The 129,412-nt window shown below is 40.9% G+C and overlaps 9 protein-coding genes across 15 annotated transcripts in view; 8 read left to right on the top strand and 1 right to left on the bottom strand.

Moving 5' to 3' along the window:
* The window catches only part of skiv2l (SKI2 homolog, superkiller viralicidic activity 2-like), a 15,961-nt gene extending 1,359 nt beyond the window's left edge, over nt 1-14,602 (top strand). The window contains 46 exon segments of the mRNA XM_034210279.1: nt 1-81; nt 931-1,048; nt 1,138-1,252; nt 1,371-1,445; nt 1,548-1,601; nt 1,693-1,853; nt 2,396-2,551; nt 3,067-3,212; nt 3,643-3,789; nt 3,879-3,963; nt 4,063-4,169; nt 4,256-4,402; nt 5,467-5,521; nt 5,523-5,563; nt 5,654-5,744; nt 5,746-5,850; nt 5,852-5,869; nt 6,432-6,464; nt 6,467-6,491; nt 6,494-6,543; nt 6,735-6,755; nt 6,757-6,847; nt 6,970-6,992; nt 6,995-7,054; nt 7,057-7,092; nt 7,840-7,890; nt 7,892-7,939; nt 7,941-7,979; nt 8,162-8,276; nt 8,279-8,298; nt 8,390-8,410; nt 8,412-8,507; nt 9,378-9,510; nt 9,654-9,664; nt 9,666-9,707; nt 9,709-9,782; nt 9,966-10,056; nt 10,058-10,177; nt 11,466-11,537; nt 11,539-11,577; nt 12,481-12,630; nt 12,632-12,676; nt 12,678-12,701; nt 13,220-13,360; nt 14,142-14,262; nt 14,265-14,602. Coding sequence (XP_034066170.1) covers nt 1-81; nt 931-1,048; nt 1,138-1,252; nt 1,371-1,445; nt 1,548-1,601; nt 1,693-1,853; nt 2,396-2,551; nt 3,067-3,212; nt 3,643-3,789; nt 3,879-3,963; nt 4,063-4,169; nt 4,256-4,402; nt 5,467-5,521; nt 5,523-5,563; nt 5,654-5,744; nt 5,746-5,850; nt 5,852-5,869; nt 6,432-6,464; nt 6,467-6,491; nt 6,494-6,543; nt 6,735-6,755; nt 6,757-6,847; nt 6,970-6,992; nt 6,995-7,054; nt 7,057-7,092; nt 7,840-7,890; nt 7,892-7,939; nt 7,941-7,979; nt 8,162-8,276; nt 8,279-8,298; nt 8,390-8,410; nt 8,412-8,507; nt 9,378-9,510; nt 9,654-9,664; nt 9,666-9,707; nt 9,709-9,782; nt 9,966-10,056; nt 10,058-10,177; nt 11,466-11,537; nt 11,539-11,577; nt 12,481-12,630; nt 12,632-12,676; nt 12,678-12,701; nt 13,220-13,360; nt 14,142-14,262; nt 14,265-14,344 — 3,574 coding nt within the window. The 3' untranslated portion in view covers nt 14,345-14,602.
* A 174-nt stretch (nt 14,603-14,776) lies between these two features.
* Nucleotides 14,777-25,208, top strand: prrt1 (proline-rich transmembrane protein 1). 2 transcript variants are annotated; one of them, XM_034210278.1, is made up of 4 exons: nt 14,777-15,159; nt 18,355-18,676; nt 20,479-20,670; nt 22,188-25,208. In XM_034210278.1, exons 2-4 carry the CDS (start codon nt 18,365-18,367, stop codon nt 22,362-22,364), a joined length of 681 nt encoding a protein of 226 aa, XP_034066169.1. In that variant the 5' UTR covers nt 14,777-15,159; nt 18,355-18,364; the 3' UTR covers nt 22,365-25,208. The 2 variants fall into 2 exon arrangements, with proteins under 2 accessions (XP_034066169.1, XP_034066168.1); XM_034210277.1 differs by having other exon boundaries at nt 18,339-18,676.
* Nucleotides 25,209-26,426: 1,218 nt separating this feature from the next.
* LOC117542552 (transmembrane protein 268) lies at nt 26,427-36,811 on the bottom strand. 3 transcript variants are annotated; one of them, XM_034210273.1, is made up of 9 exons: nt 36,203-36,811; nt 31,123-31,251; nt 30,311-30,405; nt 30,100-30,207; nt 29,601-29,753; nt 29,257-29,367; nt 28,636-28,725; nt 28,210-28,428; nt 26,427-27,530 (listed from the first exon to the last, which is right to left on the bottom strand). In XM_034210273.1, the coding sequence occupies exons 2-9, from the start codon at nt 31,241-31,243 to the stop codon at nt 27,363-27,365; spliced, it is 1,065 nt and encodes a 354-aa protein (XP_034066164.1). In that variant the 5' UTR covers nt 31,244-31,251; nt 36,203-36,811; the 3' UTR covers nt 26,427-27,362. The 3 variants fall into 3 exon arrangements, with proteins under 3 accessions (XP_034066164.1, XP_034066166.1, XP_034066167.1); XM_034210275.1 differs by having other exon boundaries at nt 28,210-28,416; XM_034210276.1 differs by lacking the exon at nt 29,601-29,753.
* A 19,673-nt stretch (nt 36,812-56,484) lies between these two features.
* On the top strand, nt 56,485-76,222 carry neu1 (neuraminidase 1). 2 transcript variants are annotated; one of them, XM_034210355.1, is made up of 7 exons: nt 56,485-56,751; nt 71,118-71,307; nt 71,632-71,894; nt 73,220-73,402; nt 74,406-74,625; nt 74,890-75,126; nt 75,219-76,222. In XM_034210355.1, exons 1-6 carry the CDS (start codon nt 56,662-56,664, stop codon nt 75,108-75,110), a joined length of 1,167 nt encoding a protein of 388 aa, XP_034066246.1. In that variant the 5' UTR covers nt 56,485-56,661; the 3' UTR covers nt 75,111-75,126; nt 75,219-76,222. The 2 variants fall into 2 exon arrangements, with proteins under 2 accessions (XP_034066246.1, XP_034066247.1); XM_034210356.1 differs by having other exon boundaries at nt 74,890-75,134.
* Nucleotides 76,223-77,156: 934 nt separating this feature from the next.
* On the top strand, nt 77,157-96,524 carry prrc2a (proline-rich coiled-coil 2A). 3 transcript variants are annotated; one of them, XM_034210354.1, is made up of 17 exons: nt 77,157-77,496; nt 83,754-83,905; nt 85,122-85,302; nt 85,438-85,534; nt 85,647-85,728; nt 85,826-85,969; nt 86,265-86,506; nt 86,715-86,803; nt 86,944-87,077; nt 87,389-87,491; nt 87,615-87,804; nt 88,708-89,227; nt 89,370-89,626; nt 89,809-89,838; nt 89,929-90,211; nt 90,383-90,605; nt 90,725-96,524. In XM_034210354.1, exons 2-17 carry the CDS (start codon nt 83,791-83,793, stop codon nt 93,840-93,842), a joined length of 5,808 nt encoding a protein of 1,935 aa, XP_034066245.1. In that variant the 5' UTR covers nt 77,157-77,496; nt 83,754-83,790; the 3' UTR covers nt 93,843-96,524. The 3 variants fall into 3 exon arrangements, with proteins under 3 accessions (XP_034066245.1, XP_034066243.1, XP_034066244.1); XM_034210352.1 differs by lacking the exons at nt 89,929-90,211; nt 90,383-90,605 and having other exon boundaries at nt 77,160-77,496; nt 89,809-89,862; nt 91,452-96,524; XM_034210353.1 differs by lacking the exons at nt 89,929-90,211; nt 90,383-90,605 and having other exon boundaries at nt 77,449-77,697; nt 89,809-89,862; nt 91,452-96,524.
* A 1,654-nt stretch (nt 96,525-98,178) lies between these two features.
* On the top strand, nt 98,179-105,335 carry csnk2b (casein kinase 2, beta polypeptide). Its single transcript, XM_034210357.1, has 7 exons — nt 98,179-98,357; nt 98,917-98,998; nt 99,973-100,075; nt 100,523-100,638; nt 101,219-101,294; nt 101,448-101,637; nt 102,984-105,335. The coding sequence occupies exons 2-7, from the start codon at nt 98,927-98,929 to the stop codon at nt 103,072-103,074; spliced, it is 648 nt and encodes a 215-aa protein (XP_034066248.1). The 5' UTR covers nt 98,179-98,357; nt 98,917-98,926; the 3' UTR covers nt 103,075-105,335.
* A 5,800-nt stretch (nt 105,336-111,135) lies between these two features.
* On the top strand, nt 111,136-121,749 carry spaca4l (sperm acrosome associated 4 like). Its single transcript, XM_034210378.1, has 3 exons — nt 111,136-111,290; nt 119,397-119,507; nt 120,503-121,749. Exons 1-3 carry the CDS (start codon nt 111,239-111,241, stop codon nt 120,736-120,738), a joined length of 399 nt encoding a protein of 132 aa, XP_034066269.1. The 5' UTR covers nt 111,136-111,238; the 3' UTR covers nt 120,739-121,749.
* A 625-nt stretch (nt 121,750-122,374) lies between these two features.
* Nucleotides 122,375-125,072, top strand: LOC117542607. The gene is made up of 3 exons (XM_034210377.1): nt 122,375-122,666; nt 123,645-123,755; nt 124,427-125,072. Exons 1-3 carry the CDS (start codon nt 122,390-122,392, stop codon nt 124,660-124,662), a joined length of 624 nt encoding a protein of 207 aa, XP_034066268.1. The 5' UTR covers nt 122,375-122,389; the 3' UTR covers nt 124,663-125,072.
* A 1,021-nt stretch (nt 125,073-126,093) lies between these two features.
* Nucleotides 126,094-127,729, top strand: LOC117542534 (urokinase plasminogen activator surface receptor-like). The gene is made up of 3 exons (XM_034210254.1): nt 126,094-126,205; nt 126,522-126,632; nt 127,235-127,729. The coding sequence occupies exons 1-3, from the start codon at nt 126,154-126,156 to the stop codon at nt 127,504-127,506; spliced, it is 435 nt and encodes a 144-aa protein (XP_034066145.1). The 5' UTR covers nt 126,094-126,153; the 3' UTR covers nt 127,507-127,729.
* The last annotated feature ends 1,683 nt before the right edge of the window (nt 127,730-129,412 follow it).

Below are 129,412 nucleotides of genomic sequence, written 5' to 3'. Positions count from 1 at the left end.
AGAAGTAGAGAAACAGTTTTTACGGGACGCTGCCTGGCTTCCTATTCATGACACTGACTTTGCCTTCCAGAAGTTTCTCAAGTACGTTTCCTGTAAAACATTTAGTTATTATTGCTATAAGCTTTGACATTGTAATAATGAATGGTGGTTTGACAATAAACCCAATATGTTCTTTAGAGTATGTGCAAGTTGCAGTACTTTGATGTTGTAGACCAGTGTTTCTCAAACTTTTCATACCAAGGAGCACTTAACCAATAAAAAAACACTCGCGGACCACCTGACTCCACAAATATCCAAAATCACATCGTTTTTCTAGAACAGATTACAAATCGCCTGAATATGGTACAAACAAGTGGCAACATGTGGGATGAAGGTGTTGCGCGGGCTATATCATGCAATTGAAAGTGAAGCTCGCTCCATTGCGGAGATATTCCCGCGAGAGTGCGGAAAACTCTAATTAATTAATTAATTTAAAATGTGAAATGTTACCAATATACTCACGGACCACTAGGGGGCGCTCACGGACCACCAGTGGTCCGCGGACCACACTCTGAGAAGCACTGTATGTAGACAATGTAATACTTATACAATTTAAAAAACTATATATTATTGTAACGTATGCCACATCTGGCCCAGAATCAACCTTAGAGTAACCTATCATGAATCTTTAACCTTCAATATTTTATGTTGCCTTATAATATCAACTTGATTATGAAAGGAGTGGAATGATTTGAAAGTGTTTAGCTGCAATACTTATAAAAGATATTTTTTAAATGTATTGGTATCAGATATTAAATCAATAAAGTTGCTAATAAGTATTACCAATACTGACGATAACGATACTGAGGGTTCATTCAATTGGCTTGATAGGATTTTTCTTTAAATAATCATACATATCTGAATAAGATGTTGTATTGTTTTCTTCACCAGGGTGACCCAGAGAGAAGTGAATGTCAACTCTCTGATCCACTGCTCTCCGTCTGCTCTTCACTCGGGTGTCTCTGTCGTCAGAGATCCAACCACAGGGATGCTGCTGGACTTCACAGAGGTAGATCACATTATTGAAGAATCGATTCATGTTTGTTGTATGAAGCAGACTGTGTGTTACTTTGTGTTCTGTCTTTAACTCTTCTGTAGGTCTTACTGGAGAACACTAGCCTGTCAGCAAAGAACTCACTTTCATTCCAACGCCAACCTGGTCCTCCTGCAGAGAGCCTGCGAGGAAGCAACACTAATTACCCCTTCCTCCCCGGTGAGATTGATTGATTCAAATCATTTTCTCTTAATGACTTCCTTTAGATGCGACTGAGGTGTTTTCACATTGCATTTATTATCTAACAATATTGTTGTTGTGATGGTGATCTTCATAGGAGGAATGGAGGAGCTTACTCTGGAGCAAATCAAGAAGAAATCTGAACTGGAGGAGGAAATAGACTTTGAGAATGGTAATTTTTAAATGATTAGTTACAGTGTTGTTAGGTAATGCTGACACTTGTGGTTTTTTCAGCTCCTAATGGTTAGATTTGTCATTTTCTTTTTCCGTGTAGATTTACTCAGAGTTCCACCTGGACTTAAAGCAGGGATGGATTTCACTGACAAAGGTATCATATTATACTTTCCTAAAAATAAATCCTACGAAGGTTAAAAGATCATTGTTTAATATTTTTTTCTTTGTTTATTTGTATCCTGAAGAAGCCAAGATTGCAAAGGCAGAGGTCAACCTCATGTCCCTGCTGTCCACATTGGATATAACTGACCTGCAGCCTGAGGCAGAGGAGAAAGAGGAAAGCAAAGGAAGTGAGGAAGCTCCAAAACTTCCCAGAACAAACAGCCTGGAAGACCTGGGAGTTAAGGTGCTGCAGTTTGCTAAGTGGAGGTTTACTGGTGGTTGACTTATGACTTATCTGTATAGGGGTCATTAAATGCATGTTGTCTCCAACTCACTGTCTTATTAGATCGCAAACATGACATGATGTCATCAATAAAAAGAAAATGGCAGTCCAAAAAAACATTGTAGATAAACCACCGTATCATGCTAACAGAGTAATATCCGGCAAGCCTGTGTGCATTCATCAATGTGAACACATGTTTTTCTTTTACTTACATTTATTTAATTTATCAGAATATCTATGCTTAACATTTATTGTGCCTGTTGTCATGGTGAACAGACAGGAAAATATAAGTGAACGGGAGGGAACATGTTAATTTTGCGCATGTGTGATCGTGACCCTATGTAGAAATATGTGTAATTTGATTTATGGTAATGTCTTGCATATATTCTAGATGTAGGAAAATGATTCAGTATTGCTAATTTTGCAAACCAAAAATCAATAACAATGTAATGCACTCCTACAGTAAAACTGTCCTAACTATGTCTCCCCTCCTCTGTCTTCAGGATGTTGTGTCATCCTCGGCTCCCTCAGAGAAAGGGAACAATGACAAATCAAAGCCAAAAGAGAACCCAGAGGAAAATAAGAAATGGGCCATCCCTGTCAACATAAGTGCACCCTGCGATGATTTCTATAAACGCATCCCCAACCCAGCTTTCAAGGTTGGTGTAGTTCCGTCTAATCCAAAAATCAATCCACAGGTAGCAATAAGCTTGACTCGGACAAAATAAGTCTCAGGAAAGTTTGTTTGACTCTTTACTTAAAACAAAAGGTATCAAAATACAAACACATATTTTCACAGGTCAAAAAACGATATTGCTCTGTGCTTCTTTCTCCTTCTCACTTCAATCACCAGCAGCTGCCGTAGGCTTTAACGTCTCCTAATTACAAAACCTGCGGTCATCTATGACGTCAATTTGGCTGGTTTAAATAAATGATATAATAATGCAAATAACAAGGATTATAATATTCAAATATATCAAACTATACATTTTAACATATGGCTCCTACAGTTGGTATTCTAGAAAGATTTCTGTTTCTGTGTCTGTTTCCTGAATGCATTCTTCATACAGTTCCCTGCCTTTTTTTGTCCTGTTTCTCTGTTTCTGTGATGAATGATCACATGAAACCCCCCTGAGCTTCCTCCTGTGATAACTGATCTGTTTCTCTGCTCCAGTGGCCGTTTGAGCTGGACGTCTTCCAGAAACAAGCTGTTCTGCTGCTGGAGGCTCACGACTCCGTGTTTGTAGCTGCACACACGTCAGCTGGCAAAACAGTGGTGGCCGAGTACGCCATCGCTCTCTCACAGAAACACATGACAAGGTGTGTATCTGTTGGCACAAATTAATTTGGCCTGCCCTCAGAGAGTGTGCAAAGCTAAATGCGGATCCTCTAAACGTTTTTACTGGAGGTTTTTAAAGAGACTTGTGAAACTCAAAGTTTTTCTGAACTCAGAGGAATAGGGAATTATTCAGCCTTTCCAAAGCGCGGACATTTATTAAATATTGTTGCAAATCATTGGTTACGCTGGTAAAATGCAATTATTAATTATTAATTAACTGTTTTAATTACTTCATCAAGAAATGTTTCTTATAACACTTGATTAGTTTTGATAACTTGTGTTTTGAACATTTACATGTTACCTCAGGATTATACATTGACATGTAATTGTAAGATAACCAACCCTTGACGGTGTTGCCCTTAAGGTTGTCTACATATAAGCTTTTTACGTTCTTATCTGGTGTTTTCATAGGACCATCTACACCTCTCCAATCAAAGCCTTGTCCAATCAGAAGTTCAGAGACTTTAAGCAAACGTTCGGAGATGTTGGACTGCTGACGGGCGACGTCCAGCTCAGTCCTGAATCTTCATGTCTCATCATGACTACTGAGATCCTCCGGTACTCAAGCTGTTTGGAATAGACATCAAATTCAAGTTTCACATAAAATGGACAAAGCATGTAATCGTCTTGCTCTGGCTCTCTTTCAGGTCCATGCTTTACAACGGCTCAGAGGTCATCAGAGACTTGGAGTGGGTGATCTTTGACGAGGTTCACTACATCAACGATGCCGAGGTCAGCAACAACCCCAACTGCATTCTGTATTCTTTCACTGTTGAAGTCAAGAGTAACATTTTTCTTCTCTTCTTTTCACTTCCTTTTGTTGTTCCTCAGAGAGGGGTTGTGTGGGAGGAGGTTTTGATTATGCTTCCTGATCACGTCAGCATCATCCTCCTCAGCGCCACAGTGCCCAACGCTCTGGAGTTCAGCGAGTGGATCGGGTAGGTGCACTCAATATTAGAGAGCATTTGTCACAATAAGAGCTAAGCTACTAATATTAATGGCACTTTAAACATTTTCCTCACAGACGTATCAAAAAGAAGCATATTTATGTGATCAGCACAATGAAGAGACCTGTGCCTTTGGAGCATTATCTGTACACTGGAAACAGCACCAAGACTCAGAAAGAGATGTTCCTCCTGGTGGATCCTACCGGAAACTTCCTCACTAAAGGGTTACCACTTCTATCATCTTCAGATCTGTGGTTATCCTGTATATATTATTTTATTCTAGTAGTAAGGGTCTGGGGGGGATTGTTTAATGTAACTATCAAGATTCTTATCCTTCAAGACTCTGAATCAATTCACATTTTCAAAAATAGCAGACAACATGCACTTTTCCAGTTATTACCCGTCCCCTTGTGTGTTATGTAGCTTTTTCTGCATGTAAACGGTCTGCAGAGTCACAAATCCTCAAGTACACCCTGTAGCGAAGTAAAACTCTAACACAGAAAAGACCTGTCTGTGCTGCCCCAGAACGCCTCATTGGGGATTTCTCTTTTTCCATTGTTTACTTCTTGGGTATAGTGACGTAACGTAACGTAATCGGCAGACTTCCTCACACACACACACACACACACACACACACACACACACACACAACACACACACACACACACACACACACACACCACACACACACACACACCACACACACACACACACACACACACACACACACACACACACACACACACAACACAAACACACGCGAGGCAGGACGTTGCGAGGAGCGGGACATTTTGAGCTGGCTCACTGGTGTGGTGGCGGCGAGACACCGTGGAACTCAGCCTGGGCACACACAAACTCCCAGCCAGGCTGCGGGTGTGTGTGTTTCGGGCTGGGTTTCGCTGTCTCGCAGACGGCCACTGGGCTCACAGGGAGGGGGGGGCAGGAGCTCCAACAAGCCGTTTAGGACAGAGAGAATACACATACAATACAGAGCGACCTTGGGTCCCAGCGACCTTGGGTCCCTTGAAAGGCGCTATATAAATATCATTTATTATTATTATTATTAGAGATGCTGTATGAGAAACCAATGTGAGTTTGGAAAATTGCACAATATACATTTATTTTAGTAGACCTCAACAATGGAATTATGATTATGCCACACCACCTTCATTAGCAAACAGCAAACTGAATCCAAAATAAAATGTTCTAATGGGATCATGAGAGCTGAATGGTTCACACCTGTACATGTAAGCTATTTCTCATACACAAAGTTGTGTTTGTTGTTCAGGTATTACGCAGCTATCGATGCCAAGAAGGAGCGCACCAGCAAACATGCCCAATCTTTTTGGTACAAAAGGTACTTCCCACAACACTTCATCTAGTCAGGTAATTTCCATCCTTTCTCCTCCTTGATTTTCTGATCCAACAATCCTCTTGCTTCATGTTGTCATCCTCATTGTGTTTTGTCCCTGCAGGGACCGCTCGGTGTGGCTCACTCTCCTGCACTTCCTGTCCCAGCGGCAGCAGACGCCGGTGGTTGCGTTCACCTTCTCTCGTACAAGGTGTGGATGACAACGCCCGCTCGCTGGACTCCATGGACATGACCACCTCCATAGAGAAGGCCGAGATCCACTCCTTCTTCCAGAAGAGTGTGAGTCGCCTGCGAGGAGCAGGACCGGCAGCTGCCTCAGGTAAATAACGGTTGACTTAACCCTCTCATTTCCTCTGTTCAAAATGTTATGATACCTTAAGCCGTGTGTTTGTGTCAACCCAATATGTTAACCTTGATGTTTTCCTCTGCTGAGCTGTTATATTATCTATCTAAGCTGGAGTGCCTCTCATACATTAGTAGACTCACGCTTTCTTCTTTGCGGTAATACAGTTGGTGGTTGTACTTGGGTCGTAAAGAAGTGTTCCGACATGAAGTACTCACAACAAAGTGTGTGGATAATCTTCATTAACCAGGGAAGAAAGAGACATAGCTGTTGGGTTGTTTACAAATGTTCTTTGGCGCTTCAAGCCCCACCAACCAAGTGCAAGTCTAGGTCCAATATATTGGAGAGAAGCCAGAAATGTCTACGGTAGATATCTCAAACACTCGACAACTTGGCAAGATTGATAAATAGCAATACAGGAAAATAAAGTGAAATCTGTTGTTGGTGATTTTGGGGTGAAACTGTCCTTTTAAGTAAAAAAAAACAAAAAAAACATCCTTAATGCTGTATTAACACTTAACACAAATGTCATGTTTAGATCTTGCTCATGAGAGATCTGTTGAAGAGGGGGAAGTAGCAGTCCATCACAGCGGGATCCTGCGATACTGAAGGAGGTCATTGAGATGCTCTTCTCACGAGGTCTTGTAAAGGTGAGTCAGAGTAATTAGTACAGAAAAGAAGGTATCATATACCAGCACCTTTTATTTATTAATGTTGAAGTATCAGATAGTGATGTACTGGCCAAACCAATGTATCTGTTCCTCCTAGGATCACCTGCAAGTAAAGGTTGGCACTCATAAGGTTTAAAATAATAATCCTTAATGTTCCCTTCCTCTCCAAGGTGCTGTTTGCCACCGAGACGTTTTGCCATGGGAGTGAACATGCCTGCCAGGACTGTGGTGTTCGACAGCATCAGGAAACACGATGGGACCGGCTTCAGAAATCTGCTCCCAGGTTTGAGTTTCCCCCCTCTTTCATCTGAATTAACATTTGTTATGCTCTTTGATCTCTGGGGATGAATCGGATTTCAGGGAAAAACGGCAGTATTTTTTGATGTTTTCAACTTGTAATTTCAGGCGAGTATATCCAGATGGCGGGGCCAGAGCAGGACGGAGAGGTCTGGACGCCACGGGCACCGTCATCATCCTGTGCAAGGCTGGTGGGTTCATGAGATGGGAGACCTGCATGTCATGATGCTGGTGAGGGCCCTGTGTGTTTCAACCATCCTGTCACATGGGTTTATCGTTATGGTTTTAATCTCCTTTTGCAGGTTAAATTGAAAATAACTATAATATCAGAGTCTCCTGTTTCTTTGGCTGTGTTTAAAAGATGATGTTAAAGTTCTCCTGAAGCCAAAGTACATATGAAAGTTGTGTTATCACATTACATTGCACATTAAGAGCTATTGGCTACAACGGCAACCAATATTCACAACCTGACCCTCAAAGCTTACGGTTTTTACAGGAACCTTTAAATATGTGGAATCAAAGAGCCCTCTGCTAGCTGTTAATGGGAACTTCAGCAACACAGTTGAGACTACTTTATCACACTTTCTCTTGGAGAGGAATGTTTTAAGACCATTGTACACAAATAATTCTCCTGCATCTCTTAAAGGAGCTATTATCTTCTTGCCAACAATACAGATAGTGCTCCATCTTTCCAAATCATTTCAAAGCATGTTAACATTGGCAAAGTTGTTGACTTGATTAGTAAGGGGATTAGGAGCTTTAAATTATACCTACAATTGCAAACCAGCAGGAGAAAAGATTAGAATTTATTTTTTTAACTAATAGCAGAGTCCGGTTAACATTCAGTATTTTTTCTTTGTCAAAAAATCCCATGAAAATTCCAAAAAAGACCATTAATTTGTCCCGGGACTGGAAACACGATCCTATTTAGTGTCCTGACCTTTATTGTATTGACGCCATCCTCTTTGTCTGGCTCAGGGTAAACCCACCACCTCCAGTCCCAGTTCAGACTGACCCTACACGATGATTCCTCAACCTGCTGCGAGTCGAAGCCCTCCGTGTGACCGACATGATGAGGGAGGAGCTTTTCTGAAAACCACAGGGACATCAGGTAACACGTTTATTAAATTACAAACTGTATCGGAGTGTGTGTGCGCTTTCAAGACAAAAAAGGCTGTGGATTGGAATAAAATAAGTATCCCATTGTGGAACAATCATTTATCAACCCAATTATATATATTGTGCATGCTAACACATGTTAAATACTAAATGCTTTCTTCCTCTGTTTCCTCTGCTGTAGGCCAGTGAGAGTAGGATAAGCCAGATGAAGAAGACGCTGTCCTCTCTGCCTCCTCTGGACAATGAAGGCCAGCTGTCCGACATGCTGCCTTACTACCACACCGTTACAGAGCTACGAACACCACTGAGGCCTTGCAGGTAAAAACATTTACACACAACAGATATCATATCCTAACAGCTTTAATCTGCATTTTCTGTAACAGTTCCTTGCTGCTGTCTCTGTTTTCAGCGCGCTATTCTGGAGTCTGTCAAACGGGATGAAAGCTCTGTCTGTGGGTCGAGTTGTGGTGGTGAACAAAAGCAGAAATAAAAGCTATGGGAGTTATAATAAAGGGGTGTGTGTGTGTGTGTGTGTGTGTTGTGTGTGTGTGTGTGTGTGTGGGGTGTGTGTGTAGTGTGTGTGTGTGTGTGTGGTGTGCTGTGTGTGTGTGTGTTGTGTGTGGTGTGTATGTGTTGTGTGTGTGTGTGTGTGTGTGTGTGTGTGTGTGTGTGGATGTGTGTGTGTGTGTGTGTGTGTGGGTGTGTGTGTGTGTGGTGTGTTGTGTGTGTGTGTGTGTGTGGTGTGTGTGTGTGTGTGTGCGCGCGCGCAATATGTAATTGTTATACTGTCTTCAGATGCTCCAAATTACGATTTTCCAGCATTTATTAATACAAATGTAATCTTTGTCAGCTATATCCAGTGAGGATAAAAATCTCCTTTGTAAGGGGAAACCATGCTAAGATATCTGCATAAAATATTGATGTGTCAAGTCTCCAAATATTTAAGGAATTTAATCAGACTGTTTATTGCTGATAGGTTTTCTCTTTTTTGTTGTTGTGGTAATCTATCCTTTTTGCTGTTGTCATTGCTGTAGTTGTTTTGAAAAGAAAACTAAAGTGTCTCTTATTGATCATAGTATTATGTAAACCACTTCTTAACATTTTAACAAGTCTCCAGCACAAAAAACTAAAATATAATAAATGGACCTAGTAAACACCCAGTATGCCCAGGGCTCAGGTATGTGCATTCCCAGCATGAAGTTGGTAAGGGCTGAGACACAAGGAAAGACTTTAACATCTGCAGGAAGTGTTCAATGTTTACCTAGCCTGCATGTCTTCAGACACGTGTGAGGTTATCAGAGCCCAGAGTGGAAACCCAAACATGGAAAAAAAACATGTTCCTAGTGTTTCCTCCATCCGTCTCCTGACCATCTCCTCCTGTCTTCTCTCCATACCAGGTGTCGAATGACTCTGTGAATCGCACCTTCACAGCTCTTGCCATCTGTGAGAAGGGCAATGAGGAAGAGGAAGGAATAGGAAACAACAACTCTTTCCCTCACCTCTACAACACAGCTCTCTTCATACCTGAAGGTTGGTTGACGGGCAGATTGACACTGGTTTCTCTCATTACTTCTACCCATATGCCTTCTATACATTTCATTCAACCTACCAGTGAGTTGTAACAGATGTTTAAGCATGTGTGATGGTCCCCTTACCCCTTTTGTATTGTTCAGGCCCTTGCAGTCCACACAGTGCAGAAGTTAAAGCTTCAGGACATCTCAGCCATCCACAGTGAAAACCCTCAAGGTGATTCCTGACCGGATTATCGACAACTACAGCAAGAGGCAACAGCCACGATTCAGGTGCATGGCTTGACTGATTTCCTTATTACCTTGTAATATGTATATCTGTATTTGTTGTCTCAGTCATGTTTTATTGTTCATTATATATATCACAAAACCTATGTAAGTCTTTGTATCACACCATTGAGCTTATCTTTCTTGGTGTCCTTATTTTTACTATTTCCTTTTACCTGTCGTCATTAGGCTGGATCCTCCTGGCCAAGCCATTTCCACGACTACCCAGGAGCTCCTGCGATTGGCCGAGGCCAACCCTAGCGGCATGGTAGCCCTCGAACCCCGTGAACGACCTCAAGTTGAAGAGCGTGGATGTGGTGGAGGACACAATGAGGCTCCGTGTGCTGACGAGATAGAATCAGAGAGTTAAAATGAATAAATAGAAAAAGTTTGAAGAGAAGGTGTGTGTGTGTGTGTGTGTGTGTGTGTGTGTTGTGTGTGGTGGTGTGTGGTGGTGATGTGTGTGTGTGTGTGTGTGTGTGTGTGGTGTGTGTTGTGTGTGTGTAGTGTGTGTGTGTGTGGTGTGTGTGTGTGTGTGTGTGTGTGTGTGTGTGTGTGTGTGTGGGTGTGTGTGTGTGTGTGTGTGGTGTTGTGTGTGTGTGTGTCGTGTGTTGTGTGTGTGTGTGTGTGTGTGTGTGTGTGTGTGTGTGTGTGTTATATATGTGTGTATCCCTTTGAGATAAAAAATGATGACAGGGTTTCATTTCACTGTTTGTTAATTAAGACCACAAATTATTTTGTTCAGCAGTTGAATATTTATGAAGCTCATTAACATCATACCCTTACATAAGACACCCAACAATAAGCTCCCATTGTGAAGCCTCCTCTCATTTCTGCATCAGTTTCCTTTTATCCTCCCATTAGTATTCACAACAATAATAATATCAAACCGCCATAACATTCCTGCTTTCGTTATTACGTGTCCTGTCCTCGATGGCAGCCTCGCCTCGTCGAGATAAGATTTGAGACTGGAGCCAGTTGTTTCTATAATTACCCACATAGACTCATAGCTGGAGCTCATCGCTGTCTCACAGATACAGCGTATCATTTGAGCCTTCACACACACACACACACACACACACACACACACACACACACACACACACACACACACACACACACACTTACATCACAAAAGCTCTCATTACTTAGCAAGATAAGGAGCTCTACTTGCAGTATCGTAGTCTCCTCTCATCACTTTGGATTCACACTTTGAATGTGTCTTTGTGGGTATTATTGAACGCTGGTTAATGCAGTATTCTCCCATAATGTAAGTGTTAGTATATACAGTAATTGGACCTATGAGGGTTTATGTAATATATTCAACGAGAGAATCCTCTGTGCACTGAAATCAGGTCAAGTGCTGCAGTACTGCTGTTGTGTTATAAAGTTAAGTAAAATGTGTGTGTGCTGTGTGTGTGTGTGTGTGTGTGTGCTGTGTGTGTGTGTGTGATGTAGTGTGTGTGTGTGTGTGTGTGTGTGGCTGTGTGTGTGTGTGTGTGTGTGATGTGTGTGTGTGTGTGTGTGATGTGTGTGTGTGTGTGTGTGTGTGTGTGTGTGTGTGTGCTGTGTGTGGTGTGTATGTGTGGTGTGTGTGTGTGTGTGTGTGTGTGTGTGTGTGTGTGTGTGTGTGTGTGTGTGTGTGTGTGTGTGTGTGTGTGTGTGTGTGTGTGTGTGTGTGTGTTTCAGTTTGCTCGGGTTCAGGACAGGATGGGTGTGCAGGAGGAGCTGGACAGGTTGCTGTTCCTGGTGTCGGACCAGGTCTCTGTCTCTGCTACCTGAATACCACCAGAGGATCAAGGTTTGGATCAGATGCTCGACTCGGCTGCCCTGACCTGTTTGTGACATGTCTATTTATCAGAATAAGGTCACTTTCCCGCCCTAAAGATTGTGATTTCTTTGTTTAATTTTAAATCTCTGACCAAACTCCTATCTTTAAAAAGTATGGTTTAAGGTACATTTCTAATTATTTTTAAATGTGCATTAAATCTGTTTATTTGTATAGCACATTTAGCTTACCCTTTATACACAGAGTCCTACTCTGAGGGGGGACGTGTGTGTGTGCACTAATGTTCATGGAAATCTAATAGTTGTCAGGATAATCTTCTTCAACAAAAAAATTGGAGAACTATAAATATCATTATTATTTATCCATAGGGAGCCATGTGTGTTTTCAAAACTGTTCTTAGCAATCCATTTCATATTTATTTAAATATTTTTGTGTAAAGAGAATTGCTGAAATTCTAAGAATTTTAGGGATCAAAAACTTTCCAAGTAGGGCATATTTTTAATTCAAAGTTTCTATTAAAGTATTTAACTTAAACTTTGAATAGTCTGACATATGGACGGGGATGACGTCATAACCCTTGTAAAAATAAAAGGGTGTTGATATAGAATTAGATTTTCTTTTATGAATGAAGTTTCACATTTTTGGCAAATCCTGGTCAAAATCCAGGAAATATTGCCAAACCGTTGTCCTAGATCACCATTTGTCCTGTTTGCATAGATAACAGATATTGAGACTTGACCATGTTATTGTGATAGAAATGATTGAGGAATTAGCAAGTAGATGTGGCAGACGAGATATGATTTAAATCTGGCCTACAATCTTTTGAACCTACATTTTTTTTGCAGAAGATAAATACTATTTAGATTAATCTGATCCTGACCAAACCGCTCCTAAAGGTTAGTTTTCTCTCCTCAGGTGCTGCAGTCCCTCCAGTACGTGGACAGCAGCGGGGCGGTGCAGCTGAAGGGCCGCGTGGCCTGTCAGATCAGCAGCCACGAGCTGCTGCTGACCGAGCTGCTGTTCGAGAACGTCCTGAGCCCGCTGGCCCCCGAGGAGAGCGCCGCCCCTGCTGTCCTGTTTGGTATTCACGCAGAAAACACAGGTGGAGCCGCCACATTACCAACACACTGCAGGAGGTAAGGAGAAAGGAAGCTTTTCTTGCTTTTATCTCATGAAAAGCACAGATTTTAAAATGACAGCCTGATGTGTGTGTGTACTGACTGTGTGTAAGACTCTGCCTTCTCTGGGTGACTCACACACGTTGACACACTTGTACTCAGTTTAACATTGTACATATTTTCCCTGCAGAAAGGACAATAAGAGCACTTCACCTGACTCATCCAAGCCTCTCTCACTTATTAATACACTCGTCTGTCTCTGTCAAATTCGCCTCTGCTGTGTCGGTGTGTCTTGTGAACGGCCCCCTGATACATGAAAGTGCTTTATGAGGTCCTGAATTAGTGATGACCTGAGCTCTGTAGACCTGCCATAGAGGAGCAACGGTACATTTTGTAAAACAGATTTCTTGAACATCTCCAAGAGGAGAGAGAGTGATGCATTTAAAGGCTGCTTGTAAAACTAAAATCTCTCTTTCAGGCTTACCCTTTTCTTCTAACCCCCACCTCTCTCGTTCTCTTTGTGGTTTTTCTCTCAGGGTATCGATCGGGTGCTTTCAGTGGCCAAGCGTATTGGAGAGCTGCAGAGGGAGTGTGAGATACCGCAGACAGCTGAGGAGTTTGTTGGCCAGTTCAAGTTTGGCCTGACAGAGGTGGTGTACTGCTGGGCCAGAGGCATGGTGAGGTTTCACTCCCGGTTATTGTTTTCGCCAGGTGTAAGTCTGTGCGGACATAATGTATTCAGTTGTGTTTGCCTGTGTGTATCTGTCTGTCTGTCTCTTTCATTCAGAATAGTTTAAAAACCCATTGTATTGTGTGCCCCAGTAATAAAAGGCATTTCCAGCCAGGCTAACTTGTAGCACTTTAGTTGTTGCACTTGATTTAGAGTTCATTTAGACTCTGGTATTAACATGCAATCTGTATCTTGGTGAGAATACATACATGTTAACTAAATATAATAATAATTTCGGCCTTTCTTCACTTGATCCTGTCTTTAAATTGAGGGCAGGTACTTTCATAGTTTGTATTGGGCACAGAAATCATAGCTTAGTGTGATCTTAAAGGCTGAATATTTAATATCAACAATGTGAATGATGTTTTTACCCCCAGCAGTAGTTTTCTTAATGGGATATCTCAAAGGCAGCTTGGTTAGACTGGTTGTGTTTAATCGTCAAAAATAATCTTCTGATATCTCTTTTTATTGTTTATTGTTTATAATACCATATGATATCCCAAAGCTTGAGTTGAGGCTTATTATGTCTAATTATTTATTCAATATTAGTTTAAATAGTTTTATTGTATAAAATACTTAGCACTGGTAATTACATAATATTAAAACACATACAGACAGATTTGTATATCCCTCTGGATGTATGCTATAACACTTTATCTCCTCATCCTCGTGTTGCACCATGTCATGCCTCACCCTGCTCCTGTCTCGCTCCCTCTGTCCCGTCACAGCCGTTCGCAGAGATCGCCCAGCTGACCGACGTGCAGGAGGGCACGGTGGTCCGGTGCATCCAGCGCCTGGACGAGGTGCTGAAGGAGGTGCGCCAGGCTGCCCGCATCGTGGGAGACTCCGTCCTGGGAGCAAGATGGAGAAGAAAGCCTCCCTGGCCATCCGCAGGGACATCGTCTTCACCGCCTCCCTCTACACCCACTGAGGAGAAGTGTATTTTGTCTGAAAGGTGTTAGAGGGATGGAGAAACATGTGGGGGAGGTGAAGTGGTGGTTTATGTTAACAAGAAGTGCTGTATGTGCCTACAAAACACGTCAATGTTTACATGAAAATTCCTGACATAAAAAAGGGAATGATTTTAACCACCAGACCAAGGTAGAGACTGTGGGAATTAAATCTTGATTATAATTTATTGTACAGTAATAAAACAAATCTGTATTAAAACACACATGGATTGTGCCCACATATTTGTATACATAAAAAATGAAAGATGTTGAAATGATTTGCCTGCTTTCATCAGTGTAATTTCCCGGCTTCTCTGACATCCTGCTGTAAAGACCTCAAGGTAAAATGTGCCATCTGAGGACAACCTGCGTGAGAGGAGAAACTGAGGTGGTGTAATATCATGCAAGGGAAGAAATCCGTGGCTCTGTGTTGAGCTGTGATGGGTTGCTCCATCACAATGCGTGTGCAGTTTCGCAATCCGAACTGTCGCTTTAAGACAACGATAGCTTTGTGTCTGATTAATTCAATGTACGGCGACGCGTTAGTGGAGAAACCTTATTAGACTGCCGGCCGCACAGAGAGAGGGGATCACTGCGCGCTGCAACACAATTAGCCTCACTTAGGGAGAAAAACACTTGAACTTATAATAAGGTGTTTTTGAGATGAAGATATCTTGAGGATGGGTTGTTCGGAGTAAAACAACTGCATCGAGAAAAGAGGGATTTTCACGACCAGCTTTGGAGTACATCACAGAGGAGGACAGAAGATTGGAAGGCATGTCGTCGGAAAAACACGGTGAGAGGTTTTAATTGGGATGATCGGCCGTGTTTTGGAGCTTCATTGAGTCTAAAACCCTCATTGAGTCTAAAACCGTCTTTTATTTTTTTTTAAATGGAAATAATTTTCGCTTTTCAGGCTGACGAGATCTTTCTCCTCCAGCTCCCCCTGTTGTCAACATCTCTGTTATCTGCACAGCGGGTGCAGACCCGGGAGGAAAGCTTCATAGGGCCGCATAATGTATCCAGGGTGCTCAATGAGAGTTAAAAGGGTCATTTTCATGATTATATGTCAATCACATGTAGATTATTGATTACCTCTCGGCTTGAAAATGTAGCTACTTTTAATGATCTGCACATGACACGGTGCGGTTTATCCCGGATTTATTGTTATTTTTTCCTTTTCTTTCCTAGTCTCATTATCATTATTACGCACAAGCCTACGTACGTCTCTCCTGACTGTGAACATCCGTGTGGGTGTCCTCTGCGCGTGCACGTCTTCAATTGCGCGTGTTTAACAGCCTTAATTAATAATCATCCTACACGTCTGCGTGCATTACCATAAAATAAGCATTTTGTCTTTCCAGCTTGCTCTTCGATTATTTTAGAACGTTTAAAGCGCCAACTACCGATGGAGCTCAAACTGCAGATTTACAGTACAGAACAAAAGATTAAAAGGTCATAATGAAAAGCATTTAAAGTGGCCATTGATACAGTAAATGGCAGACTGTACAGGCTGCACATCTGCCTGTTGTCTCGTGTGTGGCCCTTTATCATTATTGCTGATTAAACATCAGTACCAGGCCTACTTTGTATTTTATAAGGATGCAGAACATTGCTTATCAATTTAAATACGGTAAGGCAATGATGCTTTGCAGATGTCTCAATGGGAATGATTTAGGTCCGTTTAAAATTCACTGAAGCTCAGTATTATGTTCTTTGTTGTCATTGTTCACCCTGCTGCTTCCATTTTTATTTTTTTTATTTATTCTTAGGGACAATGCACATTGATTACCATCACTGGACATGTTCCAGTGTCTGCCTAAAGGCTCGTTTTCTGAACTGGTGTCCCTTGGGCTGATGGTAAATTGTCCATAAAACAACAATTAAACACAGAAATTGAAACTTGACAAAGCAAAACAGCTGAAAAGGATAAAAGAAAGCTTAGTAGAGTAATGCAATGTAGGACATTTTAAACAGGCAGTTACACTAAACAATGTTAAGAAGAAAATCAGCACAAACAAGTTAAATGTGACAACACAACATCACATAATATTGCATAAGATGATTGAAGGGACACAATCTGACCAACACACAAAAACAGGGCACAAAGGGTATGCAGTTAATTTATGATAGCAGGTCCTTTGTTGTTGCTGTTGCTTTGTTGTTTGTTCAAGATTGTGTGCAAAGGAACAGTAAGAGTCACTTAAACATACAGTATATTTAATGGAAGAATGTTCCAAAAAGCTCTTATTGTAAAAGCCGGCCGAAAGATGTTTTCCTCTTTGGGACAGCTACAGTATGTCTTATCTAACCTGGGTTAAATTACACCTGCAACGTGTGCACACACTCTTAGTCACATGACTCTACAGTGTCAGCACATGCCAAGCTATATTCATTCATTCATTGTATATTCAATGTGCACATGTTTATTGTATTCTTCTGCTTCACATTCCTCATAACATCCTGTTTAGTCTGTGCCCTTGTACTTAAGTGTCACCATCATAATTAGAATAATTGAATGAGTGTTGGTTTTGCTATATTTTGCATTTAATGCATTCAGGTTGTGGAAGGGGATTGGCTGGGACTATTTAGCAATGCAAGTTTGAAAAAATAAAAATAATACCACCTAGTCTTGCAGCAGCTCTCTCCTATTGGCTCAGGAACCAGAGGGTTGCTGGTTCACGTCTCCAAAACAGACAAATAAGTGTGGACTTTCAGAGGTGCCGGTTCACCTCCTGGGTAAACGTTCAACTATCTCAAAAAAAAAAAAGCCATACATTACTCATTTTACTTTGATCAATAACACTTGATTTCTGTTTATAAATCAAAGTGGTAAACCATACCAACAAAGATTTTTAGTTTTGAGAAGATGGTCCTTTTTAAAATTGGAAATACTTTTTTTCAGACATGTTACTGTCTCGTGGAACCTATTTTAAGCTACAAATCCACCATTTCTCAGCTTCTACTTGGGATTCTGTAGCATTTAAACAGAGAAACACCAACATGTGTCTTGTCCTTCATGTTTGCCAAGCTGCTTGCCCTTTTAAAGGTGTCCCTTCCCTCATGCCAGCTCCTTTCCCCTCTTGTATGTTTCTGCTCCGCTTCCTGCTTGTGACAGAATCGGCGTTACGTAAAGATCGTCCCCAAGCACAATGCGTCATCCCTCATCACTCAGCTGCTTCACTCTCATCCTGTCCCATCAAATCCTTCCTCCTCAACCACGTCTTCTCTTTATCCTCACTCCTCATGTCCCTGTCAATCTGGATTACCGTGCACCACAGCCACTTCCTTGCTGTGAAAACACAAAACCCCCTCAGTCATTTTCAATGTTGACTAAAACAAAGAAGGAATAAGGATGCTTCAGACAGACAGACAGACCATAAGAGGACGTTTTTGACATTTCTAACCACTCGTAAAAAACGTTTATAATGGGAGAAGGAGAGAAAAAGGCCTTTCTTCTCTGGAGGTGAAAATGTCAATCACTGTCATCATTAGCACACAGACTACACATGTTTTGTGGAGGAGGTTGGAAGTCTCACTGAGGAGCTTTGGTCTGTGTAATTGTTTCTTCCCCTCCTCAGCAGTGAGATAAGACATCATTCATTCAACATGCACACAAATGTGTTATAGTGCTTGAGTTAGATAACATGCCCTCACTCTTACATCCGTTTATTTTCTTCCTCTGCCTTTTTCTATTTGAGAGAGGAAAGAACGGAGGGGGGGAGAGAAGAGGAGGCGAGGATGAGGAGGGGAGGCGGAGGAGGAGGAGGAGGAGGAGGAGGAGGAGGAGGAGGTGGAGGAGGAGGAGGCGGAGGAGTTAGGAGGAGGGGAGGAGGAGGAGTGAGGAGCTTCTTCTTCTTCTTCTTCTTCTTCTTCTTCTTCTTCTTCTTCTTCTTCTTCTTCTTCTTCTTCTTCTTCTTCTTCTTCTTCTTCTTCTTCTTCTTCTTCTTCTTCTTCTCCTCCTCCTCCTCTCAGGTCTTGATGACTCTAGCCGTCAGACCATGCAGCCTCCTCCATACCTCCCCGGCCCGCAAGACCCAAACGTACCTCAGCATCCCAACATGCAGCATCCACCCGGCACCCAACCCAACTACCCTCCTCCCCCTCCTCCCCCGGGCTCAGATGGATATCTCCAAGAAACCCAGTTCCACTGCGGCCCGATGGGACCTCAGGGGGCCATGCAGGGCTACTCGGTCCAGACCCAGGGCCCCGGGGGCACCATGCCTCACGCCCCTGTAGGGTACCTCCAGCCGGGCTACCCGCTCCAGCTGCAGCCGTGCACAGCTTACGTACCTGTCTACCCCATGGCATCGGTGAGTCAGAGACGAGCTGAGTGCTTTGAAAGATTTCACAGGTCTGACATCAGGCTGCTGCAGAATTACACCAGTCTCTCTTCAGTATACTTTGACCTTCTTCCCACCTCATTTCACAGCTATGTTTTCCACCCTTCACACTTTATATTACAGGTTGTCCTAATCATTTACAAGGATGTCTATTGGATAAAACATATATAGTTTGGTATAAAACAAGAGGGAAATGCAGACAGTGTTTTATTATATCCTAAGGTTGTTTTTGTTCTAGAAAAAAAAATCGTCTACTATTTCGTTGCAAAAATGTGTCTATATAAAAATGGTTTTTTAAACATTAAAAACATTTACATAAAAAGTTAAAAACACAATAGAAGATCCAATTAAAGGGACAAGCTAACTGGGGAACAAAATAAAACTAATGGTAGACGAGTACACCATGATTCCAGCTCACAATATAATAGCAGATCCAAGGACTGAGTATGCACTTTTTTATAGAACAAATGCTATATCATGCCCAGGACGTGAAATAAAAGGCATTACATCATCATCACGCAGCATTCAGCTGAAAACGAGCTAACCATGGGGGCTGAATTGGCATATTCTTGAACTTGCGCATTATTTCTTTTATGGATTGCAGTAACTATGCTTTTTATTATGTTATATTATGTGCTGTCATGTATGGTTGATATTCTTCATATGCTCTGTGCAAAGAATATTCCCCTACGGGCAATGAAAGTTTCATTTATTGCTTCATTGGGTAATTTCTGTCTGGGGAGGCTCTGTATTTTAATGAATTATTCCGAAGTCATGGTGATTCAAAGTGAATACATTTAGACTGAAATAAAAATAAATCTGATATAAATGGTTTCCCTTAACAGAACTTTAAACTTTGCAGGGGAAAATGCATCTATATTTTTTGTAAACTAGTACAAGAAAAACAGAAAGAAGAAGACGGCTTATCTTAACAGTTACTTGATGATAATAATGTTAATGCAATGTTCTATTTAAAACCAAAATGAAACAATTAGAAGGGAACATCATTTTTCCAAAAATACAACATGAGATGAGCGGATGTATACTTTATGTAAATAATATCCTGCTTATATTGTGTTTACAGAAAATTGGCCTTTCAATAGTATTTGTATTTGTCAGACAGTTAATAGATTTGTTTATATTCACGGTCATCTGTATATCTTTCTTACTCTCTAATGCTGATTTATTTCTATTTTGAGATGTTTCTATTTTAGAATTGTTTATATCTCTTTTAGTTTGTTATTATGTGCGATGCCTTGTTTTGTTTTATGCTGCTGCAACTAAACATTTTCACAAATTGAGATGAATAAAGTACATCTTATCTTATCTTATGTGAGTAGTCGTTGGTTTAGTAAAATAATAGTTGCAAGTACTTTTTTTTCAATAAAGCTGCAGATGTTTGTTTAGTAGATAAAGCCATTCACACCCACCCTGAAGTAAACAGGGGAAATTAGCCCCCAAAATGAGTCATCAAACAACTGAAAGTGATTTTGTTCTCACCACCAAGTACATGAATTGAAAGCAAGAGCTGGGGATTAATCCTCAAATTGAATACATTCTTATACGGTCTATGATTCTTTGACATTCCCTACCATGTTGCTTATGGAACTTCTACATGTACGACTCTTTGATACATGCCGAGACATTGCTCATGCAGCTGTCCTCTTTGACTGCGTCCCCTTGTCCTGTGTCTTTTGATATGAAAGTACTTTGTAAATAGCTCTGTTATTAAAAAGCTGTCATACTTACTGTCTGTCTTTTCCCTCCCTCAGGGTCAGCCCTACATCCAGGCGGGGGGGGGCCACCCTGGGATCCCACCCGGACAGATTCATCCCATGCAAATGCCCCCCGGCATCACCCTGATGGACCGCCGGCCGCCCCACGACTACCTGCCCATCGCCGTGCTCACCACCGTCTGCTGCTTCTGGCCCACAGGCATCATTGCCATCATCAAAGCAGTGCAGGTTAAAAACACTTCATCGTATTTTGTGATCTCTGAGCTTTATTAACATAATGCCGCCTCCACCAGGGAGACTTTGTAATGTAAATGCATCTTTGAGTCATTACACCCTTCCTTTTATTTTCAGGATTGTACCTGCCTAAAGAATGACAGTGATCAAAACTAAATATTGTAGGCTATCTAGAAAAGTCAGATCATATTTCTTTTAGTCACACTTTTTGGGGAAAACACCCACATATGGGAGACACATGGGCGGTGGAAATGTCCTGCCATTACTGGAAGACTGTTCATTCTAAAGCAATACTTATTTCATGCATCACATGACCTTGAGCTACAGTTTGATGAAAATTGTTAATTGCAAAGCGAATCAACATTATGTCTTATTTCCAGGCAAATTTTAATTATTCAGTATTGTATTGTCAATCCAACTTATTTATTCAAACCGTCTCCATTGGAAAGTCTGAAGAGCAGCAATGCATTGTGGGGCATTTGAGTTGCAAAGTCAGCTTACATTTCATACTCAAGAAATACTTGCTAATGTAGTATACATCCGGGCATACACAATATCCACATACTATATAGTTGAAATGCTCTTCATACTAGGCAAGGCCAGGCACGTTTATTTATATAGCACCTTTCAAAACAAGGCAATTCAAAGTGCTTTACAAAAATGAAAGACATTAAGAGCATTAAGAAACAGTGCAGCAGAAACATATTATAAAATGTCATTTCAAAACACTCATTTAAAAGCAAAGATAATAAAACATAAAAAATAATAACACAGGTACATGAATACAATTTACAGTGCAGTACTAAAAAAAACTGCTTTTCCTGACAAAGCAGGCGGGTCTCTGAGGTGAATTACAAATGCTGACAACGTACAGTATGTTTTCAATACCATTAAATAATGCACAGCCGGACATAAAAGGTCTACAGGAGAAGTAATCTGTCACTGTAGGATTTATATTACACATTTAAAGAGAATTTATCTTGACTCAGTGCACCAGCATTACACCTACAGTGCATACTTTCATCCATATATTAGGACCTCAGCGTACAACATACCCCATGTTGTATGTTGGTCATGTTTAGTTGAGCGTGATGTGAGAAATGTAAATATAGGTCTGGTGACTCTCAAACCTCGTGATGCCTGTTGTTTGCCACTGTAACGGCAGACTGTGCTGACCAACATACACAACACACAGTTCTCATTACGTAACTGCACCATTGTCGGTGCAACGGGGTAGAATGGATTTTTTCCTCTGGGCCTGCTCAGCTGGCTTTGAGTTAAGTTGAGCTGACAAGGCATGGACCCACCGGTCTGAGCCGTATATGTTGTTATGGTGTGTTAATGTTGTGTGGAGTGGCCTCTTTCTGCACATTCAGCCTGTGCTGCAGTGAAATCGATCCATTCATGGTGCTTTATACTCCCTCCTGCTCCCACTCGTGCATCTTCTTGTTACATAATCCTTATTTCTCCTCTCTCCCACACACCCATCCCCTCCCTCCTGCCTCACTTAGGTGCGCACGGCGATAGCCAGAGGGGACATGGTGACGGCGGAAATAGCCTCCCGCGAGGCTCGCAACTTCTCCTTCATCAGCCTAGCTGTTGGTATTGCCTCCATCGTGCTGTGCACCATCCTCACCGTGGTCGTCATCATCGCCTCGCAGCACCACGACGAAGACTGGGATCCCTAACTCCTCGCAGTGTCAGACAAATGGAAATCATGGCGTTTACATAGCTAACTACTCTCAAGCGTTTGGAGGAAATAGGAGCACTGAGAATGCACACAAACTGCTATTGCATCGCTGGCACACACACAGCTCCGACCTAACCTGCTGCCATCAAACACACGACCAAAAACAACCAATCACAGCTGATGTTCAAACGCCAAATACAAGCATCTGTCAAATGAGGCCCAGTATTTCTGTTAGTACAGCGAGTGCTTAATATTTACACTCTGAAATGAGCTGCAAGAGGGAAGCTCCTTGTTTTAACAATTCATTTGATGCCCATTAATTCATACATAGGATGTTAGGTAGCTACTAAATTGGACCCAGATTAATTGTTTTTAGGATAGTTAAATGCCCATTTTAGTCTTACAAGTACATTTGTTCTTCTTTTTTATAGTGCCATGTTGAAGCAGTGTTGATTTGCAGAGTTGTATTATTGCTGTTGTCAAGCTTATAGAAAGTGTTAAACGGGGTGATCAATACACATTTAACACACCAAATGGAGACTGGACTGTGTCTAATGTAATCAAACACAGAGTATTTATTTGAGATTCATTGTTTGTATGTTACATGGACACTTAGGCTGGATGAGATGATACATTATTTATGAATTATATGTTTTTTTATTTATTTAAATATCTGTTATGTATTAATTTATTCAATGCAACGACTTTCTCTGCTCTCATTTACATTATATCACTAGTTGTTGCAGCTATACAACACTCTGAAATTGGCTTAAATTTGATATCTGATGGTGATGCACTTTGTGGTTACAAGACGTTACGATGCAGCTGCTTACATTCATAGTTTTATAGTGCATGATAAATATACATTTAAGCTAAAGGGGTGTCCAGTGCAATAATAGCTATTGGTGGGAATATTTCCTAAAGTACAAATGTGAGGTACAGTATTTTAGTACAAGCTACTGTCAAAATAAGAAATGGAGACAATTTAGATAATTGAATTTTAGGTTTGCAAACATTATTTTGGCAGTAATTTAGAAATGTATTTGCCTATCTTGTGTTGCACATCTCTTAGCTATTTAGTCTCTCAGACACTGTATGTGAAAATATAGTGCACCGTTAAACTTAAGAGGCAACATAACCCTGCATGTCATCCTCAGTTTGTCTCCACTTGTCTTAAATATTGAGGTTTCACTGTTGTAACAAAACGAGTCAGGGTTCATGTCACAAAAGAGTGTGGTCTCCAAAATGAAGCAGCAGGTGTGCTGTTATGTATAAGAGCGAACATGGCCGTAACGTTACTGTATGAACTATGACCTGAGGTTTCTGGGGTTATGGGAGGAACTGAAAATGAATGTTTCCAATAAGAGAGAGATACATTATTAATGCCTATACTGTATTGTAGCACTTTCCGCTCTTTGAAATCTTTCCCTCTCTGCCTCTATCTTTTTTCCTATCAACATGAGTTATTGGACCTATTCATATTTCCCTTCTGCTCCCCCTTTTTCCTCTGTTGGTCCCTATGATGATGCTATTTTTAAAAGAGTTGTACAGAGATATTTAAAATGATGTTTGTTGAACAAAAACAGACAGTATAAACACAGTTTATTCAGTAGTATATATTATGTTATTGTTATTATTGGCAACGGCATTGCATTTGATTATCACGTATGTATTATATTAAGTAAATCTGGGCACATATTTATCAATCTTCTAAAAACTACAATTAATATTGCTCCTAAAAGCCAGCTTAGTAACAATACCGTTTTGTGAAGAGACTTCCTCCTTTCTACAGCCTGTAACTTTTATTTGATTGATCACATATATGTACAGATACCAGGATTTACCCAATAACTGCCTTATTGATTATTATTTAAAAGAATAGATTAGAATTTTTTTATTTTCCAGCCGAGGCAGGAGAATTATCTTCCATCTCACCTTAAAAAACAATCAATTTTACTCAGTGAGTAACATCGTTTTTTTTCTGTCAAAACATGTGATTTAATAATTACAGAATTATTCTGACTGTTCAGATAACATATTATTAATAGCTGAAGACTTTCTGATAAAATTGCTTTTATTAACAGTTGAACTTTGTGGGAATTATGCTTATTCGCCATCTTGCAGAGCATTAGATGAGAATATCAATATGACTCTTTGTGCGTATCCATCCATCGTCTACTTAAAAACTAATAATTTAAATTAGTAAAATTAAGGTTTTTCTTTCTTTGAACACTTAAATGAATACTTCACCTACAAAATAACCAACTGTATAATTATTCACTGTTTTACCTGAAGTTCTTTAGGAAAAGTTATTTTCTTTTCACGATAAATGAAGAATTTTAGAAGCCGGAGAAGTTCTCATTTAAGCAAAAAGAAAAATCCCTTTTAGCCGTTTGATAAATAAACGCCCTGTGCTAATATGATTGACTGAGTGATATTTCAGTGTTAAAAGAGTAAACGAAGCACAGTATTGTTTAGTATTATAATTGTGCAGAGGGCTCTGACAGTGAGTGTGTGTGCATAGAGTGATTCTTAGCATATCTAGTTTATACAGCACTAGGCTTCATCTCCCTGTGTGCTTTCTGATGTGACTTAACATAGCTGTTTATACACAGCTGGGAGATGTGTACTTCATTTTTATTTTTGAAATTATTATTTATTGAGCTTGTAAACGCGATGGGTTGCTTGTTTCAAAGAGCCAGAAATGTCCTGTGTACATGTGGTTCTCTTGAGGTTTATTATTATAATTATGTTCATGGCTGTGTTGCACATGCGTTAGTTGTTTCTGACTTCAGTTGTTTGAGTAATGAATAAAAGAATCATTTTTTGGTTGTGAACGATACACTGGTGAAGACTGTATATTTTGTTTGTGTCTGTTTTCCCCCTCTCCTGTCTCTCCATCCTCTCTGTGTCTCTGTGGCCTTTCCTCTCTCGTCTCATCACTAAGCTATTTATAGTTGCCCCGGTTTTTCTCCCTCTCTGTCTCTCTTTTGCCTCCCTCTATCAGAACATGAACTACAGTATCTCTCACTATCTGCTGCTTAATCACATTGTGTTTTACAGCGTCTCATTTTTCCTACATTTCGCTTTCATTGCTTTTTGGTCATCATCTTTGCAACAATAGGATTTTTTTGCCTTCCCATCCAGGAAGCATTGGTCTGTCAGAACGGTCTATCACTTTGATTTGAACTGATATATCTTGATAACCGTTGGATGTAATGTTTTTTTTGTGCCGGCATTCATGGTCCCAAGAGGATGAATAATGACTGTCTGAATTTTTTACAAGCGCCACCATGAGGTTGACATTTGTGGGTTAGAGTGCAATGTTCCGTTAGGCCAAGGAAAGGTTGACATTCGATGTGTAGACAAAGACGAGAACAGAAGCATGAAGGGAGATAAAAAGATTTCCCTTGATGAAGCTGGGCAATGATGCTGAAAGCAAGCTAACACGAATCGTTGGCTTTAGTTTTGTGACTATATTCCCTCAAATGTCAGCAACAGAAGCTAAACCAGACTGTGTCTTTTTCTGTGTTCTCACACCTTTGATTTTATGTGTGTAGTAGGAGTAGATACCTATGCATTTGTGTGTGCAGCATGCTGCAGGTTTCTCCCATATTACCCATCAGTCCCGGTGCTGTTGCCGAGGTGACAGCCCAGCGAGAGAGCTGCAGGATGACACAACACACAGCGAGGCAGTCAGCGTGGCTGACCCGGGAGAAGCTGGGTTCTGTGATGGAGGAGAGAGGCGTGCAGCGCGAAGGCCAAGTTAAACGATTCAGAGATGCTGGCTGTCCTCGGGAGGCTAAATGGCCATCTGTGATTCTACACACACAGGCTGGCTCAGCTCCCACCTTCAGTATCTCCATCAAACCTCTTTCTATTGGTTGTATTGTTTAGGCCCTCACTTTTTTCTGATAGGATTCAACTACAAACCAATGTTTTTGCTGAAAAACAAATGTAAAATAGCTACAATAGCCTCTTGAGACCCGGAAAAAAGGTTTTAATATTTAGAGCATCTATTTTTAGCATCATTTGAATTCCAGAGAAATATCAATACATATTTTGTTCTCAATATTTTTTTAATATTTATTTAAAGATATGTTTCCTGCAGTGGACATGGGGTAAATATTTTCTACGAAACACAGATTACAAGGTTCTATTTGGAAACTAAATGGAAATTAATTTTCAATTTGTTAAATTACAAAGTACTTCTTCTAACTTCACCAATAAATCAACATGAAAAATAGTTCTACAATTAAAATCCAGTGGAACAATGAAAGTAAGTTCATACGTATACTCAAGTATTGTACTTATATGGGGAATTTTAAAATACTTTACGTAAGCAGTTTACTTCATACGAAACATAAAAATGCATCAAATGAAACTGCTGACAAACTGACAATAAAAGGTCAGAAGATAAAAGGATTGAAAACAACTAGTTTAATTTGTATCTTATTATGAAAAGTAACTTTAATTACAGCTGTTTTAATGTAGTGCTACTTACGACACTTACGACAAACTGTACTGAAGAAGTATTAAGTAGCATGAAATAAAAATACTAAAGTACCTTAACATTGTACCAAGGTACAGAACTTGAGAAACTATACTGAGATACTTTCCACCACTGCCTTCAGCTCAACCATAAACAGACATACTAAATAATCTACTGAAAATCAAATCACAAGATTTTTTATAATATTTGTGCAAATACTCAAAACATCAGTAACTAAGGCCGTGATTGTCATGTGTACAGGAGTGCAAACATTGTTTTACAGCGTTTGGCACAGTGCAGGAATTGTTGGGAACAAATAGACGAGGATCCAGGTGATGCAAACACAGAGCTGGTATAAGAAAAACATCAGTACAGGCGCCTGCAGACTGGAGTGTGAAGCTCCAAACAAGTCCTTCATTTAAGGAAATGATCCAACAAATCAGTTTGTCTCCAGAGCATAGGTGCAAAGTAAAAAAAAGTCACGCTCCATGAAGCAGGTTTGTGTTATCGAAGGATCTGCTTTTTGATGTACTGGCAGAGGCAGAGAGGAGCGGTGGTGCAGTGATTCCTCCGGGGCCGGAGGCGGTGGTGGGTCGGTCCTGACAGCCGCTGGGACACCAGCAGCTTCACGTACGCTGCACTGTAGGTCATCAGAAGCTGGTAGGCTTTAGCCTGCAAAGAAGAGTATTAGAAGTCTTAGTAACCTTCTTGATTCAAAATATTAAAACATAATGGCTATTCTTATTTACAATTCCATTATCCAGCCATTTATTTGATTGTATACTGTATATAGCTTCACACTTCTGAGACATTAAACTGTCAAGCTTAATATGATTGAACTAAAACTTTTACAGAGACTTAAACTAGCTCACACACTTTGAAACTCTGAAACAAACTAAACTTAAATGAAATCTAAAAGTAAAAAAATATTTTAAAAGTAATTGAAGATGAAACATTTTAAACTTTAAATGTATGCGCAAACCTAGCTGCTTTTTTTTTTTTTTTTGTACGCTGCTATGGACAATCTGCAATAAATGCACTATGGACAATCTTTCACCAAAGATATTGATATTGATGCGACTGTTATTTTGTATATATTGATTGTTGTGTTTTTTTATCTTAATGTGTGCATATGTGTAAATGTGTCTGTTGATTGTGTATAGGATATACATATTTTATACATATTTTTATACATATCTGTATATTGTATAATTTTATTTTTGTATTCGGCATTGTTGGAAACGTCATTTCGATCTCTCTGTCTGTACACACAAACTGAAAGATTGACATTAAAAGCTCTAATATGCATTTCCTCAGTGTGGGAACAAATACATCTTTTAGCATCCTTTACCTGAGCAGGTAACGACTGGTCAGGGATGAGGCTGTAGTTGGTGGTGACTTTGGCAGCCTCTGGCGGGCTGGATGGAGTACTGCTGCCCGTGCTCTCCTGGCTCAGCAGAGGCCTCTGTTCATCAGGGTCCTGCTCCACATCTGACCCTCCAACCTTGAGGTCAACCGCCGTTTCCTCCGTCACAAGGGCCAGATGCGACATTTTCTTCTTCAATTTGTTCTGGTGAAACACCAATGCTTTTTATCATTTCCTTCCTTCTGCCAAATTGAAGCTATGAAATCTGAAGCCACCCTTTAAGGAGTAAACTTCTGTTTTCCTGAAGATATGGAAATGGTTTCTATTGATCTCAGGGAAGAATTTACATTGAAGTACAAGAAAAAATCAATAGAGCAGCAGGTGAACAAACTGAGGGACAGATGTACTCACCTGGGTGTCATTCACCACAAAGCTGCGCTCCTCTAAAGTTTCAGTCAGTGCCCTCAGACAGCGGGACATGTCCCAATACACAAAAGACAGCTGCAGAGAGGTACAGAGAGACGTATAAGACTTTATCAGAGGCTGCCAAAGAAAATAATATTCATCAATTTAATGTAATGACACACTAGCATGATTCAGGACAACGTAACGACCACAAACATCAAGTCAAAGTAATGTGTGGCTTTAATTTCTTATATTTAAGTGTATATTCCATACAAAGTATATGAATACATTGTTGGGAAATGCCTGGAAATGTGGAAGTATACAACGTTTTCTAGATTAGTAAAGGGTTTGTATTTGCTTTGTCATTGTTGTGCAGTTCTGCCTGCTGAGACGTTATCTTAATTGCAATCTTGCTGAGTCATTTACCACATGTTTCTTTTGTGTCATTCTTCCGTCCCTCACAGTGTTATAAATAATCATGTTGTGTTTGTATTCCTTTTGTTCTCCCTGACAGGCAGAGCAAGTCAGAATGTAAGAAGTAAGTAAGAAAAGACCAAAAGTTAGTACAATTCTGGTACATTTAGAAACCTTATTTTCTTGCAGTTTGAGTTTATTTATAAAACCAACCTGCATGTTTCCTGAGCAGGACTGCACCCAGTCAACCACGGCCACCATCAGCTTGTGTTTAACCAGCCTCTCATTCACCTGGATTAACCGGACGTCTAAATTCATGTCAATCTGACACAGAAACAGACAAAGAAACATGTTTTTAAATTAATTATTTCCAATTATAAGTATTTAATTTGATCTAAGTGTATTTGTGTCATTGGGCAATACATGCAGTCAAAACCAACACAACTATTGTGTCTATATTAATTACATTACCGAAATAACTTCAGATCCAAACTCAGATGTAAGTTATTGTAAATGTGTCAATGTTACTGTAAACATGGTATCAGACCCCGCCTTACCTCCTTGTTACTGCAGTGGAGGATGAATATTATGGCAGTGGTGAGGAAGATAGAGACCAGGCTGACAGAGAGGCAGAGGACCCAGTAGTCACTAACTGTGATAAAGACGTGGAGGGTGGAGAACACAGCGCACCACACCACCAGATACAGCACCTGGTGGAGGAAGAGTTGGTGGTTGCTAGTATTAACCAGAAGTATAAAACTGGTCTCATTTTGGAAAATATGCGTTGCAGTTTACAATTTGTATTTGAGTTTCTTACAGCAAACTTCATTTATACAGACTTAGAGAACTTTAATATTGATTGATCGATTGATTGGTTGGTTGGTTAATTTAATTATTGACGTATAGATGTATAGATTGATAGGTTGATTGATAGGTGTACTGATTGATAGGTGTATTGATTGATTGGTTGATTGATTGAGAGCAAGAGTACTACAGAAAGTAGCTTAGTAAGTAACTATAGTTGGTAAGATTACACAGAAACCCAGACAATCATACCGGTGCCATTAAGAAATGGAAGAGGGCAGAGTTGAAAACCATGTATCTCCTGACTGAGGGAACTTCCAGAGCTGTCTTCAGAGGAGCCTCCATGTCTTCCTCTGGAATCTAAAAACATTAGTAAGTAAATAGAGATTAAAGTAAAGATATCTGAATGTTATGGTGCCACAGTGGGTCATATGTTTGTGTTGGTATCTGGGTGTTTTCTGACCTGAAAGCCATCATTCTCAAGTTTGGCTCGGCAGAGAGACAGATCAAAGCTTGGGTTTAGCATCGAACAGCTGGGCATCGCCACAACACACTGACCTGAGACAGAGACAGAGAGAGAAGACTTTAAACCTATATTTTTTATCAGCCAGTGGTAAAAAGATGGGCCAATAGTCTTGCGCTGACAATGCTATATCTTTACAAAGAATTCTGACATAATGCTCAAAAAAATAAAAATGACATGACTTTATGTCTGTTTACTGGTATCTATAGTCAGGCAGTTAAATCCTGTGAGCAGTTAAATCCTGTGAGCAGTTCAATCCTGTGAGCAGTTCAATCCTGTGAGCAGTTCAATCCTGTGAGCAGTTCAATCCTGTGAGCAGTTAAATCCTGTGAGCAGTTAAATCATGTGAGCAGTTAAATCCTGTGAGCAGTTAAATCATGTGAGCAGTTCAATCCTGTGAGCAGTTAAATCCTGTGAGCAGTTAAATCCTGTGAGCAGTTAAATCATGTGAGCAGTTAAATCCTGTGAGCAGTTAAATCCTGTGAGCAGTTAAATCCTGTGAGCAGTTAAATCATGTGAGCAGTTAAATCCTGTGAGCAGTTCAATCCTGTGAGCAGTTCAATCCTGTGAGCAGTTCAATCCTGTGAGCAGTTAAATCCTGTGAGCAGTTAAATCATGTGAGCAGTTCAATCCTGTGAGCAGTTCAATCCTGTGAGCAGTTCAATCCTGTGAGCAGTTCAATCATGTGAGCAGTTCAATCCTGTGAGCAGTTAAATCCTGTGAGCAGTTAAATCATGTGAGCAGTTTATTACCATTTGACCAGTTGGTTCTGTTGTTGTTGGACTGCTCTGACTGAGCTTTGGTTTCTCTGACCTGCACATCCATCTCACCGTCCTTCATCACGGAACAAACATTGTTCTTGCTCTCCATCATTTCAAATCCTAAGGAGGAAACGAGCATATCAGAGATAATCTGAGATTAACATTATAAAGCTTCTGTCTGATTAATAATATAACATTTGGAAATTGAAAGTTTGGACCAAAAAGAGGTAATTAAAATCTTTCATAGAGCTCTCAGGACCTGAAACCTTTCAATAAAATTAAAATAAAATCCATGATTTTTGTTTCAAATCAGGGAAAAAGAGAAAGTTTCATGTGACAGCGGTCAAGCATCACTTAAAGAATAACAGTATACCAAGAAAAGAATGCAACAAATCTAAATCCTGTGTGTTACAAATGTAAACAGCATGACATTCAATGTGACTGTGACTGACACAGTACAAGTGGACACATTGATTATTCCGTGCTTTTGTGTAGAAATGTGAAGGAAGGACATCTTTACTAAGTTTTTACATTACTAAATAATGTGATAACTTGCATTTACAAGTAAGTGGTAAAACATATTACGAACATGTTTTGCAATTGAGAGTAAGTAAAAACTAGTTAACTTTAGCAAGTTAGCAGAGCAGTTGAAATAGTTAGCTACAATCATGAATAGTTGAAAAATGTATCTAGCCTTAAAGGTCATTGATACGCATTTAGCTAGCATTAAAGGTCATGTATAAACAGTTTAAACATTTAACTGGCATACAAATCTAATGAATTTCCTGTTGAGGTAACTACCAACAATGGTGATGAAAACACAGTTGAAATAGTTAACTAGCATCAAAGGTAATGGAAAAACAGTTGCTAGCATCGAAGGTTATATACAGTTTATATATTATGCCATCAGCAAAGGTTATGGATAGCAGTTGAAATAATTGATAAACAGCCCTCTGGAGTCTAAGGGTATTTTCTCGATTTTTAGATGTTTTCTTAAATCACCTTTTAAATGTATTTCTTCTAAAATGGCACCCATGTGTTACATATAAAAAATTTCAGGACAATCTCTAGTATTGCTATATATGCAAATTACTCACCTTAGAGCACTGTTTGATGAGATAAGTAGCTCAAAAGCTTAAAATTTGACATCCGATTTTCAGAAAATCTTCAAAACTCTTGTGAAAACACAAATGTACTCATGTGATCGAATTGTTTTGGTGTTTTAGATTTGGTTACCAAAGTCTTAGGATTACAAAAGTAGTGAAATATTTGAATTACACTGTATATAAATGTGTTATTCATGTCTAAAATGAAATTTTATAAATTCGAATTCTGAGTAAAACAGCTGTCAATCACTCTACTTTCACCACAGCAGGGACTGAGATATATCAGGACTGAATAATGACTTCATCTTACATAACAAGGTTCATGTGATGTGTAAAAAAAAAAAGAATTGAGCATTAGAACTTTTTTTTTCAACCAACAATTTATTATAATACCAACAATGTATATAAATATAACTGCAAAATCTCACTATTTACAATATTGAACATCAGAACTTTTTTTGCTTCAACCAACTATTCATTATACACTGACAAAATGATCCTTCCTCCAGTAGTCCAATACATTGTCCAGTTTCAGCAGTTTATTTATAGAAATCCTCTACAGTCAAGTCAGTCCATTTGTAGGTTTTACCCTTTCCCATCTCCTGTGCAGCCCGCTTGTTTGTGTTGGTACAGAGTGTCTGTACTGTTAGTGCACTGAAGAACAGCTTGAACAGGTCAAGAGGTTTGTTTGATACTGTTGAGCTGAGCTGTGGCCCGGGTGTGCGAGCAGGTTGAAACCTGGAGACAGGGGGAGCAGTGTCAGGGTCTTCGCCTGTCTTCCAAGACAGTGGAGCTGGCTGCTGTGCAGGTGGGGGTGATGGTGCATGGGCAGCTGGTGGCTGTGTGGGAGGTACGTGTGCTCTAGAGACCTCTTTGCTGTCCGGGTCGATGGTGATGGCTGTGGTGGAGCTGAGGTGTATCTTGACCTCGTTGCAGGCAGAGATGGAGGCAGCTGTCGTGTAGTGCTTGGTGGGGATGGCAGTGGTGAAGGCCCTTCTCAACATGGTGGCAGGCACAGCTGGAGGCTCCTGGATAAATGTCATCTGTGGGCTGCTAGGCCCAGGCAGCTGTGAAACCTCTCTGTAAAACAAATAAAAATGGTGGGACAATAATTATTACGAAGTTCCTTCCACACACACACACACACACACACACACACACACACACACACACACACACACACACACACACACACACACACACACACACACACACACACACACACACACACACACACACACACACACACACACACACACACACACCACACACACACACACACACACACACACACACACACACACACACACACACACACACACACACACACACACACACACACACACACACACACACACACACCTCCCCATTACTGTATAGCACTCCCCACAAATGGCAGGCACACATATAAATAAATTAAATGTCTCCGTTGTGGGACAAATAAAGGATTATCTCATGCATCTACACATGTAACCTTACTTATACACACCAAAATAACGTTTACACAGAGTAAACGTTTACTAATCAAGAGTCTATTTTGTCCCGAGAAAAAGTTCATGAGGGGAAAATAAAAAGGTTGATAAATCCATTGTTCATTTTCGCGGTACTCCTCACAAAATGGCAAATGCACTACAAGTTATATGTACACTTACCCATCCTCAAATGGATCCCTGCTGTCCCTGTATTCTTCTTCTTCAGAAGAGTCGAAGCCTTCAGGTTCTGATGAGCCATCTTCTTCACTGCCACTCGCGAAAATAAAATCCAGCGCGTCCGCAACGGTAAAGTTCCTTCGAGCCATTTTCTCTATCTTCTTCACAGACTAAAAGACTGAAACTGATGGGAGACACCTGTTATATATTTTTTATTGGTGGGTAGGTCCTTAGATTTCTAGAGTGTCCATTGGTCATTTCAGACCGACATGGCTGCCGGCCGGCCGAGATGTCCTTGACTGACACACAAATCCACCAATCACACACAGTGTAACGCCGAATCAAGCTGCTTTGAGCGGCAATATTGGCTGCTGTGCCCTGGGTACAGTCTCACAGGAGATACTCTTGAAAAGCTACGCTTCTAGCGATTCCGCAGATATTTCTACTCCTTACAAGCGAAAATCTATGATTAAATACGTAAATAAATGTGCACTTGGACTCCAGAGGGTTAAATACTTAGCTTTAGTTAGTTGAATTTGTTAATTAGCATCAAAGGCTTGATCAAACATTTCAAATGGTGAGCTAAAAGTTATTTATAGTTGAAATGTTAAGCTTAAAGGTCCCATGTCATGCTTTTCCGGTTATTACCCGTCCCCTTGTGTTATGAAGGTTTTTATGCATGTAAACGGTCTGCAGAGTCAAAAACCCTCAAAGTACACCCTGTAGCGAGTAAAATTATGAATAAACTGTTGGAATAGTTGCAATGGATTACATTTATTGGTTTAACCGTTGAGCTAAATGTAATGGATAAACTATTAAAGAACTTTGGTGAAAGTAGGCCTAATAGATTAGCAGTTGAAATGGTTAGCATTATTTAAAAGATATGGTTACATGGTTAAAAAGTCCAGTGTCTGCCACTACAAGAAGTAGGCCTAGCTGTTCAAGTAAGTAAGTCCTAAACACTGATTATTCTATTGTATGAAGCATATGTTTTGACTTTACCCACATTTATATAAATTAAAGTGTTAAAAATAATTCAGTTTGTAATCCATTTATTTAAAAAAGAAAACATGAATGGTGGATTAGGGACCAGGCCAATGGGTTAAACCTGTTACTCTTGAAGAAACAGAACAGTCATGCACCAATGTCTCTTTCTAGCAAACCCGATCAGATGAACCATAGCCTCTCGACTCTGAAAACATTTGCAGTTTATTTAAAGAAAGGCAGGAAACCAGATCACTTCTGCTTTCCGGACAAGTGTTATTTACTGCAGTGACATGGTGATGGTGTGATCGGCTGGCAGAGGCAGTAGATTAGGAGGCTGTTGTTTATTTATTCAATATATTCAGTTTAAAGAAGTAGATATGCATTTTATACTTTATAAGGCTTTATAGTTGCCAATATCTGTCCTGCATTTAAAGAAAATGTCCAGAATGTCATGTATTATCATTGCAGTGCAGCTCAGCCTGTTAATGGAGGATAAGAGCTGTGTTTGGTCATGACTCTCCACAGCACATTTCATGACATAGACAGTTAGTTGTTCTATTTAAAGTAATAGCCAGCTCTCCTTCTCCCCTGCCTGCTTGTGACAACACCACATTTTAGCACTGAGGTGTAAACACTCAATGCTCTACTTTATATGGCTTTCGCCCCTGCAGTATAACCGCTTTCTCTGCTATTATTCTAAAATGTCCACTTCCATACTTGTAAATAAAGTAATACGGACTGTGGCCCTATTTATCATTGCCTGTTTATACTACACCTGTTCAGAAGGAGATAAAGAAAGCACAATATGTCTCATACATGTGCAAGAAGAAGGCTGTGTTCAAATACAGGCATAAGTGTTACTTCTCGATAGAGGAAATAACATTTACTGTATTTCTTGAGCTTATCAGTACAAACGCAACTGACAATCCCTTATCTTAAAATTGCATCTTGGTTTGGTTATGTGTTGTTATGCATACTGCTGAACTAAATAAGTGTGTATATGTGTCTATATAGTGCAATTCTTGCAAACAAGAAATTCCCAAGATCTTTTTTGTTACACTGATATTTGCTGGGATGCCATACTCCGGACACTTAATCCCCCACATTGTTGTTAATGTTCATGCAATCAAATGCTCTCATAGAATTTAAGGGTATAGAAAATAGGTGAAGGACGTCACATTTTAGGGTGAAAGGTTCATTTAACAAGCTTGATTTTTTTCTGTGGCTGCCCGACATGTTTCATTGGAGAAGCTCACCTTTAAGACTGTGAGGTCTTGAAACCAAACCCAGTATAAGTAAAACCAGAATGTCCCATGATGAATTACATACCTGCATTGTCAACATTGTGATGATTGTATTCCTTTTTCAGCCCATTTCTGTAGTAGATCCCTTGAAAGTAACCATGTCTTGCTTACAGACCGTGTCGTACTTTCACACTGAAATGAACCCTAGCAGAGTTTCTTTCTGACTTCTCTCTTTCTGTTTCTCCCCGTCTCAGCGTGTGACTCAGATCAGCTCGGCCTCATGACTACAGGAATGTGGCTTGTGGTTCACAGCTCAACACCATCAAAACTAAAGAGAGCAAACTGTTATATGTAAGGCGTATTAAGATGGCATATAAAAAAATGTCATGAGGTGGAGCTTGTGATTCGTCTGCCTTTTGTTTGCAATTATTGAGAGTTTTATGGTGTCCGGTGCAGCTTTACTGAAACTGCCATACATTAACATATTGTTATGGATCATTTGGGGTCATGCAAAATAAACAAATTATGTCATGCATGTTTCCCTTCCGCTTTGTGAAGGATTGAAGTCTATGGCTGCTTCTCAGGTCGACTATTTTCATTTCCTCGCTCCTCGGTCCTCGGTCTCACCGGAAGTTGATTTGCCTGCGCCATCTTGAGTACCGTCCCATGGCTCTTATTTCTGCCGGAGGACCGAGGATCGAGGAGCGATAATGGAGAAGCGATAATCGAGGAACCACCAGACCATCCTCCGATGAAATCCTCAGATACTCGCCCCGCCCCCTTACTGTGTATCGCTCACTGATTGGACGATGCAGTGCATGCACTGATCTCATGCTTCTTGACATGAGAGCCGTTTCCCAGCGGAGTGAAGAAAATACATGAACCTCACGGGAGTCACTCCTCAGTTTATACCGTGTTTTGTTTCAATTCCTGTTTCATTTAGTTACACATATGTGATATATCTGAACAACAAAGTGGTCAAAAATCATTTTATTCATTTGTTGGAAACATTTTCATGATCGCTTTTTTCGTTTTACATTTTCATTTATTGTCATTTCCATTCAGTCAGTCATTAAGTGCTATTAAAATGTTAATGTACTACATATCCACACAAACAAACAAAGTGTGCAATCCAATGAATGTTAATCTAATTGGGTTTTGATAGATAACATATCTCTTTTTCTTCTCTCAATTATTTTATTTCTTTTGTGCACTCTAATCAATATTAATCAAACTATTGTTCGTTTATACATTTTAAGAATGGCGTTTATCTTTTTTGAGAATGAGTTCTTATTTTATTTTATTTATTGGGATCTACAACAGATGATACAAATGTTTGTGTCAGTAAATGCAGGGCCGCCCCTGGCCAACTTGGGGCCCCAAGCGACATTGTGAGATGAGGCCCCCCCCCCCCAACCGACAGGAGTGAAACATTTTTTTAAAAAAACAAAGTAGGCTACTTTACAAATATAATTCCTGTTTATTATTATTATTATCAACACAATTACTTTTTTATACAGTGAGGTAAATGGTAAATGTATGTCGTTCAGTATGCGTTTACAGGTGAATACGTCTGCATTTCCTGACAAATACTAGCCTCAAAAAGATTTAAATATAATTAATGCAAATAAACTACTTCTACTAATAATAATAATCATAATCAATTCAATAATATAAATACTATATTATTTTATTATAATATAGTTGTAATATAGTCAAGACAAAACATGCTTATGACATGCTCAAAAACTGATATTTCTTAAATCTGAAACTAGGCTTGTTTGAGACAAGCAAGAACTGCACAGTTGCGATCAACGTCTTGCTAGTGCGTTGCATGATGGTTAGTCATTTTGTCCGACTTGCTCTGGAGGCTCGCCTACATGAGACGTTGAAATCTCGCGGGACAAAGACGCCTGCAGCCTTGAGAGCGAGGCGCGGCGGCACAGTTCCTCTCCACGGGCTGCAGAAGCGAAATGCTTGATGGGAAACAACTCGCCGGTATCTCGAGCTGAGCGCTCATTGGTGGTTTTTACCCCGTGCTGCTGATGAAACTCTCCAATTGGCTCGGCAAAAGTTTGTTGTTGTTTTGTGTCAGTTTTACGTCACCACATCCATTCCCATTTTTCATCATTGTTCAACAATGTTTATCATCATGAAATTAATATCTATATATTTTATACTATACTTGCACTGCTTACCGTTTTCATACTTTATATATATCTTAGCATATTCATACACACTGTTCATACTGCTCACAGGCTGATATCTAGTGTATTCATAGCCCTCACTGTTTATTCATCATTCAATTCATTCTATATGTTATTCTGTAGATTGTGTTCATTACTTTTCACTTTACTGCTTGTTGCACCTGGTTAGAAGCTAAACTGCATTTCGTTGTCTCAGTACCTGTAATATGTGCAATAACAATAAAGTTGAATCTAATCTTGAGCAGGAACAAATGTATTTACTTAGTACATATCTGACATTACTATTAAACACGTGTGGATTCTTTATAAATGCAAACCGAGTCAAGCCGACTCCGGAGGTGGCGGTATGCACCTTAAAGTTGTTTGCAATCCGCCAAAAAAACGAGAGAAGAAGAAGACGAAGCCGACTCCGAGCTGTCCGACTTCAGGCGAGCTTTTTGAGACCTCCCCCGGCTGCAATCGGCTATTCTCGTCTACTTTTGAGGCGAGCCGCAACGCGTCTCAAACAAGCCTACTGTCTTTTCACCGACATCTCTTCACCTGCACAAGTGGCCGTATCAAAGCCGTGATTGGTCAGATGTCGATTCATTGCAACGGTGTCGGATTACAGACGTGCTCCCCTTGTCACCTCTCACTCTCGCGGGGGGTGCGCGGAGAACTGCGCACAGCAGCTGAGACCCTCTGGGCGGGGCCCCCTGCGCAAGGCGGGGCCCCATGCAGCCTGCGTGATTGGCCTGTAGGCAGGGCCGTATCCAGGATTTCCTAAATACCGAGGTCCAAACATGCTAGGGGGGTTTGGGGGATACCCCCCGAGATTTTGGGGATTTTCATGATCTAGTTATGGTGCTTTTTAAGTCCTATGGGGGGTCACAAATTGGATAATATATCGATTTCAAACCATGTCAGTGGGCTGACAATGTCAGCATCAATTATTTTGAAAGTGTAATACATAATAAGAATCAGTTGATTGTTACTATTAATGATCTGGACATGCAGAAGAGGCTAAAATGATCACAAAACATTGTCAACATCAGTGGCGAGCCGTGACTTTTATACCTAGGCCCTCTGACCCCCACCTCTTCCCTCGAGTTATTACGTCACAGCGTATACTTCAGCGGAATATCAAAACAACGGCCCGGGGTGCAAAACGCATCAATGAAAGCGACCCTCTACCACACAAAACAACACCTGTAAATAACCCTATTTGTGTTCTTTGAAATTGAAAAGGATATTGCATTGTGTTTGTTACTTTCGTTGCAGTTGTATGTCTTAAGTGTAATTTGGCATGCTTTTATTTTGAAGGCGAGTTAACGCTGTTGACAGGAAGTTGTTGTTGCTATGGAAACAAGAAACGTTTCACAGCGGGCGGAACTTAAAGTCCGTGATAATAACACCCACCCATTTAGCGGGAAGATATGATTGGTCAATTGTACTGTCATTTGACATTACTCTCTCGTTCAGTTACTATAGCGGGGCCCTCTGTGAATTCATAGCTGGACCGCCTGGACGTCCAACAGCTCCTCTCTTCACAGTAACTTGCAGAGACGAGCTTCTTTCATTTAACTCTTCACATTCCAACATAAACTGAATAGGCAGATTCGAAGGATTTATTTCTTTGGAAATGTTATTTTAATTACAATTAAATCAAGTTATTTTGGTAAAACTAATGAAAAATATAACTAAAAAAATATATAATTTGTTTTAATGTTTTTAAATATTATTTTGTAGAATATCTTAGGCCCTCACAGAGGGCCCTGACGGCTCGCCACTGGTCAACATTCATTTTCCATGTCTCTCTCCTTTCCATAACCTACAGCCTCTCTTCCATCTTATTGAGTCTCTCTGTCTTCTTCCTGTTCATTACTCTCTCTGTCCTCTACGCTTTCTCTTTGTTCAATCTCTCCCTCGTTGTTCACTTTTTGCTCCTCCTCACTTGTCGCTCCCGCCAGTGAATCAAAAGCAATTCAGCAATTTAGTTCATTTCACTTGTTTGTTTGCATTTTTTAAAAATGTAAATCTGTTTTGTTTGATTCTCAAAAGAGAACAAAGATGTAAGCAAATTGTGTTTTATACAATTGTATGTTATTATGACATCATAACTGCAATAGATGTATGTTTTAAAATTATGCCTATTGTAAATGAAGACTATTGTTATAGATAAATAGATAGATATGGGGTTGTTAAGCCTACATTATTTTTGTGTGACTGTACCTGCAGTTCCTCCCTGACTTCCATCACTTTCTCTCTCTCTCTTTCTCTCTGCCTGTCCTGTCTCTTCCTTACCAACGCTGAGCTTCGACTGACTGTCTTTTCATTATATCTAAGTCAGTGTAAAAAGAAAACAATACAATGTTATATCTTCAATGTTTTACTCAAATTGAAATAAAAGAAAAGCATTACAACGTTTGTTAAAAGGTAATCCTTCTGACATTGGATGAATGTAATTAACTGTAGCTCTCTAGCTAGTTTATTCACGCAATTTAAACCAAAGTATAGCCTATACTATAGCTGCAATATAAGTTAGTGTGCATGTTGTCGGACGTCCACTGACTAACGTAGAGCGTTCACACAGGATCTGCTGCTCATATGATGTCCTGATGAACAGAAACACAAGTAGCCCGCTGGACTCAGATCTCTAGATACCTCATCACTCCTCCGCTGCTCCGGTACAAGTCCGGGCTGCGGTGATTTGTTGATACATGTCGTCTTCTTCTGTTTGCTTTAATCGAGGCTACTTAGTTATGCAGCGCCCCCATGGTCAGTAAATGGAAGTACTACAAAGAACCCCGTTTAGTGTAATTATTTCACAAGTTTTGTTATACACAGCTCGGAAAATATTACCGAGGTCCGGACCTCGGTGACCTCAATGGTAGATACGGCCATGCCTGTAGGGAGGGGCGGCCCTGAGTAAATGTGTACTAACAGAGGCGGGGGTGTGTGTGGAAATAACGGGGACAGAGCTGGCTGCTGTCAGACGATCAGCTGTGCAGCGTCATCACAAACGGACGTCGCTTCACGTGACGCTCCGGAGGAAAGGACGTCCCATTGCTCTTAAAACTAATTTCCCTGCTTCTCGTGGTTCCCTTGCGTCCCTCCATGCTTCCCTGGTGGGAGGGACTAAACGCAGGGAAACGACGCAAGTGAGGGAAGCAAGGATTTCATTTAATTGACCTGAGAAGCAGCCTCAGTCGCGAGTGAGCCCTCTATGTAATGGCCCACTTGCTGGCACCCATGTTCTTTTGATCCCCCAATTAACCCACACACACGAGGAGCAGGCAGATATCATATCAGGTAACACAATTATCTTTATTATAAATTAAGTCAATAGTAAGGGACCATATCAGCCAAGCTTCTCACATGGAAATGTATCACAAGGCCAAGTAATGCAGTGCCTATAGACCACCCCGTCATTCAGGCTGTTACCCCACCCCCTGCTGGCCGGAGGGACTAATGGTACAACGAACAGTAAAATATCACAAAGCATGCAAATAACGCAACACATGACACTTCTATTAGGGAATCACTACACACATGACACGTCTATTTAAAGAAAGCACTACACACATCACACAATGCACATGCTCTCCCACTCACTGGCCGCTAAGGAGTAAAATGGAACAGTCACTGGCACTGGTGGGCAAATGACAACGAGTGGCACTATTTGCACCCCATACTCTCCTTGTTCATTTAACCAGTGACAGCCTGCCAAGACATGGCCCGAATTAAAATAGTTATGGGTCCGCTCTCGGTCAGGAACACCTCAGACCGAGAGGAGTTAAAAGTTATTTCTCTCACCCTTCCTTTAGCGCAGCGTGTTTCAATACGGAGCGACCCCGGAATCTGGTCGGAAGACAGCAGTTGGAGACTTGGCGTGCGTCTCCCAATAGGTCGGAGCGCGTCCAACTCAGATGCGAAAGACAGGAACTTGAGGACGTTGCAATGATCAGGAACTTGAGTGCGTTGCAATAACAGGAACTTGAGTGCGTTGCAATAGACAGGAACTTGAGTGCGTTGCAATAGACAGGAACTTGGGAGCGTTGCAATTCTGCCTTCAACCGACCCGTCGATCAGCGGCTGGCAGCCGTACAGCAAATCGCAGTGCAGCAGAACTTCCACAGTGGACCTTCGCCTCACGGTCGCTTCCTCGTCGATCCGTCCAGAGCCTTGCTTCCCGTTCCCTCTTTACCTCGTAGCTTCACCTTCTCCGCTCTCCCGGTAAATGTCCCGGCTCCTCGCTTTAACCAACCACCGGCCAATCCACGTAGCTTCCTGGAAGGCTGGGCAGGCAGCAGCCAATCACGCTGCCCTCATCCAGCTGATTCACACCAGCTGCGACAACACACATACTCCGCCCACCTGACAGGCTAACCCTTTTATGAATGGAAACACACATTTGTCCTTCTGCTTAAAATACATATACACACACACAGTAAATATAATGCATCATCATTTGACATACAAAAATCCCATTCCTACTGGCGACATTTCCCCCCCGATATTGGTGGTCGTCCCGACTACCCCTTAGACCTGGTACCTTTGTGGAGGCACCCCAAAATGTAGACGCTGCGACCTTCTCACAGGGCCTTGTCCTTCCCCTGGCACAAGCCCACCCTCCAATTGAGGCTCAAGGTCCAACTGAGCTGAGACCTGCTCTAGTTCCCCAAACTGCTCTGGCTCAGGCACTAGGCCTGGTATGACTGGAGTAGGCTGAGAGTCCCACCTAGCTACAGGGGCAAAAGGCAACAAGAATACAGGCTGTTTAGGCTGGGAATCAATTTCCTGAGGACACACCTGAGACTCAGTCCATAATCCTGCTGGGCAGGGACGCAGGTTGTTGCGGTGCATCGTCCGTATCGGTCCTTCCTTCCCCTCGGGCCGGATACTATACACTGGATGGCCAGGCCATACCTGTGAGACAACAACATAGGGAGAAGGCACCCAATGTGGTTCCAACTTGCCTCTGGCTCTCCGTCTAAAGTTCCTGATCAGCACCCTCCCTCCGGGCAACAAGGGGATAGCATGGGCCTTTTTATCATACCGTGCATGGTCCCAGTTCTGCCTTTGCTTGGTATGAGCTCGTACCCTGCTATACGCTTCAAGCAGTGTCTGATGGTGTGTTCTCACCCAGCCATTCATTGTTCCCTTTTTCTGTGGGGGGACAACACCTACACACAGATCAACAGGCAGTCTGGCGTGACGGCCAAACAGTACAAAGTAGGGAGTCAGTTTAGTGCTACAATGTACAGTGTTGTTGTAAGCTTGAACTAAAGCTGGCAGCTTTTCCCTCCACCGTACCTGCTCCTCTGCACCTAGTGTGTCCAATAATGACAACAAAGTTCTGTTGAAACGCTCACAGGCCCCATTTCCCTGGGGATGGTATGGGGTAGTGCGGCTCTTTGTACAGCCATACAGTTCACAGAGCTGCCGCATTACCTCAGACTCAAAGGCACATCCTCGGTCCGTCAAGAACCTTTCTGGGCACCCAAAAGGCTGGATGAGGGCGGTCCACAAATGTCTCGCCGTCGTCTGGGCTGTCTGGTCCTTGGTGGTGTTTAGAGTCGGCGAGGTCCTGATAATTTATTCCGGTAAATTACTCTGACCTACTAATTGACCTGACCGAAGTTGTTGAGTCTATGTAAGTTTACTGTTTGGCTCAGATCCACCAACGTCAGCAAGATCTCACCTCTATTAACCCCCCGAAGAACCAGGTTCAATTAACTGCTGTTTCTATTCAGACAACTCTTTTTTAATCTGTTTAAGGGATCCTGAAGGATTTTGATATCAGTAAATGGAGTGTGCTCCTACCTAAGTGTGAGTGTGGCAGGGTGCAGTCTTACCTTTTAAGCAGGAGAGGAGAGCACAGGTGTCTTTTAAGTTATCCCAGTCCAAAAAGGTGGGATCAGTTTATTTGAAGAAAAATAGGTCCAAACTAATACAGGGTTTTTACCTTCTCTCTTTACAACATTATAATCATACTAAAAAAATGGTGCTGTGATCATGTTCAAATATGAAACTTTAATTCACAGTCTTACATTTATTACCAAAATGTTTAATTTCAACTGCCCAATTCAGTTGTGACATTTTAAAAATCTCCCGATAGAATTTAGAGGTATTTCCTCATAAAAAGACCGGTGTCAATAAAAATCTGAATTCAAACTTTCATTTTCACCCAATCAATTCACATCAGGTTCATACCTTTTTTCCGACACAGACGGCGGGTACTAACATTCAAAAACACACACCTATCTCCCGGAGGTATTTTGGAGGAAGATCCTCACGGTGGCGGTTACTAATTACGAACACACTCCTATCCGACACAGATGGCGGGTACTAACATCCACAAACACATACCTATCTCCCGCAGGTATTTCGGAGGAAGATCCTCACGGTGGCGGTTACTAAATCACAAACACATCTCCCATCAAATCATTTCACTCAGCATTCCAACCAAGAAATTCACTCAGCATTCAAAGAAATTCACTCAGCATTTCAACCAACAAATTCAGGAGATATTTACCAAGTTTGAGAGAACCTTACAGAGAGCTATTAACCCAGCTCTGAAGGACAAAGCCTACCGGGAGAGAGTTTACCAGGGGAAACCCCCCTCTCTCTCGCGCTCTCTCAAAAAACCAGTCTCTTTATGCTCAAAAAACTGGATCGAAACCCCAAAGCACCTCCTCCACACCCAATTTGTGGAAAACTGGGCATGGCCTCTAATGTACAGGGCTGGACATGACCCGACATGTTCCATAGCTTATGGCATAAGACACACCTTCCCATGTTTGTGTAAAAAGGACATGACCCCTGTAGGATTTGAAAAATATTATTCTCGTTTATGACAACCACCTTTTTGAGGCCTCTAATGTGTTTCTCCTTAAGCCAGGAGCCCCCCTCCCTGTGAACTGCTGTCAGAGGAGAGGGAGAAAACGGCCTACTCTCTTATCAGAGACACCCATAACTCTTTTTAGGCTGTACACTCAACTTAACAAACCACTTGGTTTTGTTTATACTGTAACTATAGAAAAACCTAAAATATGAAGTATTTTCATTGTGGGTTATACAAGAATATAATTGATTATAACTAACTTTCGTTTTAAGTATTAAACATACTATGAAAACTCTCAACACCCTCTTTTCAAAACGCAAAGTTATCAAATAGCAACAGATACAATTGTAAGCATACATACATTCAAAAACCATTAAGAAGCATTCTCATTATGGGTTTATACAAGAATATGATTGATCATATATGATTTATAATTAACTTTCGTTTTAAGTATTCACTTCATATGGAGATCTCAACAGTGGGCACTGCCACAGCATACCTGGAAAACAGATCTGTCATAACCAGGATATACTGGTGGGTGTCGGTTGGCCGTCCCAATGATAAATAGTCCAGGGCTACAACCTCCCATGGGTAACTGGTAGGGGTGTAACGGTTCACAAACATTTCGGTTCGGTACGTACCTCGGTTTTTTGGTCACGGTTCGGTTCGGTACGTTTTCGGTACAGCAGAATTTTTTTTCACAAAACAAAACATATATATATATATATATATATTTCTTATTATTAAACTGTGAATAATGTATTCACTCAAATAAATACAAAATATAATAAAATAAACATTAAGGTGCAGCATTTCGATGAACTGAAATAATCTGTATTTGAACTTTACTGTACTAGTACTCACAAAACATAAACTATTAGTTTTGGGTTTTTAATTATTATTAAACTGAATATTCACTCAAATAAATACAAAATATAATAAAATGAACATTAAGGTGCAGCATTTCGATGAACTGAAATAATCTGTATTTGAACTGAACTAGTACCTAAGCAGCCAGTTTGACATTATGACTTGCTTGTTATTGTATTTTCATGTTTTTTTAAAGAAAGATGAACTTGTCCACATTGCTTGCCGAAAGGGCAGATCTGCTGGCACTAATAATATCTCCTGCTGTGGAGAACACCCTCTCTAGGGACAGAGGTAGCAGATACAGCCAGGTAGCGCTTTGCTAACATGGCAACATAAGGATATTTGGCGTTTGTAATAGCTTTGGTTCGGTCTGAACTTGTTGCGAGTGGTGGAGGCTTAAATGCTAGCGGGAGTTGGGTTTGCACTTCAGTCTTTTTTCTTTTGGTACCGGTGATATTCACGTTCGAGTGATGCCTTTTCAAGAGTGTGCAAGTTTGATGTATTGCCAGCCGCGTAACCAATTTTAGTTGAACAATGCCGACAAACAGCTTTGGTTCGGTCCACCTGTCTTTGTCCGTCATCCTTGTACGTAACTGCAAAACCAAAATGTTCCCAAACCGGAGACTTCAATGATGCTGGAGGATTTTCGAGCTCAACTTTATCTGCGTTCGTCATTAATTTTCGATAGTTCCTCAAATTACTGACTACATTTGAACGCATCCCTCTGACCAGCTCTCATAGTATGACTCTCATCCAATGAAATGACCTGCTCGCTCTATGACGCGTTGAACCCAATGTGAGCAAATTACTCTGAATGCTGCGACGCAGCACCTGAGATTACTTCCAAAAAGTTGTTCACGTTCTCAATTTTTTACGTTTAACGTTATATTCGTTCGGTACACTTCGGTACACACCTGTACCGAACCGAAGGGCCCGTACCGAATAATTTCGGTACGGGTACGTGTACCGTTACACCCCTAGTAACTGGATACAATGGGCTGAAGAGGGGCCCTCACCTTGGGACCAGCCTTCCCTGTCACACATTGTGGGCATACTACTGTCCAGGACTTTATGTCCTTAGCCATCCCCAGCCAGTAGAATCTGCGCTGCAGGATACTCAAGACCTTTTCGCTGTTGGCATGTCCAGCCGCTTTGTGGTAATCCTCCCACAGCTCCCGGGCATGTTGGGTTGGGACAATCAACTGGAAAGCCTGCTGGCCCGTGTCGGGTTCCTGAATGCAGCGCCCCAAGATTCCGTCACGAAGTTCCAGCCGATCCCATGTCTGCAACCAACCGTGCACTTGGGGGAACTCAGACCGTCGCACCTGAGACACATTTAACCCTTGGTTTATCAATTGTCTCACCTTGTCCAACTCTGTCCCTGTTGGCGCTCCAGCCAAGACCCTGGATCACAGTCCTGTCCAGCTGGTGGATCCTTTACTCTTAGACCTCCCTGAGCTCTGGGCACATTGTAGACTGCTTTGATATCTACTTCCCCTGGGAGCCGGGACAAGGCATCTGCATTCCGGTTTTCCACACCGGGTCGATACTTGACTGAAAAGGTGAAGTTTGCCAGCTGGGCTGCCCACCTCTGTTCCACGGCCCCCAGTTTGGCTGTCCCCAGGTGTACCAGGGGATTGTTGTCTGTAAACACTGTGAATTCTGTGCCCCACAAGTAGTGTTTGAACTTCTCTGTGATTGCCCAAAATAGCGCCAGAAACTCTAACTTAAAAGAACTATAGTTCTGGTCATTCTTTTCACTAGGGCTTAGACTACGGCTGGCATATGCAATCACTCGTTCCCTCCCCTGCTGAACCTGTGATAGTACTGCACCCAGCCCATCCAAACTGGCATCTGTATACAACAGGAAGGGTAATTTGAAATCTGCATACGCCAACACAGGCGCCTGTAATAGAGCTCGCTTAAGTTCCTCAAACGCACCCTGACACTCTTGAGACCACTTAACTGTTGTTGATTTAACCCCTGCAGTACCCCGAAGCAGAACACTCAGGGGAGCTGCCAGCCGGGAAAAGGCAGGGATGAATCGGCGGTAGTAACCTGCAAAGCCTAAGAAAGAACGGACTTGAGTGACTGTCTTGGGGACCGGCCATTCCTGCACAGCTGCAGTTTTTTTCTGGGTCCGTGGCCACCCCTTTCTTGCTGACCACATGTCCCAAGTAATAATAATAATAATAATAATCCTTATATTTATTATAGCGCTTTATCAATGACTCTCAAAGCGCTTTACAGATACACATTACACATACAGATCATACATACATGTAATGGTCATCTACTGTGGACAATACCCACAGGAGCAAATTCGGGTGAAGTGTCTTGCCCAAGGACACAACGGCCTGACGCAGTGGGGGCGGGAGCGGGTACTTCACTTCCTTCTGGAACAGGTGACATTTGTGGGGCTGGAGCTTTAGGCCGTGCTGGTGTAGTCTCTCAAACACTTGTTCCAGGTGCTTGAGATGACTATCAAAACAGGGAGAATACACAATGATATCATCCAGGTATATCAATAGAAAGTCATTTACTTGCTCTCCCAAACAGCGTTGCATGAGCCGCTGGAATGTGGCTGGAGCATTGCACAGACCAAACGGCATCCACTCAAACTGGAAGAGGCCCACTGGTGTTGTGAAGGCGGTCTTCTCCTGGTCTCGGGGGTCCACCGCAACCTGCCAGTACCCGCTAGCCAGATCCAGTGTGGAGTACCAAGCTGACTCCTTGAGGTGGGTGAGCGACTCTTCGACTCTGGGCAAAGGAAAAGCATCTTTGTGAGTTATAGCATTACGTTTCCGGTAATCTACACAAAAACGCCATGATCCATCCTTTTTCCTTACCAACACTACAGGTGCTGCCCAGGGGCTGGAACTTTCCCTTAAAACCCCATTTTCCAACATACCTTCCAGTAGGGCTCGTAACTCAGTATAGAGTGTTGGTGGAACTGGCCTGTGTCTCTGTCGGATTGGAGGTGCATCACCGGTAGGGATCTGATGCAAGGCTGCACTTGTGTGGCCAAAATCATCTTCATTGGCTGCAAAAACCTTGGTCCACCTCCGAAGTAGATCACTTAAACGCTGCTGCTCGTTATGGTTGAGGTCCTCTCCCTGCAATACCAGGGCCGGATGATCTGGAGGTACAGTAGCATTCGGGACTGGAGTGCTGCTTACACTCCTCACCTCTACCTCCACCGCAGATGGCCCCATGTGGGTCAACACCAACTCCTCCTCGGTCTTCACAGCCTGAGGATCCACCTGGGACACTGTAGCCAGGGCACGACGCTGGGGGATCTCTATGGAGAAGGGATGGGGGTTACACACTCTTATCGGCACTCTTCCACTCCTTACCCAGCTCAGTGTCCTCGCCACCCGCCACTCCTGGTCATCATTCTGGAGATTTTCCAACTGCTTGGGGTGCCAACTGCTTGGGGCACCTGGGTCCAGATAATCATTTCTGTCTCTGGGGGAACCAACACAGCGGACTGACGTGGCAGTTTGGCAACTCCCTGCAGTTCGGTGGGGGATCCAACACGACCCACTCGTCGGCAAACAGCAAAAGCCTTTCCCCAGGCTGTGCTGACCGCAGGTGGCAGTGTTGACCTGAAGGCCGCCTCTCCTTGGAGGCCATCCTGGAAGATAGTTTGCCAACAGTCCCCAATCACATTCATCCCCAATAAGGCACATTCCTGTTGCAGGCAGGAATCTTCAACCACCACCACACCCTTCCCCATTACCTTCACCCCATTGATCTCAAAGTCCAAAAGCGCATATCCAATGTATGGGATGTGAAGCCCATTTGCAGCCTTCAGAGTGAGCCAGGGGATGTCTCCTCGGACCAATCTTTCCCCAAACTTCTCCTGAAACAGAGAATAACTGAACAGAGTGTCTTGCGAACTAGTGTCCAATATACAAGGAATATTTTCACCACTTATAATTACATCCACCTCTGGGCAGGTACCAATCAATGCAGGCTTTGTTGGGGGTGTAGTCTGGGTCCCCTCCTCGACCGCTTGCCCGGCAGCGACCGAGGAGACTAAAAATCCGAAGGTCCAGAGCGTCGTCTGGAACAGAACCGGTGGGTGTGACCCGCCTGCCCACACTCTAAACAGATTGGCCGACCTTGGGAGTCCCACTGGAACTGAGTCCTGGCTGTGCCCGGGGGTGGTTGACGAGGCCTAGGCTGAAATGCGGGCCCTGCTTGTGGGTTTTGCCTCTGTACAGTTGAGTCAACAGGCCCCAGAGAGAGGTTAGCAATTTGACCACACATCTCTTCCATGAGAGACTTGCCCAGTGTTAACATCTGGTCTTTAAGGTCCTGTTGGAGCTCTGCCCGCAGGGAGTCCCATAATGCCTGGCTGTCCTGGGCAGGTGGGGGTACTAAGGAACATGAAGCCGTGGCAGGTGGTTGGGTTTGTGGAGGCCTGGGGGCATAAGTGCAACAGGCCCATGTCTCAGTTCCATCTTTAGCCTGCTCCCTTTCAAGCGCTTTGGCCTCGGTGCAGATAGCAGGAAAAGTCATTCCTGGTGTGCGACGAAGAAGTCGTTTCAATTCTTGTTTCACCAGGCTTTCTTGTAGTCCCCTGATGAACTGTGTCCTTAGAAGCTCATCTTCAATATCCTCAGCTGGTGGTTCCCTCGCTTGCCACTTGTGATAGAGCTCACGAAAGCGCAGAATGAAAGTTCCCATTCCCTCCTCTGCGCCCTGCCTGCATTCATAGAACTGAGCCCTCAGTGTTGCCAGTGACTGACGTCCCGCATACAATGAAGTCAGACAATCGAATATTTTTTTTCCAGTGTCCCGCTCACTAAGGGGTAATAGTAACATTTCCCGTTTAGCTTCACCACCCAGAGCACTTAAGATAAAGTCAACTATTTGTTCGTTCAAAAGACCCTGAGTCCGTACAACATTTCAATTTTTGCCCGCCATTCCCCCACCTTCTCTCTGGTTTTCCCTTCAAACATAGGAAGCCATGGTCCCCCCATGTACCAAGGTAACAATGTGATTTACAACATTGGGAGCTGGATTAACAGCGCCAGCGACTCCCTCGTTACCCTCAACCGACATGCTGACCGTGTGTGTAAGGGAGATCCTGCCGACAACGCCAAAATGTAGGTGTCGCGAGTGAGCCCTCTATGTAATGGCCCACTTGCTGCTAGGAATCTGGTCGGAAGACAGCAGTTGGAGACTTGGCGTGCGTCTCCCAATAGTTCGGAGCGCGTCCGACTCAGATGCGAAAGACAGGAACTTGAGGACGTTGCAATGATCAGGAACTTGAGTGCATTGCAATAACAGGAACTTGAGTGCGTTGCAATAGACAGGAACTTGAGTGCGTTGCAATAGACAGGAACTTGAGTGCGTTGCAATAGACAGGAACTTGGGAGCGTTGCAATTCTGCCTTCAACCGACCCGTCGATCAGCGGCTGGCAGCCGTACAGCAAATCGCAGTGCAGCAGAACTTCCACAGTGGACCTTCGCCTCACGGTCGCTTCCTCGTCGATCCGTCCAGAGCCTTGCTTCCCGTTCCCTCTTCACCTCGTAGCTTCACCTTCTCCGTTCTCCCGGCTCTCCCGGTAAATGTCCCGGCTCCTCGCTTTAACCAACCACCGGCCAATCCACGTATAGCTTCCTGGAAGGCTGGAAAGGCAGCAGCCAATCACGCTGCCCTCATCCAGCTGATTCACACCAGCTGCGACAACACACATACTCCGCCCACCTGACAGGCTAACCCTTTTATGAATGGAAACACACATTTGTCCCCACTTCTGCTTAAAATACATATACACACAGTAAATATAATGCATCATCATTTGACATACAAAAATCCCATTCCTACTGGCGACATCTACAATTACAAAACATGAATCTCCTTTGTTCACATGTGAGACTTCCTTTGTTTGACATTTAAATGTTAACAATAGTGTTATCCTACAGCAACACTAACTTACTCCAAGGTTAAACTACTGCAAACTGCATACAGCTGCATAGGGTACAAGACTTCACACTGCAACACTGTTGGTGGCCTGTGTTGTTTTAGGAAAATTCTGCCTCCATGTGGATACAAGCTGTAAGTGTACCAACATCTTTTTGTGTGGTACTTTTGGAAATTGACTAGATAAAAATTAGATGCATAAATTAATTGAAATGAATATATATTCACAGTCTACTCTTTTTCTGCTGACACCATTTATCCATGCCTATTAAATAAGAAACACAAATAATGAACTATTTTCCCAGGTGATCTTTTACCTAAGCAGAAACAAATGTCATGAAATATGTGGTTAATTAGATGTGAATTTCAAAGTGATAACAAACTAGTAAAAAAAACGCGTTGAATCACTAATTCCACCAGTACACAAATTGATCTCATTTTTAGTAACAAACCAGAAAGAATTTTTAAATCTTTTAATATGTTAACTGGTCTCTTTGACCACAATATGATTCTAATCGCCAGGAACCTAACAAAGAGGCGATCTAGCCCTTCATTCAGGAAAAATGATTCTTTTGGAATTCCAAAAAACAAATATGAGACCTTTATAAATGCTGTTCAACATATTAAATGGGATGATCTTTTGCTGGGAATAGACCACGAAGACGACAGTAAAATGTTCTCAAAAACATTAGAGAGCACTGTCAGAGATTTCAATTGCAAATTCAAGCAGAAAAATAAGAAAAACACTGTCCCTTGGATAAATGACGATATTTTAAAACTGATGAAAGAACGTGATCTTGTCCTAAAAAAAAAATCAATCAAAACTAAATTAAGCCATGACAGGCATCACTTTGCTATGCTGAGGAACAAAGTCATTAAGAAGTTACGGAAGGCTAAGGCAGAGTTCTTCTTGACTATAATAGACAAGGCAGGAGGTAATTCTAAAATGATCTGGAAACAGTTAAAACTATTCATTGGAAATAAAGATAAGGAAAGAAAACAGCTTGAACTTAAAGTCAATGGAAAGCTTATAAACAATCCAGCTGACATAGCTGAAGTTTTAAACCACTACTTCATTGATTCTGTTGCAACCATTGCAATGCACAGTGTTTCTCACCTGACTGCACACATTTTTGTTATGTTAATACAATTGAGCCGGCTTTCAGCATAAGAAATATCACTGAATCTGAAGTTATAAAAGTGATTGGATCACTTAAAGCATCGAGAACAAAGGATATACTTGGCATGGACATGGTTATGCTAAAAGATCTCAGCACAACACTTTCTAATCCTATTGCCGAAATGATTAACCTCTCCTTCAGTCAGGGAATGTTTCCAAGTGTTTGGAAACTGGCTATAGTTATCCCAATATTTAAAAGTGGAGACCCCATGTCTTCCTGTAACTACAGGCCAATTAGCATCCTTCCTACAGTGTCAAAGGTTGATGAGAAACTTGTGTCTGAGCAAATCATTGACCATTTAATCCATCCAGTGGTTAGTTTTAGGGTAAGCTCCATTGTTTTGGTTTTATGTATTCACTTTAAGAGAAATGGATTTCAGAAACAAGTCTCACAAGTTTGGCTCGAGGTAACATTAACAAAAGCTAACTGTTGTTAGACTATGTTCCCCCCTTCTAAACGTATGAAATGAATGAGAAAAATATGAACGACTCTTCATAGAGCCACGTCCACACAGCTTTAAAGTTGTAGGAAGCTGAAGCATTACATTCGTGCCAGCGCCTAGTTATAGTTTCTAAGGTATTAGAAAGTTGGTGTTCTGGAAGGGGTTTAGCATAGGATCAATTCCCTTGGGATGCTATCCAGAACTGTTTTACAATCAATAGTGTGTGTGTTTAAGTTTCCAACCCTGCGTCATAGGTCCATCATACAAGATAGGGGCTCTATTGGCAGCTGCTGATAATAACATTCATCATTATGGTTTAATAATTGTTGTCTTTTTGTCCTCTAGGTTGCACTGCCACGTCTACAGTAGCTCAGAATGGACAGAGGAAACATGATTGGGCCTCAAGTTTTTTGCAGCCAACATACATTCTCCTACAAACTTGGGATAATTCCTTACATTTATTATAGCGCTTTTCCAGATGCTCAAAGCGCTTTACAAATACACATTACACATATTTTTTTATACATGCAATGGTCACTGTGGACAATACCCACAGGAGCAAGTTCAGGTGAAGTGTCTTGCCCAAGGAAACAACGGCTTTACAGACGCAGCAGCGGCGGGTTTCACCCCTTGATCTGATGATCACCATCTATCTTCACGCCTCGAAGTCATCGAGGCGCTTTTACAAGTACCCAATATGTAAAAGTGGAGACCCCATGTCTTCATGTAACTACAGGCCAACTAGCATCCTTCCTACAGTGTCAAAGGTTGCTGAGAAACTTGTGTCTGAGCAAATCATTGACCATTTAAACACTAGTACATTTTCTCTGCATCCAATGCAATTTGGAGGTAAAATACAAAAGACCGCCAACTGTTTTTTCAAATGGATAAAGGTGGTGTTGTAGGAGCTGTGTTTCTTGACCTAAAAAAGGCATTCGACACCGTTAATCATAAAATACTCATATCTAAGCTTTCCAGTTTTAACTTTTCTTCACAAACACTTAAATGGTTAGAATCGAATTTGTTTAACCGATCTCAGTATGTGAGAGTTCAAAAACAATGAATCTGCTGACCTTCATCTTTCGACAGGGGTCCTACAAGGTTCAATCGTGGGACCATTACTATTTTCGCTCTATATAAATGATTTACCATCTGTATGTCCTGACACAAACATCCAAATGTATGCAGATGACACTGTAATATATGTACATGGAAGCAATATGACACAAGTGGCTAATGAACTGACAAACACCATGGTTCATGTAACAACTTGGTTGGAACAATGCTGTTTGCAACTAAATATTTGTAAAACAGTATGCATCTTCTTCACCAAAACAAAGTCCTCTTGTGTTGCACCAGATATTTTTGTACCAGGGGAGAGGCTACAGGTGGTGTCACAATACAAGTACCTTGGAGTCATGATTGATTCAACACTCAATTTCAAGGCTCAGGTTAAAAACAAATATGTAATGGGGTCAAATTCAGTCTGTCGAATTTTAGGTTCACCAGAGATTACATGTCAATTGAGGCATCTCTGATGTACACACACTATGGTTCTCTCACACATCACCTATTGTTTAACTACCTGGTCACATGCCAGTACAACAACATTAAAACCACTGGAGTCATTGTACAAACAAACACTCAAATACCGGACAAAAAATCTGTTTTTTCGCATCACTGCCCAATACTCAAATACAACTTGCTGTGAAAACCTTAAACATGCAAATGCTTGCCTTTTTTTTACAAGATTGTCAACGGCCTTACCTCACCACCTCTTAGACAGTTTATTAACATATGCACAACTGCAACTAGGGTAACAAGAGGTGCAGTGAGAGGAGATTGCATTATTCCACTCAGAAAAAGTTATTTCAGTCAGTCTTCATTTTCTGTTAAAGCTGCTCAGCAATGGAACTCAATCCCATCTCCAATAAGAGACCAGACCACATTCACTTTATTTAAATCAAAACTCAAAATATGGTTAGTGAGGAATCAGCTCTGCCAACAATGACCCAATCTTCTGCTCCTTACAACCCACTGCCTGTGTTTTAACATGTTCTTTTGTTTTGTTTTATTTGTTTTGTTTTAATGTTCTGTATTTTAAAATGTTTTATTTAAGTATCCCAGTAATGTATGTTGCATGTTTTAAATGTATTGTATTTACTTGTCTAAAATGAAATGTGTTTTAGGTTGACTTTTAAAATCTGTCCAGGGACTACAGATGAAAAATAGCCTCTTGGCTAACTCTGGCACATTTACAGAAATGTTCATTAATGTGCATTGTCCCTGTTAAATAAATTAATAAATAAAATAAAGTTAAAAAGATAGCAAAACAAATCTAAACAGAATATACAGTAAATCCATTGGATAATCACATCGAACAACTCGTCTTTTGCCAATGCTTTATTGGTTAGAAATGCATTTTTATTTTAAATGCGACGTACAGCAAACGTGTCTAAAAACACAATAAATTCTTATACGATGCAACATACAAAAACATTACAGAAAAGTATAATACAAAACTAAATACAATGAATAAATAGCAAGATCAAATGGAATAACAATCCTAATTTCTCCATCTTTAAACAATATGTAATTTATTTGGCCCAGTTTTACCTTTAGGCCAATATAATGAAATTCTTTAAGAAATTAAAATGTTATAAAAGCATTCATAATCCTGTTGTAACTAAGCTATATATTTATGCCAATTTTTCAATATAATATCTCATTAAATACATCTCTTGTGTATGTTCATTTATATTGTTTTTTGTAGACTGTTTTCCTACATTGCACTAATTTACCCGAATGAAAAACAACAAATCACTTCCTGATAGGGCAGGGCTGCAGATCGGGTAGTGACCGGTATGACACATGGGTATGACACTGCCGCTAGTCATGTGAGCTCTACCTTGGTCACATGACCTGAGCTGGAAGTATTTTGTGGATGAGCCAGTTTCGCAGAGCATTTCCGCCCGTTATCTCAGTCGGTTTGTTGTTTTCGTGGATGCACTTTAAACGGACCATCTGTACTTTAATGTTATTTCTCTGTCGGAATACAGAAGAGTCTTTTAGAGTCTAACATGGAGACAGGAAGCTGCCGGCTCGCTGCTCTGTGGACACTTCTCTCCGTTGTGTTGAGTCCCTGTGTGTGTTCCTTCAGCCCTGATCAGGTACAGTAGACTGAAAACATCGAGCTGTTGGCACACATGTTGATGAAACGGACAAATGTGTTATTTCAGCTTGATTTAATTGAAGTTTTGTGGCTTTATATTTTTCATTTTTGCAGCATATGCATGCATTTTTTTCACATGTGGTGGTATTAGTATTGAACTATTTTATTTTATCTGCCCGATCACCAGCTACATTTTTCCTTGCCATTTCCACTGCTACATACAGGCGATGACAAAAACCATGTACATAGTCCACTAAATTCCTAGGTGGCTCACTCTCAACCAACCCATCCTAGACATCAGGACAGCAGATAGCTTGCACATCTTCCGGCGCAAACTGAAAACTCATCTCTTTCGACTCCACTTCGAGCGATAGATTTATTAACAAAGCACTTATATACTAATAAAGGACTGGCTTATCTAAAGCCAGTTGAGTAGCACTTGAAATGTTTGGCTCTATGAAACCTGATGTACTTATATGATTCTGTTTTCTTCAAGGTTGTGTCTTCCTGGTCGAATGTACTTATTGTAAGTCGCTTTGGATAAAAGCGTCAGCTAAATGCAATGTAATGTAATAATAAATAATGTAATGTAACAGCTAACGGACCACGCACCGTATGCCCAAAGACCAAATCACTAGGGCTGAACCCTGTACTTTCCTGCACGACTTCCCTGGACGCCAAAATGAGCCCTGGAAGTCCCTCCTGAACAAAGTGACCCTGGGCTACGTCTCTGACCTTCTTTTCCGGCAACAACTCAGTCAACAGAGCAGAAAGAGATGGATCGTCCTTCTGACTCCTCACCCAGTCCCCCTTTGACACAGACGAAGGGAGATCAGGCAGTGAGACCACATGTTCACCATTGCTTTTGCTACACTCCGAAACAGGCGGGTCGGGTCAGCAGACATTTTACCGGTCTGCGCACGCGTCACAGCACAAACTGGAAACACACTTGGAAACTGCAAACCGCTCTCATCTGGCTCCCCAGATGCCACCGGCCTGGAAACCACCACAGGCAGTGACACAGCACTACCAGAGAGATCGTTGCCCAAAATCATAGGCTACCCATCGAGTGGCAATGCGGGACGCACACCGATAGGCACAACTCCCTGCACCAGCCCACACTCCAGCACTATTGTAAGCCGTGGCACAGGAATCAAGCCCATCTCCATGCCCCTCATCAGCACAAAATCCCCCGTCTCTGGCTCTTGACAAAAAAAAGGCAACACTGACTCAACAATAAATGAGTATCTAGCTGCTGTGTCACGCAACACCTTAATCGGAACATAAGCTACTTGTCACTACCGACTACTGATGGATAGGCCTACAACAGCTTCCGTGATGAACGGCTCAACCAGAACCCACATCCGGGTCGGCACGAACCGGCTTCTTATCAGGCACCATGCCCGATCCTACACCCAACGGCTTTTTAACCAAAATGGCAGAACACATGGCTGGAGCATGTGATGAAAAACAAGGCTTCCCCTCAGGTTCCAGCAATGGACACTGATCCTTCCAATGACGGCCCGTCCACACAGCGGCATGCGTTGACGCTTGGAGGTGGGCGTATCTGAAGCTTGGGGATTTTTTGCGAGCAACGCGACCAACAACCAATCACATGAATCTCCCGCCCCCGACATACAAAGCAATAGCAATGTTAAAACGAAGTAAACTGGATATAAAATCCCCAAACAGGCGAAAACCTACCAGTTTTATCCACTGTCTCTGCCACCTCCCTCCATGCCTCGCTCCTCCGGTTTGTATCCCGGTAGATGAACAGAGACTGATCATACAGCACCGGGTGATTCACTACCGCTATAATGAATTTTCCCTCCATTTTTTTGGAATATGAGGAAATGACCTGCGTAGTCTCTCCCAGCATACACGCGGTTTGATTGGCTAGCGCTTGTACTGGCAGATTTGCATAAACGGGATTTCATTGGCTGACGCCTCCGTCGAGGCGTCAAAAGTTGAACATTGCTCGACTTTTGAAGCCAGCAACGCTCCACGTCGCTTCCCAAAATGCAGTTCGGCTAAAAGTGACGTCACCCCATTCAAAGTGAATGGGCAGAAGCGTTGGAGGCTTCAACGCACGCCGCTGTGTGGACGGGCCGTAACGGCCCCTACACACGGCGGCGTGCGTTGCCGCTTGGCGGTGGGCGTATCTTGAGCTTGGGGAGTCAACGCGAGCAACAACCAATCACATGAATGTCCCGCCCCGGACATACAAAGCAAAGCATTCATGCTACATCCATGCTGGCTAAATATACTGTCTATGCTTGCTAGCTGTCCATTCAAACGAAGTACACTGGATATAAACTCCCCAAACAGGCAAAAACCTACCAGTGTCACCCACTGTCTCTGCCACCTCCCCCCCATGCCTGGCTCCTCCGGTTTGTATCCCTGTATGTAAAGAGGGACTGGTCATATACCGGGTGATTCCCTACCGCCACGATAATTTTCTCCTAAATTTTTTGACATATGGGAAATAACTGCGGTCTGGCTCTCCCAACATACACACGGTTTGATTGTCTAGCGCTTGAACTGTCAGATTTGCATATGCGGGATTTGATTGGCTGACGCCTCCGTCGAGGCGGCAAAAGTAGAACATTGCTCTACTTTTGCAGCGAGCACCGCGAGAGAAGCTACGCTTTGCTCCCACAATGTTCGGCGAATCGTGACGTCACCCCATTCAAAGTGAATGGGCAGAAGCGTTGAAGCGGCAACGCACGCCGCCGTGTGTAGGGGCCGTAACCCTCTCCTCTGCAATAATTACATTGGCCCACTCTGGCGCCCTCGGGTCGCCCCGGACCTGCAAATCTACGGGAGGAGCCTGGTGAAAACTTTGCACCACCGCGGGAATAGCCACCATCTTCTCCATGTCTCAAATCACCCCTAGAACACTTCTCTGTAAAACTGCCCTTATGCGTCAACACAAAATCATCCGCTAATTTGGCAGCTCTAAGCGCGGTGGAAGGCTTCTGCTCATTTACATAAGTGGCCACACGCTGAGGGATAACATCTTTAAACTGTTCCAATACAATCCGCTCACAACGACCGTTAAAACTGGCAACCTTTGCTGCCGCGCACCACCGCTGAAAATGAGAAGTAGGCTAAATCACGGATAAACTCCACATTTGCCTGCTTATCCCCCTTGACCAAACTTCTGAACTTTTGACGATACGCTTCAGGAACCAGTTCGTATGATTTTAACACCACTGATTTTACTCTAGCATAGTCCAAAGCATTTTCGCCACAAATAGCTGAATAGTACGGTGGCCCTGAAGTGCAAGACACCACAGCATTTCAGAAAACACAACAGCATTTCAGAAAACACAACAGCATTTCACATTGGACGGAAAGGGTATTCCTTTAGGGAGAACACTTCTTGTTTGTGATTGGACAGAGCCAGCCAGAGAAGCACTGCTGTGATTGGTTGTTTTTGCTGCCAGTCAATAAATGACGCTTCGTAATTGGTCAGCACCTGACAGCGCAATATCGCCCAACACATCAGCCGTAATTAGCACACACTCAGAGCTCACAGCTCCTCATATCAGTTCAGAAACTGGACAGAAGTTAAACATGTACAAACCACAGACTGTCCATGTCATGGCGAATACAGTCGCTGCTTTATTTATGTCTGTATGATGTTGTGAGTGTGGACGGAGCAGCTACAGGCTAGTTTAGCCTGATCGATCCGATTCAGAAAACTATGGGCTCAGAACAGTCTCATAATACACACAGAAGGATTCACACTTGTATTTCCGGATCCACACTTGTGTTTTTCAATGCACACACAAATGTGTTCCGTTTCATATACATGTAAATAAAATCCAAATACAGAAAAAAGTTTAACACATGTATTTTTGATCCACACATTTGTTTTCCATTTAAAACCGCATCACCGCCGTAATGCGAAAAAACAGATTGTTTTGTCCGGTATTTGAGTGTTTGTTTGTACAATGACTCCAGTGGTTTTAATGTTGTTGTACTGGCATGTGACCAGGTAGTTAAACAATAGGTGATGTGTGAGAGAACCATAGTGTGTGTACATCAGAGATGCCTCAATTGACATGTAATCTCTGGTGAACCTAAAATTCGACAGACTGAATTTGACCCCATTACATATTTGTTTTTAACCTGAGCCTTGAAATTGAGTGTTGAATCAATCATGACTCCAAGGTACTTGTATTGTGACACCACCTGTAGCCTCTCCCCTGGTACAAAAATATCTGGTGCAACACAAGAGGACTTTGTTTTGGTGAAGAAGATGCATACTGTTTTACAAATATTTAGTTGCAAACAGCATTGTTCCAACCAAGTTGTTACATGAACCATGGTGTTTGTCAGTTCATTAGCCACTTGTGTCATATTGCTTCCATGTACATATTACAGTGTCATCTGCATACATTTGGATGTTTGTGTCAGGACATACAGATGGTAAATCATTTATGTCATCATCAGATGTCTCCTCAATTCTAAGCCAATCACATGAGCGCGCCCCCACGAGGGTAGATTTCTTGCATTCATGACGTTCATTTTGCGCAGTCGGGAGCTGACAGGTCCATGGAGCCTGCCTGCAGGCACTAATGTCAGGACACCTCTAGTCCACTCTCAGTACATTGCTACTTTCCGAACAGGAAATGCACGCAAATACAAGCTTAAAGTTATATTATTAAGGTACAGCGCCACTTTCCGAACCATTGATGAATGCTTGTGTACACAATAACGGCAGGCAAAACAGTTTTAAATGTGTGTTTCCTGTATGGCGAATACAGCTGCTTTATTTATGTCTGCATGAAGTTGTTGTGAGTGTGGAGGGAGCAGCTAGGTTAGCTTAGCCTAATCGATCAGTGCACTACAAAGCCAGTGCTAGACAGTGAACTGTCAACGGGGGGAGCCCCGCCGGTCATTATCTGCCGATATTCACTCTTAATAGTTTGATCGGTGCTCTCTATAAAGGCCGATCAGGAGAGCTGGATCTGATCGATATGGACATAAACGCGAGTGAAGTGTAACCGGACGAGAGAGATCAGATCAGCTGCTGAGTCTGACGAAGACACGCAGCTCTACATGATCACCTGAAGCTCCGCCCTCTGTTTAGCGAGCTGAATACGTAAAATGCGTATATGAAGTGTCATGAACGCAATACATCATACCCTCGTGGGGGCGCGCTCATGTGATTGGCTTAGAATAAAGGAGACATCTGATTGGTTATAGATAGAAAAAATTACAAGTACGAATCCGCTGACCGTCAGGGGAGTCTAAAAAAAAAAATGCACAGCGATCCATGCACAGCGATCCGTGCACAGAAAGTGGTTTGTGTTTGCATGTGCAGAGGTTTTAAACGGAAAACAAATATGTGAGGATCAGAAATACATATGTAAAACTGTTTTCTGTATTTGGATTTTATTTACATGTATATGAAACGGAACACATTTGTGTGTGCATTGAAAAACACAAGTGTGGATCCGGAAACACATGTGTGAATCCTTTTGCGGATCATGAAATACAAGTGTGAATCCTTCTGTGTGCACGTGTGTATTATGAGACTGTTCTGAGCCCATAGAAACACGCATTTTAAAAGCTTTTCGCCTGCCGTCTTGTCTGCAGACTTGTCAAAGCATTAATTCATGCTGTGGTGTCTCGCACTTCAGGGCCACCATAGAATAGGCCTCTTGTGCTCGCCAGTGAGTACACACAACCCAGTCTCGTAAAAAAAAACGTATAATAACTACGTTGGTCCACAACGTAGGACGTAGTATTTCTACAAAAACGCCTCTGAAATTGTAAGATCCCTACGTTTTTTTTCACCATTCATTCCAATGGCAGGCGTCTATGTCACATGATCTTCAAATTTCTCCCTGCAGAAAAAAAAAAATGGCCGAAATTCGTTTTATTCTCGGTGTAAAATGACTATTTTAAAGTTAGTTTGGCCATTAAAATGCGTTTTGATGTCATTTGATGAGTTATTTCAGATTATTTGTGCAGTGGATGTACATGATCTTTAGTTTGCTAGTCATCACGAAGATTACTTCAGGAAATTGTGTCGATACAACGTTTTCATTGTTACCAAGGTGGTTGCTAGTGACGCTGCTATCGATATTATTTCTGTTATGTTGTGTAACAGTTTAATGGTATAATCTTTATTGCTACCCCCTTCCCCGTCAATGTATAGTGTAAACGTATTAGTTTAACAACATCCGCATCTAAAATTGTAGCATAGATATGTTATTTTCCCCTGTGCAATTCCAGTCTCACATCTCCCAGCACATAGTTATAAACAAATACCGGAAACAGACCGAAAATACTTTATTCTGGGTGTGCTTGCTTTTCTCTTTGAAAGTCATCCCATAACGGCATTGTAATACACGGTTCGGCTGCATTAAATATATGCCGTAGTTCTCTATTTATAGAGCCCTGATGAGAAGACTTCTAGACAAACATGAGGAACTGCCGCCAACACTGAAAACGTGACATGGATCATAAATATATCAGCCATTAAACAACATCTTACATTTCTTTTCACACAATACGTCTCCTTGCAGTATCAACACTAATTCGGCTGACTTTTATATTTGATCCAATTGGTAGATAGGCTGTATATATACACACCATAAAGGTGCACAGCTGATATAAAGGTTGGTTAAAGCATGTTATTGAATTTCATTATTAGATATTAATAGGATCCCTATAAAGTATATCCATTACTCGTTATTCTCTACTAATAGTTAATTAAAGACTGCATATAATGACTATTTGGCACATCCCTTTCAAGATTTTCTAAGGTTTATTGACATATATACACAAACGGTGTAGTTATGCAATGAATGAAAAACTTTGTGTATACCTCCAGCAATGTTAACTATGTTGAAGCACTTATTTGAACTGATATTATACATATGTATTATACTCTTATATAAGATGTATGTAGATAGTATAAGAAATGTGCAGAATACGACAGTTTAATGGTGGAGGTATACACACATATTGATAGATGTCTTGTAATGCACTGTTGAGGAACCTGCGACCAACGTTTTTCATCTCCGGCCTTGTCAGGTATTGAACAATCAATAAATAAAGAACAGAATTATTAAATATAAAACACAGAATTTGTGTGATTATACTAAATGATTTACAAATAAACACCACTGCATATTTACAACTGTTACACATGCTGATGTAACGCAAATGTTTCCAACTTGGGATCAATAAAGTATATCTTATCTTAAGATGATCGATGGCTATACTGCCATATTTGCAAAATGTGCCTCTGAACCTTGACAAGTGCATGTTTCAGGCATTATCAATTAACAACAGGAGGGGTCACAAACATAATACCCGTTGTTAAATAAAGCTCTTCTGACCTTAGCTGGCATGTATATATATATATATATATATATATATATATATTAATGCTGCCCATTATGGGCACAAGCAATTTTCACCCATTTATTAATTATATGTTTTACATTTGAGTGTTTCCTATCCCCTAAACCTCCAGGGATGTACAGTTTAATACTGGCAACTTCTTATTATGGGAAATACAAAAACGTCTTTTAAAACTACAACTCCCAGTAGAGACGTGCCATAGAACATGTTGCGAAACACTATAGCCAGCATGTGTAGTTTGGGGACGGGGTGGGGGAGGGGGGGGACCCGTTCAAATCCAGTTTTGGACAGTCTGCCGTGGTTCCATCCCATTTCACGTGCTGTTCGACGCTCGGCACACTCTCCAATCACAGAGCTTGAGGACTATCACGGGGTTTGTCAAGCGAAGCGGAGAGAATACTTCCTTCCGGGTGTAATATTCTGTAAAGCAAATGAGCTGCTCCGACCCTCGGTCCTGACGGACTCCAACTTGTGTTGCGGATTTTGTTAAACTAATAAGTTTGCGCTGTGGACCAACACTATACATTGACGGGGAAGGGGGTAGCAATAAAGATAACACCATTAAACAGTTACACAACATAACATAAATAATATCGATAGCAGCATCCCTAGCAACCACCTTGGTGACAATGAAAACGTTGTACAGACACAATTTCCTAAGTAATCTTCGTAATAACTAGCAACTAAAGATCATGTACATCCACTGCACACATAATCTGAAATAACAACTCATATTTCTCGCATCACATGACATCAAAACGCATTTGAATGGCCAAACTAACTTTAAAATAGGCATTTTACACCGAGAATAAAACGAAGTTCGGCCATGTTTTTTTTTCTGCAGGGAGAAATTTGAAGATCACGTGACATAGACGCCAGCCATTGGATTGAATGGTGAAAAAAAAATGTAGGGATCTTACAATTTCAGAGGCGTTTTTGTAGAAATACTACGTCCTACGTTGTGGATCAACGTAGTTATTACACGTTTTATGAGACTGGGTGGGTTGGTACACACTGAAGTAACAGCACTCTGTCCGAATCTGACCAGTTTCTTGCCGCTTCTACGTGTTCAAATAGGGTGAAAAAAAATGTCAGGGTCACGCTCATTAAACGTTGGCACCAACCGCAAGTTAGAAATAACATCGCCACCAGTGCTGGAATTGGGCCGGTACTCACCGGTACGCAGTACCGGCACTTCTGGTTCTGACCCATGGAGTACCGGCACTTCTTGCTCAGTACCGGCATGCTGGCGGTACTCATCACTCTCCCGCCGTTCTTATTATACATCTATATACATATCTATATATACACATATATATACATATACATATATACACATATATATACATATATATACACATATACATATATATATATATACAGCCACCCGGTACTCAGTAGATGCGTCATGAGGTGCCGAACGGACATTCTCATCGCTCTAACCGCTGGAGTTTCACAGCGGCTGTCAGCTGTTTACTCCTGTCATTCAAACAGAACGTGCTGGAGAGGGGGCGGGGCTTATCTTCTCCATGTAAATACTGTGGTGGAAACGACTATGTCAAAATTAACCTATTTGACCGTGATTTAATAGTAATACACGTTTCAAAATAATAATAATAATAATGCCGAAGTAACAACATACTGAAAACTGTTAGTAAAACCATGTTTTAATGCTTTACAATTTACATACCTAGATGCACGTGTGTTGTGTTTATGCAGTGCAACTCCCACCCCCCCCAGTGGGTGGCTATGTAGAGTGATAGAACAGAGCAGGCACGCCCCCGAGAGAAGGAAAGCAAGTCACGTCACAAATTAGCATTTCTAAAATGTTAGCGTGGATTAATAAAAGTGCAAAAAGACAGCGGTTGTCGCCGGAAGAAACTTCAAATACAGAGAATGCTGTGCCTGTGTTGGAAATTGTGTCTGATGGGGAGCTTTCTTTGGTTGATCCTCCTGCTCCAAGTTCTAGTGCATTAGCACTAGCTCCGCCGCCTCCTCCAGAGCCTCTAACGTTAGCTGCTGCTGGCTCAACTGCCACCACCAACACCGGGCAAAGCGATGCACCTGACTGCTGGACAACGGACCAGGTGCAATATTTTTGCAAGACCAATGCATGGCTCCTTCTTAAAGATAAGAAGCTAGGATGTCGGATATGCAGAGATGTCAAATCTTTGGGAATACACACTGGACAAGGACTGAAACTGTCAACTGAATGGGGTGAGTGTGCAGTGTCTCATTTCGGTGTTGACAAGGGCAAACAACAAGCTAGCCTGAGAAAAAAAAATCAAAGAACATAAAGAATCACAAGCCCATGTAAAAGCTGCTGACATCCTTACATCTGCTTCACGTGAAACTATTCAACATCAAGTGCAGTCTATGCATAAATCTGAATTAGACACCACTATCAGAGTTTTTAGAACGGCATATAAAATTGGCAAACATAGCCGGCCATTCACAGACATGCCAATTGATTTGAATGTACAGAAACTGAATGGGCTGAACGTGGGCAGGGTTTTGCACTCCAATAAAACCTGTGGCGAAATCATCGACCACATAGCTCATGAGCTGAAGAAAAAAAAATGGCAAAAGACATTACAGAAAACCAAAGAAAACTCTGTGTTTTGGTCGATGAATCTACCACTATTAGTGGTAAAACGGTGCTTGTTGTGTGTCTACGCTCAGCATTAGCTGATGCTGAGCCCGAAACGTTTTTTGGGAGCTGATCGAGTTGGATGGAACAACGGCTGATGACATCACAAAGGCGTTAATGGAGTGTCTTGGAAGAGATTTTAACGAGGACTTTTTAGGTCAGTGTTTCGTTTCTTTTGCATGTGATGGGGCTTCAGTCATGCTAGGGAAGAGAACAGGCGTTGCTACCCAGTTGTGTAGTAAATTCCCAAGCCTGTTTGTGTGGCACTGCTCCAATCATCGTCTAGAGCTGGCAGTTGGGGATGTGGTCAAGGAGGTCTCAGGGCTCAATCATTTCCAGATCTTTTTTGACAAACTCTATTCCTTGTTCCATGCCTCCCCCAAAAATCAGAGGCAGTTAGCGCAGTGTGCGCAAGCAGTCGGACAGCGTCTCCTGGTGATAGGGCGTGTTTTGTCCATCCGCTGGGTGGCTTCAAGTGAAAGGAGCGTCAGAGCAGTCTGGGAAAACTACCGAGTGCTTCATGATCACTTCACAAATGCTGCAAACGACCACGAGCAGGGATTCCAGAGACAGAGCAAAGTACAAGGGCCTGGATGATGTGCTCACATCTGCAACGTTTGTCAGCAATCTGGGACTGATGTACGATGCGCTCACAGAGCTCAGCGACCTCTCTCGGCAACTCCAAAAAAGAGAGATGACACTGCCTACAGCAGATAGGCTCTTAACTCGAGAAATACGAGTTTTTGAATCCATGGTCACCATGCCTGGCCCACACATGACTACAGTTCATACAGCTCTAGCTGAGAAGTCCTTCAAGGGTGTTGCCCTGCGTGAGAATGGCAGGCTTGTACAGATTCATGCAGGTCAGTTTTTCCGCAGTATGGTAGAGAATCTGAGACACAGAATGACTTCCACAACCTCCTCTCATGTCAGCACAAGAGAAATCCCATTACATGGCCAGGAGGCGTAGAGGTGCTACGTTTGTGCGAAGTGCTGAAAGTGGACAGAAGAGAGACTGTTCAGGGCTTTCGCGAATACAAGGAAACCAGGGCATCCCGTACACCTGCTGCCATGGAGCCTCTACTGAAAGCAGTCCGAACCATCGCTGTCTCCACTAGTGAGTGTGAGCGGGCATTCAGCTGCATGAACGATATCCTTACTGCAAAAAGGAATGCTCTCTCTGTCAGCCGACTGTCCAGCCTGGTTTTCATTCAATGTAATGGACCATCACTAGGACAGTTCAATCCGGAACAGTATGTGAGGTCCTGGCTGGCAAAGGGAAGGAGAAGTGCTGATGAAAGAGCCTGTCCAGCTCCAGCCCCTGATACTGATGTCCCCAAGGCCTTCTGGAGCCTTTTCTAACAATGTGAAGTATATTGCAAAGCAGCTCACCCAGTGAGAAGACTTTTGGCATAATGTGCCGATTTGTACAGATCCTGGAGATAGAAGGACTTCAGACCAACCAGGGAGTTATCTGATCAGCTTGGTGTTCAATGTAACTCTTTACCGGCTCAGACTTTGTTACTTGCAGTTACAGTTTCTCATTTTAGATTGTGCAAATTTTGCATTTGTTTTTACATGTTCTTTGTTCATGCTCTTTATCATTTTTCTGAGTTGGAAAGTTAGATTGCATCATAGTTTACTTTATACATATTTGTATTCTTCAGTGGTGAAGTATATTGCAAAGCAGCTCAGCCATGTGAGAAGACTTTTGGCACTTTTTCGTTTTTCGTTTTCTGAGTTGGAAAGTTAGATTGCATTCAAAATGTACAGAAATACTTAATTTTGTTAAAGCTTTTTATAAAAAATGCTTCTGACCAGAGCTTTGTTTCCTTGTCATTAATGTTGAACACCACCAGAGGGGCTCTCACCTGAAAGGTCTCTGCTTCATGTGTCTTCAGCAGAAGATCTAGACTTTGATTGCTATATTTTCAGTTAATATTGACCTTACTGAGCTTTAGCCATATCCGCTGCCTATCATAAAAAATGTTAAGTACAGTGAACCTTTCTAAAATATACAGTAGTAAAGAGACAAACCCACCAGCATTATAGTAGCCAAATTCTTGTTTGTGGGCTGTATATATAAAATTGACTTGAAAAAGTTGCTGATTTTAGAGTACTGGCACCTTTTTCATTCCAATTCAAGCACTGATCGCCACTAACTGATGCCAAACCATCAGAAGCAAGCCTGCCCTCTCCAATCAGCCGTAATCTAGCATGTTCCACCTCACATTTAATATTTTCCAACTCCAGCACCTTCTCCACCTCTAAACGCTTCTCTACCGCCTGCTGCCGTAACCTCAACTGCAACTTCTCCAACCTCAATTTCTCCTGCTCAAACTGCATGGCCAAAAGCTCTTTTTGCTGCTCGAACGTTAAACCAGCTGTCTGAACTAATTATGTAAATGATGCTGTATGATGTCCTTTTGTTGTTCTATTTATGTTTTTATGTTTCATGTGGAACTACTTGAGCAGGTCTCCCTTGAAAAAGAGATCAATGATCTCAATGGGATTTATCTGTATAAATAAAGGTTTGAAAATGAAAATGAACCACTACCGGCACGACCACTACCGGCACGACCCCTGCCGCACTCTTCTGCAACACCCCCTGCTCAAACAAAGCCGACACGATGACAGCCTTAATCTCATTTGTCCGCTTGCGCCCTACAACAGCAAATAATGCTCTGCTATATCGACCAACTGCGCCTTCTTGCAATCATCTAAGAAAGACACTGAGGGCGCATCCACAAACGCCGACAAAAAAGAAGCCGTAATATATTACCTATAACCAATCAGAAAGCAAAATGTAAAACTGCCAACATGCATGGGCAAAAGACAAACCCAACAGAGAATTTCCCCCTAACTGCCAAACCAAAATCTTAATAATCTCACCTAGTCTAATTACGCACTGGAACCCAGCGGAGTTGTGGAGCGACCTGCAAGCAGGCAAAACCACAAAATCACGCTGACATGACCCCGAGACAGCTGTCCGAAAACAGCTGACACTAACCACTTTGCCACAACACTATGAAAAAAACCAAACAGACGCAACACAACGGGAAACGCCACTTAAGCCTAGCGGAGAAATCCCTTTACAAAAGCGTAACAAACAGCAACATCTTACCTTCTGATTGGCACACAAAACCTAACGCCATGTCAAACACTAAAGCTTCCTGAAACACAAAAGACATGATGTGTCCCCCAAATAGCAGCGCCAAGCAAGCACACAGCTGGACCACATCAATTAATCAGCTGCTCAATGACACCAAGCTCTGAGCACTACACAAACTTTTAACCAAACTTTCCACAAATAACCCATAGGACGAGCCCCCATTTGTTATGCCCTGGCTCAAAAGGCCACAACAAGGAGACACACCATATCAACGGTTAGAAAAATATGTTTATTAAAGCAAGTGATTCAAATAAGCCAAATTAATCAAGTGCAAAACAAGTAAAGCATGAGGTGTGAACGTCAGTGGTATCAGTAATGTAATTGCAGGGTGAGGATTGCATGAACATGTATGTGTGAGGATGTTGAGGTGCACAAAGTAAAACAACTGAAATAACTAAAATCATACTCAACCAACACCGGGTGCCTGTATCAGAAAGCAGAGAGGGAGCAGAGAGGCTTTAAATAGCTGCAGGGCACCAGACCCAGGTGCCCTGAGTTACTGCAATCAATGCAATCACCACAGCACAGACAAGACAGCCGCACCCTCTCTAATGATGAACCCACAGGGGCATCACAGTGTCATAAAAGGAAATACATATTCTTTATTGTATTATTGCTTTACTAAAATTGACCCCCCTTTTCTTAAAATATTAAATACATATTTTGTATTTGGGTACAAAATGTATGACTTGAACAGCTGGATCCTTTTAACAATATAAATAAACTCAATTGAGTACATTTTTGGCTGGCATATCACTTTTTGTATTATCTTTTTGTTTTACAAAGAAGTTGGAACTACTTTTTTCTAAGCTTAAGTTAACTCTATTTCTCTCTTGTATATAGTACACACATATAAAGTAGGACAGAATGAAGACACTTAAGTAAGGTAACTCCAAATTGCACTTAAGTACAGTGCTTGAGTGTATGAGGCCAAAAACTTTACATTCCACCACATTATATAAAACAGAAGCTCTTGTTGTTTGGGATAAATACATAAGAGGCTTCCTCAAGTTAAAGTGTGATTATCACCTGCTTGTGTCACCTGACACATATTTTATATATTTTTACAACTGCTTTGGCAGCTGATTATATTCAAACCATTCCCTTTGACAGCCTCTCTTCATTTCCTGCTTAATCTTTCTTTGCTGTCCAGATTGACCCTCTGATGTATGAAGAGCAGCTGCTGTGGGTGAGCGGGTCCCAAGGGGAGGTGAACACCTTCAGGATCCCGCTGATCACCTTCACATCCAAAGGAAGCCTACTGGCCTTTTGTGAGGGCAGGAAGGCGTCGGCCCGTGACACAGGAGCAAAGTTTGTTGCAATGCGGCGGTCAACAGACAAAGGCAGGGAAGACCACGACAGTCATACAAAACAATAAACACATAAAAAGCACATAGCCTGTAGACACACACACACACACACACACACACACACACACACACACACACACCACACACACACACACACACACACACACACACACACACACACACACACACACACACACACACACACACACACACACACACACACACACACACACACACACACACACACACACACACACACCTGTATAAGTAAAACAAAACTTGAATGTAATACATTTGCTGTAAATGAAGTCAGAATATATGCTGGAATCTTCTCCTTTTCCTCCTTTGGCCCTCCAGGGGCCACATGGTCCCCGACCGCCTTTATAGTCGATGATGGTTTGAAGCCAGATGGGCTGAATCTGGGCTCGGTGGTTGTGGACGAGGAAGTGGGCTCCGTGATTCTGGTCTACTCAATCTGCTTCCATAAATACCAGTGCAAACCTTCCAGCACCATGATGTTGGAGAGCCTGGATGACGGCCTCAGCTGGAGTCCGCCCAAAAACCTGTCGGTTCAGCTGGGAGTGAAAGCCTTTGTTCCCGGGCCGGGCTTTGGCATTCAGGTAAGACAACAAAACCATTTCATGTGAGAAGCTGTGGCTGAGCTGTTTTGTAGTTATAAAGTTAGTTAACATTCAAGCTAAATGTCACATTTACTTTATTGCGATTTGTTGCGAGCAACTTAGTGATTGACTCTGATTCTCAAATGCATTTTGTAAGTTGATTTAACTTCAGGAAAAGAAGAAGTGCTTTTTGTATACTGAATAAACTAGATACTTCAATCAAATTAGGAAGTGAAAATTATATTTGTTCTAGATTCACATCTTGTTTTGTAAAACTGGTCAGCATATAAAGTAGCATTATATGTCAAATGTTTGCAGAGACACAATTTATTATTTAAATGGGAGGTTTTTGTAATTGTGTAAATTAGTGGTTTATCCCTTCTACTGTATATAGCTATTATGAGCCATTATGTTTCGGCAGAATTTTGCCAGTTTTTAGGGCACTAACCCTTCAGATTAGACAGACTACAACAGGTCATCCATCCATCCATCCATCCATCTTCTCCCGCTTATCCGTGGTCGGGTCGCGGGGGTAGCAGTTCCAGCAGAGAGCCCCACATTTTATTTTCCCTGGCGACATCAACCAGCTCTGACTGGGGGATCCCAAGGTCAGACACTGTAAATAATTCGAATGGTTTCTTTTATTTAATATTCATGCCCTTGGAGCAGGCACATAATTATTTATGTCGTAAATCTCCCCTTTGGAATGGTAATCTTGGATTAAGTCGTGGACTTCGGGTCGTGGCTGAATCTGTCTCTGCGGTCCTGCCTTGGGTCTCGTCATGCTGCTTCCCTGATGGCTTCCACAGGGTTGTAGCTGACATCCTCGTGGATTCATCTTCTTATTACAGACACATGCATTTCCTAACATTCGGTCTATATGCTGTAAACTGTATTATCTCTTCGATTTACACACGGCATCTATTGCACGTCTGTCCGTCCTGGGAGAGGGATCCCTCCTCTGTTGCTCTCCCTGAGGTTTCTCCCATTTTTTCCCCTTAAACTGTGGGTTTTCTCTGGAAGTTTTTCCTTGTACGATGTGAGGGTCTAAGGATAGAGGGTGTCGTTTTTCTCATACTGATATTCTGAACAATCTGTGCTGTTGTATTTGCTGTAAAGTGTCTCTACTGTAGGCTATTTGTATTTTATGTACAGCACTTTGGCTCGACCAAAAATCTTTATAAATGTGCTATATAAATAAAACTTGATTTGATTTGATTAATCTTGTCTTTTTTTAATATCAACGCCTTTTTTTTTAAAGATTCAACTTGACACTGTTGTTTATTGAGTGCTGAGTCCGCATTTGTTGTGTCTTTGCACTGCAGAAGCGCCATGACCCAGCTAAAGGAAGGTTGGTGGTGTGTGGTCATGGGACATTGGCGGGAGACGGAGTGTTTTGCATCCTGAGTGATGACCACGGACGTAACTGGTACAATGGCGCCCAGCTGAAAAGCATCCCTTACAACCACAACAAGAAAGCACTGGACTTCAACCCTGATGAGTGTCAGGTAAATTGCTGCAGCCATGTCAACTGAAACTAAATCACTTGTGGTTTAAGAGAGTTTGAGACAAAATGATCATATATGTTCACAATGGTTCAATTTAAAATATCACCATTTTCCAAATACCTCCACACAACTATATATACATATTCACATTAAAAATCTTTATAATATTATATCGCCATTCATAAGTGTGTTTTTATATTAACAACTAATCAAATATTATATGTAATGTGAAACTGACAGAGATTTGCCACACATTTGCCACACATTTTTGCAACCCTGTTTTAGCTTTGGATGTACTTTATAAGTCTCAGTGCTCCTATAAACTCAGTTTATATCAGCTGTTTGTAGGCATTTATAAGTATTAAACATATGACAAGATTATATGATGAAGCCACTGTATGCTGCCTTTGAAGCAACAAACAGCAGACACTTAAATTAGAAGGCATTTTTTTAACAATTCAACAGGAGTTAAATGCAGTAAAACAAAGCAAAAATCGAGTGCATATCCTACTTAGTCGAGTAACGCTTGACTTATCTGTTAGTGGTTTTAAGTATATTAGTTGATCATAAGTTTCTTATACAAAACAGAAAAGAAGCTTTGAAAAATGACTTGTGAAATTATTGGATCTTTGAGCCAGCGCTCTGTGACAATTTTCTGCTACGCCAAGGGTATAGCACTTCCGACTAGTGGGGCTTCTCCCTCAGAACACAACGGCACAGCCATCGCAGAGTGGTTTCACTGGTCATGTGAAGGCAGCTTTAGCCATAATAACTTTTAGTAGGGCTAATAATCTCTCAGCATTTTGTTGAGTTCTTCTGCCCTCTAGTGGGGAAAAGATTTGCAGCTGTCAAACGAATGTTTAGTAAAAACATGCAGTTATCTAAGCCGTCATGTGATGCCTCCATGGCAATCATTTCCAAGGTTTTATAATTAATCTAACATTATATAATAAATGTTCATATCATAAAGAAAGAAAGACTAATTCTCTCTGCTCCTCTGCAGCCGATTGAGTTGACGGACGGCACCATTGTCATCAACGTTCGAAACCAGAACCGCTACCACTGTAACTGTCGCATAGTGGTACGCAGCTATGACGGTGGGTTGACTCTGCCCATAGATGATCTGTACTTTGACACTGAGCTGGTGGATCCTACAGTAGCTGCTGGAGCTCTGCAGAAAGACGGAGTGCTCTTTTTCACCAACCCCTCCAGTGATCAACACAGTAAGAACAGCTAAGAGTATCTTATTTTTCCTCAGATGTATCCCTAATACTTGGATGTAAAAGTAAAAATACTCTGTTACAAATAAAAGTCCTTGATTGAAAGGTTCCAAAGTGGGTTAAATGAGATACTCAATTATGTTGCACTGCTGCTGCTTTCCTTATAGGCCAACAAAAATCCACTCATTTACTTTACATCAGACAAATCGTCTTCGTAAAAATAAATCTTCAGTACATCATAATAACTCCTTGCCTTTTCCCCCTCAGGAATTAACCTCACCTTACGTTGGTCGATGAATAATGGCCATTCATGGGTAAAACAAGCAATGCAGATTTGGTCGGGTCCAAGCGCATACTCCTGCCTGACATCACTAAAAAGCGGCTCTGCAGAGGACCAGAAGTTCATCTATGTCATCTATGAGAAGGGCTATAAGGACTATGACGAGACTGTCTCATTCGTCAAGATCCACCTGTATGGTGGCCGGTAGGGCATGTTGGTGGAAGGTAAGCAGGCAAGTAATTAAAATCAAAAGGCATGAAAACTGATTTCTATAGTTTGACTTTTGTTATAATTTCATGTTCTGATTGTTTCCCAGATTCAAATTTTGGAGTGAAAGGGAAAAGGAAGCTGTTTATTTCCCACAACTTTCTCACGAAAATATAAAGACTTTTTTAAACTCACTATGAAATTGAAAATGGGAATATGAGCGACAATGAAACAATGAGAATGTTTGTGTTTAGCCTGTGATATTGTACAAATGAAATGTTCTGCATATTTTATCTTTCTTTTCTCTAAGATTCCCACTATATATGAGACTGTATGAATAATGGACTGTACATTTTTCTGGGTGTGGGATTTGTCCAAAAAACGTTTTCTGTACAGCTACAATGATTGGTGGGTTGCCTGTTGCTACACAAAACGAAAACATGACCAAGAAAGGTACAACAAATGTTCAACATTAGTTTCTAAGCAACATGAATCGAACTGTCTTGAAGGGAACAGCATCATCTCGTTATTATACTAAATGATGACGATTAAAATATCATCAATCATCAATCGCTAATTTTACAAGCTGTCAGATTCACTTCCGGTTTGACGATGGTGTTTAGCCTTTTGTCATGCGTATGCACTTATATGGTATTTCCTATGGGGTTGTTGAAGTATTTTAGAGAAAAAGAACAGTTATAATAAAAAAATTAGGTCTGTGTGATTGAATATATGCGTGAAAAGGAGCGAATCTCTTTATGATCTCATTATGATACCAAAGTGTCCTCTTTTGCACTGAACTCGTTGAAAAAAAATGTAAACTATTCCTTGTATTATATAATTTTACACAGGGTAACAATACATTGATTTCACGCATCTGAGTAATAAACATGTTTTTCTAACAGTTTAAAAAACGTTTTCTTTGTTGGCAACGCTGAGCAGATTTCCGTTGTCATGCATGATTAAGCAAGGCAACACTGACCTGAATTCACAAAAACCTCTCCATCAAAGACGCCTTAATAGAGTAATTGGTACTTTACATTTTACAGTTATAAATTGTATGTATGTGTAAATGTCCTCTCTGTGGGACGAATAAAGGTATTCTGATTCTGATATGTTACCTTTATTTTTGCATTAGGCCTGTAACTGTTCAAATCTCAATGTGACTTGTACTTGCTCAATTAAAGGATAAATTCATATCTACATTTACGCCTAGAAATTGATCATGTAATACAGATGGCCAAATCCAGATTACAAAACATAAATCAATACAAACAGTAAATAAAAAATGTGGTAAAATGTGCAATTAAATTATAATTAAATTGTCAAGACACATTTTTGGTGACATCTTAAAATCTGGCTATTTTTAAGTTGTTTTTCATGATAACTAATGCAATTAAGCAATTAAAAGCACTTCCCACAGAATAGACACAGTACACCTTCAATTCGTGCAAGTATGGATTTTGTAAGGATCATTTAATCAAAGGTGGCACTTTGTAGTCAGATTTTCTACTTAAGTAAAAGTAGGAAAACCATAGGAATAGGCTTACTTTTACAAGTAAAAGTCATGTAAAAGTAACATTATGAAGATTAGCCTACTTCAGAATCATATATTAAATGTTTCGGTTATAACTATTGATGTGTTTGTCAAGCTGTTAACTTGAAACTAATGTCAGCTAATTGTGAATTTAATTGAGGTGTATCTAAGTATTTTTTAAGTGTTGATCTTATTGTTAATCATTATTCTATATCTGCAAAGAAACTAAAGTTACTAAATAAACGTAATGGAGTAAAAGTACAATATTTAACTCAAGTACTTGAGTAAATGTACTTAGTTACTTTACACCACTGAATTTGACCAACTGTAAACTTTGTTTTTTTTATATACATATTATATTATTTTTATTGAAAAAATGATCCTGTATGGATCATTTTTTTTTCTGGCTGAGTCGATTTTTACAGTATGGTGCTACAATGTTTGATTTGGGAGTAATCCAAGGATATTCAGATAAAATGTTAACAATCACAAAGATTGCCTTGTACCTTTTTCAGTAACTCAGTGAATTTCAAAGTAATCTGACCAACCCTTCACATTTCACATTTTGGAAATCCCTAATTGTGACAGTTAAAATAAATTGATAAATTACATTAAAAAAATGTATAGCAAATCACCTTTATTTGAATACATATTCCATCCACAGTAAAGTTAATACGTAAACGTTTATTCTAAAGCGTCTTTTCCTAACTGTCCCAAACGGCTTCCATCTCACGAAATTACCCAGTAGCCGTTGACGGCTCTTTAGGTGACGGATCGAGTCCAGTATTACAATTTTCTTTTACCCCTTTTCCTTTATTTTTTGGGCCAAAAAAAGAGAAAAGGATTGCAAGTAAGCAGCCGAACACCTTATTTGTCTGTATGGTACAACTGATTTCTTTGTTGGTCGATCTACTGCAAAGACCGTATGTGTTTGACTATGCAGGAGGATAACGTTGCTTAGCTAGCTGGGTCACTTGCTAGAAAGCTACAAGATAGCATTAGCTAACCTCATTCTGCGATACAACCTCGAGACAAGTCGGGACAAGACCAGGTCAGTGGCCGGAAAATGTTGCATGTTTTAATGCAAACACCGATTAGATACATTGAAGTTGGCAGAAATCCTCACTATTAGCCTTGGACACAGGTTTTTTCTAACCCGTGGATGTTTTGCGGAGGGGCAGTCTTATTTTTGTGTGTCTTGGTTGTTGTTGCTTGTTAGCCTAGCTTGGCTAAGTGCTTAACGTTTGTCATAGCAAATGATTGAGTTTAATAGTTGTTTTAATCTCCATATTTATATCACATTTCTGGTGAACCTGGTTTAAAAGTTAGCTCTTTGTTGAAATAATGTAAAATGTATGTTTTGCTAACGATCCACTGCGTAGCTAATGTTAGCGGATACACGTTAGCGCAGGATGCTTGCTAAAACACTGTCAGTCTGCGATGCATTGGCGTTTTATTTTCATTTATATATTTCAAAACGATAATCCTAAAGGTTCCCCTTATCCAGTGTCTGTATATATATATATTAGCTGTATGATGGAAAGTGTGCTTTGTTAAAGCGAAGTTATGCTACACAGTCGGTTATATTAACGTTGATATGCACCGGGCCCGTCTACACCGCCATTTTGTTTTGTTCTCTTAATAAAATCAGGTTTTTTTCAGCGTTTTCCTTTGCCTCTTTCAAACGATAAATAAACATCAACGTCGATGATAACGCCAATTCGCGATGTCGCTGTGTGATTCAAAACGCAACACCTCACAGAGTTGAATAGATATAGAAGCTAATGTTACCGCAAGGTGTTGAGAAAGCATTATGAAACACCAACGCAGTCCCCCTCCCAACGGGAACACCAGGGCCTGTGTTAGCACGCTAACATAAGTTAGCACCGCAATAAAGATGTATTTTTACGCCTGGGGCTTCAGCAGTTCGATGTTTGACTATTTTGTGGCAAGTGCATTTGCTACCGGCTGATTTTGCCTTACTATGTTCGTGTTTGTGGTTAACGCTAGCTTCGTTGGGCCTCTTTGTGGTAAACGTTGCTGCAGTTATGGCTTTTTAGCAGTGTTGGCCCCCGTTAATCCCCATACAGCATGTAGTTGACTAGCCATCCCACGACCTAATTTTCTAATCTCATTTGAGTATTGTGGCACGGCGCAAATGTGCTACCGGTAGCCATTTGGTTGTTTAGCGTTTATTATGTTGCTGCTCGATGTGTGTGTGTGTGAGTATTGCCAACATCGTGCGTTTTGGAGGATTATCTGTACGCAGTAAAGGCTGTACGTTCGCGTTTTGTAGCATTGCTTATAATTCTGGTTTCATATTCATATATCCTGATTGAAGTTGTTTATTTGACTTTACATATTCACACCAATGTTGTTCATCATATAGCTAGCGATATGAGCGTTGTTACAGCCATCTTTTAAGAGAGATGTTCTGGTTAACTGTTGATATCATGATTTAGGGTACAACATACTATTTTTCTTTGTATACATTTAAATGTTGATTGGTTATTTATAACACCACAAAATATATGTAGCTAAAGCCTTAGTTCAATTGTTCTTCTGGTAAGGAACCATGTGGATGAGCTCCCATCTTTTCATCAAATAATTGAAAGCTAGTGTTTTTGTTATTATTAAACCAGGTCAAAGGATTATACACGCACGCTAAGAACTACACTTCAAAATTCATACCCATTGTTTCTGTTTGTCATTTTAAGAGTGCCATTTAGGACAAAAGTTAGCTAAATATGCATTAGCTACAGCCATACATATAGACTTTTATATATAAATATTTAAAAACACACATGACATATATATATACACACATACTTGTTCCAGTTACGTTTTGCTTTTTAGAAATGTAATCCAAACTTCAATTGACTTGTCGAATTCCAATGTCATTTTCAACTCTAGCCTGTTCCCTGACTCAAACTAAATTACTAATGTTATTTGTAGAATAATAATCTGATGAGCATCATCTGTTCTCAGTAATTGTTCCTAATGGGAGTAGGATGGAGTGGGTTCAGTTGTTTAACCTGCTTGATGCAGCCAAATCACTCTGAATTGGACAGATGTTAGCACTGTGTGTTTTATTGATGTGCAGTAAAATTAGTTCAAGCTAAAGGCCTGGCAGTTGCCATGGAGCCAAGAGATGGCATAGAAGAATATCATTTATTATGTGTTGCCATAGAGACCATGGCTCAGCTTTTCCCCTCTCTTTTGTACAGTGTTTCTTGTAATAAAGTGTGTAGTCATGCACTGTTCTAGTTCTGTTCTCATTAAACTGCATTATAACTGCATATAATAGATTATGTGATTTAAAAAATATACCTTGATATCTTCTGGCAAGCACACATGATACAAATGTGGTGCAGTAGAATCCATATTGTTTAAGTGGTTGAACTTATACCATCATTTAAATCTGAGTTGTGTTGAAATGCAGAACTGTCTTTACTAAACTGGTAAATGTAGAAGACCAAAGCATTCCTTTGTCAATGTCATCAAATACTTTATTAAACTAAATGTATCGGATGAAAATGAATAAAGGATGCTGGCATTAAAAGGTGTTTTTTGTATATATTTTTTAAATCAATTTGCAAGTACATCATTAAAGTGCATACTGGTCAACAAGAAATTTCTGTGGTTTTATTGACTACCTATGTGATTAACAGGTTCCACAATGAATAAATATTGCATTGTGAATGGTAATTAGTGGAATTGTTGGCAGTATTTTCGCTTCAATAAGTCAGAAAAGCCTCATCTTTGTGTGGATTGGTATTGAGTCTTTATAGTAGCACTAGAACTGGGTGATATGGAAAGTTAAATACAACTGTATTTTTTTAAGAATCACAGTGTTTCCCCTATATACATTCAGCAGCGGCGCTGCACCGCTGCTGAATGTATGCACGCCGCTGCTACGAGGCGCCAGCGAGGTATATATTTTTTTATACATTAAAATAATAATACGTGGAGCTCGCGTCATCGCCACGGAGGAGCACACAGCCTCTGTGAGCTAGAGAGCACACCTTTTATCTATTTAATATAGTTGTAAAAAATAAAGTAAGAAATCGTTCCAATATAGGACAGTACAACAAGTTTAAAAGGGGAGTGATTAGTAAAATATGCATAAAGAAAGAATACTAACTAGTAGTGCTCAATTATGGCAAAAATCATAATCTCGATTATTTGGGTCAATAATTGATATCACGATTATTAAAAACAATTATCCATTTACTTTGAAAACATCAATTTATTGGAGAAAAAAATGTGAACAGTATGTTTGTAACAGTTGATTACCCTGACCTTAAAGGTGGGGTAGGTAAGTTTCAGAAACCGGCTCGAGTGCACTAACATTTGAAAATACACAGCCGAAAAGAATCCGCCCCTTCCTTCAGACTTCCTTACAGAGCACCTCCTCCAACACACATGAACGCGCACATGACGTCAGCAGACTGGTGAAAGTGGCCGCCTGTTGCTGGCGAGTCATTGAAGTACTGCTGCAATGCACGCCCAATGATGGCACGCCCAATGAGGGCACGAGATACATTTGTGCGTGCACAAGATGGAAGGCTGACAGACAGGGCGGCAATCCAATCCGGCTAAACGGATTGGTTGTACTTTTTACAGTACTACGGCTTCCACAGATGACATTTTTTTATGGATTTTTTGTCAAAGCACTTAAGATATTCATTGCTATCGGGATGTTAAGAGCATTCCATGGAATATAACAAAAAGTGTATCTCTAGCCGGTTTCTGAAACTTACCTACCCCACCTTTAAGTATAATTCAACTGAAAAACCAATAATAAAAACAATTAATAAAAAAATAATCGTTTTATTTCGATTACGTAGTTTTCGTAATCGTTGCAAGCCATAATCGTAATTGTGATTAAAATATGATTAATTGAGCAGCCCTACTAACTAGGTAACATAAGATAAGAATAAACAAGTTTAAATAATTTGTTATTGGTTGTGATCATATTCTAAAGATGTTTGGATTATTGAAAAGTATGTTGAGAGCTGTATCCATAAATTCATTTTGTGCTGAAAGTCCACCAGATTGATGCATTAAACTTCAACATTGAAAAAAATAATAATAATCGTCCCGGGGGTGCATGCCCCCGGACCCCCCTAGAGGATGTGAGGTCCACCCCCAAATAAAGCAGGACAAAATAATTAAATTGCATACATTTTATTTTTGATTGTTTGTTATGTGGATGTGTAGTATTTGTGTTCCTGTATGTTCATTAAAGGTGATTTAGCAAAATACAGTGCAGTGTGAGAAAACGTTTTTAGAGAGTACTTGTCCATGGACAAGTGAGTTTGGCAATTTACTTGTCCGAATACATTTTTCACTTGTCCAGAATGGACAAAAATTGGGGCCACTGGAATCTTCGTCATCGTATTTTACATTTTCCCACGGTTTTTACGACACCGCTAACGTAAGTGAGCGGTAAGATTTTACTGCATCACACATAGGGTTGGATATCGTTTGGATTTGAACGATTCCGGTTCTGCTTTTCGATTCCGGTTCTTTGAGAGGGTAAAAATAAGTCAAACTGGGAGAAAAATATATTTATGAAAATATTAAGTCAAATCTGTATTCCTATTTACAAATCACTTCATACTGTTTAATTTCTTACAGTTATTGAATACAATTATATACAAATAATCTATGCATTGTTTAGTTAGTTCTAAGTGGTGCAGTTTGAGAATGTACAATTGGCCCAGTCTCCTCTGATGTTACACTGCAACCTGCATGTGAGACAGAGTCCAACCACACATATCCAACACATAGGACATAACCTAATAATAATAATAATGACACATTAGATGTATAGCCTATAGGCCTAGCGCTTTTCTACAACTCAAAGACGCTTGCACGCTTACACATGTCCTGCAATACACATGCTGCAGCTGCCCAGCTGCTCACTGTTTGTAAAAGTAAATAAATAGTATTTTCATTTCAATAATGTACTTTCTATACCCTGCTTCATAAACAATACTGACATCCCTGTGCTCCTCTGAGTCTGGGGGTCCGGGGATGTGAGGACAGCGTGAGGACACAGACAGGGAGGCTGCTTCACTTCATAAAGGAAATGGCGGTCAATATTAACAACACAGGAGCTAAAACGCTTAATAACCTTCATTACGTGTTAGAGAAAGAACATACGAAAGTTTGACAAAGATGAGGCTGTTAAACGGGCAGCGGATCTGCTGTGTGTAGAAAGAGAGAGAGAGACGCTGAGCTGCACCGTGCAGCGATCAGCTGATACGGAGCATGCAGAGCTGCAGTCCGCGGGGCTCGGCCTCGCCTCCTGTCCTCACAACTCTTATTAATCCCGGTACCGGACAATTGTTATTTGTTCCTACTCGGAACCGAGTTTTGCTTCCCAACCCTGCCACTGTGCTACACTTCCCGCCCCGCCCCCGTCTAACTGTACAGAAAGCGCGAGATGCATTTCCTTAGGAAACGACAAGCAGAACCGAAACTAACATTTCTAAACGAACAATGGCGGACACGTACAATTTGCGAATGAGTTCTGCCTTTTGTAAACTGAATGTATCAATAATTTGTCAATAAACGTCACTTGTCCGCCGGACAAGTCAATTGACAGATCTACTTGTCCGATATTGTAAATAACACGTCCCGGACGGTGGGACGTGTACTTTTTCGCACACCTGTAGAGCCTCAAGAGCCTTTCTTGTGCTGGCAGACACATAGAAACATATTGGCGGGGCGCACTTTGCACGCACAAACACAACAAAGATCCACTCGCTCCGCGCTCACATTTTGCTAGCACCGCTGCTATGACTCCATCCTAGGGGAAACACTGAATCACCTTGATAAAGATATTTTAACAGAGTTGTAGGTTTGTGCTTTACACTGTTCTACTGCAAGTTGACAATACCACGTCCAGCTGTCAGATCCCTTATTTTAATCTGTAAATCAGAACACATGTTCTGGATGTTTTGATTTGTCATGCATTTTCTGTTTTGTTGGTTGTTTTCAATGCATGCTTGTATAATCAGCACTTTTTTTCCTTTCACTTTCTATGAGTACCTGGATTCCAATCTCTATGTCTTTGCCTCTCTCTCTCCTCCCCAGTCTCAGGGCTCACCATACTCAATGAGCGGACAGCGCAATGTCAGAGCGCTCTGGGCAAACTGCAAAGGGGAAGGAAGGCAAAACCAAGTATGCGTCTCTCAACCTGTTTGATACATACAAAGGAAAGAGTCTTGAAACACAAAAGCCTGTTGGTGAGTATCTTTGGCTTGGTCATGTTCAAGCTTTCATTGTCACACCACATATCTACTGTAATGGATGCCAACCTGTCTTTCTACGCTGGGTATTAGTTTACAATATCGCTTTCCTCACAGGCTCTTTTTACATTCTGCCACTTTAATTTAATTTTGTCACTAAAGTTGTGCGACTTGTTTTGTAATGAATCAGATCTGGGCTTAAAAGACAGATCTGCTGCCCACAGTTGTATTCACCCGTTGGCTGTGATTAAAAGTGGGTTTGTTGTCTCCCGACACCAAGAACCGCAACTTTGATGCATTATCCCACTGTCTCCCTAATAGCTCTGATGCATCTCTCAACTGCCTGCCAACCTGGTTTTGCTGATGCTGCTTTATTCAGCGATCAGGGATATTTACTACCCTTGTATTTTAAGGACTCAACACTAATCTCAGCGAGAGAAAAAACATTGTCTTCTAGAATGTTTTTCTTATCTTTAGTGGTATACAAATTAAGCATGAATATGAATCCAGGTACTCATAGGATGACTGGCTCACATGTCAGCTGAGCCTGGGGGCCACTGGGCCTGACCTGAGACAGAGGCTTACTTGTGGACGCTGTTTGACTTCTGTGCCGAGTCCCCAGTCGATGTTTTATTCAGAAGCTCCCCACTAGATCTAAGCAGCTGTCTGACTACAGACTTCCTCCTCCTACATAGTGAAGCCATGCACTGCTTTGGTTTCTCTGAGCTTGAAGGAAGGAGACAAATGATGGATTGATATTCAGCACAGCTTCACTTTTCAGAATCTAATGGCGTTTCATGCTTCTGTGAGCATCAATATCTTAATACCTCTTCACAAACTGTAATTGAAGTGGGTTTGCTGAAGGTTTTTAATAACATCTAGAAAGCCTTTTTATAATCCATATTCATCAGAATCACCAGACTGAAACTTCCAAGCTTCTAGCCTTATTGGTTTTTCACCATCCTAATATTGTATCCAGCAAACGCTATCCTTGTCATCAAGCCGCTCCTTCAATCAATCAATCAATCAAATTATATTTATATAGCCCAATATCACAAATTACACATTTGTCTCAGAGGGCTTTACAGTGTGTGTAGCATCCTTAGCGTTCTTAGACACTTGCATTGTACAAGGTCCTTAGACCCAGTAGATAGAATTGGTCTCGGGTTTCAGTGGTCCATCTGTGCTAATGATCTCCTCCTCCCCATATCAGTTCCCCCCCGCCATGGCCTGCAGTCTCTTGGTAAAGTTGCCTCCGCACGGCGTATGCCACCACCTGCCAACCTGCCCAGTCTGAAGGCAGAGAACAAAGGCAACGATCCAAACGTCTCGCTCGTTCCCAAAGACGGCTCAGGATGGGCAAGCAAACAGGAACAAGCAGCGGACCCAAAGAGGTATTTAAACCCCCAACTCCCCCTGCAACATCCAAGTTACCAGAATTGGTTGTGGGAAAAAATGTTTTACGGTATAATTTTTCCCAGGCTATCCTGTCTAATTCTGTGGTTTATGACTTTTTTTCTTTCTCTCAGTACCGATGCATCGCCAGCACCGCAGCCGGAATTGCAGCAGCCTGTGGCTTCACCGACACCTGCACCGATCCGCCCGAGAACCCCGCCAGCTTCAGAGGTACAGACTGTCCCAGTGACGTGAATGCAAAATCCTTGGCTTGCATGATAATGTCTGTGGAGAGTTGACATGTATCATATGGGGCTCATTGTTTGTGTGTGTTCCCCCACAGCCTCTGGTGCCAGCTTCAACCCAGGCCGCAGGGGCAAGGTCTTGGGCACAGGCCAGTGGTACACATGGAACACAAGGGGATGGTGAGTCTTACTTTTTGACTTTAATAAGAAGGAAGTTGGAATAAGCTTTTTGTAACCCCTTTATAAAAAAATACATTGACCTAGCAACTTTCTACAGGTGGAAAGGCATTAAACCAACAGTCGCCATTCTCTCGCGAGGAATTTCCCACCCTGCAGGCGGCTGGCGACCAGGACAAAGTTGGCAAAGAACCGGGCACTGCAGATCAGTGGTATGGGCCCGTACCAAACCTCCGCCCCCAGAGTGAGTGATGCTTGCTTAATACCCAATATTAATCAATGGCTCGTCATTTAATTAAGTCAGTTGGGATTGGAAGACTTCTCTTACAAGAGAGAATACAACAAGTGTTTTTTTTAAAGTTTACTTTATGCCTGGATGGTATGCGCTTGCTAACTCTACATTTAATTACGGAATGAGACAAAATAAATACAATTTTACTTTTGTGTTATTTAAAATAATAAGTTGTGTTATCTTTCTCTTACCTTATTTCATTTGGACAAATAAATGATACTGACCGCTCTGTGTTCTCTGTCCTCAGACGTTACAAGTTGGCGGGACGGTGGGGGCCGACCCATGGCGCCCACCCTGTCTGGGGAGGGGGCAGTGGAGGGTGGCCTTGGTGGGGCTCTGGTGATGGATGGGGCAGCTGGGGTCCCCCTTCTGAACTCTCAGTCCCACGGGCCACCTAGGAACCCTCCCGCAGGCAGCCCCGCCTTGCCACTGCCCCAGCCCCCTGTGGGACCTGGGTTCCCGCAATACAGAGGGATCATGCCTCCATTCGTACGTTTTCTTATTGTTTTCCTGGTTGATTTCTAGCAAATATTCTATTATTTGTTTTTGGTTAATATATCTTGTTTTTCACGCTCCACAACTGTGTTGCAGTCCATTTTATTATGTGCTTGGTGTTGACATTAAAGTCTATAGAATGCAATAGCATAGTCTAAGAACACTCTTGAATCTTAACCTGATCTCTTTTTTTGGTTTTTAGATGTATCCTCCCTACCTGCCCTTTCCGGGTCCTTATGGCCCTCAGGGGCCCTACAGGTACCCGGGACCCGGGGAAGGGCCCCCGCCAAGGTATGTGCCATTATTAAGCTAATATTTTGCCACTTGATGACAGATTCTTTAAAAAATATAATCCATTATATTTGACCCTTTGGGGAGACACTTTTTGTTAATCAACTGTTCAATTAAAAGGAAGTTGTTCCCTTTCTCAGGTTCAGGCAGGCTGTTCCTCAGGGCGGCCAACGTGAAGGAGGTGGAGAGGGGCCAAAGCGACCCTCTATCCTAAAGCAGGATGACCTGAAGGAGCTAGACGAGCTGGACCACGACGGAGATGACGGATGGGCCGGTAAAACAAAAAAGGCTTATTTACAAATGTACAACCAACCTGTTAATAGGTTTTGCTATTGGGAACCTGTAACTAAAAATGTCCTGATTGGATAATGATAATTTCACACTAAGAAGGATAAACAGTTTCCCAACAAATGCACCAGAAAAAGGAATCTTTAGTCATGTGGAATGTAGAAAACTGCACCTGCCGCTATATAATAAAGGAGGTTATGACCATTTGATTCAATCATAGGTCACTACGATCGCATGATACAAACATGATTTCAATGTTTTCGTGTGTTTTTAATGTTATGTTTTTGCTTTTAACAGGCGCTCATGAGGAAATTGATTACTCTGCCAAGTTGAAGTTCAGTGATGATGAAGGAGAAGAAGAGGGGGAAGAGGAGAGATCCGAGAGTAAGAATGAATTACGGTATGTGACCAAGTACAGACGGCATAAGATCAATTCAAATTATGTCAATAATGTTTTATTGACAAAAATGGGATTATATTATGCAACTATAATTAATTTGACAAACATGTTTCTTGTCCTCAGTGAGCAGCAGAGGTCCCAGGATGCTCCCCCTGCAGCCTCTCGCTCTCGAGCCTCGGACAGCGGCGGAGAATCTCACTGCACTCCCCCCTCTAATGCTGACAATGGTCCGCAACCCCCCTCCAGCAAGCCAGGATGGGCCGAGGAGGGAGGCGCTGGCGTGGGAGGCCAAGGAGCACCAACAAACTTCCAGGTAGCATCCCGACCTAAAACAAAAACTGTTATTCACGCTGTGAAAGACGTGATGTCCAGCACAGGCCATTTTGGGCGTTCTGTTAAGCAAAGACTTATTGCTGGTCAGCGATGTGTTAGTGTGTGTTTTTGTCAGTGTAGATTATTGTGGTGGAGCATGGCTAACTGTCTGCCTGTATCCAGCGGTGCAGGCCTGGATTGGGTGGTCCCCGGGAGCAGCCCTCCCCCCCACCTGGGCCGCTCCTTGGACAAGGGCCTTACTCCTTTTACCGACAGGTAGCCATCCAGATAGCGCCTCATAGACATATCATTTCTGTCATTAATTCATCCTTGTCCCGGGTCTTATGAATAAGTCATTCTTAGTTTTTCAGTTGGCTTTTTGAGTTTTCTTTTGGTTTATGTATTCATCTAGAGCAGAGGTTTTCAAAACGTTAGATGGGCGTTCACACGGGAGGGGGAGGCGGCGTCCAAACAGTTTCAGGGAAGGCTCAGTGAATAGAAATTATAAAGAATACGCTATTTAAGGAGGGTCACAAAGAATAGTGAAAATGTGGGTTTAGTTAGAGATATAGTTCAAGATCCACAGGTTTATTGTCATAACATATACACAACTAAGGTGTCATTATGTAATATATGGAAGACTTAGACGGCAGGTTTCCTCAACAGTGCAATTTACAAGACATAACAAATATTTTTGCAAAATTGTTCGGTATCTGTGGGATCAAAAACACAAATATGATCCCATTTGTATCCACAAATTGGGAATACTAAGTCAGCTAAGGTGGGGGCTGTGGAGGTGCTTTTATCCCAGCATTTTCTGAAGGTAGGCCCACAGTCTCTGAAAACCACTGATCTAGACAGTTAGAAAACAGCATAATAAAGCAATCCATTTTCAACTGTTCAGGACCGGGCCCAAAACCAGGGTACCTCTCAAGGCCCGGGGAAGCCTCTGCCCGCCCAGCACCAGCCAGCACCAGGAGGCCCCTCTCCAAATGCCCAGCCTCAGGACAACGATGAGGATGAGACTTGGCGCCAGCGCAGGAAGCAGTCCTCCACTGAGATCTCTGCTGCTGTAGAGCGAGCCCGTCGCCGCCGCGAGGAGGAAGAACGTAGGATGGAGGAAGAGAGACGTGCAGCCTGTGCAGAGAAGCTGAAGAGGCTGGACGAGAAGCAGCAACAGCAGCTGGGCAGCAACACAGACGGTGGTAGCGAATGTAAAAGCCCCAGTCTGGATGGAAACTCTACTGCTGCCACAGGAGGCAGCCCTTGTCCATCTATTTCAGCCTCTGCATCCTCCCCTAACATCAGCCAGCCCCCATCCCCCTGTGTTGACCCCGAGGAGCCTCCAGTGCTGCCGGGGTCCAGTCCTGGAATCATCGAACGTCAGCGAGCCAGCAGCAACAGCAGCTATGACTCCAGTGCAGGTCAGTTTCTTTGTTCTATTATTAGGATCACTTTCATGTGATACGTCTTTCTTATGTTTTAAAATATAGCAGTTTTTATATAAAGCCTCCGCATATTGATTAATGCCCCCTTTCAACCTTTCAACCTTCTGTCTTGGTTCAGAAGCGCCACAGTGTCCCCAGCCGGCTGTGTCACAGCCCCTGCAGCCCGCACTGGACGTGCCTTTACCAGAGGAACCCAAGGAAGAGGCCGTTAGCGCCACACACATTCGTGCTAGCAGTGGAGGTGAAAGAGGAGTAGACCCGGTGAAGATGGAGAATATCGGAGGGGGAGCAAGTCGTCAAGCTGGAGGTCCTCCAGGCCAGGGTTACTCGAAGTACCAGAAGTCTCTTCCACCTCGGTTTCAGAGGCAGCAGCAGGTTAGGATCCGTACTTATGTCGCAAATGAGTTTCGCTCATTTTACATCTTATTAATACCAACATATAATAACCATAAAAGCTATGTCTATTACTACAAATGCAGCCATGCCTTTTAGTAGGTATTTCTGATATTCCTGTTGTTAAATATTGATGCTATGTTTTGCGTTCTGTTTCCATCTAGGAGCAGCTCCTGAAGCAGCAGCAGCAGTGGCAGCAGCAGCAGCAGCAGCAGCAGCAACAACAACAACAACAACAACAACAACAACAACAACAACAACAACAGCAACAGCAGCAGCAGCAACAGCAACAGCAGCAGCAGCAGCAGCAGCACAGCCAGGCTTCACAAAGCCAGCTGTCCCCCCAGCCCCAGCCTCAGCAGGGTCCTTCACCAGGTTCAACACCCCAGCCAGGCCCTGGACCTAAGCAGGGTGGCCCCATGTATCAACCCGGCAACATGGTTCGACCCCCGCCCCTGCCAATGAATTTCGACCCTCGCTGGATGATGATGCCCTACATGGACCCCCGCATGATGCAGGGCCGCCCTCCACCTATGGACTACTATTCAGCAGGCATGCACCCGTCTGGTGAGTTGATGCTTTGAAGATAAATAACTCCGGTGTAATGCTGGTAAAGTAATTAGATTAAATAATACTATCATAATACAGAAAGTGAAGTAAAGTCAACAATATGTCTTGTTTTTATTTTACATTATCCGTTTAGATATTTTCTTGAAAAATAATGATTTACTTCTACAGGGCTTATTGGGCGTGAACGGTCTGATTCAGGGGGGTCTGGTTCAGACCCCTTTGATAGGCAGCAACAGCATCCTGGGCACCCTCACCGTGGGACCCCCCCTATGGATCCTAAGATGGCCTGGGGGCAGGAGGTATTCCCTGGTGGAGTAGAGGGCCGTGGACTAACCTCCCCACTCAGACAGAAGCAGGCATTGGAGGATGACGATGTGGCCAAAGGGCCCAGGTAAGGATACACCTGTTTTTATGCTCAAAGTGTCGAGAATAAAAGTTATTTTGTAATACAGTTGAACTGAGCCTTTTTTTAAATGTATTCATTGAGTATTCTTTCAATCTTTCTCCAAGGAGCGACACTCCTCCTCATCGCATTCAAGAGGGTAGATTGGGACCCATTCAGCAGCCCAGCTCCACCTCTGGGACATCCAATCAGACACCGCCGCTAGTTGGCAATCAAGTTGGGACCCAGGGCCACCACCCTCATCACTACATGAGTGGGCGGGGCAACTACAGCAACTTCCCTGACCAGGGTGCGAGGATGCATCCCCACCAACAACAGAGGGCGGAGAGGGGAAATCAGCAGCACGCCTACACCCACCAGGAAGAAGGACCTCCACGAGGGTCTCAGCAGGGACAGATATGGGGAGCCCCTCACCCTCACTATGATCGCAACGGCCGTACTGAACATCCCCCAATTGAGAGCAACTCTCATCTCCACCACCATCACAGCCACCACCCTCAGCAGCCTCACTTCCCTCTCCATGGCCATAAGCCAGAGAACAACAGGGTTGTTGAGGCGCCTGCTAAGAAGACTGACTCTTCTCCCCCAATCAACCAACCTTCCCTCTCATCCTCTTGCTCTTCCTCCTCCTCCTCTGTCAGAGAAGATGGGAATGTCAAAGCTGTCCTGCACCATCACCCGAATCAGAGAGAGAGTGAAGGGCACAGTCAGGCTGAAAGAGGCAACAGTGGCAGTAACAACCATGTGAAACAGGAGAAAACCGGCCCAGCATACACTCCCCATTCCTCCATGACCCCTAGCCCAACCCCTGCTCAACATGGCACTCAAACTCAACAGCAGCAGCAGCAGCAGCAGCAGCAGCAGCAGCAGCAGCAGCAGCAGCAGCAGCAGCAGCAGCAGCACCACCACCCTCATGCTAAACCAAACCAAAGAGGGGGGCGGGAACACAAAACGGAGACCCAGTGGGGCCCACGACCTGGAAGCAGCAGTACTGGTGGGGGGTCCTCTCATGGTAGGAGGGCCAACAATGCTGGAGGTGGGAACCACTCCCGTGGAGGGGAGGACTCTAACACTCCATCGGACCACAAACCCTCCAACCAGACAGGGGGCAGCAATGCCAACAGGAGGGCCGGCCCAATTAAGAAGCCGGTGCTGAAAGAGATGAAGAGAGACGGAGGGGAAGCTGATGGGGGAGAAAAGAATATCTTTAATAAGGATAAAGAGAAGGATAGTAGCCAAACCACCTCGGTGAAGCAGGAAGGCTCCTCCACCTCCCAGAACACATCAGCTCCATCTAAAGATGAGCCAGCTCAGACAGCCAAACCCAGGAATGGAGGAAAAGAACGAGGAGGAGGAGGAGGGGGGGGCGGGTCTGGTAGAGGGCCCAAAGATGGAGATGCCACTTCTTTAGGATTTTCAGGTTCCTCCTCCAGGAGGGACAGGGACCGCTCCTTTGAGAGAGGAGGAGGCCCCCCCCACCACCATGGGGTCCCTGCCAAAGGCAGCAGAGTCAGTCGCGGACGAGGGGGAGAGTTCTACGGCCGTGGCCGTGGTTTCCGTGGCGCTTACACCGCCGCTGCTGGGCCCATTCCCGGCGGTCGGGGCAGAATGGGTGGCAGGAGCGGCAGAGACTACCGTTCATCTGTCGGCGGTGGCCACAACCACGAGTCAAAGGGCGAGGGAGCCGGGGGTCGGCACGGTCAGGATCGGTCCCAGCATAACCCGGCCAGAGCCAGGAACCGCAGTGAAACCCGAAGCGAGGGCTCAGAGTACGAGGAAATCCCCAAGAGAAGGAGGGAGAGAGGCTCAGAGACCGGGAGTGAGAGCGGTGCAAGTGACCTCGGCCCCTCTGACAAGGACGAACACCCGAAGCCCAGCAAGAATGGCTCTGACAACGCCAATGCCACCGGCAGCGTTAACATGTCATCTGCACCACCCAGAGGATCCCAGGCCCGGGTGTTTACACCAAGAGGTGTGCCCTCAAGGAGGGGCAGGGGTGGAGGAGGTGGAGGAGGTGGAGGAGGTGGAGGAGGTGGAGGAGGAAATATGTACCGAAGTGGTGGCAATGTTGGAGGCCCACCAGGGGGACACAGGGGCGGACCCGGCCCCGCCTCTCAGGGTGGGTCCTCCAAGTCATCAGGCTCAGCCCGAAAGCAACAAGGCCCGCCTCATACCTCTGGACCCAAAGACTCGGGCAGGGGAGGAAATGGAGGAGAGAAGAAAGACAAAATAGCTGATGCTAGTCAAACTCAAAGTCAGGGGTCCAATCCCCCTCAGCCGTCTCTGCCCGCTGCACCTCCTGCCAGTATATGTTCCACTGAAAATGGCGGAGTTGTGACGCAGCAAGCTTCGACCAATCCTACGCCCAATCCTACGCCGAACTCAGGAGGGCCAAACGCTCCTCTTCCCACTAACCGTGGGTTCCCTCCCAGCGGGTTTGAGCGCCCACCCAGGCGTCGTCGTCATGGGCGGTCCCAGCACCAGCAGGACAAGCCCCCCCGCTTCCGTAGACTGAAGGAGCGAGAAAACGCAGCACGCATCAACGGAGGAGTGGGGGTCATCGGTGGAGGAAGGCCCTCCTCCCCTTCCCTGAATTCAGTTCAGGACAGTAACGGAGCACCCACCTCAGCCCCTGTCACGGGCAATGCCCAAAATACTAACCACACCACACCAACAACCAACAATAACAGTGGTGGCGGGCATCTCGGCAATGCAAATAATCACCATCATCACCACTACAACCAGGGCAACGCCGGACAGACGCACCCCCAGCACCACCACAGCCACGGAGCAAAGTCCCCCGACTTCACCAACCAGAACTCGGACCAGGCCAACGAGGAATGGGAGACTGCCTCCGAGAGCAGCGACTTCACAGAGTTCAGAGACAGGGAGGGAGGAGGAGGGGGGAAGACCTATTCTTCTCACCATCCCCACCACGTGGGAAGGGGTGGAGGGGGAGGTGGTGGCGCGGTCGACCGAGACATGTCGGGGAAAGAGCCCTTGGCTAATAAAAGAAGCTTCTCAAGCCAGCGTCCAGGCATGGAGCGACAGAACCGAAGGGTCAACCATGGAGGAGGTGGTGGTGGTGGAGGAGGAGGAGGAGGAGGAGGAGGAGGAAGAGGCCCACGAGGGCCGCCCGGTGGCGGCTCCGGTGGTCCTGGAAATGGAGGAGGCAACCGCGGGGAGAGGCGTGGCAACTGGCCCTCTCCAAAAAATAGGAAGTGATGAAAAACATTTCAGATGAACCCCACCCACATTAAAAGCACCCTCTTACATCCTAATCCCTTTTTGATAATTACTTCATGGCTTATCTGTTGGCATCCCTAAACATATTAGTGCATTGAACAGTTAATGGAGATAGTATTTACCTTAGCAACAACCCACTATCTACCGTCCGTTATTGTACATTTCTCCGTTTGTTCCTTCTTGCTCTCCGTTCAGTTGTGCCCCCTCCTGCCCCCTGCCTCCCTTATCTTCCCTCAAGAACCTCACCCCAGTTGGATTTGAATAAGCATGTGGTTCTGCAAATGGGAGGTGCACGACGTTTTGACAGACATTCACACAGAGATCCACACACTCACATATACAAGCACAAATCAGACATCTTTACGAACACACGGAACACATGCAGTCATGTGGGTGCAAAACGAAAAACGGGGGATTAAATTGGCAAAAATGGATTGGGCAAATTTTTATATTTATGTACCGGTGTATATTTCTACCACACTTTGGCCTTGGGTGGTATTCAGTAGTGCAGTGCTGCATTACCCTCATTTCCCTCACAAAGGGAAAAAGCTGCAGCTTCATCTTTTAACGTGAACAATGTACCATAAGATGTTTTCTCTTTGTGTCTTTTTTTTGGCCTTGTGTCAGATGAGTTTCAACCTCTCAGCAAATGTTAGGGGTGTGGGTATTTTCTTCTAAAACGCAGGTAATTAAAAACCTTTTTAATAAATTCCCCAAATCCCCTTTTTGATGACTTTTTGGTCTCTTGCAAACTATGTCTATGATTACTGTGATAGGACCCATCAAAGTACTACTGCTTAGTGCTCACCTACACTTTGCATTGATCACATTGATTTGTCTTTAATATCAATGTTTCTGCAGCTTGTTCAGATCGATGGTGTGATTTTGTCCCAACCCCTAAAAAGTTGTTGACCTGCTCTGACATTTCATTTGGTAGTGGTTGGTCCTTTTTAGGAAATGATGGCTTTTTAGCCTCATCGTAGCATCCTCCTTAAGTTCTGCATCAGTTTCCCCAAGTTTTATTCTCTCATTTGAGTTTTGTTTACCCTTTCAAGACTGTATTAATAGCTTAATGGCTTTATTTTAACAACCATTATTTCCTCAGTGACTTCCATTTGTATGGAAACACTTTTTTTTCTCGGAAGATAAAATACCTATTGATCTTGTGAGGGGGGAAAACGAGTTAAGTGAAAATGTAGGCCATGTTAGAATTAAGAAAAAAAAAGTTTGACTTTCATAAAAGTTGTTTATGCTTTAATAGGTAATTAAATATATGTTCTAATAAGCACTCCTTGTAGTATAACAACAATCAAATGTTTGCAGTTCTTTTTTAGTTTTTTTTCTTCTTTGTTTTTTTTGGGCAAGTTACATGTCATGCATCAGGACAGGTACTCTGTCTGGGCCCAGAGTACAGAGATAAGGATGAATATTGTACTAAAACACCCCCTCTGTGTACTCTTGTGGAGACTCCTCACACCGAGAAAGGACTAATACCAAGAGCTCTGAGTCTGACAAAGTGTGTGTTCTCGGGATGGCTGTTCCAGGACAACCAGAAGCCCAAACTAATAGATTTCAGGACAATGCTGCAACACAGTTTCCAAGATTTCACTCGCAACAAATAATGCAGACCTGGAGTGTTGTGAACATATTTGGATTGATGTAGAATTACACATGTAAACATAGTTTGTATCATACTTAAAATACATAAAAATGGCACACAGACGGAATCCAACTAAAATCGATGTATACATCTGCATCAATTCTGTCACTGCTGTAAGTTGGGGTGTGTTTGTTTACTGACAACAGTTTGAAGATGGGATGTTGTGAGTAGGGCATTTGATGATTTGTGTACGTTGTGTGTGTGTGTGTGTGCTGGTGTGTATGTGTGTGTGTGGCATGTGTGCGTTTTCCGGTGTTTGCATAATAACTCGGGGGAAGGGGTGGGGGACCAGAGGGGTTTAACATGAATGGCAAGCACTTTTCTGCCTTGTTTGCCCACATGTGATTTAACCATCATTATTAAGACAATTCTACTGTTTCTTAAATACATCCACATGTATACGTTCAGCTGTGTCTACATGTTCAACATCCAAATGAACACGCAGTGGAGAACTTCACCCTTTTTTTGTGTGTGTAATTTAATCATACATTCTTCTGCAGGCAAGTGAAGTTGGACATACTTTATTTTTCTCACTTCTAAGCATGAACACACACCCATGGGTGCAGCTTGCTTTGCCTGTTTATACATTGATAGCTGTACACTTAAACTCTGGCTCAAAGAGTCCTTCATCCCTCCTTTACTCTTAATGTTGATGTGCGCATTATTTTATGTACCCATGTTAAAAGAAAACTAAATTAGTGTATTCCAGAAAGAAATTACTCAAAGATTGTACTATGTTTCCAGCATTACCAAGGTACCTGGAGTGGTTCAAACTGTTTTTTAGCATTTATGGTTTTATTAATGGAACCGTAATATACACACATGTCTGTATATTGGTATGTATCTAAGTTTTGTCTACCCCAACTTACATTCCCACCAACAAATGTTGCCATTTTTAGTTCAAGGGAGCAATGTACAAGCAGAGAAGTGTCTTATTATAATAAAGTTATACAGAGAAGGCAAAGTTAAATAAACTACTTTTGATTTAATGGAAAATGAAATGGCATGTCTCATTCTTTGTTTTTATATTTGAAACAAAACTTCCATTTCACATGTTTTGACAGGTCATAGCAAGAAAAACTTGTAGTAGGTAGAATGGTTTGATTCAATGTAGGTGTGTCAGTGAATCACTCAAAGCAGCCAATGGCTGCAACTATGTTGATAGTTAAACATACTAATATCTAACTATCAACTATGTTGATAGTTAAACCTGTTTTTCACAAAATGTCCTTCATGAAAGTTAATTTGCTGTTGATATTTATTATTATTTTATAATCCATTTCTGTAGAACTAATGTTAAGCTATTAGTTATTTAAAAAGTACCACATTATAAATATTACAAACTTGGAAATAATTTACACTATGTTGCAAATCTGCTAACCTAACTTTCCGAAGCATGGATGATGATTTTAAGATGTTTTTAAAAAATGTTTATAGTTAACTAATTTAAAAAAATGCATCTTATAGCATAAGTTATTTGTATCCGAAAATTAGACTGAGAGACAACCTAATAGGGAACATGGATGGAGGCTGTTAAAATTATGTGAATTTAGTATCGAATTAATGTTTGACTGCCTGATATTGACAATTCCTAGAGGCATTTGAACACATCAAACGCGGATAGGGTATCTTTAAACCCATACTTTTTCTTCTTTATTGCAGCAATAACATTTCTCAACATTTTTCAATCTAATGTTAGTTTTATTGGCGTGTGTAAGGCTCCTGATAGGAAAAGTGATAATATTTGAGGGAAAGGGACATTTGAATCCTCAGATTAAAGACAAAGTTACAGCATGTTATTGAAAAAGAGGCACCGTAATGTACATTATCCATAGACTAAAACACACTTATCCCCAACAACAAAACGGAAGGTAGCAGCACCAGATGTCACACACTGACTTTTCTTTGTGTAGGGTTCATAGGGTTATTATATTATAACTACCATAATATATTGCATTCCTGAGGTATAGGCAGACAGAATACTTTACAAGCTGGTGATAAGTTACTACAAGTGGTCATTGTTTGCTTTAGGTAAAGTGAATACTCAAAAATAAATCAAAACTAAAATAAAAGTATTATGAAACCTCACCTTGTCAAATGCTTAATGTGCTATGATTATTGTTATAAGAATGTTGAATATTAATGAGTGCTTACTAGGTACTAGCCCTAATTTTTCTGCCCAAAAATGTTCCTGCAAATGTATACATTTTTAACACTTGTATTTATTGAACACATTTGGTTTAGGCAAGCCCGGAAAACTTCCCCAGAGGAAACCCAAAAGTTCAGAGATCCTCAACAAACATCACCCCCCTCACTCCATTGTCTCGAAGGCGAATTCTCCTCCATCACTATCCGACAACATCTCCAAATGTTCATTCTGATAGCAATAACTCCAAAGAAAAGTAATCTAGTTCTAGTAGTCTAGTTCTAGTAGTTCTACTATTACTAAACTGGAAGACGGAACGAAATAACCTATTTCTTTATTTTATAAGATTGAACCACTGGCTCAATCTTATAACAGATCACACATGCTCACGCCAGTTTGGACAGACACTTCCCACAGGATCAACTAGCATTTACTTATTAGTAATAATATACCCAAATGTTTAGTTTCGGACACAAACGGGTTACAGAATAAATCAGAGCAGTACTCAGAGTTGCCACGGGGCGGCAGCAGCGCCTCGGCGGCGTGGTGAGCTGCCTGCGAGTCTCGGGAGGTCGAGGAAGAACCTGGAGGGTGAACTGGGAGCTGGTGTCCATCTTATTTACACCGGTGAGATTGCTCAATTTTTGATCTGTCGGATTTTTTAAGGAGTATACAAGTTGAAAGCCCGGTAAGTTGGCAGAATCACCCACACAACCACACTGGGAGGTTTAAACTCAGAGCCGGAGTGAGCTCCGTAAAGAGCTGCTGTTTGTCATGAGGCCTGTGTCCCAGCGATGCGCCATGTTGTATTGAGTTTAGCTTAGCGAGCTAACCACGGCTACATTAATTTAGCCCTGTATCGTAGCATATTTCCACCACGTATATATATATAAGACTTGTTTGATCTTTAATAACACACGTTGATGAAGGATTTAAGACCAAAAAACGATACTAAAGTGACTACTTTATAAAGATAACTGTGTTCAATAGGTACCGCTAGCCTGTTAGCTTAGCTCTAATCAGGTTTGGGCAACAGCAAGCGTCAAGTTACTCTTATTATGAAAGAGTATTACATAGTTTCTGCACAAGAAAACTCACATTCTGAAAATACGGAGAATTCATTTGACCAGTTGAAAATATTAATTTGAAACTGGAAATTATTATACTTATGTTTCAAAGTGTGAATTCATTGTTGCTAGTTGGTTTATTTCTGGATTATAATGGAGTATCCCCCCTCTCTTCAAAAGGTCTTCAGAGATGAGCAGTTCAGAGGAAGTGTCATGGATCTCCTGGTTCTGTGGACTAAGGGGAAACGAGTTTTTCTGTGAGGTGAGTCTCTACTCTGTCTGAGCACAGTCATTGTTGCCACCCAAACACCCATGTAGCCTGAGTCAAAAATATCCCATGGTTTGGATTATTGTTAACCAGAACTAATGACTCCAGTATAGTGTATTAAACTCCATATTAACATGTATCTCCTAGTTTAACTTCCACCACCCACACGCAGGCCCAGGGTTAAGTATTTTAATGAATGTAACGTTTACATCACTTCTAGTGAAACATTGTTAACCACTGACACCAAAATTCAAAACTGTAAAATATCCTGTGGAAATTCAATTTAAACTTACTGGGAATGAAATATTAACATACATTGGTTCAGGAGACTTATTGATTAGTGGCACACTCTTTAAATCAACCACTCTTTAATCTTTAGGCTTGGAGGAAGTTTTCAAGTATTTTCAAAAGTCTCAAGTCCAAGTGAAGTCTTATTTTGTGTTTTTGGAAAAATGGTGTCAAGCAACGAAAGAGTAACAAAAAAAGATGTCATATAATTGAGCATAGTTTCTAACATAAAAGTAAAAAGAAGAAACTGAGTAATTCATGTTCATTTTGGTCAGTTTACACTTGCTTGACATTGTTTTTCCAAGCCTTTAAGATGCTAAAGTAAACATTGTTTTTTCGGTTCACACATTTACACCCCATGGTCCTTAATAAATAGGTTCACGATTCCTTTATTCATATGTACTGTCAAAGTTATTTGAAGCTGTGAGCATTCCTGCTCATACTGGCCCTGAAGAGATCCCAATATAATTCAATTACAGTTTATGAATGGGTATTTTGAGCCTCAGCCCATGGTATCACATTTACAAAGGGATCTCTTCAGCACCCGCATGTACAGGTTGATTCCAGAGTCTAAGAGACTCAAATGTACTTTCTGGCATGATTCAAGAAATGTATATCCTGTCTGCTATGTGCCACACTCAGAGATAATCCGTTTTCTCATCTGATTTCTCCATCTGAAGGTGGATGAAGACTACATCCAGGACAAATTCAACCTGACGGGGCTCAATGAGCAGGTTCCCCACTACCGCCAGGCCCTAGACATGATCCTGGACCTTGAACCAGGTCTGTATTTATTAATGTCTTACATTTAGTCAAGCAAATGTTACCAAAGTTAGGAGTCTATCGTCACATTTGTTTCTTTTCTCACACAAGACAAGGAGCTGACCCGAGCTAGCCTAGCACTAAATAATCATGATTAAAACCACCATAATATCACAGTTGATATGAACAGCTGTTAATATAAACAAAGTAACATTATGAATTCATTGCTGATGGTTTAAGGAACTTTTATTTTTGGATTTGAATTGAACAACTTCAAATGTTTTGATAAAGTGGACAAGAGTCTGGATTATTGAGATTAAGGTACTATGAAAGTGCTCCAAACATGCTTTTATTCTATTGAAAAGCTGTAAGAAACACTGAAAACCTTTCTCTGCTCAGTTTTGCCTCCCTGTGAATCGTAAAAAGAATTGCGGCATTGACAGTGTTCTCCGTCCCCTTCTTTTCCAGATGAGGAGCTGGAGGACAATCCCAACCAGAGCGATCTGATCGAGCAGGCGGCTGAGATGCTGTACGGCCTCATCCACGCACGCTACATCCTCACCAACCGAGGCATCGCACAGATGGTAGGCCAGCAAAGCCCACAACCCATATCTGCGTTAGGGAACCTCTTTTTTCATTGCTTTGTTTTGATGGGCTGGTTACATCATGTGACATTTAAGTTGTTAGTTTAAACAATACTGATGATGACGACGTACATTTCAATTGTTTTTCTGCATGTATTTATTGTGTTTAAACATGTTTTCTTTCTGCATAGTGGCACATCAGGCTAGCTTTATATTATCAGTATTATGCTATTTGTAGAAATAATTTCAGCCAAACCTTTTGTAAACAATCAAACATACAGTTTATAAGTTATTATACGTTTGTTTCTTTGTAGCCTTTATTTATCCAGGTAAAAATCCCATTGAGATCAACGATCTCTTTTACAAGGGAGAACTGCCGCATTTATTGAAAAATGATACATGTAGTAACTTCCAAATGTCACAACATTTTGTTTTATGTGACAAACTATTCTGGTTCAATCTTTGTTGGTGTTTAGACCTTTTTATGAAAAACATTAAAATGACAAATGTTTGCTGTTGTTGTTGACGTTTGTATTTATTCACATTACTTTATATTAACATGCTCTTTAATACCTTACAGCTGGAGAAGTATCAGCAGGGAGATTTTGGCTACTGCCCACGTGTCTATTGTGAGAATCAGCCTATGCTTCCTATCGGTGAGTAACAAGATTCATAACAAACAGTCTTTTTTCTTGTGGAAAGAGGGCGTTTTATTTCCTACACATGAAGAAGGAAGTATTTGTACTGTACCAGTGCTGTATCTATTTTTGATCTAGTAGATTTACTCTCTTCCCTGTCCTCCCCCACAGGTCTGTCAGATATCCCCGGAGAGGCCATGGTGAAGCTGTACTGTCCCAAATGTATGGACGTCTACACACCAAAGTCCTCCAGGCACCACCACACAGATGGAGCATATTTTGGCACTGGGTTCCCCCACATGCTCTTCATGGTTCACCCTGAGTACAGGCCCAAGAGGCCCGCCAACCAGTTTGTCCCCAGGTTAGTACTGCAGGTCCAACATGAAGGTGTGCCCCTTTTTGTCAAATTGACTCTTAACATGTCATGCTACGTTTTCCCTTACTCTTATGGTTGGCATTTTCCATTACTAGTCCAATGTTTACCATTCATCTTGATCTGGGTAGGCGCGTCACAGTGTCATAATGAGCCAATATATTATTAACCTTCTCAAAACGTTCTTTTTGCTTATGGGTTAATTTGCTGAAAGAGGCTGTGGCTTAGATGGATTCTCTTTGACTTGATTTAATGTTTTGTCTAGAAAATATTTAAAAAATACCAGAACCAATATATCAATACCATCTACTAATGGTTTCAGCTCATAGAAGATGTTACTTCAAATGAATTTGATGAGATGTGTTTTTATTCAGCAGATTTTCTGATCACGTTAGGAAACTCTAGTCTCTTTCGTCTCATGTCCGCCTCCTTTTCCTAGATCCTATTTCATTCTGTTGTGACGTCTGTTTACATAACATTTTGCATAAGGGATTGTCTGGAAAGAGTGATGGTAAACATTGAGAGCTAATAGAAGATATGTCAGCGCTCTCTCCCTAAAAGCAAATACGTCTCTGATCCATCATTGTACACGGCCATGTCCATTTCAATGCCTATGTTTGTGTTGCATCATATCGGTTTCATTTGAAGTACATAAAACAATATTTCTAGCTTTTGGGCAACTCAGGACTTTATGAATCATCTTTGTTAATGGGTTTCGTCGGTATCATTCAACATCTGATCATATCAGGCTGCACCATTAATGTATGTCCACCAAAAGGGCTAGTTTTTGCCCACTTGTAATTGTATTATAAAAGTCTGGCAATATTGCAAAAAAGGTTCATACAAAGAAATTCCCTTTTCTTTTATTTACCAAACAGCCAGCTTGAAGCGCAAAAGTATTGTGTCCAACTAAATCTAGCATCAGAACCACATTTGCGTTATTCGCTAAATATTTAGCATTGACTTGAAAACATATTTGAGATAATGCTAAGCTACGCTTTCTGGGTTCCAACAAAACGGTACAGAAACCAGCAACACTGTCCCTCATGTTTCAAATGTGTCTTATGGCAACTGGTCAAATCAACAAACCAAACCAATTCCCTGCAGACAATTCCTTGGAAGAAATTGTTTTTTATGTCCTAAACGTTGCCGGCACTGAAAAAGTTCCAAAACAAGCATCTTTAGTGGCCGCACTATAGTATTACACTGTAGCCCCTAAACACAAACATATTTATAAGTAGGGTCAAGGTTGAGCAAATACAGAAGTTCCCCTTGACCAACCTTAACACTGGTCAGAAGAAATGCTCACACATGTTTGTTTGTTCTTTCTCCAGGCTGTACGGGTTCAAGATCCACCCCATGGCCTACCAGCTGCAGCTGCAAGCCGCCTCCAGCTTCAAGAGCCCCGTCAAGGCCATCCGCTAGACAGCCTGGACAAAGATGGAGAGAGAGGAGGAGGAAGATTTGTTGAGTAGGAGAGACAGGAAAGAATTATCAGAAAAGGAGGGGTCGTCTGCATTAAACAAAGCGTTGCAGGTGCCCCCTCCCCACCCTGAAGACTGTATTATTTTTGGTTTAGGTTAGGGCAAAAAGTGTAAAGATTTTCAAGTGTGAGCGAGGAATAAAAACGCTCAGCCATGATCGTAATCACAAACAAACAACACACACACACACACACACACACACATTCATACATATTACATAAGTGCATCCACACACTTGGGATTCCATACACGTACCTTACCAAACTCATCAGTGCCAAAAACAGGAGGTTGGGGTAAGAGGAGGCTGATCATAAAGGAAGGGGCTTCTATAATCAGTGGGTGATACTGCAGGGAAGATTTCCCCATAGACAAGGACTGTTACAGAAACATGAAGAAAAGAAAACAGCTGAGTCAGCGTTCACCTCTGGCTCTGCATTTGGCACAGTTTGGTAACGGGTGGTGGTAAACCCTCCCCTCCCTATTAGCCCCCGATTGCATGTACACTCAGGCTGGCACTCGCATAGACAGTTTGGACGGTGGGTGTTTTTCTGTATCACTCGTTTGTAAGAATTTGGTTTGTCTGATGTTTTGTGATGTTGTTGCACAAAACTTTCTGTTAAATTTGCCTTAAGATTCAGAGAAAACACCCAGATGTTTCTGTAGTTTTTTGTTTTTCTTCCAAGACGCACAGGCAAAATGTTTCTTCTTTCTGCTGTTAGAGGAGGTGAAGTAGAAACTCATTAAATTAACATGAATTTCCAAATCGTTCAGACAATTGTAATTAGCGTGTCGATTCTCCAGCTGTCTGTGCGTGTGTCAAACAACTGTCTGTATCGCTACCGAAGTGAAAAATATAACCTGTGCTACAATCTGAGACTTGTCCCCTCCTGCAGCAGCTGCGTTTGTATCGTCTTCCCTCATAGCTTCATCTCCCTTAAAGAAGAGTTTAACATTGTGGGAAATACACATATTTCTTATGGCAGAGAGTAGATTTGGAAGACTTTTACCAATAATTTAAAGGGGAGCATATCTATAATTGAAACAGGATGAATATTATATTTATATAATGTATTCATACCCCAGCTCAATACCCTCTTATATGCCCTCAAATGTGGAGGAATTTTCTTGACTTTAGATTTTTAACCATTCAAACTGCGTTTAAACATCAGTTTTCAATGATTCTTCTGCATTTTGTACTGTGAATATAATTTAAATGAAATGGTCTTATATAGGGATGATCCCATGTGAAGCTAACGCTAGTAGCATTAGCTTAAAAAAGCTAATGGTAAAACGGCTAGTACTATTCCTTTTTAGGTAAGTCCACCTAACAGCTCATCTAAAGCTTACTAGTTTACAAGTAGGATATTGTTTGTTATTAAGTACAAAAAAACATTTCTAAAAGTTTTCGTTGCAGTATAACTGGCGGCTTTTGTGACCCTTAGCAGTTGCTTTTGTACGCATAACAAGAAACTTTCTCGAGATAATGACTTAGTATGTCATAAATATCAATAATTTAATGAAATAAATGTCACATGACATTTCAGTTTTGGGATAGAAAGTCATTATTTTTGTTAGTTTGTCAACGACTTAAAGGAACTTTATTTTCAACAAGGTTCAACTTGTTTTTCTTCGACGGGCAGGAAGCTACTGCAATGTGTTTATTATTGAGCTTAAGAGGTGTTGATGGGCGAATGTACCCGACATTGGACACAGAGCTAGCTTTTTATGCTAAATCAGGCTAACTGGCCTCTGGTTGTTGTTCACATTTTACTCTCTGCCTGAAATGAATATTTTCCCAAAATGTCAAACTATCCCCGTGATGATCCAGTGGGAGACACAGAGAAAGAGGAATTTAGACTATCTGAATCCTTGGGCTCACTCCACCACTGCACTGATCCCTGGTGTCTCTCCACAGCACAGTCTCATTATTTATGTTCAGGTTCAGAGACAGACCGACCACCAGCCGCTTTTTTTTGTTTTTGTTTCTGGAACAGTGGGGCAGACACTTAGTCGCCCTTACTTCAATCCCTCCGCTCTTTACTTAGTGTGACTGCAATAGATTGTTTTTGGATTTCATAGTACAAGAGAAACGGTATTTATGTGTCCAGATTTTAACTGATGTTTGTCCGTGTTGTCTTTCTGCTACTGTGGAAGGGTGAGCAGGATTCAGAATTCTCAATAAACTTCTATTTTCTTTTCATACTCTGTTGTACATCACTTTCTTTGAAGTTCTGTTTTCTTGCCACATAGTGTCAGTAGAGCACTTAGTACTTTAATAACTACATTTATAAGGATATATTTTATAAAATACTTCTTAGGCTGAATTAGTAGCATTTGGATTTACATTACATAAATACGACCATATTATGCAACACAGGGATTATAAAACACAGCCGTACCTGCATTAGTGTTTGTGTGTTTGAGCTTGTAGGAAGAGTGTGGTGACACAGGGAAAGATGGTTTTCTGTATTTTGGATGTGGTTATTGCAGTGACATTTCACATGACTCTGAGTAACAGGAATAGTTGGAAAACATGGACACGCACAACATAGCAAACAAACATTATCACAAGATCTCAGTCAGGCTTTCGTGCAAATCTATTAATTAGCTTTTGCATGTCATTCAGACTTTTGACATATAAAAAAAGTGGGATTGTAAATAACGGAAAACTGAATACATAATTTGAAAATACCCTGCCCCTATTTTCAGTTTAAGCAAAAAAAAACATGGTTACATTACAACTGTTTTTCCCCTCTGTGCGGCGGCTGTCTTTGGCAAAAATAACTGGCAGGGCTGAGGTGTCTTGATGTGGCCGAGCCCTGTTGGTTTTTCCAGAGGGAGAAGAGGAGGAGTTCCTCCATGACTCAGGATAACCTCAACCCACAGCTCGGGGCCTGCCCTTCTCTTGGTGCAACTCGTTAACCTTGTGATGAGGAATCTCCCATTTGTGTAGCTCGCCACCTGACTTTGTATGAGAGCAGATCATCTTCTTTTAATAAGCTGCTGAATGATAAAAATATGTTTTTGAGCTTGAAATAAAACTCCAAATGTGGCAAGAGAGCAGGTCTAAAAGTGTTTGCAGACTTATAATCCTGTCAGTTGGGCTGCACTTATTGCAGTCATGATCAAATGTTCAGCTATGTGCTGCCACACCCAGAGGCCATGTCACTTCATTTTCCTCACACTAATTATTTGTTTTTCTTTCTTTGGGATGCTTCTACGACAGATAAAGCAACATGGGAGCCACAGAGGCTGAGACCATACGCAATAACAAACTCCATCAACGTGTATTGTTGATAGGAAATGTGCATTTGTAGTGGCTTTGCTGTCCCCATGCGACTCTTCATTCTTTGCTGAGCATGCTGGCAAGAGTCCACACATTGTTCAAGAGATTCATGAAAGCTCTTACTTGACAAGTCATGTTGACGCTGAAAAAGAAAAGCCTGTCTGGTAACTTTGCCTCTCCTGCAAAAATAATTCACCCCCTCTTGTTACATGTAGGCCTAGGTGTAATAATAATAATAATAATAATTCCTTACATTTATTATAGCGCTTTTCCAGATGCTCAAAGCGCTTTACAAATACACATTACACATATTTTTGTATACATGCAATGGTCACTGTGGACAATACCCACATGTGGAGCAAGTTCAGGTGAAGTGTCTTGCCCAAGGACACAACGGCTTTACAGACGCAGCAGCGGCGGGTTTCACCCCTTGATCTGATGATCATTGCACAGCGCACTGCGCCACACCGTCCATCTTCACGCCTCGAAGTCATCGAGGCGCTTTTACAAGTACACATTGATATTATACATGTACTGTGGACATTACCCCCAGGAGCAAACCCGGGTGAAGTGTCTTGCCCAAGGACACAACGGCCTGACGCAGTGTAAGTATTTGTTTGTCTTACAACTTTGAAGCAAAGAAGCAGCTTTTGTTTTGACATTGATCAACGTTAAAAGACAATTTCATGTCAAAAGTCAGGCACAGAAACATTGATCTAGATTAATGACAAATGTAAAATACCTGTTTGTAAAATGATTCACTCCCTCCAGGTCACTATTTAGGAGATGCACCTTTGGTAGCAGTTAAAGAATTTAGTCTCTGTCAGATTTATCTCGATTTAGCAATCTTTCCCCAATGGGTGCAGCTCTATCGATTGCAGGTTGAATGGAGATCCTGAGCTGCAAATTGAAAGAAAAACTCTTTGTGTGTTTTGTGATGTCTTTTGTGTGTTTGTGAGTTTTAACTATTATAATGGTGTGTCTAGGGAGCCTCATTTCAATTTAGCTTAAGCTATAAATGTGGTGTTGTGTGCCATTTGTTTATACTTATAATGAACGATAAATAAAAAATGTAATTCTTAAAATGGGTTGATATCTGACCCCGGCCACTCCAGGACTTTAACATTTTGCTGTTTCTGTGTAGCTTATGCTTTGTGCTCAAACTCAATGTCTTGCTGGAAACAGTTTTCTCAAGCTGCAGGTTTCTTGCAGACTGCATCATGTTTTCTTTCTCTTTACTTCAATCAGCTTGCCTTTACACACACACGTCTTCCAAGGCCTGTCGCAGAGAATCACCCCCACTGCATGCTGCCACCACCATACTTCATTCTGGGGATGCTACTTTTTGGTGATGTCATGTGACCTTTGAGCTATAAGCGTGGCCCCAGGGATGGGAGGGCTGGTTGTTGCACCACTGAAATACAAATCGACTTTTGGCTTCAACTCCTAACTTGTCAAAAGAGAGTTTTTTTTTATCTTTGCCTCTCTCCCATAAAACACCAGTCTGACTGTCAGTCATATGTTACACATGTTGTTGGCATGTTACATTATCAAATATATTTTATACCAAATAAAAAAAACAACCAGGAGAAATCCAACATTGTATTCAAGGTACATCACAATTAGTCAATACAATGCACGTTTTAGATGTAGGTAGTTCTTAATTATTTAATTCAACCAGATGAAGGATTTTAAGTTATCATTATCAGACAAGCAAGATGAGCAAACAGCGGAAGTTTAGCAGCGTTGGTTTTAATCATCTTGTCCCTCTGCTTTGGAGACCTCTGCGGAAAATATGGCTACCTGTAAATCCTCCTGAACATTGAACAATCAAAGAACAGGGAAAAGTCGACTGCAACGACTAACTCCCATGATCCCATGCTACATCACAACGCCACCCAAGGAGGCAGAAAAGTATGCCTTGTGCTTTTATAGTTCTTTGTCGATGAGTTTATCCAATATTGCAAAACACACAACTTGGGGAATTCACGCTTCTTGGCCAAATGTTAATATTTAAACCTTTCTGTTTTTGTTCCTCCAAAGTTATTATATTCATGTTGATATCAGCTGTCATTGCTGTGACTGATGTATTCAGGATTAGTTTGGCAGGCTTCTCCCACACGCCCTCTTTCCAAGTGAAGGGAGTCGAGAAACTCTGAGGATCTGTGGGCAAAACATTTCACCGAGCCCAAACAGCCTCCCGCTCAGCAAAGTATTTCAAAAATGATGACTCTAAAGATTTCATTTCATAACTGTCTCCCCTGCCAGCAGCAAACCACATTATGCCCCTTTTTAAAGTCATATGCCGAGATAATCATTAGACAAAAACAAACAAGCCTACCACTTACAAACACCAGTGCTTTTGACTGATGTGGACAAACAAACTGTGAAAATATTAGTAATTACTTCATCCGTGACTCAACCCATCACTAATCAACCAAATGGTTTGTCTCTCCCTGTTTGCAAACACTCAAAAACAAACAGACAGAGAATGCTCTGGGACAAACTCTGGGCGAGGACTTGCTGCGAATAATTCAGCTCATCCAAAGTCCTGAAATGAATCTAGGTGAAGCCGTTTTATCACTGTGTCTCATTCATCTAGATCAGAACGTGGGGGAGGACCTGCAGAGACTTCCCTATCCTAGTTTGGACTTGATATAAAACACAACATATATTTTAAACTTGGATGATTGTTTCTTCAGGAAACAAACTGTAAAAGTTGTTTCTCTAAAACAAAAAGCTGGTTATCCAGTCATTTCTCGAGGTGTACTCTTTTCTTATTATTTAGAGCCAAAAACACATTTGATAAAAAATAATTCTTACTATACATTCGAGTTTATTCATGCTTCGATCCTATGTTTCAAAGCAAACTGAGATAACTGGTTTTTACTGACAAATAAACAAAAATTCTAACACAATTAAATAATTCCTTGCCTGATTATAACCTGATTTAACAATAAAAACACAAAATGTATCCCCTTTTCTACGGCCAACAGCTAAACTAAAATAAATTACATTCAATAGAAGTGTATGTGAACTACAATTTCAAACAACCATTGTTTCTACGGTATATAGAGCTTTTGTGTTTTACATGATCATCTTACAATATGGGAACTTGGCTTCTTCCACATTTGAGATGTTCCCAATTCTGTTACCCTGGCTTTAATGTAATTTGTGCACATCTTTTAAATATTCATGTAACAAGAGAAAGGTAGGTTTAAACTGCCAACATGATATGGCTCTTTTAGTGTCCTTCCTACTGATGCGGACTAAGTCTGCAACTGACTATTATTCTCAGCATCGATAAAATGGTGGTAAAGACAGAATGCTGAGTAGACAGTTGAACCAAAAATAGGCTCAGCAGGAACATAAATAGACTATTATCCAATGATTCATTGTGTTATGAAGCAAAGAATAAAGCAATCAGCGAGGAAGTGTACTGTGTCATTATAAGCTCATTTTCTTTAGAAATGTATTTCTTAAAAGCTGACCAGTTTCAATTTGAACTGACATGATACACACACACAATACACACACACACACACACACACACACACACACACACACACACACACACACACACACACACACACACACACACACACACACACACACACACACACACACACACACACACACACACACACACACACACCAGCCAGGAGGTTTTAGATGCCATGGCAGATTAGGATACTGTGTTTGGTCTGTTGACTGAGTCTCTTTGAGCAACAGGAGGACAGATAGTAATTATCTCAATTTGCTCACTTATGTTAATATCGCTGCTCCTTTGTGTAATCTTATTTTAGAGATGGTGTCTTGAAGTTGTTAAATGTAAACTAAAAAACATACCATTTAGGCTTTCGAAATGATATGTTCTATATATTATTACTTCACCTACTTCATTGTTATTAAGATGTACATTGTTATTCTATTTGTTAAGCTGTGGTACTGCTATTGCTGTTATTAAAGCCTTTAAATGTCTTCATGACATTTTTATCGTTTTCATCGTCACACATGCAGTCATGCATGCAGCAAACTGTTGAATTGATTTTGTCTTTTTTTACTGCCTACTTGTTCCATCTTATCTGTGAAGCACTTTGAACTGATTAACCTGTATGAAAGGTGCTATATACAGTTTGTTTGATTTAATAATAGATTACAATTAGAAGTGGATGAGTTAAGAGCCTCTAATTTGCAACTCATATTTCCTCCAAATTCCCCCACTACTGTTTCTTTTCTAAACTGAACAAAAACTAAACTGAAAGCATTGGTTCAATCATTAACAATTACATGTATTAATAAGCGTGTCACGTGTATTGTTAATGCAATCTTAATATCAACTAGCTGTGAAATTTAAATAGTGGAGTAAAGAGTACACTATTTGCTGCTGAAATTAAGTAAAGGTAAATAGCACCAGACAGTGATAAATGTACAGAGTGGCTACAAAGGTAATAAAACAACATTTAAGTCACCTTTCAGCTCCATCAAAACAATATAAATCCACACAGGATCGACATTGAGTTCAATACAAAGAAACCAGCATTCAAAAAATGTAATTTCCTATTTTCCCAGCTTTCCCACACTCCTTGCAGGAATGTAATATCGCTTTACCTGTGAGTCACCCAGGTGGGAGAGTTTAGAAACTGGGTGGATTTCCCAGAAGACCTCCTCTGATTGGATAACGGTGACGTTCGGATGGGAGGTGGAAAATTATAAATGGCTGAAAAAGTTTGTTGTGTGATCAAATATTATAACGGTCTGAGTCCTCACAGGCACACAGTCTCTGCAAGTATATAACTGTACCCTCCTTTTCTCCAAGATGAACAGAATTATTCTCCAGCTTTTGGCTGTCGGATTCTGCTTTGCAGTCGGTGAGTAAAAACGACATCAATTCTGATTAAGCCTTTTCATTTTAAAATGCCACGTTTTGCGTCATTATACAGCGTGTCAAACTCACTTATCAAACAGTGATTAAAACCGAACGGACTTTAATTCCAGAGACATCGTTTAACTATTTCTGCTGAAAAAAATAACGTTTTGCTACACAACATAGTGAGGCTGTGTTTTAATGTGCTTGGGTACCCTGAAAAATATCGGTTGGGTCTGCAGCGTATCGCTGTGTTCATCATTTAGTGCAAGTTGTAGGCTAGATGATTAGGTTACGTTACATTTCAAAATTGTCCTTCTAGATTGATCTTTAATTTTTTTTCCGTGATTTAATTTTTTTTATAAAGATTTGCTAGATGAAAAAGCTCCTACCAAATAGTTTTTCCTGGGGTGAAAAACTAATAAATGGCTTTATTTGTGGTTATTTTGGAAATGTGTCTCAGAAATGTGAATTATTGTGTTCTTAGTAGGGCTCAGTTGAATGCTGAACCTCGAGGCAGATGTTGACAGGGTGTGTTCACTAAAAGTGGTGTATCACATCCATTTAGGGGCAGGGGGCCTAAAGCAAGGTGTGGGCACCTTCATGACTAATGCCCGTTGGCTACAGTGATTGGAGATTAAATCTGTTTTTGGTTATTGTCATAACATGATATACCATTTTTCTGGTTTTGTTGCGTTAGTTTTTTGTTGAATGGAGAACTAATTTGACAGTTGCAGATAAGTCTCAGCTATTTTCATCTGTGCATTTGTTCTATCCATATACTTTTTATTTTCAAATTCAATAAAAAAACAAAAAAAAGCCAGATAAAAAAAAAGATAGTTAAAAAGCACATGTTTGAAATTGGCTAGTAAAATAATGGGTTATACTGTTGCAACAAGTAGCTTAAAGTAGTGTGCAGACAGTATGATTACATTGAGCTTAAGGTTATAAATGAACAGTGGAAAAGGTTAAAGGTTTACTAAGTGGCCTTAAAGTAATGTGCAACTATGGATAAACAGTGGGGTAGTTAGCTCAAAGTAACACACAGATGGGCGGGATGGGCAAACAGTCTAGTTGTAGCCGTTGGCTTAAGTGACAGACAAACAGTTCAAACAATTCGTTCAAAGTATTGCATCAACACTTGAACTAGTAAGCTGATGATTGAAAAATGGTTGTGATTTCAAGTATTTCAATTGTGACTATTTGCTGGTTTTCCTCATCATATCCAACATTAAACTGAACATTTGTTCTGTTGGTCAGAAAAAACTATACATTTGAGAAACCACTAAGTCTCTGGAAATGTATAATATAATTGTTTCCCTACTGTCTGTTATTCAAAAGAGAAGCGGTTAAACGCAAACAGTTTGGTTGCCAAGGACTAGTGGACTCCTATTCAACGGACAGCTTGATTCTCACAACAAGTAGCTGCAGAGTTTTCCTGTTTGTATCCTCTGTGCACAACCCAGGCTTTACATGAATGCTATGATGACAGGTTAGGGTGAGGCAGCCTGTTTGCAGTAAGAGGGCGTTATTTTGGGTTTCTTCCAGACCTTATTAAAAGACTGAATCATGCCCCAACCTGCCAGCCATTGCATGAGAAATTCCTCACCTTGTAACAGTTGACCCTTTGCCCAAGTCTCAAATTCCACTCCGACAGAGGGTCTGTAGACTGGGCCCGTTATAATGGACATGTTATTCAGCTATTGTATTTTGAGTCTTTTGTAGTCCGATGTAATCTCTGTTGTTAAAGTCTCCCGTTTCAAACCACACCCTAACTTTGAGGAACTATATTCCCATCTTGGCTGCTTTATTATACTTGACACGTGAAAACCTTTATCTTTTTAACCTACAAACCCTTTACTAAAGTTCTTGTTTGTGACAAAAGGTGATTCACAAATGCAGGTAATTATATACCGAGGTGACCAGGAGGGATGAAGAGATGTGGGTGTGTTTGTTCCTTAGAAGCAGAGGATTCCAGATGGCAGTCTGGTTGATTTTTGAAGTAAACATGTTACAGGCTACTGAGGTTTACCCAAGCACCAGCCGTCATAATATAGACAAAAATACTTGGATACTTTTGAACCCATTTAGTGCTGACCAACTTTACTTTACTTTTTTACTTTATCTGCAAAAAAGCAGATTTAAATCAGAGGTGGACAAAAAGCACTGTGTGCAACAAACCGTTAATATGAAAACTCCTGCAATCAGTCTGGCTAATCAGCCTTCAAGGATCTGGTTACTGTGACCTTCGTGTGTGTGTGTGTATATATACACAACTCACAACACACACCTAAGTGTATTCACCCTAACCTTTTGTAAGGTTGTACGTGCAAGGATTATAGTCCTGGTACATGCAGACGCTTTTAAGTCAGTCTGTATATATCTACCCTCCCCATACTTTTAGTACACTTGTTTGCATATCGTTTTTACGATATGACGTCTCCTTTTAAATTTCCATGCGCAGTGGGGCGGTATTTTAACACATTGCTCTAAATGTGAGCCTAATTTCTGGCAGAGCGCTGATTGCTGTAAAAGCAACATCAAAGACACGATCAACCACATCAGAGCTATAATCACTTCTATTATTTCTAGCTCCTTGTTATTTTAGATTTTTACAGGATTTTCGTCTCTTAAACACAGCCACTTTTTATTGGTATTTGTTCTCTGTCCCTCTGTGTTTTTGGTTCCTCCTCGTGTTCCTGTGGTTTATGATGTGTAGTTTTAGTGACAGAGCAGCAGAGGGCAGTATATGTCTGACACTGCACTTTGAGGGTGCCACACCTCAGAGATCAGACTGGGTTTGTTATCAAACTGCTTGAAAGAGGTAGAGTTTGGTTCAATTTGAAAAGGCTACTTTACTAAAGAATAGTCGCTGGTCACCTAGCAACCAGCATTATTTGTTGAATTATTTATCTGCACTAGCTCTTAATTGAGCTTAAAAGTAGTTTTGTGAATACCTTGGCTGTAAATCCCTTTTGTATTAAATAACATAATACATTTTCTACTTAGCTACTTATCCCTATTTACCTACTTCTACTTGACCTATATCAGTGAAGGATATTGTAATCTTTGACCTAGTTGAATTTATTTTACAGCCATAGTTGCCTAATCATTTGAAGAAAAATACTTCATGTACAAAATATTTAAAAAAAAATATCATCTTATACATAATATAATAATAATGGATTGAACTGTGCAAAACATGAATGGTTTAGTTTGTGAGTGTGATAGTGGGGTTGTATAAAGTGGCCTACTTATTCAGTCGGTGTCTATGGAGGTAACACACTTACGATGGATACCTCATACAACCCTACTTCAAACTACCAAAACTGTCCATTTATTAATAGATGGCAATTGAATTTCAATGTTACAATTTGTTTTTTAACGCCATTACACTCCTGTCAGTTACTTGTCTGGGACTCCTCATTGAATGGCCCTTCAAATGTGTGTATTTTCTCAGCACATTTCTCAACGAGCTCATTGACGGTGCTTCAGGGGAAGTGACTTAATTGTCTGCACAATGGCTTCCAGGAATAAGAAAAAAAACATGTTTCTCCCTATGCCAAAGTGTTCTTGAAGTCATATGCATCGTGACTTTTTAATCTCGGAAATATGTAGTGATGCCTGTCACCTGCCAATTCTCCCCTGCCTATTGTGTCTTGTTTTCATTAGACGCATACTTCGCTTCTTGATCTTTAGCCTGCGCTTTGAGTAAACACGCTGGCGTTGTCGCGATCACGAGAGGTGAGGATGGAACAAATTACATGTTGAGCCCCTTCTGCTACAGTGAAGAAAATGCCCACTGTAATTGAACATCATTACACTTTAGTGATCCCATGTGACCTCCCCTCCGGACTGCCTCAGACTCTCCTCACCTCCACAAAGAACACTGTGTAAATGTGTGTTTTTATTAATTATTAAACCTTTATTTAACCAGGTGGTCCCATTGAGATCATCAATCTCTTTTTCAAGGTAGACCCGTGTGTCGTGTTTGGAAGACTTTATTATATGGAGGATCAGGTCAGACTAGATTTCAGATGGCAACATGTTGATCGGCATTGCAGAGCGCTGAAGTATTACTAGGTGTGGCTGCAACAAGGCCATTTTATGTCACTTCAATTAGTAATTATTTATATGATTCATTATTTGCTGACTTTTTACGTTATTGCGGTTTAGCTTGGTTTTAAAACAAGTCAGTCAGATATATGTTGCTTTTTGGAAAGAAATGTGAAGGTTGAATGTCTTCCAGATCAATAAATCTTTTTCATGTCACAACATTTTATTATTTTAATGATATGTCTGAGATAATATGCGAGAAGGAGCCAAATAGAAGTACAGAGGATAGTCAGCTCTTTCTGAGATGTAAGCTCTACTTAAACTTGGGTCTGACCGAAAGCGGAAAAAAAGGTGTGGTGCCGTTTCTGTACTAAGGTGTGGCCTTGTTTTGCATCTCTGAGGTAAAGGAGTGCGATATCTCGTGACATTATAATTGACATCAGGCAGAACAAAGGGATCATACAAAATGTATTTTGTCACTTGAAAATATCTCCTACACATTCTACCTTTTCAAATAAAACTTTTGGTGAAGTCTTAGTTATTTCTCTACTATTTACTAATTATGAAAAGAAAGTGCCGAATAAGTATAACCAAACATGTCAGTGCCTGCTTAAAATTATGAATGGTCATGATCTAAGTCTCATCAAAGATCTAAGTCTCATTAGAAAAGAATGATTGGTTGCTTGAGAGAAAATGCCTAGCTTGATTTTGAAAATCTGTGTTACTTACAGCCCTTCAATATTCATCATTCATTTAAAGTGAGACGATACATTCTTAAAAGAAGAAATATCACATTATTTCTCCCTTCAACAACACAGAATAAAGTGCACCATTGACTTTAACCTACTTTATCTGGAATAACTTATTGGAGGCTTATCTTGGCAAACACTAGATAAGATATTACTAGCTGACATTACTGAAAGGTTTTTCAGGTCTATTTATCAAATCAAGTGTTATTTATATAGCACATTTATAAACGATTTTTGGTCGAGCCAAAGTGCTGTACATATAATAAAAATAGCCTACAGTAGAGACACTTTACAGCAAATACAACAGCACAGATTGTTCAGAATATCAGTATGAGAAAAACGACACCCTCTGTCCTTAGACCCTCTGTCCTTAGACCCTCACATCGTACAAGGAAAAACTTCCAGAGAAAACCACAGTTTAAGGGGAAAAAATGGGAGAAACCTCAGGGAGAGCAACAGAGGAGGGATCCCTCTCCCAGGACGGACAGACGTGCAATAGATGCCGTGTGTAAATCGAAGAGATAATACATTTTACAGCATATAGACCGAATGTTAGGAAATGCATGTGTCTGTAATAAGAAGATGAATCCACGAGGATGTCAGCTACAATCCTGTGGAAGCCATCAGGGAAGCAGCATGACGAGACCTAAGGCAGGACCGCAGAGACAGGTTCAGCCACGACCCGAAGTCCACGACTTAATCCAGAACTCAGGATAGAGGATCCAAGACACAGGACTACAGCAAGAGGATCAGCCTTGACTCCGGATCCCGGCGTAGATATAGATACAAAACAAGAAAAAAGATTTGGCTGGGTTAATCGGAACAAGAGAATACACAGACACAGACAGAGAGGGAAAAGGTCATTGGATAAAAGTTATTCTTGATAACCCTCTAGAAAGATCTCATGAACTTCCCCACTCAATCTATCAAGACCCGAGCAGTTCTATTAGATATAGGATAATAAATATTTTATATTTATTATTGTTAATTTGTTCAATTATATAAACGATACCAAATCTGCTTTAAAGTTGTTTATTTTGTAGTATTGAAGATTTTAAATGTCAATGATCTTAATATAAATATTAAATCTGGGTGATTTCTAAGATTGCTTTTATATTATTGAATGTATTACTTTTACACACCTGAAGGTTAAACAAATGGTTACCAACTTGACTTGCTCATGTCCTTGTCAATGTGCATTTCTCCAATGGAAGTGACATTTTCTGATTTAATCAGATGTAATTTTTAGCGTCCTGAGGAGATAAAAAAACAAGAGGAAAATGAAAGTCAGAGGAGGATGTCCTTGGTTGGAAATCCTCTTTTGTCCGCTCAATAGTTTTATGATCTGGGTCCTGATCGCTGATTGGGTACCACAAGGTACAGTTATACAGTTTAATATAAAAAAAAACCATTGTAATCTTAAAAGTCACTTATCAGACTGTCAGGACCTTTTATAATCACAGAGTATACACTTTACACTGAGGAAAATCCCTGTGTTAAACATGTAAAACATGAACATTGACTTTATTAACTTATTTGAATAGTTTTGAACTAAACACACAAAATATATCTTGATCTTACACAAACAAAGGAAAGGGAACCTTCCAGACACATTATTTTTGTATGATGACTTCAGTTTACTTTCCACGGATGTCATGGGGTGTTTACATGGAACTGGAGCGGCAGGTTCCTGACAACAATGGCTTTACCGGAGCTCCCTCGTGGTGCAGTATCTCCCCTCCCAGCTCTGAGTCACAGTTTCAATATTGGCTGCCCGTCAATGCTTGATTCCTATCCAAGAACAAAGACGTAGTTTAAGTTTGTTGTCTTTACAATGAAACATTTGTTCCATCTATTTACTTAGCATCACTCCCAGTCAAGTTTTTTTTTTTTTATTGATCTTTAATAGCAGGAACATCTGTGAAACTTTCTTCAGGCAGCACTGAGCAGATTTCTTGTAAAATTCCAGCAAAAATGTTCAGTGCACTTAACAATAAAAGCTTTGTTATTTGATCAGTCACAAATCAAGTGTACAGGTGCATGTAAGGCACTCCTCTGGTTTCTGAAAGAATTCAATGGTTGTAATGATCCTTTGCTTCATGTGACTTCATAAAGGGTTGAATTGACCAGGCCGTTATTACATTGGATTGAGTTTATTTACACTTTGTTCATTCATTATTATAACAGTTTATGGTTTTTTTCAATTTTACAATCTTTAGCACAGATGAAGGTGATACAGTGGAAGTAGTAATGAGAACGAGGTTGTGAGACTGTACTGTGGTCATATTTGATTATTCTTTCTGGGTGTTGTTGTGCTCTTGATCCAACAACATCAAACAAGGTGTGGCTGATGGTGATAAAGTTATAGAAGGAAAATATTTCTCCTTCTCTTTAACTTACCTCAAGGCCTCATTCCAAAATAGCGGATTGATTGACCTGTCTGCTTGTTATATCACCGGTTTTTGTTTTTTTACACAAAACAAAGATCTTTAATTATAATAAAGTTACTTCATACACATCCAAAGTTAGAAAAACTGACAATGAATGGGAAGAATACACGTTACTTGTAGCATTTCTTGAAGGTGCTGGTAAAAAAGTACATTGATTTCTTGTTATGAAACTTCTAAATAAATTCCAGGCTATGATATGAGATTTGATATAGTCGTTTCATGTCAAAATTAGCAAGGTTAACTCTGATATTCGTGAATTGAAAAATATTCTCCAGGCTCTTTTGCTCTCCATAAGAGTTAACTTGTCTTTTAGATGTAAATCTGTTAGGTGGTGTATTAACATTTGACATTTCTGTGAATCTATTTCCTGACGTCCCTCACATTCATCACTACATACAGCTCGGGATTTGTCCAAAATGTATGGTGGTCGTTAAAAACTTGCTTCTGTCATGTGAGCTCATCTCAGTGAGTTGGATTAGTAATAACCTGAGCAAATGAACATCCCAGATTGATCCCCTATGACCTTTTTAGACCCGTTATCTGTAAGGCAGGCTTTTGTCAACAAACCTTGACTATAAACCCACCTTCCAAACTAATGGTTTGAATGTATATGTTCTTAAAAGGGAACTATTATCTGTAGTCTGCTGTCATTTTGTGTCTGTAAACTGATCACAACTGTGAAACTGAACACTTAAATCCTTGAAAGCCTTTGTTTCAGACACACGAGAGAATGTTTTATTAGCTACGTTTTTCACATATTTTTGTCTGTGGAAAACCTATTTACGCTAATTTTGCTATTCTTCTTCCTCTCCCCTTCTTTTCTCCATCTTCCTCCTGTGTCCCTCCAACTCGCAGGTCAAGCCCTGCAGTGCTACAAATGCACACTCGGCTTTGGCGACGTCTGCATAACCACTAAAACAACATGTAAAAATGGAGAACATTGCTTCAGTGGTAATGGGGAAGCAGGTAAGAAGCTAACAATCTCACCAGACGACATTCTCCTAAAAGACGGTCGTCACCAACACTCATGACTCCACATCGTATGCATTCTTGACACCTGTAAAATTAATTTCAAGGTTGAAGGTTATTATTTTCCCAGGACAATTGCATTATTTTATAATTGGTTGATCAACAGAACATTGTAGTAAGTTTAAAACATGGATTCCTAATCAGGGGTCCCATTACCTCATGTGGTACTTTTACAGTGGCCCGGAGGTACAAGGAAATATTTTCAAGAAGTCAGTTTTAACACATTCAACATTAACACATTCAACATTAGCTGTTTACACTTTAGGATAAAAGTCATGAATAAACAGTTTAAATGGTTAGCATAGTACTGGAGAAAATATGATATGGGTTGAACTTATATCCATCCAAAATAGGTTGATGTTACATGACTTGACTTGACTGAAAAGCTGGTATTCTTGTGCCCACACAATCTACCCAACACTATGCACTAAAGTATAAAGTTTGCAAGATCAAAGTAAATATTCAACTTTAAAGCCACATGAATTAAAATGTCATCAGTTGCGGCTCTAGACAAACTTGCCTTTGTGCCTTTTTTATGTTCCATTTATATGATTGAAAGATTGGACCTTGTGAAATACATCGTAGTGAACAAAAATCCTGCGTCAACTTTATGTCAATGATTTAGTAACCTTATATTCCTTAACAAGATTCAGCTGCTAATTGATTGTTTTTAAAATCATAACGATATGAATAAGACCAATGGCTGCCTGGAAAAGTAGTTAAAAAAACGTATTTAGATCCAGACCTTGATAAGAGTTTTTTTTTAATGAAATAGTTTAACGTTTTTTGTTGCATATGGATTACCCTAGATGAATTATGTGATTTCCTGGAAATGTGTGTCAAGGTCAGTCAACTACAACATTGGATGCCTCGCACTGCACAATACTTTTAACAATGGACACTGATTGTGTGTGTTTGCTGTCACTCTACAGTTGGCTTTGTGGACATTAAGAAGAAGGGCTGTCTAGTGTTGGCTAAGTGCAACCTGACCGAAAACACAAACTTGCCCGATTCCATTTCCTCTTCCAACACCACCGTGTACAAAATGACCAAGACATGCTGCAGCACCGACCTGTGCAATGCCGCTCCTGGCCTGCCCGGGGCCTCCGGGGTGAGCCTGGCCCTCGCCACCGTCACTGCTCTGTTCATGGCCAACATCCTGGTTTGACAGAAAAACGCAGATGACACGTACAGCCATAAAACACACACACTACATATTGTACACACACCAGCACTAAAAGGTTTCACTTATCTGCTTACACGTGATTGTTTTCCTCTGCATCGATCATGTCTTGAATATTAGATTAATTAGTTGGCTATCCTCATTTCAATTCAAGAGATATTAAAGTGTTAGTTCATAGACTATTTAAAGATTAGCACAAGACATGAAATAGGATTTTAAGAATTCCCCCATCTGCTTAACCTGCAGTTCATTTGAGTTTGTGTAAAGTTTAGTTAACAAATCACAGGTTAGGCATTTCACTCTGTGACAGAGTTGTTATAAGTTAAAGGAATAGTCCAACATTTTGGGTTTTGATTGTGTGAAATTAGTTGGATTTAAAAGATCAGTATTGCTAAAGTACACACATTAAAGTTGTTCTTCTCATCGAACTCGATGCAAGTAGAGGAATTATCGCATTAAACTAAATGTTGGACAATTCCCTCACTTTATTGCTTTTAACCCACTGTATTATCATTTTAGATGCATAATATCGCAAACATATGGATTTCAAAGCTTCTATGAACATTTATTTTTCTATTCACTTCATTGATGGCCTTTGGTTTATAACTGTTTCTAACATCATGTAAATCTTTTGGCTTATGTCTGGTAGAGTCTTTGAAAAGATTTCATTTTTTCTTTTCATTTTAAAATATTTGTTTATAATCCACTCTTACTTGTAAACGGTTATCTTTCCTGGTTTAAAATGTATATGAGAAGAATGTGATTACATCTGATAGTGTTTGCAGGTTTTGAAATATATTCGAGATGGCAGCATTCCAAATTATGTCACAGCTGATTTTTAGATATACTCTATTTACACAAATCGTTATCAAATGTAATTAACCAACACTTTTGGCATTATTCTCCACGAAAGCATCTGAACATTTTGGCGAAATTGCTAATATAGATAAACATTGAAGATGTCAATAAATATCTGAATTGGGAAAAAACACAAAACTCTTGTGGTGTGATTTTGTTTCTTCTTTGTAAATATCACCGGCTCGTTGCCACCCTGCAGGACCGACTGGTTCTTCAGCTTTCAGCGCCGAACACCGGAGACTGGAATGAAGATCGTCATCGCTCCTAATTCCAGGTGTTAGCACACAACATTCATTTTTGCTGCATGAGGACATCTAAAGCAATGACGCAAACAAAGAGCTTTAAGCCGTACATCATCATTTTGTTACCCAATGTTTTAATGCAGTCTGACATTTAGCATCTGGGAGCTTTAATAAAGTCAAAGTTAACATACTCATAACAAATATTTCATAAACCAACATCTTTTTTATAAAAAAACTTGTTCCACATATTTTTGAATTAGTGAATTGATAATAAATGAGAAATTATTTATAAACTCAAACAACAGATATTCTCAGGTTTTGGCTGCACAGTGGAAAGATGTAATCTTAAACTGGGTGTTTCTAGGTTTTTCACTTCTGTTATAAACAATATGAATATATTCTTTACTCTTTACTGATAATTAATCAATTAAAATGGCAACAAAAAAGCACTCATTGTGAAAATACAATCTCGTGATTCAATGCACAGATACTGACTGATTATTTAACTTGATTGACTGGTTTAGGCAGTTCAGCTCATGGCTCATTACAATCAATCATCTGTCACATTCCTCTGGTGGCTCTTCCCCAAAGGTGAGGACAAAGGATCTGAAAAAACCCTTGTCACCTCCCTACCTGTGTCTGAACTGTATAAATATCTGGCCTCATCGATCAGGCTCATCAGTCTTCACACCACACAGCATCACAGGAAGGATTTTCTTTTTCTCTTCGAGCAGCAACCAAGAACAAACCAACACAACAAGATGGCAAAGATCGTTATTGGAATCATTGCAGTTGTTGCACTTTTCATGCTGGGTAAGCTTTAACAACTATTAATATTTGACCACAAAATATATTACTGGAAATAGAGATATAATAATAATAGATTTAATTAGTTAGCGCTTTAGATATGTCAAACAAAGTATGGTAAAATAAATCTTGAAAACGTTTTGGTAGACTTGATAGACTAAAAAGGCGAGAAAACTATTTCCCACTTTTCGCTCCTTTTTCATAAGCTTTTACTGAATTTTGACACATTTTCTTCATATTTGTTAATTTAATGTTTTATCACTCAATTGTTGATTATAGCAAGACAAATATCACAGATGAATTCAGCTTGTTTAGCACATTTAGGAATAATTTCCTTTGCCCAAACTGATGGGACAGTGGTGTGTTTTCGGTGAAAATTAGTACATTTCAAAGTTTCCTGAGAAATACTTTTTAAAGGGGTTGATTCATCCAAATTTGCTCAAAACAACTGTTTGGAAAAAATCTCACCAGTTATGTTTCCGACCACACAATTACTTGGGACAAATCAAACTGAAATGACATATTTAAAGGGAGTATTTATTTGAAGGAGAGAAGATCCATTAAGCATCCCATTAGCCTTAATTAAATTGCATTGATGGCAAATATTTTCGAGGAATAGTAACCTCAAACGCAAACAATTTGTTTTCTTTGAGTTAAAAAATCACAGCCCTTTGACTATTTAAATTCTCCAATTAACCTGACAAGGGGCGGGGTTTGACGTCTTTTAATTGTCACAAATTCCACAAAACAATGTTAGCCAACCTGTACTTAAACCTAACCGATAAACATACACTCTTTGAAAACAAGTGTATTATGGGTACATTTCAGAAAAGTCTAAACAAATGTCCCCCATTTAATATGATTTCATTCAATCAGTTAAAAGAAAGTTCAGTGTTTTGTTTATTTCTTTCAGTTTGAGACACAGGTAGTTGTTTAATCAAACTGTTCTGAAATAACTTTAAATGATATTATTTTGTGTTTCAGCTGAATCCCTGGACTGTAACAAATGCAGTTATAGTCTGTTGGGCTACTGCCTCAGCAGCAGCACAGATACTTGCACAACCAACACCAGCGTCTGCTTCACCGGAAGAGCCAGTAAGTCAACTCCTAATTGCCTAATGTGCACACCCTTTACATTCAAACATTATGCAACAAAAACACATGACTAAATTAAAACCACTCCCAAATACTGTGACACATAGATCAACAGGCACACCCAAGTGTTATTATATACACATGTTTTACCTTGAAGCTTATTCAAAGTAGTGATTCCTTAATCCATTTTTGGGGGTGAATATAGGGTTTTAATTCCATTATGTCAACAATGTTATTTTACGTATTCTACAAAACCTGCATGCTAGTTTGGAAGTTGCTGAAAGTAGAGAAGTACTTTTATTGTCTTGAAACAAAGAAACTTGTATTTCCAGTTTGTGGGGTTTTGGTTTCAGATCAATTGAAAATAAATGAACAAGTGAAGGGATGAGACAGTGTACAACAAAAAAGCAGTGTGGGGGAAGGCATTACTTTACAAACTACCAATTACTTCACATGGTTAAATAAAGCTACAGCTACGACTAAAAACTGTCAATGTAATACAACATATATAAATGTTCCCATTCTCCAATGGATATACTAGTAAAGAAATTGCAGTTAAACATATAAACACTCAAATTATTACCTGTACCTGAAAACATTGTCTGATCAAATAAGAGGTTCATTTCCACCTCTGTAACTCTTATTAATACCACTCAACCGTTTCTCCTCAGCCTTCACTGCACTGACCTCTGTGGGCTTCAACACCCAGGGGTGTCAAGAGCCCCTCGGCTGCAACATCACCACCAACGGTACCTTGGCCGGTGTCAACTACTCAGTCAAAGTCGACTGTTGCTCAACAGACAAGTGCAACCCCATTAAGACCAGCGGCGCCCCATCCACCAAGATGACCTTCACCGCCGTCATTGGTGTTGCCGCCATGGCCTCCATGCTGGGAAGCATTCTTTAACATGATTTTTAAAAATCACAAACAGCTGCTCCTAAAATGTATTTTATATAGATGTTTTAGTACAAAAGTACACCATTCTGGGTTTTCACATGACTCAAAGCAATATCTTTGGATATGAGTGATTGATTATCTTTATGCTCATATGCCTGGACACTCTTTATTTTTCATAACTCAGGTCTTGTCATGTCAGGGAGTTTAGTTTTGATGACAAGTTATATAAAATCTCAAACTAAGGTGTCCACATCATGGAAGTTGATCAATGGGATGTTTCAGGGAAACATTGAGATTGTAAATCTTCTAGGCTGTTATTTTGCTTATTTTTTCTCAATCATTTTTTATTTATCCTTTTAACTAATCTGTGTCTTACTGGACAAGTAAGATGTGAAAATAAAGAAAATTGTTGAAGAAAATCTGTTGTCTCTGCTATTGTTCTTATTTTATAATCCATTTAATGTCAGACCGCTGCTGGCCGAGAGGCAGATTACGCCTGGCCATTCGCGTTCAAACTCACACTTAACACAGAATACACAATATTATTTTACTTCCAATATTCTACTTCACTGATTCCCAAAAAATACCACTTGAATGGTTGAAAAGTAACAATAATATTAAAAGCAACATCAGCTTAAAAAAATTAACCTTCCAATATAGTTTGTTTAAAGCAATGAATAAATGGATCCAATTCATGGAAATGATACAGGATGTTTACGTAGCAAAGGGACAAAAAACATCACAATGAATGATTCATTATGGAGTAACGTATACAAATGTACCTTTCTGTCCACCAGATTAATGGCTAGTGATTGTTTGAATATTACCATCCACTCAATAGAACAAAATATGTGGGTCTTTCTTTTCTAGCGCAGTAATACAATGCTGCATTCATTCACTGACACATGACATGGAAGCTACAGAACAAAATAGACTTCTCAATAAAGAAACTGTAGTATTAGCCATCTTTAATAACATGTGCCACGTAAGTCACATTTCGACTGCTGAAAGAAATTGAATTGATAAATAAGGCCAGCTTTATGTCCCCGGATAGGCACTTCATTGAGTGGAGGTAATTGGAGAAAGGAGGATGATGGCAAGGCTTTCATTCTTGCTGCTGTCAGACTGCACAACCAGCAATTATATATGCAATAATTTGGATGGGGTTCAGCCTGTCTACTGTATTTTCTGACTTGGTTTCACTCTACTGTTTACTTAATAATATACTTTTGTACTTCCTCTTGTTGTTGCACCTTTTTTTAAACTGTGAATGTCCCCATTGTAATACATTACTAATAAAGGATTCTGTTATCTTCATTCCTGTTACATTCAACCCTCACAAAGGTTCTTATCAGTACTGTTGATCCGTACAGTATTACTGATAACTCCCCCATGTATAAAGATGTTGACTGTGACTACTTCTGAAAGTAAGTGCTTAAGGATAAGAGGCTGACCAACTTGTGGCATTTTTTACCTGCCGAATCATCTAAAAACATCACCATGAGCAAACTACTGTGGAGCTGTGCAGCATTATTCACTCTCTTAGTTACAGGTAAGAGTTTTCACTGTATTTTGCAGATGTCAAATCTTTAACCTTGTGGATTGGCTCAAATGTTAAAACCTACGTCAATGTCATACACATGTATCCTGGATTGGATTTAGGCACCTTGCAAGGTTATGAAAGTGACTCTCGATATGTACTTTGTGATTACAGCCAGTGCTTGTTTGATAAAGGTTCGCCTGAATGGAGTCAGATATATGTGGCTTTGGTTAAACTTGTTTTCCTTCAGTACATAACAAAGGGTTCACACTCTGAGATCTAAAAACGTTCCTTTTTCCTATTTCCTGTTCGCTTTTTGTTTCCACAGTTGAGGCGCTCTCCTGTTACACCTGTAATTTGAACATCCTGGGCTCCTGTTTGATCGAGAAAACTGTAAATTGCACCAAAGCTCAGGACAGATGCTTCGTTGCAGTTGCCAGTAAGATGAACAGCTAATGACTCATTAATCATCTTTCTACAATGAAAAAAAATGCCCAATAACACACACAGTGTTTGCCTCATAACCACAACATTAGATGGGGAAAAACTGCACTGAACTTTGATCTGTTCTCTGCTGTTATATGATTAAGAATGTCACCTGAAGCATTGACTGACAGGCCTTCCTTGTTAAAAGCTGCAAAAAAGAATCACAGAACTACCTGACATAATGAATTAATTCTCATATAGCCGTATTTGAATTAACAAATAAAATAAAATACATAGGAATTGGGTTACTTAAGGAAAAACAACGTGATTCGACAAAATATGTATAAATTAAATGGGAGAAAAACTGATATTGATCAAATATATAAAGGGAGAGATTATCAGCAGGAGCCATTAGAAATAATTGTGTGGATTTTAAAGGTGAATTATTGTGTATCATATCTGAATAACTTAAATAATGGGCAGATTTGTATTATATCTATATTTTGCTATGGGTCCAATAAAATATATGCTAAAAAAACTAAACAATTGTCACAATATGTGTTAATTCCCGTATAAACTCTTCTTTAAGAAGTTTCTCCTCTTTGCTTCCTCCAGAATTTAGTGCCGACCTGTTGGATATCCATGAGCGTGGCTGCATAGAACGTTCAAAATGCAGCAACAGTAGTAGTGGGTCCATCCTGAACGTGAAATACACCATCACGGAGACCTGCTGCAGCAACAACCTGTGCAACGCAGCGGCCGCCCCCCCCGCTGCCCCTCACTGCCGCTCTGGCTGCTGCTCTGGTGGCAGTGTGGAGTCAGTGGGGCCTTTAAAGACCACTGTAGCAGGAAGAAAACATGTTGGTGCACTATTCTTGGTGCTTTAATGATGTGTCCCGATGATATATGATGGAGGGATAGTAGCTGCATATTTCTTCACATGGCAGGACTGAATAGGCCTTTTCCTTAATTTGCATATACTTAAATTGATTTAAAATAATCAGACATGCATGAGACCTTTGTATTGGCTGGATTGTGTTTGATTTATTTAGTGCTTAAAGCAATCTCACCACTGGTGATTCCAACAATAAAGTTTTTTTGATTTCTGTTTATCTGTGTTTATTTGGAGCAAAACCTCCCAAATGACTCATGTAATACTAGCACACTTTCTATGAGACAAGGTAGTAAAAGCAGATACAAGACTTACAATGTTACAACTGAAGCAAGCTTTTTCCTCCATTTTTTCCTAACAAGTATTGCTCCAACATCTCCCACCTATCCCATCCACCACCTACATTTAAAGTCCATCCGGAAATGCAAGTTTTTCACACAATTGACTACCTGCAAGAAAGTAAACTTTAAGACTTCAAACAAATATAATTGTTGAAGAATTTCCTCCCTTTCTTTGATGTAAGTTAATGCTGTTTCAAAATGGTGAATTATTCTTCAGAAGACCAAGCATTAAGATAAAACCAATTTTTCAGTTAACCTTTCATCATGCTCATGATCTGAAATTTCAGTCAAAAGTCAAATTTGTATTCTCAATCTATATTTCAACCTCAATTTTATTGTACAATTGAAAGTTAAGATTTGAATTGAGATAATTTTGTTTTACTTTTCCTTGAAATGAACAATGCATCTTCTATCACCATATTATGCCATCCTTCTTTAGCTCCATGAAGGGAGTGTCCCCTCGTTGCTTTTACAAAAGATCCTAATATATGTTGAATAATTTTAGACTGAAGCTTTGTTGTCTGAAGCTTTGTTGTCTGAAGCTTTAGAAAATGCATGTGTTGTTGCTCAGAAGTTCACAACTGATCAAACATACGTGTAAATAAAATGTGTACACACACACAGAGGCAGGAATGAGTCATCATCTCATCTCTCTTTGTTAGGCGCTTTAATAGACCTCTGTTTTTTAGAGGATAAGATAGAGGTAATCAAAATATGCACATGCGGTTGACGATTGAAATCAATGTCAACATCATGTTATTGTCTCTCTGAGCCCCTGATATCAAACCGTTGATATAAAAGCTGACACCCTGTCCAGCAGCTCACCTGCGCTTTTGGATCTTTGACTGTCTCTGTTACATTGACATCTGCTTCATTCTTTAAAAATTGTTTTGATTCGAGAGCAAAATGACAAAGTTGATCTGGGTCTGTGCGGCACTGATGGCCATGTTTGTTACAGGTAAGAACACCAAACAAGAGACGCTTTTGTATTTTCCGTGTTTACAAAGTGGAACATTATCTTTATTTTTCTACTTGGGTCAAAAAACATTCATTTGAATTGATACAAGGGCTACTTTGGAAAAGAGGTTTGCTACTTTCAATGGGATTTACCTGGTTAAATAAAGTTAATAAAAACATAAATATACATATATAGATTAGCTTTACATTTATTTATTTCCTAAGTAATGTTTCCACAAAATGTAATCATATAAAAATAATTTACTTTTTGAGTTATATCTTTTATATGTCCTAGAATCTTTATTTGTAGCAGCTCACATCCACAGCTCAGACTGATCTCATATGTTATTAAGAGATATTCTGATATGTTGAATATGTTTAAATTAAGTTTGTAGGCTATTTTATTTGTAAAGAGATACAAATAAAATTGTTGTGTTTCAATTAAATTCAAAACCTTTATTTATCCAGGTAAAATCCCATTGAGATCAATGATCTCTTTTTCAAGGGAGACCTGCAGCAGTAGGTTCCACAAGAAGACATAAACAACAGAACAACAAAAGGACATCATACAGCAAAATGTACAGGGATTACAATTTACATATT

The sequence above is a fragment of the Gymnodraco acuticeps genome, unplaced genomic scaffold (genome assembly GCF_902827175.1).
Source record: "Gymnodraco acuticeps unplaced genomic scaffold, fGymAcu1.1, whole genome shotgun sequence".
Taxonomy (NCBI): domain Eukaryota; kingdom Metazoa; phylum Chordata; class Actinopteri; order Perciformes; family Bathydraconidae; genus Gymnodraco; species Gymnodraco acuticeps.
This window is presented reverse-complemented; position numbering and strand designations above follow the sequence as displayed.

What these genes read in the sequence shown, in the direction of transcription:
- LOC117542534 (XM_034210254.1), top strand. Translation starts at nt 126,154, where the DNA reads ATGAGCAAACTACTGTGGAGCTGTGCAGCATTATTCACTCTCTTAGTT. An exon ending in ATTCACTCTCTTAGTTACAG is followed by an intron (nt 126,206 to 126,521) that starts GTAAGAGTTTTC and finishes TTGTTTCCACAG; the next exon opens with TTGAGGCGCTCTCCTGTTAC. An exon ending in ATGCTTCGTTGCAGTTGCCA is followed by an intron (nt 126,633 to 127,234) that starts GTAAGATGAACA and finishes TGCTTCCTCCAG; the next exon opens with AATTTAGTGCCGACCTGTTG.
- LOC117542607 (XM_034210377.1), top strand. Translation starts at nt 122,390, where the DNA reads ATGGCTCATTACAATCAATCATCTGTCACATTCCTCTGGTGGCTCTTC. An exon ending in TGTTGCACTTTTCATGCTGG is followed by an intron (nt 122,667 to 123,644) that starts GTAAGCTTTAAC and finishes TTTGTGTTTCAG; the next exon opens with CTGAATCCCTGGACTGTAAC. An exon ending in CTGCTTCACCGGAAGAGCCA is followed by an intron (nt 123,756 to 124,426) that starts GTAAGTCAACTC and finishes GTTTCTCCTCAG; the next exon opens with CCTTCACTGCACTGACCTCT.
- prrt1 (XM_034210277.1), top strand. An exon ending in CTGTCTACCCCATGGCATCG is followed by an intron (nt 18,677 to 20,478) that starts GTGAGTCAGAGA and finishes TCCCTCCCTCAG; the next exon opens with GGTCAGCCCTACATCCAGGC. An exon ending in CCATCATCAAAGCAGTGCAG is followed by an intron (nt 20,671 to 22,187) that starts GTTAAAAACACT and finishes TGCCTCACTTAG; the next exon opens with GTGCGCACGGCGATAGCCAG.
- csnk2b (XM_034210357.1), top strand. Translation starts at nt 98,927, where the DNA reads ATGAGCAGTTCAGAGGAAGTGTCATGGATCTCCTGGTTCTGTGGACTA. An exon ending in GAAACGAGTTTTTCTGTGAG is followed by an intron (nt 98,999 to 99,972) that starts GTGAGTCTCTAC and finishes CTCCATCTGAAG; the next exon opens with GTGGATGAAGACTACATCCA. An exon ending in GCCAACCAGTTTGTCCCCAG is followed by an intron (nt 101,638 to 102,983) that starts GTTAGTACTGCA and finishes TTCTTTCTCCAG; the next exon opens with GCTGTACGGGTTCAAGATCC.
- spaca4l (XM_034210378.1), top strand. Translation starts at nt 111,239, where the DNA reads ATGAACAGAATTATTCTCCAGCTTTTGGCTGTCGGATTCTGCTTTGCA. An exon ending in CGGATTCTGCTTTGCAGTCG is followed by an intron (nt 111,291 to 119,396) that starts GTGAGTAAAAAC and finishes TCCAACTCGCAG; the next exon opens with GTCAAGCCCTGCAGTGCTAC. An exon ending in CAGTGGTAATGGGGAAGCAG is followed by an intron (nt 119,508 to 120,502) that starts GTAAGAAGCTAA and finishes GTCACTCTACAG; the next exon opens with TTGGCTTTGTGGACATTAAG.
- prrc2a (XM_034210354.1), top strand. Translation starts at nt 83,791, where the DNA reads ATGTCAGAGCGCTCTGGGCAAACTGCAAAGGGGAAGGAAGGCAAAACC. An exon ending in GAGGGATCATGCCTCCATTC is followed by an intron (nt 86,507 to 86,714) that starts GTACGTTTTCTT and finishes TTTGGTTTTTAG; the next exon opens with ATGTATCCTCCCTACCTGCC. An exon ending in GAGCACCAACAAACTTCCAG is followed by an intron (nt 87,805 to 88,707) that starts GTAGCATCCCGA and finishes TCAACTGTTCAG; the next exon opens with GACCGGGCCCAAAACCAGGG.
- LOC117542552 (XM_034210273.1), bottom strand. Translation starts at nt 31,243, where the DNA reads ATGATGGAGAGCAAGAACAATGTTTGTTCCGTGATGAAGGACGGTGAG. An exon ending in TTGAGAATGATGGCTTTCAG is followed by an intron (nt 30,208 to 30,310) that starts GTCAGAAAACAC and finishes TAATGTTTTTAG; the next exon opens with ATTCCAGAGGAAGACATGGA. An exon ending in ACCAGTCGTTACCTGCTCAG is followed by an intron (nt 27,531 to 28,209) that starts GTAAAGGATGCT and finishes TCTTCTTTGCAG; the next exon opens with GCTAAAGCCTACCAGCTTCT.
- neu1 (XM_034210355.1), top strand. Translation starts at nt 56,662, where the DNA reads ATGGAGACAGGAAGCTGCCGGCTCGCTGCTCTGTGGACACTTCTCTCC. An exon ending in GCGGCGGTCAACAGACAAAG is followed by an intron (nt 71,308 to 71,631) that starts GCAGGGAAGACC and finishes TTGGCCCTCCAG; the next exon opens with GGGCCACATGGTCCCCGACC. An exon ending in TCAACCCTGATGAGTGTCAG is followed by an intron (nt 73,403 to 74,405) that starts GTAAATTGCTGC and finishes GCTCCTCTGCAG; the next exon opens with CCGATTGAGTTGACGGACGG.